Source organism: Netta rufina, assembly GCF_964035555.1.
Source record: "Netta rufina genome assembly, chromosome: 25".
NCBI lineage: Eukaryota > Metazoa > Chordata > Aves > Anseriformes > Anatidae > Netta > Netta rufina.
The window spans coordinates 5268244-5411515 of NC_140149.1; the positions used below are offsets into that span (position 1 = coordinate 5268244).

A 143272-nucleotide genomic window follows, 5' to 3' on the forward strand; every position below is an offset into this window, starting at 1 on the left:
AGACTAATATAGGACGGTCCCAAGCCACAACTTTCCAAGAGCCCAAGAAGAAAAAGGGCTCTGTGATAACCTTGCAGGAGGAAGGAGACAGCAGATCCTCATTGGATTTCCCTTTTCAGGACTGGGGTAAGCCTATTTACACAGCTGAGCTGGGCAGAAGCAGCTGATGTCAGCCTCAGCCACCCCCTGGGTACCACCAGGGATGCTCAGCAGCCCCTGCACCGCCTTGCTCCTGGGAGCCTCACACATTCCCAAGAACAGTTTGACTATCCACAGAGCCTACTGCCTCCAGGTATCCACAGAAACTTGTTGTTGTTCCTGGCTGGTTTCAAATATTTGAGGATCTTCTTGGGAAAAAAAAAAAAAAAAAAAAAAAAAAAAAAAAGCCTGATGTTAGGAGCCTTTAATAGTGAACTCCAGCTGCATCCTGGATGACAATGAGAAATCAGCAGGGGCTCACAGAGCAAAGTTAAATCTGTCTGATAGATCTGGATGACCCCGAAACCTCCCAAAGCCCTGCAGGTCCACCTTGGAAGCTGTACGGAGGTACACTTGGCCGATAGCCATAACCTGCCATAGGGAAAGGCTTCTTCCTCTGCTGTGCCAGTGGGAGATTGGAGGAACCAAGAACTGCTGCCCATGCCAGAAGCTGTTAATCAGTTGGGGTTTTGGCCCTGTACAGAGCAGTGGTTCCTGCTGAGCTGAGAATTATAAACCTACATTTCCACTCCCTGCCTGCCCCTCATTTCAAACACTGGGTTTTAAATGATGCATAACCCTTCCGGGCCTTCTGCCTGGGCACAGAAACTTTCCCATACCAAGGGAATTAAAAACTAGGTTACACATACTTGTCACACCAGAAAGTGCCTTGAAGCAGCTGCAAAAAGACCTCATTTGGTCACCTCTCATCGGAGGTCTGCGACCAGCTTCCCTGCAGAGGCTGGAGGTGCTCGATCACAGCCTTTTGGTGGTCCAGCCAGCCCCATGTGCTTCACAGGCTCATTCCCCAACAGCTATCAGCCTTCCCAGAATTTCCCAGGGTGAAGCCATAAAAGTCTTGTAAGATATTAAACTGACAGTACACCTGAACGTATACATTCATTACTCCGAGCGCTGGATCCTGAACTGAGCACGTTGTAGCTCTGCCACCCCTGAAGGAAGCCGGATGGTAGCGGTGATGCTCGGATCTGGAGCATCCCAAAGTACAAAAGCTCAGGTTTCCACATGGGGCATCTCCTCTGCCAACTCCACATTATTTAAAGACAAGGTAGAAGCACTCCATTTCTTTTTTAAAGCCCTCTCCTCGACACATGGTATACATGTCATTGATACACAATTAACTGCATGTGTGCAATGACGGAGACATTGGCAGAAGAAATGTACGTCTAAAGGAGAAGAAAAGCAAAGAGACGTGCCGTGACATGTTATCATTAGGGAGTCATAATTTCCTTCCTGTAGTCATACAACAGCTGTCACTAACATCTTGAACACAGACCATGTATTAGAATACCATAGCAAATGCCTTTTCAGGCGAAAGAAAGAGAGGGCATGTTAACTGGGTGAATAGCAGGAAGAATATTTTGACAGCTTGAATGCATTAACCTCCCCGTTGAACGCCCACAACCTTTGCTAGAACTTTGCTTGGTAGACACCTTCTGTGTGCCAGGCAAGGAGACAGGGACTCGATACATCCATCGCAGGCACAGCCCGAGGCCTCGGCTGCCAGGGGCTGGTTGCTGTAGGCAGGGGATGTGCAGCATCCATAGGCACCTCTGGGGAGCATCTCTCCATCTCCACGCCCCCAGCTTTCAGTGGGGTTTTCAGGAGAATAAAGTGGATGTCGAACACAGCACGATGTCCTGTCTTGTGGATAGAGGTAATGGTACCGCAGGTTGACGTTACACGTGAGAATCTCTCCTCTAGCCTTGTCTTCAGGAGGAGGGAAGGCATTTTCTTCATGTAGCTAAGAACCTGGAAACCACCACAGAGGTCCCACCAAAGATGCTCCAGCTGGTGTTTCAAACAGAAGTTTTGAAACTTGGTGTTTCAACCTAAGCAACTACGTTCCTTGTAGTTTCTGCCTCAGTCTTGTACCTTCTCGGAAAGCCACACACCACCACCTTCAGCAGGAACCCATCTTCTCCTAGCAATAACGTCAGCCAACCCATTTTAAGAACAGGTTTTAACTCACATGAATAAGGACCTCAAAGGTTACCATGATAGGGACGTGTTCAAACACCTTGAATGTTTGCCATAAGTAGTTTATCCAAGGCAGGCTGATTATTAAAGCTTTCAGCACAGTTTATTCAGGAGTGCTAGTTCTCATTACAAGGCAGGCTGCAACAATTCATCAATCCTGGGCAAAAGATAATTAATCAGCACCCAGAGCCGTTTTTGCAAATACAAAGCCTGATTGAAACAAACCAAAATAAGAAAAAAAAAATAAAAACCCATGACAGAGCTGTTGGCACTTGCCAACTCCTCTTGATTAAACTTATTTTCACCTCCAGGTGCATACACAGGATGAGTTTTGTTAATTAAACCTGCCAGTCAACTCATTATGCATTCAATTAAAAGAGCCTGATGCCTTGATTTCATGCAGCTGGCGGGCTGCATGGTGACAGACTCACAGGCCTGTGTTGTCAGAGTGCATGAGCTCGAATGGGGAAGGCAGAAGAGAAGCTCCAAAATATGGCTAAGTGCGATATTTGCTAATTGGACATCCTCTTGGTGTGTGTTTTATTGTTTTTTTTTTCCGAGGCTGTAACGGATGGGGCTGTTTAGCAGCCGTACAGTCTGGCTGCGTGTAAGGGGAACTCGCTGCAGAGAGGGAAATTTCGCGTTTGTCTCCTTTGGAAAGCTGCATAGATGCTCAGAATATTCATGATAGACGCTGGCAAGGTTAAGAGACGAGGAGAGTGGCACCTAGATGCCATGGTGATGAATGCTGCGTGAATAGATTAGACAGAGGCCCTGAAGCTTCTATAAAATGGTGGGGGTTTCATTTAGATGAAAGATAGCCTTTATTCTTAAGGCATCACACTGAGAGCCGGCAGATCTGGATGCCGGCCCTGGCTCTGCCTCAAACTCCTTCCATGACCTTGAATAAATCCCAGAGGTCCCTGCTGACGAGGTGTCTGCAGTTATATCTTTCAAGAGGCAACCCTCAGCCCCTCCGTGCTCCTCCGCTACCCACCGGTGACTGAAGGCTGTTGCCTCTGCAGTGCCTGCTGCTCCGAGCTATTTATATTCCGCTTCCTAGGAGCAGACAATGTCTCTTGTTATGTGCTGCAAGAAAGCCAGTTACAATGGATCCCCGAGCCCAGCCGCCAAACAGAAGGAAAGCCCGAAACATCTGTGACAAAAGAATTTGGGGCTGCCTGCAACAGCTCCGCAGCTACCTCGCAGTGATATTTGTGAGCCTTCACGCTGCCCACAAACAGGAGAAGTGACCTACGACAGAGGTGACCCATCTGCTGGGCTCTGAGCAGAGAATTCATTTCCTTTCCCCTCTTTCTGTTGTTTCCTTCAGGTTTGAAGGCTTTCGTATAGCTTCGAGGACAGACAAGAGGCACATCATTCCACAACGACATTAATGACATCCTTCTGTTTGTGCTGTATGCACACTAAACGTGGGATATTTGGTTTGTGTTCCCAGCCAGAGGCCAGGAGATAATTTCTACTCATGTACACCATCTCATTTGGCTCCTGGGGGACAAGGGATCTCTGAAGCATTAGCATCTGAGGAGAGGTGAAGACAAGGTGCTGGCACTCTGTGCTATGCTCCTGGGGACACCCCGTTCTCAGAGGGATTCTCTGTGCAGCCCTGAACTAATGGCCAGTTTCAGACCAAGGAAGAATTTTCTCCATGGCTCAAATTGTCAGGGACAGCTGGGTTTGCTGCTTCACCCTCTCTCAGACCATGCTCCAGTTCTTATTATTAACTGGGAATTTTATTTCATGCACATACCACCTATGGAAAGGCTTTAGGACACCTGCAATGGCATTGATTTCCTCTGGCCTTTTTTTTTTTTTTCCATAGTTCTTTCTGACCTTTATGGCTTTTCATGTCTTCACTGCAGCCCTTTAGTTTGTTACTGGATATTTTGCGACTGACAGGGAATGATCCAGATGTTTCGTGGAGCCCTCTGAGCTCCACCTCCGTCCTAGAGCTGACTGGAAGTGTGAGGAACTGAACTTTGACCGAAGAGATCCCGTGAGTCTTGTATGTTTTTATCAGACCACGGAACTGAGAGGGTTTTGTTATTATTATTGTAAGCTGCTTTGCTATCTGGTTTCATGTCCCCTGCAACTGCTGGAAGCAATGGCTCAGGCTCACGGGATGCCTAAGGACACAGAGAAGCACCAAACACTTGGTAAATCCCAACAGCTATCTGTAGTGACCTAAACCCCAGTGTCCACCAACATGTGAGAACTGGTCCAAATCCAATATCACTCTTCCAGACCCCAGCTAGATGCAAATCAACCACAAGTCAAGCCTCTGCTCCCTTGCTGATTTTGCTGTTAGCAGCTGTGTCCCTAGCAAAACTAGCAAGGCAATTAGTGGTTGGCAGTAGCTCTTGCAGCTGGTCTGATTTTTTTATTTCAGCTTCCATTGAGATGCTCTAGTTTGTCAGAACAGAAAAAAAAAAGAAAGTGAAGGGTTTGGGGTCAGATGCTCTGTGCTGGGACCAAACCACAGCACAGACCGTGGTCTCAGAGAGACTCCATGCTCTAGCCAGCCAAATACCCTCATGATTTGAGTCTTACTTGGAAAAATGTCGTGCTTGGGGTCAAATCTCTTCTGACTCAGACTTGGACTGGAACCTTCCACGTGCCAGGTGTGAACCTGGCCCACTGGGCCAGCAGCTGCTCCATTTCCCTGTGAAAGCTTCCTAAAACTCATGGCTCAGCCTCACACCTGGATGGAAGAAAGTGACAGAACCTCAGGCTTTTTGAAGCAACCTGTCATTCTTGAAGTCCAGCCCAGTGTGGATGTTTATTACCTTTTCCAAAGGATGATGGTTTGCAATTCCACCCACCTGTGAGCAGTTTATAAACACATCCTAACCCAGAGCCCAGCAGCTGGTGCTGAGCAATCCTAAGACAGGACAACACTTTCTGCCTCAAAACTTCCAGCACAGGAAAAGCAGCGAGGTTTGCACAGAAGATATCTGGAGTCTCTTAGCAAGGACTTCCAGCTGGTTGAGCTGAAGGCAGCTCTGAACAGATGCTGCATCTGGCTCCCCCAGTGCAGGCAGGCACATCGCTGTGTGTACAATCAATAGCTGGTCTCATCCAGTAACCTGTCTGGCCACGGTGCTGAGGGAAGAATATGGGACCAGGATCTGCACCAAGAGATCCTTCCCCACTCTGTCTTTCCAGCCACTGATGGGATTTTCTCAGTTGGAGGTTGCCCCAGCTTAAAACTAAAGCAGAACAGGGCAGCTCTTGCATGGCTACATACTTAGTACCGGGAAACAAAACCCCATGACCATGCTTTCTCCCAGCCACCAGCACCCCTGCACACATCGGTCCTACAGACCCCCTCCTGGGACACCTCTCCCTGCCCCAGATGAGCCTGCAAAGTTTTTATGTCACCTTTTGCAGCTACTGGAAATCTTCCTGAGAGCTGAAGCCCTGCCACAAACACATTCCACAGAAACTCCCTATCAAAGCCTACGTGTGCCCTCCTGGGGAAAATAATAAAAATAAAAAATAGGAGTCTTGTGCTTTGGCCATGCTCCGAGGCACCCCCAAAGAGAAGGGCTCCGGCATTCACCAAAGCCAGGCTGCTGGAAGCTGTGAGGTCGTCTGCTCTGAAAGTCTGCCCTTTGACTGGACTCCTGGTACTGCCAGAATGATTTGCTTGGTCCCTCCCCAGGATCTAAAGACTAAATGCTCCTGCCACCTCAAAGAAAATTCAAAGTGAATATAAAAAGTGCTATAAAAATAATAAATAGTCCGGGAGAAGTTGGAAGGCCTTTTTCCATCCCATCAATGTAATTGCTGCTGTCCTCTATTCACAATCATTTGCAGAGATAAAATAGAAAAAGAAAATTACCAGCCTACAACTAATTGCTTTCTTCCCCTGACCTAGAAAATAATAATAGTTTGCATTTCTATAGCTCCTTTTATCCGGAGATCTCAAAGCACTCCGCAATCACTTATTAATCATTGCTCTCAGACCCCTGCAAGTTGGGGAACCGCCGTGCGGTTCCTTTGTACATGCCTGGAGATGCACAAAAACCCCATGGCACAGCCACACGTGGGTATGTGTGAACCTGGCCGAGCCCCTCTGCCCAAGCAGGGAGCTGTGCCCCCAGATGGGCTCAGCCCCCCTCCCCTTTATCCCCCTGCTGCCCACAGCAGCACAAAGAGGGGGTCCCCTCTCCAGGCTGGGGGGTCCCAGCGCTCCATCCTGGCTCAGCATCCACGAGAAGAGTTTTGCAAGGATCCTTATAGGGCTTTCTGTGCTGCTCCTCTCTCCCCATCCCCATCTTGCTCTCTCTTCTGGACTAGAGGATGCTGTGCAGGTTTTATGGCACTTTTGCCAGGACCAGGCTGCGCTCTGGCTGTAGGGTCAGCACGCCCTCCCCATAACACAGCCTTTGGGCAGCTGCAAAGCAAGCACAGGAACAGAGAAGGGAAAGGCAGAACGCATCCAGGGCCTACCTATAAATTCTTCTCATCCTCTAGAGACTTAACATTGTTATTTCAGTTCCTTATTCCTTTAGGCAATGATTGAAGACGCCATCCTTCGCACAGGTCATTGTCAGCAAATTACCGCTATCTAAAGACGAGGAGGCAATGACTTAAGTAGCAAGGCAAGATTAACATAACCAGAACAAATTCAGAGTTACTGCTCTTTATAGTGCCAAGTCCTCATTCCTCCAGCTCTTCCTTTCCTGAAACACTTTTTATTACCCTCATGGCGTATTGTGTCCAATGCTTAACCAGATTAAAAGCACGCCTGAAAGAAGACCGTCCGTTTTCGCATATTACAGTAAATGAAATAATAATTGCTCCCTTACCACTCAGACTTTTTATCCAAGAACTGTAATAATGTTTTACAGGTGTTAAATTAAGACGCAGTTGCTGTAAGGTAGGAAATTTCACCCCTTGGTGGAATCAAGAGACAAAGAGTCAGCCACGGTACATCAGGATGAAGGTGCTGCATGCTCTGCTGGGTGGAAAAGTGTTACTGAGCTAGCAGCAGAGCAGCTTTGGAAAGCACCCAGCTGAACCAGGAGCTTCAGTTCTGGTTTCAGAGTGTCTCGAGACCTTGCAGTTCCCATTATTTTCCAGCAGCAGTGGGGTCCTCAACACCCTCCTGGAAGTTCGGTCGGACCCCAGCCCCTCTCAGCCACCCGCAGCTCCTGCACCCCGCTGACGGTGTAGGCTCTGCCATCCCAAATCCCCTGCTCATCCTCTTGTCAGATGGCTGCCTAGCACAAACCCAGCTCTTACAAGAAATGCCCTCCTCTGCAGAGGTCTGAGCATGATTTCTCCCCGCTGGCAGGCAGCAGAGCTGCCCTACAATTCACACCCTGGCACGGCCACGGGCTGGCTCTGCCAGAGGATTTCTGGAGCACTGCGAGCCTCAGTCTGGAGGCACTCAGTGACACACAGGAAAATGGGAAGGAGCCTTCAGGTCTTGGATGTCAGCTCTGTGATGGTGTTGTAAAAAAAATCAAACCGATTGAGATCAGCCAGGATATCAGACATGAAGCTCATCAGCGTCGCTAAGAAAGTGAGGTTAATTTTGTGCCAGCATTTTAATGCTTTACCCTGGGCCAAGTGAACTTGCTCAACAATAAAAAGTTCTTATTCTTTCTTATTCTCATAAATGCCCCAAATATCCTCACCGCACTCTGAGGAGTTCCCTTGCACCATTTAAAGCTGCAACAGGAGCAAACCTGTTAGCACTGGGTTTTAAAGGAGGAACCTCCTCCACGTGGAGGGTGTGGAGAAGGGCAGAGACCTCCCCAGCCCATCACAGGAGGGCAAACAACGTGCAGCATCAATTCAAGAGCCAGGCTACAACACCAGCAGCCACCAAAAAAGTGCTGCTTCTTCCGAGGTGACCGACTTATCCTCTCTTTCTCCCCCTTTTCATCCCACACCAGGCTCCCCAGGCACCTGCACGCTCCTCCTCGCAGGGCCACGTGCTGTCAGTAGGGGAACAGGATGGTCACCTCCTGCGGGTCCTCTGCCAAGGCAGCCCCTGAGCCAAAAAGCTGGGATCTCCGTGCTTAACGCATGCAAGCACTGCTCAGAAACAGCCAAAAAGCAAAACTCAACTCAGGGACTGGGAACTGCATCAGGAGAGATGAATGCTGGAATTATAAAGTGTTCACATGCAGGCTCAATACGTGGTGTACCCACTAGATGGGGCAAAAAGCTGCATTCTGGTTTAAAAAGGTCTCCAGGCCTTCCTTTCACTGCTGTGCTCTTTGAGCAGGGAGGCCAGCCAGAAGGTGTCTTGATACTGAGCTGCTTTTGTCACCTCCAGGTCCAGGAGCCCAGGATCCATTAATCCATTAAAAATGGGTAAGAATGATGGGAAAGCTGCTACTGAGCTCCAATAGGGCATCCAGAAAAAAAAAACCTCAAGGTTCCATGCACGCTGGGAGGGTCATTTCCAAAAGCTTTCCTGAAGAATACCCAGGGGATGAAGCTCAGGTATAAGGCAGGTACCAGTTTTACCAGCTGAAATCCCAGTTACAATCACACTGTAATTCCAAGCCATCCAGTCCAGACCAGCACCCAGAAACCCAAACTTTACAGGCACGCTCATCCCAAATCTCTCTTCCTAGCAATTCCTGCAACAAACAGAGGGGACATTGGACCCCAGTCTGTATATACCAAAATAACTCCACTATTTGCTGTAACCACACACCACAAAGGAACTTGCTGATCACCAAGTCTCCTCGCCAACAGAAATCATCACCCCACACCCAGAATTGCCAGCTGATTAATGAAATTCCCCCCCACACACACACCTTGGAAAGCTTCTGTTCTTCTTTGCACTTTAATACGACCAGTTTACAAGAAATTAAACTTGACAAAGCTCTAAGGAGGGGGGTGAGAACAAAGCAAAGGCAAACAAACCTCTCTTCAAGTTACTGTGTTCTTCCACCCCACAGCCAGGAAGATCTGATTCACCAAAGCAGTTGCTGTGTCCCCATAGCTGCTTTTATAGGGTAGCCAGGTGTCTGTTGGGAGCCTGATGGCTCATTGCTTGTTAACAGCAAACATTTGTGCAGAGCCTGGCACAGAAGTTAACTTTTGGCTTCCCCTGGCCTGCAGGGACTCAGGACTTCCAAGAGATTTCTTGAAAATGACCTCCTTGCATGGAAAAGTCTGATTCAGCCCCAAAATGGAAAGAGGTGGCTTGCTGTAATCCTGTAATTGCTGCTGAAATACAGCTGCCCCTGGTCAGAAGTGTGCTAACCTTCTTGTGGGGATAAGTTCGAGGCAGAAAATAAGACGTCTTCAGCCCAGACTCAATGGGACAGCAACCAGGCTGAAAGCTAACCCCTAAACTGAATCCGAGCACGTAGGAATGAATGAAGCCGGTTCATTTAGTTTGTCTTGCCGTGGATCAGACTAGCTCGGCTTTATTATTTCTGTGCTGAAAGCTCTCGTGTACCTCTGAGGATGGCCATCCATCACCAACCAGCCCCAATCCTGTCTCCACCACCGCTGCCAAAGCCCCGCACGGCGCTCCGAGAGGCAGCGTTTGGCTCGGGATCCCGTTCCAGCTAAGGACACTACTGCAGCCCTTTTAAAGGTCCCACGTCATGTCTGAAAACCTCATCTTCCATCACACGCTTGGCCTGCCGATACTGCACCTTGATTCATTTCTTCCCCTCCTTGTTTTGTAATACATAATTGCCAAGTTTTCCAGGAGAGGGATAAATGGAAACAAGGCATTTGAGGTCTGCATTAAAACCAAGTGCTCTCATCTCTCTTTACCTGACCTGCTGCAAACTTCCTCGGCTCTGCACCAAATCAATAGCACAGTGCACAGCAAACAGCATCAAGCAACCCTACTTGGTATGGAAAAAACAGAAAGAAAGTCCATACTCACATGCCCGAGGGGACCTTTTGCTAAACAGGTAGAGGCATCTCACCATGGAGACGTACGTTTCAGCAGAGCGGCTCTCAGCCTCCCGAAGACATGACTGGAAAACATTTCCCTGCGATATTCGGCGGTAGAAGTCCCTTTCAGCACAGCTAAGTCAGGGGAAGCTGATCAGAAGTCATGCGTCTGCCTTCCTTATGGTGTCAAACGCAGAGCTGAGGGAGGAAGACGGGCATCTGCCTGTATACGCTATGAGGATGCCTCATCTTGTGCCCCATCTGCTGCACCACGATGTGTTTCGGTTTGTTGGGTTTCTCTGCTTTGTCAAAAAAAAAAAGCACTCAAATATTGTGCAGAGAGCAGTGAAATCATTCAGCAATAGAGGAGAATTTCCATACGTGCCATAGCAGCTCCCCTTTTTGAAATATCTCTGTGGGTATATTGGTGGGTCAGAGACTTTAACCTCTGGCAAAGAGCTTAGGAACAGCTAGACCAGGAGAAAAGAGGGTTAGTCCCACTGTAACTGAGCAGCTCTGACCTTCTTATTCACCCCAGTGAGAAATAGTTTGCCGGACTGGCTGTAATTTTGGGGCTTTCACTACTACATGATTTTTCTTTAAAGCAAAAACGAGAAGAATGTGCTGGGATGCAGCTGCAGACAGAAAACCTCATCACTTCCATCTCCTGCCTGGAAAATATTGAGGTGTGCGATCACACTTCAGACCCAATAGTTCTGGGAGCGGACCCTGATTTGCCCAATATTGTTTGCAGGCTGGTTTAAACTCCATGGAGCGTGAAAGGACAGGCGGGACCTTGCCCTCCTGGGAGGAATCTGTCCTTACGTGGACCTCTCTTTCATAAGAAAGACCAAATGTCACTGTCTCAGGGCATCTCCTCTTCTTGGGGCCTCAGCCATATGGTCTGCAGGCTGGCCAGAATCAGATTTGCTATATTTGGTGTATGAAAATAGGGCTCCTGCCTCAAGGAAATAAAACAATCAAAAAATGGAATGGGGAATTGTTCAAGTATTCCAGCAGCTCTGGGGACGAAGAAAATCAAGGAAAGGCAAACACAAGCTGTACACTGTTCCTAAAGCTCAGCAGACTGGGATTTGGGGGGATAGTCTGGAGGGATGTGAGGCTCTCCCCAAGCCTTTTGAGCACGCAGCAGAGAGGAAATACAGTATTAGCAGCTAACACAAGAGGGAAGTGCAGCACCAAAATCCAGCCCATTGCAGGGAAAGAGCACCAGGCTTGCTTCAGCCTTGGCTTGCAGGTCTGTGATCACACCCTGGTGGAAAAGAGATGGGTCCTTGCATGGTAGCGCCTTTTCCTCCCTCCCCTTGCAAGGATGCCTGGACCCAGGAAAAATCTCCCTCGGCCACGACCCGAAGGGGCCATTGCTCCTGAGTTTGTTGGGGCTGAAAGCTCCTGCGCAGCTGCATCGATGGCTCTCACACACGATATTCACCAGCCTCTGAGCTCCCTCCTGCCCTGGGCTCCTGTCCTGGCCACCGAGCCCTACAGCAATCACACCTCCAGCTTCTCCTCTTTCTGATTTCTGAGCCAGCCAACGCTTCCCTGCAGCTCTGCTATTAGGCAGCTGCTTGGAGCTCACTTGGGATTACTCCGAGGTCGCTCTCAGCCCAGCCTAACAGCCAGGATCCCTGCAGGGCCGGGGGCCGTTTACACACACTGAGTGGAAGAGGGATCCAGCTCAGGAGTAGGAAGCTCAAAGCATTCATCTCGACTTCGTGTTCTTTAAAATGAGATGTATACAGTGTGGAAATGTTCCCCGGAGTCAAACAGAATGAGAAACAGATGGGAAATTATTTGCAAACAGGAACTCTTTTCTTTCCTCGTTGGCCTGCTTTGTTTTGTTTACCCCTCAAAATCCTAACCAGAAACACCAGGAGGATGATACGGCTGCAAGCTACTTCTACTAGCAGGGCTGGGTAAACAAAACTACAAAGCACTGACAAAGCAACGCACTGATTTTTACGTGATGCTCTGAGCACGGCATCGAGTCTTACCTCGGGCCCCCGTCCAGCAGAGGCTGATGCACGGGCTTGATTTCACTGCTGGGAGTGCAGAGAGGCTACAATGAGCAGGAAAGACAAAAAAAAAAAAAAAAAAAAAAAAAAAATTAAACGTGTGCACTCCCAGAACTGTGGCCTTAACTCGTAAATCTTAATTGCTCTTCTTGCAGATGACACGAGCAAGGTTTATGCTAAGTGTCATTAACAGAGATGAGAGTTTGGACCGAAAGGATGGAGCGTGTTTAATTTGCTGCGTTGCTCAGCCAGATAAAGACAGTAGCAGCTGAAATCAAAGCATCATGTAAATTTATGCTCTAAGTAGGAATGCAACGTTTTAGTAAGTGATTGCAAGGAGCTACACATGGAGCCGCACACGGTGGAATTTAATTTGCAGAGAACAGCCTCTATCTTTTAGCCATTCGCATAATGAAGATTTAAATATGAAACAAATTGCAAACACTTGCAGCTGAAGCAGGAGGTTGGATTGTGTTCGCTCACATTGAAATTACATCTTGAAGGAGGATCACGCCACAGAAATACAGCTACAGTGGACGTACACATACACGTGAAATAAGCCTCTTCTGTAACACAAAGATGTGCATTATTAACGTGCTGTCTTCCAGATAAAATTGTTATCAAAAATATTAAAAAATAGCCTCTTGTGTTCCCAAGTATGTATGATGAATGCATTATTAACATTTCTTCAATTTTTGCTTATTCCTACCATTCCTGCTTTATTGCTCTTTTATTATTTCTGTTTCAATGAACCTCACAAAACCTGATTAACCGTTTTCACTTTTGCTGGTAAGCACTTTCCCTCTGTTCTCCACTGAAAGGCTGCTGCAACGTCCGAAAAGATGAAAGCGAAGAACCACAAATAACTGAAGAAAAATGAGAAAAGGAAGCAAAGCAATCCTTAGAATCACTCGGCTGCTTTTAGGTTGTTACTGTCTCTGCAACAAACCAAATCACCAAACTTTCTATCTCATCGAATAATTCCACAGAAGACTTAGGAAGATTTCGAACGATGATAAGCCCCCCCCCCTTCCTCTTCTTATCACTATTAAATCAAACAAATATTTTTTCCTTGGAGTAATCTGACAAGAGCCCCTTTAATGACACAGGAATGCAAATCACAACAAAACTGCTCCTTGCGACAGAAGGACGAGTCAAAAAGCAAGGCCCTTGCAGGAACGCTGCAGATTTTGTGCAACCTCCAGCACATCAGCATATTTTACTGTGTGTGGGAGTTGGGGAAATCCCAGCAGCTTTCTATTGTGTCTCGTTATTTCTTGGCTTATACCCAAGCAAATAAATAATCATAGCAATAAACTAGATTCATACAAGTGTAGCAGGAACAGACACGAAATCCAACAGATAAGATAGCCAGGGCTCAAGATGTTTCTTGCACATGGGCCAGACGCTCAGAGCCCATTAATCTTTTGTTTGCTCAACTGTTCCCCACTACCAGCGAGCAGGATTACACAGCGCAGACCATGACGGGAACCAGCTAACCATGCTGCTCCAGCCCAGCCTCGGAGGATTTGGTAGCAGCATGCTGATTTCCTGGTGGCTTTAGTTCCCTTTGAAAATCCCACCTATGGCAGTGAAGAGCTTCTGCAAGCGGCCGCGCACAGCAGGCGGTTCAGCACTTCCCCAGCCAGTTGCACGGCTGCCACGAGCACGTCTGCAAGGAGAAGTGAAAAGGAAGCTTTGCTGCTTGCATTTAGTTGCCATCCCTATGAAGAACCCGGTGCTGCAGAGGTTAGGGGAGGGCGAGCTCCATCCTTGCAAAGCCTCAGCCACTCCCTGCTCCTACATCAGTGTTGTTTTGTTCAGTTTTTAATGACCCACAGAAGTCCGTTCTGCTCACACTGCCAAAGGAAGCTGGTGTGGTCCCTGCAGGCAAATTCTGCTGTCCTGTACTCGGAGTGTCCTCACTCCATGGGGCCACCAAAGCACAAGAACGGGGCTCCAGAGGAGACGGCCTGGCACAATAAATCATTTCCTACGCACCTCCAGCGAGAAAGCCAGGGGTCGTCCTCACACAGAATCCCCCGTTGCCTTCCAACCAGAAGTAGCTCAAAACATTTTCAAATACATGTGGTTTTGCCTGCCTTTTACACTGAAAACGGGGCTTGAGGGGAAGGCAGGCTGCACTAGGTGTCACCCCTGCCCTCTGCTCTCCGCGTGAAATATTGCACGGACACCTCGCCTCTTGGCTCGTGCCTCGCCATGCAGCCCGACTCCACAACTCCGTGCACAAACGAAAGGCTTATGGTGAAATCAAAGCGGGTTTTATTTGTAATGAGGAAAATACACTCCAGGCTGGAAGAAAATCCAAGCCAGAAAAGCAAATTCTCCAGTCCCTCCGGCCAGCTGGGGTCCCGCAGGGCCCAGCCCCAGCTGCTCCCTGCCGAAGCCAGCGGGGTTTGGAGCGAGGGGCTGCAGCCCCTGGGCCATACCCACGGGGTTTGGGTTCGGGGGGTGATCCCACAGCCCAAACCTCACGGCGGAGGGCTGAGGTTAGGTAGACGCGGTGAAGGGTGAGCGTTTGTCCTCCTGGACAAAACCCAGAATCCTGTTCTCCCCCAAGCCAGCTGCTCTTTCTGGTTTTTTAATACTCTGGAGGGACTCAGATGTTGCAGTGAGGAGAGGAGAGGAGGCTCACTAAGTACCTAGGCAGATGGATGCTGAGCGAAGGAAGAAAACCATCCCTGTGGGACAGAGCCACGGCTAAATGCTTATTCCAGCCCAATGACCGAAGCCTAACCAGGTAAAAGAGCTGGACAGGGGAGTTTTAGGCTTTAAGATTAAGCTGCTCTCAGGAATGCTGTTCTGCCACTTTCCTGATGCTCTCCAAACATGCTGGGATGGGTGCTGAGCACAAAGCCCAAGCGGTCACAGCACTGCCAGGGAGCAATAAGGAACTGCAGAGGAGATGGGCCGAAGGTTGCTGAAGTCACCTTGGTCTTCGCGCTGTAAAAAAACCCAACTAACAATTCCAGCACAATTTTCATGCAGTTTCGAATCAAGTGTACAGCAGCTGTTCATTTTTTCTGCGATAAATCACCGTTTCTTGACGTTTGGAAACTCGGGAGGCCCAAAAAAAAAAAAAAAAAAAAAAAAAAGAGGGGAAAAAGTGCTTAGGGTAGACTCTTTTTAATTATTTAACGCTTTCAGATGCTTGGTCCCAGAGGTGTGTCAACACCACAAATAGTACAAGGACCAAAGCAAGATCCTGGGGAGGCTGCCGGCTGTCGCCCTCCTCCCCCAGCTGCAGATGGGCCCAAAGCTGCCATGCGGGGGACCTGGGTATGTAAAATAACTTAGGCATGCAAATAATTGCAAGATCAGGCTCGAAGTCTAGGAAACGGCGATCTTGCAATTATCTGCAGCTCTCGCTCAGTGTTTGCCTTACTTCTTTGCTCTTTTTCTTCTCCAGGGCTGGGTGGGAGAAGGGGCAGACTCGTCCCCACTGCTTCTCCAGGGGTGCTGGCCCCAAAGGAGCCCCACATCCTGGCCCCGGGGCACCAGCACTATTCCACCCTTAAGAATCTGGATGCCCTTTCTTGAGCAAGGACTGTCTGAAAGCATCTGACCCCTTTTTTTTTTTTTTTTTAAGGGAGGGAAGTTGTGAAGGAGGAAAGCAAAGCCTCGGCTCCTGTTTCCTGCTGTTGTGCTGTTTATTTCAGAGTATTTCCATTGTTGGAGAGCAAACCCTTCGCATGCCAATGCGAGGAGGTAGCATCAGGCTGGAAAGGCGGCTAAATTTGGCTCAAACTCCCTCGGAGCCTGACCTCTTCCCATTGAAGCGGACGGCACGGCTCCTGCTCGCTGTCCAGCGGGGCATTTTTTGCACCCCCTCCGATCACTTCTGCGTTGCCTTTCTTCCACCCGCGAAGGAAGCGATACAAAGAATGCCCTAAGAACGCCTTCTCCTGTGGGTAAAGGGCTAATATTTGTGTTTCACCAAGGAAATTAGTAAAAAAAGAGCAGAGAGAGCCCCCAGCAGCCTGTCGCCGCAGGGACTGGCACACGCGCCCGGCTCGGGGCACCCGGAAGCTCTTGCCTTGAAGTCGGGAAAATGATTAACAGCACCCAGTTAAGCACCCAGACTGATCGCTAGGTTCAGGCCAGCCGAGGGAAGGCCACGTGAAAAAAAAAAAAGGTCTTGTGTAAAAACCTGACAGTATTTTAAAATAAACCCCACATTGCAGTTTGCTTATATGCACAGCGTTTTCACGCCTTGCCATTTTTTCACGCAAAGTATCCTTCTTCTAGGTGACTGCAACTCACTTTTCCAGGTGTTTCTCTTTTTTTAATCTGCTTTCCACTTTTAAGTTTCTTTCATTTTTTTTCCTATTTCATCACTAAGACAGCTTTCATTTTCAGCTTTCAATCAAAAAAAAAAAAGAAAAAAAGTGGGAGGCAGCATTATCTCACCGAACGCATTCTAATGCAGAAAAGCTCAGCCAGATCCAACGCCGAGGCACTCACTAAAGTCACAACGACCAGAGGTGGTTCTCAGCAGGCCCAAAAAAACATTTCCATCAGGTGTCGTCATTTCCATCCAACTTTACCTGGTGGACTAACTACAGCGATGCACTCGGCTAGCCTAGGCGTGCAAACATCTTATTTCTTTTCCTTCTCGTGTCTTGTAGCATTGCTGATCCTTCCAGTGGGTTTTCCTGTGGCAATTCATCTTCAGGCCCAACCAACAGAATTTCAATACTTTAGCTTGTAGAAAGTGATTTTTTTTAATTGATCGTACGAATCTGTAGCAGCTAAAGGAAAGGGATTTGGATCTGGGCAAAGTCCTTGGAAGCTGCATGCTCCTTGCTTTCACCCACCGACTTTATAGCGGGGGCAAAGGAAAGAAGAAATGTCTCAGCAACACCAGGGGAATTCACAGCGACCTCTGCCCTCCCTGCACCTCTGGGGAAGGCAGCAGAAAGAAGCGCTGGGCACGGATCTGCAGCAGCACAGGAGGGGAACGAGCCCGGAGCTGCGAGGGAACGTTCCTGCCTCTGACACAACAAAATGGGAGCGGGCTGTTTGTTTTCCCTGATGCTAATAATCGCGGTGCTAGGCTTGTCGTCGCCAGCATTGCTTCCTTCCCCAACGTAAACTACCGTGTTTTAAAGCCGGGCCTCTTGATTGTTTTTATTTATGTGCAGGGATGGGATTTCAAGCTGTTCTCTACAGCCCTGCGAGCTGGGCCTGCTCTGGGGAGATGAGGGGGAGATGTGCTTGTCTGTCCAAAGGAGGGATGGCAGGGGGCTGTGTGCTGCAGCAGAGGCAGGAGGGGATGGCAGGAGGCATACAAAGGAGAGGTGAGAGCAGGAGGATGTCTCTTGCCAGGAGAGCACACGTGTAAACCCCTGGGTTTGAACTCAACCACATCAACCCGTGATCTGAACCGAAATGCAACCAGGGAGGCAGCAGCAGCATCAGTCCCACCCAGCCCGGAGGAACACGCAGCTTTTGTGTGGGAGGGCAGCGGGGAGAGCAGCAGAGCTGTGTCCTGGCGGGCTTTAACCGGGGCAGAGCAGTCCCTGCCCTGCAACTGGAGAGCTTTCAGGCCATATATTCCGCCTGGTGGCCTGGAGAGGGCCGAGGAGGATGCAGAAAGGCAGGATGGAGGTGGAAAATCGGGAGCGCGACTCTTTTGCCTCTAAATAGGTGTAGTTTAACCACCGGTGCTACCATTTCAAAGCCGTGCCGAGCTGCACACTGAGCCCCTGGAGCCCCAGTGCTGTGCAGGGTGCCCGACCTCCCCTCCGTTAGGGCAATCCTGTGCCGAGCTTCGGAAAAAAAAAATAATAAATAAATAAATAAATAAAACACCAAAACAAACAAAAATATGGGCTTGTGTGCGCGTCCTCCTTGCTTTTTTCAACACCAGCCTGCCCTTCCCCTCCCTGCTCCGGCAGCGACCTCGCTGGCCGCGCACCCTGCCCCTCTCCCAGCGCATCCCCGGAGCGCCGAGGGGGAGCGGGGGCTGCGCTGCGCCCCCCTAAAAGCCCCCTTTTGGGGCTCTCCTCCAGCAGCCGGCTCCAGCCCGGTGCCGGGGCCGCGCCCGCCCTCCCCGGAGGCGGCTTTAAGAGCGGGGGCGGCGGCGGGGGGGGGTTCTCGGGGCCTCCTGCGGAGCCTCCGAGCGGCCGCGGGGGCTTGCGCGGCTTTTGCGCGGGGCGCGCACGGGCGGCGGAGGCGGCGGCGGGGCTCGGGGGGCGCGGAGAGGAGCGGAAAAGAGCGGAGGGGAAGGGAGAGGAGCGGAGGGGAAGGGAGAAAAGAGCGGAGGAGGGCTCAGCCCCTCGGCCCTGCCCCGGCCGCGGCCCCCGGCGGGGCGCTGCGGGTGTGCATGGCCCTGCGCGGGTGGCGATGGCTGCGTGATGGCCCAGCGCGGGCAGCCCGCCCCGCACGCCATGGCTGCCAAAGAGGAGCTGTACAGCAAAGTCATCCCCCGGCGGAACCGGCAGCACCGCGCGGGGACCATCAAACATGGCTCGTCGCTGGAGATCCTGCTCTCCATGGGCTTCCCCAAAGCCCGGGCGTAAGTGGCGGCTCGGTCTCTTTCTTATTCTGACCCCCCCCTGCCCTCCTCTCGTTTCGTTTTGGGGTGGTTAAGGGATGCGCGGCCGCGGAGGGGGATGCGCGGCTCCAAGGGGCCGGGGATGCGCTCCCGGAGCCGCCCCGGGGACACGGAACACGGGGAGGTTGCGGGGTCCCGGGGGCGGCAGGTGCCCCCCCGGCAAAGCCTGGGGTCGCCAAAAAGGCGATTTTCCGGGCACCCCCCCTTCCCCAAGCTGAAATCAAAGCCCGGCGTTCCTGCGCTCGGTGCTGTCGCCGGGGCGAAACTCGGTCACCCGGGAGATCCTCCTGAATCCACGCACGAGTTGATCTTTCCGAAAGAAAGGGGGACAGAAGGGAATTTCAGGAGTGCAGAGCATTAGGTTTGGTCTTGTCCAGCTGAGAAATGCCCCGGTGTAATCGCCCTGCGTGTGCTTATGCTGGAAATGAATTAGGCAGCAACCCACGGGTAACTTCCTAATGGTTCAGTTTGGAGCATGGTGACTCCTGAAGTGGGACCGTGGGCTTTAGGATGCAAACGCAGCCAGCCGGCATTTGGAGGTTTCCTGATCTAAGTTTCCCTTTTGTTGCTGTTATCAGTCAGAACTCGGTGGCTTTTCAGCCTCGCTGCTGTGTTTTTCCATAAATACAGGGACACGCACATGCAGGTCTAGGGAGAGATGTCAGACTGCCACTGGCACATCCAGAAAATCCCCTGTGTGTTTCCCCTTGTCCTACTTACGCTCCTTAAGTCTGTCGGTGATCTGTAGTTACGTACAGACATTTAACTTTTATACATGATGCCTGCAAATGAAGACGGTAAGAGCCTGGTTGTTTCACGCTCCGCTTGTTTGGAGAGACAGATGGGCACCTTTCAGAGTAGCTAGAGGGAAAAAGCAGCCTGGTGCTATGAATGAAACTCGTCCTCACCTGTACAAGTGCCATCGAGGCTGACTGTCAGCCCTGGGCTCGCCTCACCGTTCGCTGAGGAACAATGTCTGTGGTTCGTATTCTAGCCTGAGAAAAGTAACGTGTGACAAGAAATGAAACCAAAGCCTCGGTGTGCAAGATAGGGAAGGTTAAAGGCAGAAATTGAGACAGAGAGGGGCAAAATGTCCTAAGTGCAAAGAATGCTTGTTGCAAATGTATCCCGCCAGCGGGTAAGGTTGTCCCGGTGCTGAGCTCAGGACGCTTTGACAAGTCCTCTGCTGGCCCGGCCTGAAGTAGCTCTCGGCGCCCTATTCCAGTCTGCTAGGAATCCTCCAAACAATTTATCATTAAAATTCAGATGAGCAGCAAAACAGCAAAAGCCCAGACAAGGATGTTCCACCTCGGGAACGCTGTGGAACAGCGTGCGGGCTCAGCAGCAGGAGCTTCGGGACCGCACAGCACTGGGATGCTCCCTGATGGGATCATCTGCTCACTGAACTGCCAAGGAGGCAAAGCACCCCGTCTCCCAAGGCGTAAAGTGCAAAGTAGCCTCAGCAGAAAGCCCCTTGGAGCCTTCACCCCAAGCTCTCCCAGCCCCGTTTGCTCCCCGCAGTGCCACGGGGAGGCCGGGAGCACAGATCTGCGCCTGGAGGTCCTGTGTATAAATAGAAGGCAGGCTGATGCCTCGAGTGGTGGCCATCTGTTGGGATGGCTTCTGCAAACAAAGCCCCGAGTTGTCAGACGAGTCTGTCAGGGATGTCACTAAATGCCAGCGCTGCTGGTGGCACCACCGGGGACTGGGGCAGGGGACGGAGGGGCTGCTGATGTTGGGGGTCTGCTGAATTTGAGGGGTGTGCTGAAGCTGGGGGGCTGCTGAAGCTGGCGAAGAGATGCAGGAGCTCGGAGGAGTGCTGCTTACAAACAGTGCCCATGGGAATATCCCGTGGGACACTCGGGGAGACACTATTGGGACAGCAGGGGGACACTCACGGGTATCCAGTTCTCCTAACTTCCAGCTTCTGATCCAGCTCAGGCAACTCCACTCCTAGCAGCAGACAGGTCAGCGTTTGTTGCAGCAGAATAATTGGGATTAGATGATTCTTCTCCGGGATTTTGCCAGCAGTAAGAGCTCAGAAGGCCGGCCTGGCTCTGAGCTGGCGCTGCTGACGGGAGCTGAGGATTCCTGTGTTCATTTCATTTTCTCAGTTCTGGGTTTCTTCAGGCAAGTGACTTCTACCCTGCGCATGCTAAAATAATCAGAGGTGAAAGGCTCAATGTGATTTCCAAGTACTCCTGGCTGGTTAGTACAGAGTAGTTCTGTTAGGGGTGGAAAATGGTACGAGCCAGGTGGAAAGCAAGAGAGGATGTCGCGTATGTTTAGGCTTTGGGTGTCGGGTGCTAAACTGCCGTGGATCTCTTGCTGAAATGAGGATGTTATTAAATAAGCCTTCACTTGTCCACCCTGCAGAGTTCAGCCGGGCTCTGATGCGGGGCTGGGTGAGCTACCTGTGGATGCCTTTCTCTACGGATGGGAACTGCTCAAGCCACTGAGCTGTGTGTCGGTGTTTTGGACTGCAGAGAGCTATCTGTTGGGGCTCTGTGTCAGCACAGGCTCATTATATTTTTTATTTTGTAATTAGCCCATTATATTATGTACTGTCTAGTCACAAAGGAGGAGACAGTCCCGATCCCGAATAGTTTCTGCTTTAAGCCAGGAAGGAAGGCAGAGGTGATGTTATGATTGCCGTTTTGCAATTCAGGCACTGAGACAAGCATTTTACCAAGGTCGCACAAAAGTCTAACCAGATCCCCACTGTCTCAAGACCCTAAACACAACAACGATCTTCCTCTAGGAAAAGATTTCTCGCAGCTGGCATTTCCCAGTTGACCCCAAATGCTGTCCCCGTCTTGCTATGGATTTACTGTCAGTGGTTGCACCCACAGATCTAGTCGGACTGCCAGCGTGTCTTATTTTTCTGTGATAATCCTTTTATACGTGTTGCTAGCCTTACGGAGAGCAAGTGCAAGGGAAGCACGCTATGGTTTACAGCTCACTGAAATCACAGGGGAACACTTAAAACTATTATGCATGTACACGTACTTGTATATTATGCATAGATTTTTATTTTTTATCTCTGTATAATGCTGAATATGGGAAAATGTAGTGGTGGACTGCCATTTTTTTGATGGAGGAAGGGCTTTGACCGAACTAACACTATGGGAAGTAAGAGAGGGGTAAGCAGCTGAAATCCTCTGGCTGCGTGGTGCAGAAGTCAGGGTGGCTCCAGGAGCTGGGAGCTGAGGGATGCACAAACTAAAAGTTTCATGTTGGAACCGAAGCTTGTCCAAAACATCCTCAAAACCAGAAAGCTGCAAATTTAACACCAGTAGAAATCCCGCTTGCTGTCTTTTAATGCTGGGTGTGCGTATGTGCATGAATGTATAAATAAACACAACTTAAAATGTTGCTCATGTTTCTGCATTCAACTCTGAATTGAAGCCACAGCCCCCGTGGTGATGTTTCAGCAGAGATCCAGCCCTAGAAATACGAAGATAAGTGTCTGGCTCATGATGTTACTCCAGATAGGTAAATCACCATCCCCAAGCAGAATACTTAAATTACAGGCATCGTGTTTTTGCTTGCCATGCTCTGCGTGATAAGCGTAAGAGATAAGCGCTGTTTGTGCCCCTTCGTGGCAAAGCTTTCCAAAACCGAACCACTTCTCCTTCCCGGCATCTCGGCCTGAAAAAACGGAGCCATCTTCTGCAGCCAGGCCCCTGATGCTGGCTCGGTGTGCGGTGCCTGCTCCTGGGGAGATCTGCTGGTGCTAGACATAACTGCAAACACTGCTCCCCCCCTGGAGAGGGGACAGGCAGGAATATCATGCAGTTAGCCATGAATCAGCTTCACTTCCCCTGGGCGGCACGTTTTTTTCTCCCTCCCTGCCACCAGAGATCACCTGGGTTTAACTCAGCACCATGGGCATGAAGAGGAGTCAGTGCACAAAGCTGGACTGCTTTTTTCCCTGGCCATGCACAGAGCCAAGCTGGTTTGATTTTGTTTCTCGGTAGCTACGAGAATTGAGGAGTGTGATAGTTCCATTAATTTCAAAGAAAAGAAGTTCAGATCCAGTTTACAAACAGAAAAATCTTCCCTTGTGTTTTGAAAACGTTTTCGAGGCTGCTAAAACATGTTTTGCCTAGTAACAGACTTAGCAACATAGCAGTATTTCAGCACAGAGAGGCTGTGAATCTCTCTTTCCTCTAGGGTTTGAGCTGTATTTGGGAAAACACTGCACACACAGAAAAAGTGCTGCAGATTATCTTTGGATTTTGAAGTGGTTTCTGTTCCTTCACGACCTTGCCTTCGGGGTATTAGCTTTCTGCACATACTCTTGGCTGAAATTCATCGTACTACAAAGGACCAGCCCAAAACGTAGGCATCACGTAAGTCCCACTTAAGCCCAAGCTTGAGAAGCATTTTCGTGATTCACTGTGACTTGTGCTGGCCTGGGGTATGGAGGGAAACTCAGTTTCCGTGTAAGAAGTTGATGGACACAAATGTTTCTAGGAGCGACTGCTCTGAAGGCTGTGCTGAATGTGTTTCCAAGTTTGTTATGGGCACTGGAGGAAATCTGCAGCTACTGAACCAACAGACCAACGGGCATGTCTCAGCAGGAGCTTCACAGGAAGCACTTCTGTCCTTTTTCCACCCCACAGAGTGGAAGGGGAAGAGCAGGCACCCTTTGGCAGATGGCTGGGACGAGCCCTGCCTTCCCAGGCACTTGTTTGAGCTTCGCAGGACGCCGGGAGGCACCCGGCAGAGACTCTGCAGGGGGACTTGAGCAACACTTTGAGCAACGAGCTGCCCTCGGTCGCCTCTCGCAATTGCTGGGCTCAGCACTGAGGCCGCTCACCAATTCCCTACATCTGTGCTGGAGGGGGTCCAACAGGTCTGCACCGCGGGGCCAGGATGTGAATGGAGTTAGCAGCTGCCAGGAAGGTGCACTCGAGAAGCCATCCATTGGGGAACCACATCCCACGGCTGCTCTGCACATGGATTTGTTTTCCTTTGGCTTTCTTGCAGGGCTCTGCTGCAGGCCAGAGCTCGTTACTGCAGCGCTCAGACGGTTTGACCGTGGTGTTCAGCGGGGTGAGATCTTTATCAGGTTGTTCCTTTCTTTAAAGATCTGAAGTGATAAAGCAGAGAGGACTCCTCACTTCCACTGTTTGAATGGAGCTGAGGTGCACAGCAGCCAACATATATATATATATCTATATGTGCATATATATATATGCGAAACCTACGCTTAGGCTGGCATTTGCCCCTCAGTCTGTCGAGGTTCGACGTTAGCTTAACCACAAGGCTTAGATATCTGGTCTAAGAATAACATCTATTTCCATTACATTGTGTAAAGCTTGCAAATGGAGAGAGCTCTTCCCTTACCAGGGGCTGAAGAAGTCATTTCTCCGATCAGATCATGGTCTAAAATTATACCGACGGCGGCAGCAGCGCCCCAAACTGCCCCGGTGATCTGCGACTCGGTACACACAACTGCCATTAATCGTGTCTGAGAGTGGAAAGTGGAACCATTCAGGACTGATAGCAACACAGAAAATGTTTCTGCCACAAGCATCGAGGGGGCTGTGTGAGGGCAGAGCATCCCTTACTGCCCGCAGTGTCACTGCGATACTCTGAGCTAGTGCCCAGAAAGCAAGCTTGCACGTGTCCAGGAGAAAAACCAAGAACCTTCACCCACTGTGCTTCATGGGGATTTCATATTTAAATATCTAAGTAGCAGCATCAGTCCAACGAGTTCCTGGGTCAGTGGCAAGTCAGGCAGAGGACAGCCGTCCCCGTGGAGCTGTGTGTTTTGGGGCTATCTAGCTTCAGCTGTGAGGGTTGTTAGAAACTTTCCTGGTCCCCAAGTAGATGCTTCATTTGGGTACTAGAATGACATGGTGACAACAAAATGTTTGCATGTTCTTGTGGCCCTGTGATGATTTTTTGGTCTCGGAGCAAAGGGCATGAGCTCGGTCCTCGGAGCAAGGAGGGCGGCTGCAGAAAGGGCAGCCCAGATCCCCCCATCACCGGCAGCTCATTTAGTCACCTCCAGTTCACAGAACCCAAACTCCATCGTGCTAACAACTCCAGCCTTCATTTCCAATTCCCCTCCAAGCTACGAGTTGGTTATGAAGCGATGCAGAAGTAGCAGGGTTACCTTTTCCTTTTCCATCCCTTTCCCCCTCACCCAGTGCTGCTGTCAGGAGGAGGTTCTGGGGACAAAGGCTCACCAGAGCAACTCACCACTTCAGATACCCAGCATGGACTATTTGAACGGAGCCTTGTTTGCATAAAATACTGATTATTCACCCCCTTGGAGGCTTGGTGACAGTGGCAGCACATTGGCCCGTTTCTGCAGTGCTTCCTTATAAAGCCATCTGGAAGTTTACCCTGGGATTACTTCTGCCACTTGGCTGGGTGAGAGCCCATGCTCAAAGGGTGCCGACAGCCCCTGGGACCTCCTGAATAAACACATGGACAGAAGCCGGGGGGAGTTCAACATTTTGAAAGATCTTGAGCAGAAGTTTCAAAAAAATAAATAAAAAAAAATAAAAAAGGGTACTTTTAAATGTCAAGCTGCTAACCCTGCTGGCTCCTGATGAGCCTCAGTTTTTCAAGTCACCTTTGAGAGTGCACCTCGGACTCCCAACTTTTGCACACACTTGAAAATATTGCCCTAGGTTTTAAGCGGTGCTCGTAGAGGATGCAGAGCGTGCGCCGTGCAATTGCAAAAAGAATAGAGACATCCGTGTGTGTGTCTGTACTGCGCCCGTCTAATTATCCTCAACAAGCAGAGTCATCAAAAGAGCTGGAGCGGAGCAGCTGACAGCATTTTGGATTCCATCACCGGGACTCACTGCAGGCTTTGTGCATTACAATGGGGTGCACCAGGGCGCTTGTGTCTCACTCACCCGCTGGATAAACAGACCCGAAAGAAGAGGCCCTGGCTCTGCTGTGCATTACCCTGTCCCCACCGTCTCCTATTCTGCTCGGGCGTGCACAAAGGCTGGAGCCACGGCTCCTCTGCTCGCCAGGAAGCTCCAGCATTCCCCTTTTTCCAGCAATTCCCAAAAGAATGAGGATCAGGATGGACAGCGGAGCTGCGTGTGTAGACGTGACAATATCTGGCAGGTGTCAGGACCCGAGAAGTTTCTGTCGCCCACCACGCAGCGGTGTAAAATTTACACAGAAAGCAAGCAACAAGAAACTGGAAGCTGCCGTGAGTGGCAGGAGCCGTGCCTGAGGTGTTTGCTTTCCCCAGACACCAAATTCAAGTCCTCGGGACTGAAGTTTGCTGTCTGCCAGCACAAATACCTTGCAGTCCCTGGCGATAGGAGATTAGCGTGAAAACGCTGCAAAAGGTTGTGGGCTGAGCAAAGAGCAGCCCGGAGAAACGTTGGGATATCTGCCTTAGGTTTTAACTGTATTTGACTCACACCCATCGCCCCAGGGCGATTACCAAACGCGAGGTGAACGCCACTTTTTGCACTTTCGTGTACTGTCAGCCCGGTGCTGCGCCTCCTGATAGTGCCCAATTAATCATCCGCCATCGGTGGCTGTGAAATAATTGCCGGTGTAGAGGTGGGTGTGTTTCAGAGAGATTTTTCATCTTGGGCTCGTAAAAATGATTATTTTCTTTTTCTTCTCCCAAACGGAACACAGTGAGCTCCTACAGCACTGAAACCTCATTAACGGCCCCATTCAGCAAAGCGCTCGAGCAGGGGCTTCTCCTGAACGGCTGACATCGGGGTGTGGGATTCTTTGCTCCTGAGTACGAAGGGGATGCATTAAATGGCACTGGCAGTACCAGGAATGTATAGCATGGTGTAGGTTTTTGTTTGTTTCTAAGCTGTTCCTCTTTTTATTGAGAGTGGCTGAATCAAAACCCAAATTTTAAACCCGTTTTTGTTGACGAGAAACACCCGTATGGTTTTTTCCCTGTATGGCACCAGTGAATAGAAGCCTGACTTTTACGCACCACGATCCTAGCGAGCTTGGGGCCCTACACACAGAAAAGGAAAACATGAACCCTGCAACCTCACCAGCGGCAGCGAGCACAGGGAGAGGCCACGTGAGGAAGCAGACAGCATCGTCGCCGGGTCTCAGGCTCTGGTCTCAGCATCGCCTCCGAAATCTCTCACTGCCAAGTCGTTACCCAGAGGTTTGGTGAGCTAGATTGATGGGTGAAATTCGCAGCACTGCTACTCCGAAACCAGCATCCTCCCCATTTTACAGACAGCAAGAGGTAAAATGAGACAGCACATCAATCGCCTGATGCCGGGGAAGGCACCTTAATTAACATTTGCCATCTCCTCAAGACAAAGGGCGCTCCACAATCGCAGACTGTAAATGGTGTCGATGATGTCCTGCTCCCTTGTTCTGCTATTGCATTGAATTTATTCTTTGCAATCAATATTTCTTTTGGAGAGCGGCTGCCAGCTCTTAGCAAGTGTCAAATCACAATATATTACCCCCGGATACGCTGCAGGCAGTTCTCCCAGGCGCAGTTCAAAGAAATCTCGAGCTAAACAAGGACTGGATCTGGTTCGTATTTACACAAGTCAACGGGCGACGGAAGCGAGCCTCGGAATAAATGTAAATTACAGCTGCACCTGACGAGACACGTTTATATTCTCCTCGCAGCCTCTTCACCCCCTCCCACAGAGTGGCTGGGTCATAAATGCACGCACGTCCTAAAGGGCAAAGCCTTCCGGTAGCGTAAAGCAGCCCGGCACCACCGGATTGCCAGAGTGATGCTAATACGCACCAGCTGAGGATCTCACCCAGAAACAACCCGGCTTTCATTTCTGCAAGAGCTTCCTTTAGAGAAATAGTTTCCTTACACCATTCAGGTAACACAAAGAGGGTTGAAACCTTGTGTTTTTTTTTTACATTTGCTGCTCACAGCACGTTTATTTGTTGGGGCTACGGAGGATGAGTCAGGATGGGTGGCAGAGCCCCGAGTCCCGCGTGCTGCCTGCGCAACTGGGACCTCATACCCCAACCTGAGAGCAGCAGCAGGGCGACTTTTAAGTCTCACTTCGATTTGATAATAGTAGTGCAATTTTAGAAGAGAAAAATCACACACACACACATTGCATCTGGTCTTCTCCCAAAAGTACAATGTTCTGCTTGCCCACGGGCAGGTCAGTGTTAGTAAGAATTCTCCGTTTCATCATCCAGCTTCCCAAACAGGTTCATCAGATGCCACCTCTGAGGGAGGAATTAACCTCCTAGGAAGCCCCTGGCTTTGGGGTCGCTGTATCTTTCTGACTTCCACCACTTCCTGTCCCAAAATTGCTGATGTTTGGGTCAAAGTGGAAAGCGGTGTGTCAGAGGCGCATGGCGTGAGTGGGATTTTCTCTGATTCCCCCATCCGACAGCCGTCACTCAGGCAACTTTTAACCCCTCCGAAAGTGCATCACAAGGAGAGAAACTCCTGCCAGCACATCATCACCTCTGATTTTAGCCCAGGCTTTGTGTTAGTGACTCAAGCACCTGGGAACTGTGTCTCGGCAGGCTTCTGGTGTGAGTCAGCCGAACCGCGGGCACCGGGCAGCCTGCTGCGATCCTTTCATCTTCTCCTAGGAAACTCCTGCGACCAGCTGCTGATTTCCTCGCCTGTGCTTGGTGTTCAGATAGGCCCATCTGCTGCACGGTGAACTTGAAAAGGGCACAGCCAAGGCTGCCCAGCTAAAATGTGCAGAGGGACAGGAGAAAAAAAAAAAAAAAAAAAAAAAGGAATATTTTTTTAGGATGACGCAGAAATGCATCACGAGAGCTCAAGGCACAGGTTGGTCCATCCATTTCGGTCCATCCTGAGTGGGGTTTTGCAGGTATGGGCCATGCACCTAACGCCCTTTCTTACTTCTGTGGGTGTGGGGGGCAGTGCAGAGGATGCAGGCACCGAGATCTGCTCACCGTCCTTCCTCTAAAGGTCAGGGGAAAACCTTGTCAGGCCTCAGGAAGCAGAAGGCTGAGGCAAAACATCTGCCTCGGTTCCTTGCCCAGCTTCAGGGCAGGTGCCTTCGGGTGCCATTGCTGGAGGAGTATGGCAACTCCCTGTCTCCCAGGTTTGGGGGACAGGAACGTAAAAGATCAGGAATATAAAGGTGAGAGCTGGACCAGTGATGGGGCACGGGGGTTGTGTATGGACCATACAAAGGGCGTGATTCCCCACAACTCGCCAAAACCCCCAAATAACCAAGGCCTTACTTAGCAGCACATGGGGGAAAGTTGTACGTAGCTCTCTAAAAACCTTCCAGGGGTCCAAAACGGATTACCTGCAGTCAGCAGCCACATGGGAAAGTCTGGGCTAACTGATGCTCAGTGTCTCTGCAAATTAAACACCCCGACAGACATGAAAGCATTACCAGGTATTTGCCTGGGGACACAAAGGGAGTCGTTTACGCTGCTGGGTTTAGATCTCGGTAATTTGGATTTGCCATCAGGACATAAATAACACCCAAATGTACTCTCCTGTGGCAATTAGGTACTGTTCCAGGCATCCAGCTCAACTCTCCACCTGCAAAATATTATTTCCATTTTGCTGCAGCGTATCCCCCAGTCCTCCAGGACCTTTGATGTGACTTTCATTTGAGTAATAGACGTGACATTTTGTGATTTCCTAGGTTGAGTGGAAGTAATGATGAGGAAGGAATCCTTTTACCATGCCGCTTTATCTTTCTCTTACTTGTAACACATTAGACTGGAGTGTCGGGAACATGCAGTCGGTTTATTTGTGGAGTATCTTTCTAATCACAAAAGCATTTGAAGCAGTTGAACAATTTAGTTGACATTATGCAAATGGCATTGAATGTTGTGATTAGATAATTGTCCCCTTGCTTCAAGGTATGTGTCACAGCAGACACAAGTTTTCGCTTGGAACGAAGACTCCTGAAAACCACATCTTTCTCACTCATTTTTCATTGTTAGCAGTGGTCTGGGTGCAAATAATCAGCAAATCCCAGCAGCATCCCTTCAGCACCCCGCCAGGTCTGGGCAGATTTGTTTCCACGGCTGGAGGGGAGTTTAAGGTTTGCCTGGTGTACAAACACCCCTGAGCTTCTTAGAGTTAAAGCGGAGCTTTGCAGCAGCACACGGCAGAGGGAATTGCAGCCTTTGAAGGCGCACATTTCCACCGGCTCCCCCTCCGGGCCCCACGTTCAAGGAGCGAACTGGCACGAATTTAGGTGCCAAGCTGGCAGAGGATGTAAACGTGTTGCCTAAGATCAAACGCACAAATAGTTCCGTTGGCTTGAATGGATCTCACTCAGGTGCCGAAATGCACGGCGGCTTTGGAACAATTTAGTTTTGTTTTTAAACACGGCAGCACAGGGTGGAGCTTTGCCGCTCGTCCCTTGCTGCTGCTGTAGCCGTGAGCTCGCTGCCAGCCCACGTTAGCACGGCTCCGTTTGGCTATCTGTATCAATGTCTCTCTAATTTCATTTCCTTTTTGTTTTTAGATCAAGGAGGTTTCTTCTCTTCTGTCTGTGCGTGCATCCTGTTTGTTCTGAAATGCGCAATTCCAGTAGCTGGCTCTAATTATTGCCATGCCCCCTTTCCATGCCACTGCTCGTGTCCCTAATCCAGCACTTGGAAGGGAAGAGGGTCTCAAGTAACCCACGGGATGCCATCATTTTGCTTTTCTTCTCTTCCTAGGGAATGGGTTTATGTTTTAGCTGGCTCTGGAGGTCCGTGAGTGTGCCCTGGAAGCAGTTTTGGGGCATGAGCACAGCGAAAAGGAAAGGTGCCGCTGGCACTTAGGGGCTTGAAGCCAATGAGAGGTGGGCAGATCTGAAACCCTACAAGGTGGGTCCAGGCTTATAAAAGCTCAGCTTCAGCTCTTTTTTAATCCAGAAGGATGTTATGTCCACGTGCAGTTGGCCGTACTGCCTTGATGGGTAGGAGTGGGGGCACAGCTCCAAGTCCCCGTTACGCTTGAAAAATAAAGCCACCATCTGCACCCTGGCTGAGCAGCCTGTCCGACCACAGCCCTGATATTCAGAGCTAGGTCAAAAATAGCTTGGAGTCAGGTCCTGAGCACAATCCTGCCCCAGTCCCCACCTGAAAGCCGGGACCAACCCAGGATGGGCTCAGCCTTCGCTTCCCGTTCGTCCTCAGCAATTCTCTCGGCACCATCTCAGCACCTGCCGTGTGCTGCCCTGCATCTGCCCGCCAGCCTCTGCTCTACGGCTGAAATTGCTCTGCTCGTACCTGCGGTGTCCCACGGTATTCATGTGGCACAGAAATAGGAAGAAAAAGAGCCCTCCTATTCTACCTTATTCAGGTTAACCTTCCTTTTTCAATGCTGGTGCTTAAGATCTTCTAACCACACCGAGACAAGGGGATGTAACGTTTAAAAGAGGAGCTTCCTTTAAAGATGTAGATTGCATTGTAGGAAATGAGAGGCAATAATCAAAGGAAGTTCTTCGGTCTCATTATCAGCTCTCACCGTCTCCTCTCTCACAGTGGAGTACTTCTGTGTACCCAGCACAGCCCCTCTCCATTCAGTTCATTAGAGCGAAGCCTGCCTGCCTCTCATCATTGCAGCCCCTGCACGGCCACCATCACCTCTCCCAAGGCAGCGTGGATTTTGCCTTGACTTTTAAACGAGTCGTTTTCCAACCGAGCCAAAGCCACGGCTCCTGTCCCTTCGAAATCACTCGCTGTAAAAGCTTGCCTTTGTCCTGCCGCAGTCGGAGCGTACTGGTTGGAAGAGGAATCATTCCCATCAATTCAGGAGCCTTTGAATGGGATTGCAGACACTCATTTTCCTCCCTCACCTCTGTGCCGGTGATATCCAAGCCATTTATAAACCGGCTTCAGCCAGGGAATGTGCTCAGCCTGGCCAGTGAGACTGGCGTAGCCACGCCAGGTCAGGACACCAGGCTGAGATGAGAAGGTGTAAATGCTCACAATTAGTGATGGGAAATCTTTCATGCTAATGGCTGAACGGGCTCTGTTAGGACGTGGAGAAGGACACAGGTTCCCATTCAAGAAAACCCTAAGCAGGCGTTTACATCCCATTGCTCCCAGTGAATGGGGTGGACGGAGGTACAGAAATGTTTTGCTGTCTCCATTGCTGTGCAGGCTGAGCACGGTGCCTGTCAGAGAAGTGTTTCCCCCACTTTGCATGTGTTCAAAATGGCTGCGAAAAGCAAATGAGAGCAGAAACGCAACCCCCCAGGTTTCAGAAAGCAGCGTGCTGTACTGATTCTGGTTGAACTTTTCAGAAAGCACCGAAGGAACGAGCGGGTTGGACTCGGGGCAGCTCTCTGAGTCACTCTGCGCATCCACCTCTGGGCCATTTTCCCCCCCCGGGGCTTTCAGTGCCAGCTGACGTTTCTGCAGAAGTCAGTTTCTGCGAGCAGACGTGGGGAGAGCCGTGCCCATCCTGACCTCCTGCCCATCTGCAGCACGCACCCATCCTCCCTTCCCCGCTGCAAAGGTCGCTCAGCGTTAGTGCAAGTGCAGCAAACCCTTCCTCCCCGGAGAGATAATGCTTTCCAGGCATGCTCCACCAGCAGCTTGTCCTGGGGCTGTTTGTGTGTGTGTTTTCCTTCTCAGCGTCTCCGTTTTGCAGAACCTCAGATTCCCATCACGTGCTAGCTCACCCCACAAAGCAGAATCCGTCCTCCCTTGCGTCCCTTCCTGCTCCCAAAGCGTGTGGGACCGAGCACGGCACAGGGCAGAAATCTGGAGCTGTAAATCTGCCACCTTTGGCCTTAGCTTCACCTACAGACACAGGCTCTGGTGACAGGTGATTTCGCTGTACCACCTTAGGTGGAAGGAGATGTTGAAATATGGGATTTTTTGCGCCTTCCTCTCCTCTCCTAGGTATGACGCATTCGAAGGTGAGAAAAAATAATTTCCCTCCCCCAAACCCTGCGAGTTTTAAAACTGCTATCACGTTTTCTAAGTCACAGAATCATAGAGTGGTTTGGGTTTCTCACCAAGGTCTAGGCAACCCCTCCTTTAGCCCCTGTTTCTGTAACCTTTACAAGCCAAACCAGCAGCACAGAGTATCTAGGAAATAACAGAGGCCCCGTCCCCCAGCCAAACACCGCTACTGGTGCTGCTCGGCCTCCCCTGCTGCCGTGGGGACTTTGTTCCCTGTGCCAGGGGTATTTCTGCAGCTGGGAAGAGAAGGAGAGGGCTTCTTCCATTCCTGCAACTATCTCATTCACGTGCAGTTAGTCTACGATGCTGAAGATGCTGCCAGGTGCGTATGGCCAGGCACAGGCACACATTTATATGCACGTACACAAGCACGCACCCCTACAATATACACAATGAACCATACAGGATACGTACAGTTGACATGAGGCAGCAATTTGTGGCCACTGTGTGGTTCTCTTTTTTTTTTTTTCTTTCTTTATAACACAAACCAAAGCAGCAGAAGCAGCAGCAGAAGCCAGGAGAGCTCGCTGGTTCGGAAAAAAAAAAAACAGGGCCTGGAAAACACCACTCAAATGGGGGTTAATCCCCATCCAAGCAGGCAGCAAGCTCCTGCACAGCTCCTGCGGTGCCAAGAGGACACCCAGCAAAGCCCCACAGACCCCTGTGGAGACGAGCAGTGCTTTGGGGAAAGCGCTGCCTTTGCTTTGTCTTGCGAGGCCTGCCTCTGTGGTTTCGTCTACAAGATGCACCCCACTGCATGGCTGAACACACAGGATGTGAGCCACTGGGGTCAGGAAATGAATGGGCTCGGCGCTGCTCACTGCGCCGTGAGCAGTGCCCATCAGATGAGAGGTTCATCCAGCTGAATGTGCCTCTAAGGGGTTCTTTTCCTAGCCTATGCCCAGCAGTCACTTGGAGATGGAGGGAGCCAAACTTTGCATTCGGCCCCAAATAGCCTGAAGGCCTCCGCTAAGGCAGTCCTCATTTAGATTTCATTTTCTTAAAGCATTTATACTTCAGCCTCCACAACACGGAGTGATTTCCAGCACTAAGTAGTGCCTTATCCTGAAAGTATTTGAGTTCCTTTGACTTTTTTTAAGCACAGAAGACCTTGACTCTCCTAAGCTCAGGTCTGGCTTCCCCAAATAACCACCTAAACCTATTCCAGAGGGTGCCCAAGGTTCCTAAGCTTCTGTTTTAGGCAGCTGAGTTCAGCACGCCTAGTTTTGCACATCTGCTCTCCCCAACAGACACCCAAGCCCTTCATTCATCACCCACTGGGGCTGGCAGAGTTGATAGATTGGGGAAAAAAAGCATAGACAAGGCAAGCCCTTAGTTCTTTTAAATGCGTTTGGCAAGACGTTAGCTCTTAGTCTTAGTGTAGGGTTTGACAGCACAGAAGGACTGAGCATTGGGTCAGATACGTTTTAATCCTGGCCTTCAGCGGGTGTTAACAATCCCACAGCTCTTGTGCTTGCTGTAGCTCCATCAAGGGCTGCACTAAGGCCACCGGCGTGTTATGGAGAGGTTTCAAAGAGAGCACTGCGAAGCCACGGTAAAATCAATGGGAGCACACTTACGGCCTGTAATCAAATCAGAGCCAATACAGCACAGACGAGTCCGATCCTATTGATTTTTGAAGGAAATGGAGAGAACCTGAGGATGTAAGTTCCTGCAAGAGTCCAGCCAAATAGAGGTTGGGGGCTGTTACTGAGCTGCATCCTCTGCATCCTCTCTTACTGGGAAGCCAAAAAGCATCCAGCAGAAGTGGGAAATCCCCCTTCTCCCTTCTAGATTAAAAAAAAAAAAAGCTTAAAGTTTTGTGTTTTTTCTCTGAGCAGCTCTGGGATAAGCAGAATTATAAACCAGTTTACCGGATTGTGTAAGAGTGTGAAACAAGCAAATCTTGGTGCCTAATTCCTTTGATTTATAGCTGAGCTTATTGCTTACGAGTTAATTGAACTTGGAGGGAAACCACAGAGGAATAGGTGGAAGCAAAATCTGCCCCTTTTTCCTTTGTGCAGTTTCTCCAGCAGGAAGTACCCCCATGCGAGCTTACATGTGCACAACTGGAAGGCCTCCGAATTTGTCCTGCAGTCACCGTAACCTACGTTTTGAACAAGAGCCAGCTTGTGAAATCACTGGGATCGCTGCCATTCATTTCCTTAGACCTGAATGCAGAGGTCGCAGCCTCCACGTTTTAAAAGTGACCAAGGCTAAGAACAGCTGGGCCATCTTTCGGTGGCAGAAGAAGGTGCCATTGTATCTGCTCCGTGGGTGGGAAAGCTCCTTGTTTTTGTTTGGTGGCTCTTTTCTCCATTCATTCGTCCCAGGTGCTTGCTGGCGAAGCTGTGGCTCGCCCCCGAGCAGCTGCGGACCCTCGGCCGGGTGCCCAGGTGAGCGTGGCCCTAAAATCATGCTGTGACCCCCTGTGTCTTCATGTTAGCTTCACTTTTCTTCAGAGTTAAAGCCCCCTTTTACTGCCAGAGGGCTTTCCTTGGGTATTGTATGCAAGGAAAAACAGACCCCGGCCAAAAGGTTCAGGGACAGTCGCAGGGCTGCCGGGGTAAGGACTCTTCCCGGAGGAGTTTGGGCGGAAGCTCTTTGACCATGAAGACCAAAATCTGCGTGCACTCTATGAATGAACCTTTATTCTGCGATCAAATGGACACCAGATGCTGGGATTAAAACGGAAACTTTTCCCTACGGACCTGGGAAGGCAGAAGAAGATCTGAACGTGGGCCACTTCCAAGCTCAGCAGTGTCTGAAAGCTCCTTCGCTGCGATCTCTGGCAGTTCTCCTCCTCGCCGGTGCAGCGGTGGTAGGTGACAGGAGGTTCAGCTGCTGGTGGCACGGGGACAGCTTCACACAAACAGGTCACTTCTGAGTTCTGGAGCCAAGCCGAAAGTCACGTGAATGACCAAATATCAGAGAGTTTTATAACCTCCGCCTGCCGCAATCACACATCCTGCGCACCTTGGAGTTTTGTGCCGAGAGGGGACAAAGCTCTGTATGTGCCCTATATGCCTGACCCCAGGAGCTCCTCTTCAAGCTCTGCTTTCATTCCATGCAGCCCTCAAGCCCTGACTTTCCTTTCCTAGGGCTCGGCGTGCCCGAGGAGCCTGGCTGTGGAAGCTCTGGGGGATGGCACATTGGGTTCAGCTCTTGAACTAACAGTATATGAGAAGGGAAAATGTATAGTAAACAACCCTCTGCTACTGCCGTTTATTCAACAGGGTTTTTGAGATGTAGGTGGTTTGATTTATTTTTTTTTTCCTACTCAAAGCCTAGTTTCTCGTCTTTGGGGTAGTGCCGTGTTATAGTGTGAACCGATGGTTTGTTCTCGTGGAAATAGATGGAGCATTCGAAGAAACAGCTCCCTACTAGCTCTGAGCAGATTTAACACCCCTGCAAAGCTACCATCTGCCACCAAGGAAAGGAAATTAAAGCAAGATGCCTGAGATTCAGACAGCTGCCAGGGCTTGACAACCTCTCCTTTGCTTTCTCTTTCCCACTGAACAGAGCTCTGTTCTAGGTAAGCGTCAGCAGAACAGAAAACCAAAAAGAAGTGTGGGTATCGCGCCGCTAAAAGAGCATTTCGACAACTTCTTGAACACGAGTAACTCGGGCTTGTTTGGGGTTTTGTGTTTACCATCGGTAATTGGCAGCCCGGGGGCTATAAGTGGCGTTTCTGTACCATGGATTTAGACGGGGGAAAACCGTGCTTTACAGATGAGGATTTTCCTTCTAACAAAAGCAGTGTTACACTAGGCAGGTGGATTCACTGCTGGCAGAAAGCAGAAGGGACACTTGGGTCTCTGTAACGTCAGGAAAAGGGATCAGTGTGAGCAGGGACAGCATTTAGATAAAGAAGGAAGGAGTTTTATAGGACTTCAGGAGTTTTAGAGGAACCTCCCACGAATTTATAAACAGCTGCACATTTAGATTGTGATCCTTTCCTCTATTTCTCCAGAGGGTTGCCAGGTTCCAGCCATAGCTGGAGGTGGAAGGACACACACGTGGCACTGCACGGGGACGTCCCCTGGGCTGGGACAGCTCTGTGACAGCACCAGCCCTAAAGTCTTCTCCCCCTTTCTGGAGGTGTGCTGCTCCCAGCAAGCCGGATGGACAGAAATGACCAGCCAAGCTTGTTGGTTTGGGGTATTTTGGGATCCTTTTCTCTAATCTAAAGCAGTCAAAAAGTTGCGGGGGAAAAAGCAAACGAGCCCGAACCTGGTTTCATCAGCTCAGCACAGTGAGAGGCCTTTGTAGGGTGAAAAAGACTGGGAACCCATAAAGGCATTCAGGATTATTCTCACCCTAATAAGAGAGATGATTCCCCATAAGCATGCTGCTTTGCTAATGTGCTTAACACGTGAAACCCAGAACTCCCTGGAAGGAGCTGGACCAAGGTGATGTTTGTTACGGAAAAGGATCGACAGTTCCAGAGACACGAACTATTTACCACTATTATTAAAATTCATAACATGACTCAGTCGGATGTTTTCATCCCTAATGAGCTTAGATAATGTTTTCATCTCTAATGAGCTCAGATAATTCCAACATGAAATGTTACTGCAGATGCTGCCTTTTTTTTTTTCCTTCCTTTGTAAGTGATGTCCCGACCGTGCAACCGCTGACATTCCTGCTTAAATTTCTGCCCTCCAAGTCCCCGAACATAATTATTACCTACAAAAAAGATGATTCTTGCATCAAAAAATTTTGAAGACAAAATGTGGCAATTTCAGGCAACAATGGGAGCAGAAGCAAGATGAGAAAGATTTTTTTCTTCTAACGTTCAGCGGGCGGGACAGGAGAATTAGCTTGTTCCTTGTTCTTTCCCTGGATCTGTCTTGTTCTAAGTTTAGCTACTAAACCTGCTCGTGCCGTGGTTTTCTTTCTGTGAACAGTGACTGCCTGAGCTGACGCTGTTGAATTTTGTGGGCTGCAAGCTGTAAAGCACTCTGAAAGTCTCAACGACTTCTTAGGGGTGCACAGGGTAATATTTACCTTTGAATTACGGAAAATTTTGCTATGTGCCTAAGCGAGCCCCTGTCTCTTTAAGTCATTAAATATGTAACTGGAATACAGACACAAATAAATTATTTAAAGTTATTTCTAGTTGTGTGTGGGAGGTGGGTGGGAGTTGAAGTTGCTACTTGGTGGTTAGAGCAGCCTTTAGCCTTTACATTTCTCCCCGCTTGTGCATAAGCATTATTTTTTTTTTTAACTCCCCTGGCTGATACAGACTAACGAGCTGGCTTGGAGCAAACTTTTTGGGGGGTTGTGAGATTTTTGCCTAGTTTGAAAGTTTTCTCCGGCCTGCTGATGCACCTTGAAGCTGTCGGTTTGCAGCCACACATCTCATGCTTCACGTGGCTTTGCAGGCTCCTGGCTTCTGTTCTTTTTATTTAAGGGTTAAAATGCATCATTTCCATGGGGTCCTAATGGGACTGAGCGAATTTATAACAGCTTCTTGCATAAAACTTCATCTGCCCATAGCCAAAAACTCAAAAATAGCTCCTAACCCTGAATTACAACCCTGTAAATGTCCCTTAATGAACCCAAAACTCAACACCGATCTCCCTCCCCATCTATCACCCACCCAGACACAGCGGTACCCAGGTACCAAACCTTCCTGCTGCAGGAGGCAGGGCAAATTACCTACACCTTGATATCGAGTTTGCCCCTTTGACACGCTTCTCTACCTTGTATTTCCTCTGTTGGTTAGACAAAACCCTTAGCAAGGCAATTTTGCCATTTCAACACCAACAGAAAAAGTTTAGCCGCTGGATTTCGCATGAACAGGGTTTCATTTCAGCGAGGCCTAAGCAAACAGCAGTGCTAGAAAATGAAAAGCAACGATTCCCTGAAAAAAAAAAAAAAAAAAAAAAAAAAAAAAAACACAAAACTGATCAGAAAGGTTGATACAGGATTGAAAAATGCAGTTGCAGTCGGTGTAGATCTGCTTTGAGAAGAAACTACAGCCTCACACGCTGCGGCCAGTTACACACCCTGACATTTTGAGAGCTGAATATATCATTCCTGTAATCGCCTCCAAATGTGTGCTTGCTTCTGAGTTGCCTCCCTCAAGCTCAGTGCGAGCCCAGCATACATTTTCTGTCTCTCCCTGCAGGTATAATCTGTTAGGCCCCCATACAGCACGACCGCAGTCAGATTTTGGTGACTGGACGTAAAAAATGCTCGCCCATTTTAAAAAACATTTCTCAAGTCAATAGAGATCTACTGAAGTTTTCAAAATGCCAGTCCTTCTAAGGACATCCAGCTTACACTCAGCAGATTTAAATGAAGCTGCTTGATCAATCCTCAGAGACCTTTATACACCACTGAAAAAGGGAAGAAAATTCTGGTTCCTCTCAACTAGTTTTTATGATATTTGCATTAATAATGCATCTTCTGGTAGAACCCAAAAGCCCCTTTCTGCTACCGAGGTCACAAGTTAGGAAGCACTGCTCATAAATATATTGATGCCCCCACAAAAAGCTCCACCCGAGCACTGGAGAGGTAACACCGTGTGAGTACAGAGAAAATGCAAGGAAAGATGGGGACTAGCACAGGGAGAAGTGCCCAGCTCAGCACCCCATACAGAGATGGGCTTTGCAAGGCAAATTGGAGCACAGGACCCCACCTCACCTACCCACAGAGCTTCCCAGGACAGGATTAGCCCTGGTAATGTGCCATATTTACTCTCACACATTGGGGTCCCTTTAAAATCCCATCCCAGGTGCTCCAGCATCCACAGGAAGATAAAGTCATGGAAGGCTTTGTTCTGCTGAAGGACGCAGAGCAGAGAGCGAGGAAATTCAGGCTGGATGAAAGGAAGGAATATAACCTGGGTTAGCTGAGTGATGAATATGAATCTCATGCCCTTGCCAGAGCATCATGACTAGCAAAAGTGGCCGTATGTGGGCTTCCAGGAGCCCGCTGCTGTTACCTCCCTTGATGTGGCTGCCAAAGCTCCGTGCTCTGTCTCTGCGGACCCTGGCTTCCATCCCTGCCTCCATCCCTGCAAAAAGCAGCCAGAAGGGAATGCAATTAAGGTTGCCTTGTGCACTTCATAAAGGCTAATGCATGAAAATGAGCAGAGACAAATTACAGCAGAGTATTAGGAAGAACATTTCTAATGGGAAGGTCGGCTGGCCTCGTTCCTTCAGCCTTTGAGAACTGAGCTGAGGAAAGCAAAGGAGAGCGTGTTGCTGGGAACGGTGCTGTGCTGTCTGGGAGATGGGCAGGGTGAGTAATATGGAAACTCCTTTTCGACAAGATAATGCACTTACTTCTTCAGTCTTTCTCAGGAAACCCAGGCACAGCTTCTGGCACTTTATTCAGGAACCTGTGTCCCTGAGAACTGAAAACCTTTTTTTTTTTTTTTTGGTAGTTTTTGCAAAGCCATTTTCCCTCTCCTCACTGGCATGTCTCTGTGGCACAGTTTAGGATGCTAGCAGAGGCTTTATTGATTCAGGGGAAAGAAATATCTCCTGTCCTGAAACTCTCAGTCACTGCTGGAACTGGGCTCCGATCCTTGCTAACGGATTTGGCTCTTCTTTTCGGTTTGTTTTCAGTTTGGCTGTGACTTCATCTTGAATTACAAAAATACCACATGCACACACTGAAAAAAAAAAAAAAAAAAAAGAGAAAAAAAAAACCCACACCACTACTGTTCTCAGTGTTTCCTGCCGTGAAGAGCCAGATCCTCTGCCTGCTCTGGCCTTCCTTCCAACCAGACCCTGTGGGCTTGGGTAGTGCCTGTAGTTTAGCTCCATGAGGGAAGGTGGAAAGCCATCACCTTGAGGCTGCCCCCAGTCTTGGCACTGCTTAGGATCACCTTGACTTATTCGAGGGGGTACAAGGTGGCTCTGATCTTGGGTAGGCCCCAGACAGGTCGCTTTTTCCCCCTCTGCCTGTTTTCCGCTCCATTAAGTGGGAATATCCCATTGATAACCCTAAGAAAAACCAGCAGGCTTTTTCGTGCGAGCGTAGCTGGGAATTAACATATTTGGTGATTAAAACTGTTCCAGGGTTCATTCATTCCTAAACGGGGAATGTGAGGTGAACATGCATTTGCATGCACGTTTTTATTCTGTACCTCCTATATGCCAAGGCAGCTGGGGGGGAGCAGGGGGCAGGAGGAGAAATAATAGTGTTATGCTGGAGTGTGAGTACCTCTCACACGCTCACGTACCGTACCGGGGGAAAAAAAATCATCAGCTGGTGGTTAAATAAGCCTTTGTGTAATTTTCATCTCCGATTTTCCACTCTGAGTCACCACGATTTACATGTTATCTAACAGGCAGAGCCCCGGGCTGATGTTCCTGGCTGTTCTGGGCAGTGCTGGGGGGCAGAGAGCAGCTCCTGGGGCTTCCAGAGGTGCTCCCATGCAGAAGGAGTTAATGGCAAGCCACAATAACTGTCACCAGACAATTGGGTTATAAAGAGCAGCAGTTACCAAAATACATTTTAGCCTGCAGCAGGCGGGAACAATGCAGCTATTGTATTGTGACCACAGAACTTGGCACATGATAAGCTTGAAAGGGAATCGTGTTTTGTTTATTAGGGAAGTGATGGAATCCCTCGCAAGGTTATTGTTTGCCTCCTTTTGAAGCACAGCCCATCCCCTTTGTGGAGGGTGTTTGCAGTCCTGGGGGCAGAGGCTGAAGGGGATTTTCAGTGGTGTTACCTTTGCTCCACCAGAGATAGCCAGGAGGATCCCATAATTAACCTGCATTCCAGTGACCCTTCAGAAATGACCCCATAATTTCCACAAAGGCCATGAAAGAGCTGAAATCGTAAGGAAGTTCTGCAGAAGAGCAGCTCAGGATTTTCTATTTTCATCAGAAAACCCACTCCCTAAAAATAAATCCTGATGGGAAAGCAGGGTATTTTCAGCAATTTTCAACGCCAGCATGTCTTGTTTGCAAACATGTAGTTCGCAGACCCAAAAAAAAAAAAAGAAAAAAGAAAAAAAGAGTTGATTTTCAGACTACATAAATGCTCAGTCCTCATGGAAATGGACAAGGTGTGGAGCTGTCACTGATTTGGCTTTTACCCAGGATTTTGTGTTCCAGTCTTAAACGTCACCCATCACTTCTCTGCAGCTCCCCATGCATTACACCATCGATCCCAGCTCGAATTTTGTACATCCCTTTGGCCACGAGCGATGTATGGGACAGCCTGGCTCCTCTGCTGAAGGGCTGGCACGGGAGGCAGAAGGTTTCCAGCAATCAAGGGATGAGCTTTTTGTGCACCAGGTAACTGAGGGGTGCCAGGGTGGTGTAAAGGGGACAAAGAAAAGTGTTTCGGTCACCTGGCAGAGTAATTCAGATGCACTTTTTGGCTCAAGAAAGGTGCAAGGTTATGGGCAGAGGAAGACAGCTGCTGTGTGCCTGCTTTTATACTGGTTTCAGGCACTCACTGCTCGCCAGGGAATGGGAAAAATAATAGTCTGCATCGGCCTTTTATCTAATTTAACCATTCTCTAGTACCTCACAGATCAGGTGCCAAATTCATCAATAAAATAAAAAAATCTGCAGTGGATTAGAATGCTCACCGTGAAGGTTTTCCCAGCGAGTGCAGCCTTTCACCTTTTCTGTATGAATAATGTCTGAGGTCACTCAAGCCACCTTGGTTTGGGAGAAGAGGAACACGCTGGAGGTTTTAATACAGAGAGCAGATCTTCGGATGGTGGTGGGTTATCCAAAAATGCTTTTGCCAGGCTCCCTGTTAATGGATGTACAGGCTGGAGGGCTACAGATAATTAGCCACATCCCCACCATAAATTACTATACATTTCTTGTTCCTGTGGGGAACAGCCACAGAGCTTGTGGGATGGAAGAATTGCAGTTTCTGACCCTTCTGGACTCCATCTCACAACTTCTCCAACAGAGCACTGCAGAATTTAGGGCTCAAGACTAATGACAGAAGATCACGAGATTGGCTTAAAGGCAGTCGGATTTAAAAAACATAACATTAACTTGAAAATAACTTTTTTCTCCGTGGTCTCTAAGGTTTTAGGATACACTTTGGTTGTTTTCCTCAGCTTTTCTCCCCAGCCGGGAAGCTGATTGACGCTGTTTATTCTAATGAAACTCATTGATTCTGAAATAATCACTTGATATTAGGAGCTGTGCCATTAAAAAAAAAAAAAAAGAAAGAAAGAAAGAAAGAAAGAAAAAAAGAAAATTACAGGAGTGAGGAACTCCAGTATTAGGAATACGAAAGGGCTTTTAATTTTTTTCAAAGGTTATTATGCCCTCGACACTTTGCTGATTTTTTAAAGTGCATAATTTCATTTGAGTCACTTCCCCTATAAATTACATGCTTAAAAACCTGCTGATGTTGCCTCCAATATCAAGAAAAACATCTCACTTTAGACTTTTTTTTTTCCACCCCCCCCAGTATCTCTATTTTACCTCAATAGATAATTTCAGGCAAAGAGTTTTTTATTTTCTTTCCCTTAGGAGCAGCAGAGATGAACTCAGTTACAATTAGGTACCACATACAACGCAGAACTGTCTTAAATCTTTGGTCCTTCTGGTTGCTTTTCAACATACGGCTTATTTTTCTGTGTTTGTAATTAACTTTGGAACTGGAATTACTCACGTTAAGCCAGGTTTAGCAGGGAGCAGTGCCCTCTCATCCTGTAAGGGTCACACCAATTGGTGCAGAGGTCCCAAAGGCATTGGGAAGCCTCTGGGATTTTCTTCTGTGGGCCTCAGCGGGTTTGGGAAGAAATCTGTGGGACCCTAAAGAATAGCAGAGGCAGCCGGAGACCTGGCTACCTCCAAATTTTGCTTGGCATTCCTCCTCTGCAATGCAAAGCTTCTCCTGTAGAGAACAAGCCACTTCTACCTCCTCCCCACCCAGCATCCATCGGGGTACCCCAAAGTGCTCTGATTTTGGGATGTGGATGATGTGCAGCAGGAATGCACGAGATCTCACCCACATTGCTCAATTACCAGACAACAGAGGCTCTGTACTCCTGCAAACACCCCCCAGACAAAAATAGGGAAAACTCAAAGAGAAGTTGAAATGTGTTTATAGCCAGAATAGTCTCCACAAAGAACACTTTGCACAGTTTTACTATTGTTGTGTTTTTGTTTTTTTTTCCCCAGAAGCATCAGCAGTTCCTTAGGCGTATGATTTATAAGAGGCTAAAATCTAAATTATGCATCAAAAAAAAAAAAAAAAAAAAAAAGGAGAGATGCAACTGGAGGGTAATAATGCGTTTCAAAAATAACTTCGGATGCGTCGTTCAGAGCAGCAGCCTACAGCCAGGAGTGCCCAGTCAGCAAAGGCAGCAGAGGATTAAAAACTGCTCTTCCCTACGTAAAATAACTGGTAGAGATTTGGGGTTTTAAATTCGGCAGCAGCCGGCCTATATCCTGGAATCCTGGATCTATTTGGAGGACTTATCTGGGCCTGGTGATCCAGAAATACCCTAAACAAAACAGAAAACTGAGCCTTGCTCTCGGGGCAGCTGCCTTGGCAGTGCTGACTCCCATCGCACCCGCCTGGAGGTGGGGAGGACACTGCAGATCTGAGCCGTCTGAAATTATTTTTCAGACTGAAAAGAAAGAAACCTGGTGCAGACACGCTGCTACAACACAGCCTAGGGCAGACGTTTGTGGATATAGAAATCCTGAACCCATTGCTTTGAATTCTCCAGGCACCAGCCCTCTCAGTCCCCCTTAAGCTGTTCTGCACGCGTTAGGGCAGGTTTCTGTCTTCACTGAAACGCAGGGAGGGGTGATTTACTAATAATTTCTATCAGGCTGCTTAGAAGGGGATTTAGGTGAGGATAAAGAAGCTGTGAGTCACACGTAAAAGACGCTTCCACGGTTTAACTTAGAAGAACTTCCCCCTCGGCTCTTCTGCTCGCGTAGGTACCGTACTATGACTAGTTCGTCTCTCACAGCTGATTTTTTTTCCTTCTCTGCGTACTAGCTGGAAAGTGTTGTACTGTTATTTTTGTGACGGTGCTGTCGAAAGGTCCCCAGATACCATCACACCGACAGCACGCCGCCCAGGGGTTTGTAGGGCCGTGGGGAGCCTACACCAGAAAGGACAGAGCTCTCCGACCATAGGCACAGGAAAACAGAGGAGAGGAGCACTTTCATCTAACCTCTGATGTCAGGAGGTGATGCTCACATCTGGACCAGCAGTCTCAATTTTTTTTTTTTTTCCAGTTAATGGGGAGAAACTGGTACTTGTAGAGCATTGCTCATCTGACCTATTGGAAACGCAGGTTCCTACGCTAGACGCAGGTGCCTACGCCGTGAATTGCGACGTGTAAGAGGAAGGGTGCCACCTTACGAGATCCGTGCCCTTCACTGAAACCACCCACAGAGTGAGCAATTGGTGCCACGGCTCTGGAGCAAAGCCCCTCAGACTTTACTTGAAGCTAAAGCTCATCCTCGTGCATCTATCTCACGAGCCTTTTAACCGTCCACATTTCCTGCCACTAGAAAACAGATCCAAGTGGAAAACCAAAGGAAAGATGGAGAAATCTAGGCAAAAACCAATGGAGAACCACCCAGAAATGCATGATACACATTCTCCTTCCATGCCGTTTCCCAGTTCCCCACCAGCTGCCAGCACTCGAAACCCAAGGCAGGTCCTGCTCCCGCTCCAGCCCAGCTCCTGGGGTTGCTGCCAGGGGAACAGAGGAGCAATTCCTGCCCAGCTCCCTTCTCGCTGCACTGCAAGAGTGTGAGACACCCATCTGGGAAGTGACAAAGCCACCTTCACAGACAGACTGCACAAAAATGTTCTTTGGAAGTGTTAAAACCAGAACAATAGCAGTAGGGAAGGCGATAGGTCTGAGCTCGTGCACCACCCCTTATTCCTTTCCCCGCAGAGCTGCAGGGCAGATGGCTCTGGGCATGCAGTTCCTTGCCCCGTGGGCTTTAGTTTCATGTGAGGGCTGTGTTGTGAATGCAGGCCCTGGCTTGCTCACAAACATTTATCTCTGCTGATATCAGAGCTCCAGCTGGGTGTCAGGGTCAGCCGGTAACAGGTTTTCCCCTTTCCTTTTTTCAGGGAGTTTATGGTTCTCCTGGGACGAAGTTTACTGCTCCCGGGGAAGGCAGTTACGTTGCAATACTCCTAGGGTAGGGGAGGGTAAAAGGGAAGCGATACGACAATAATCACTGATTAAAAAGGAAGAAGGAAAAGAATAAGAGCTAGTGGCAGGACTGCTAAATGCTGATCAATGCTTTAAGACAGCCTTTGATTTTTTTTTTAATTAATTATACATTCCCTCATACTTTGTACTGCTGTTGATTTAATTGGACTCCTTATTTTTAGACAGCTACGGCGAGCAGAAGATAGGGTACAGCTTTCAGAAGCTCAGCTCCAGCCTAATTCAGCCTCATTCAATTCCACTGGGAGCAAAATCAGGCTACTGCTGAGCTCTTCTGAAAGCCTGGTGCTCTTGCTGCAGTTGAGCACACCGAAGGTTTATCTGCCTTACAGGATGGAATAATTTCCAAGCACAGGAATCCAAGCAGAACCGGGCTCAGCGCCCCCAGATATCCCAAAACCTTAACGGAGGGAAGAATAAGTGCTGAGCAGCAGAAAAAGGTACCGAGGGCTGTGTCCTTCTAGCAGAATTTGCCCTGATACTCACTTCAGCCTCACTGCTTGCAGTTTATTTGCATGCCGACGTGCTTTGCAGAGATAAAGCATCAAGAGTTAACCTACAGAAGAGGCGAAGAGGGGGGCACTGAGAAACGTTTGTTTTCAGCATGAAATCATGCATTGCTGCAGGTGAAAGGGATGCAGGGGGCTGGAGACCGCTCCTGCAAGCACACAATAATTCAGGTTTCATCGAGCCTCCTTATCTGTGCTTCCCCAGGGGCTCTGTGACATTGCGGAGAGAGGCAGAGGTTAGCAGGAGCGGGCCTGTTTGGAAAATGGGGAAGGACTGAGGCCAGGGGCTTGTTACCTCCTGTGCCTGTACGCACACGAACCAGCAGCTGCCAGCACTGGGAGCACAGGATCCTGCAGACCTGAGGCTGGGAGGCCATTGCCCTGAAATATTTGGGGATTTCCTCTCGCCATGGGATCCCCCAGACACATACGTCTCGTCAAAATGCACGTTCTGCTCTCTCAGCTTCCCCGGGATAATCATTTCCACAAAGCTTTCCCAGTCTATCTGCAATTGCAGCCATATAAAAGTGCTTATGTTGGTACAGTTCATCCCCTTTCAGCTCTGAACTCGGGTACAGGGCTTGGGTTCTGCCTACCCTGATGAATCTCCAGCAGAAAAACGTGCAGAGCGTGCCTTAGCTGCTTTGAACCTGCTCTGTCTGTGAAGGACCAGCTCCAGCAATGCCCAAACTCACAGAGCTGCGTTTTGTGCACCTCTGTCTGATGGCTGATGCTTTTCTTAGGACCGCAGCATTTCTTAGGGCTTGCTTCTGTAAGGATCCTCTGATGTCTAGTAGCAAGTAAGCTCAGCTTAGTCTCATCCAGCTGGTGTATTCCTGAGGTTTCTTATGGCTGTCTGTTCTGTATCTATTCTGTATTTTCTCTTTTTGCCTTAGCCTCAGGCTCTCCAGGCCTGGCTCCTGGCTGGGGATGGCAAGGCTGTGGCTGGCTCGGGCTGCACACATTAGGGCAGCGGCTCCCTGGCTGGGTCTGCTTTCAGAAGGCAACGCTGGGCTGCGGGTTTCTGCTCTGTGACATGCACTGGGGTGAGTTTGCCTCTTGGAAGAATGGGATTCTGGACTCCAGAAGGGCTCTCCCACCTCTTACGGCACACTTACACACACCATTTACCATCCACGGCTGGGTATCAGCCTCTGAAATTTACAGCAAATCATTATTCTTAGCTAGTATCTACTATTCTCCTTTCCTGCCTACTTTTTACACAGCAGCTCTTCAATATTTATCAAGAAGGAAGCTTCCGTACTCACAGCAGCCTGCATAGCAAAGTAGTCTTTAAAACCAAGGGGACTTCACAACCAGTCCTTTTCCACCCTTAGCACCTGCCACTCATTTAATTTATAGCTCTTCTTCCTTCCATTCCCCAAGAGCCCACTCTGAGAGGGTGGAGAGAGGGGGGCTTGCAAGCAAGGCTGGCGTTTTGCAGTGCCAGCACTGCAGGATGCTCCTCCCAGGCACTGCCTGTGATGCAGCACATTTGGTAGCGCTGCTGTTAGGGACAGCTGCTGGATAGCAGGAGCAGAAGCGGAGCGGTGCCGTGCAGCACGGCACAGATTTCCATCAGCCTAATGGAAAGAAAGACCGAAATCCTATTGCCATTCCTGCTGCATTTACAACAAAATAAAATAAAAAATGCACTTCTGAGTATGCTTTCAAGATAGCAGACACGCATGCAAACTAGAGAAGTTGGGGATCAGTTGTAGACGATTTGCATCGTGAATAATTTTAGAAATACACCCCCACATCAGTTCGTGTACTCCAGTGCGGGGGAGAGCTCCGCTATGGAAATGAGATGATGCCAGGGGGGGTGTGTGTGTGTCTGCCTGTTTTACAATACCTGCCTGAAAAGATCAATCTGGATAACAAGGTCTGCAAGGCAAGCATCCAAGACTTGGCCTCCTACACAGCCCTGGCACTCGGATGAGGTGTGCCTCCACTTGGGAGATGCTTCTGGTAAAGTGCTAAGGCGAGGTGCGAGCCGTCCTTGGTGACTGGCAAAGGAAAACCGACGAGAAAAAACACTTGGTTCTCAGACAACACGTGCACAGGTACACAGCACAGGCTTTGCTCAGAAACAGGAGTGAGGATTTGGCCTTCTTTTTTTCCCAGTCCATTGCTCCCAGTACTGGAGGTGTCAGAATTAAAATGATGGTGGAATTGAACTGATCACGGTGGGACTCACTTGGCCGTGATTCTCGGTGTGCACCTGCAGGAGCTGAGCACCCTCAAGGTCAGCACGGCGAGGCTGGCGGGTATCCAGCAGTGCACGATAGCTGCTGGATTTGGGAGCCCTTCGTTGAAGGCTATGAACTGGGTCAAGGAGAGCCCCACGGGGCGAGGACAGAGCAGGGCTGCAGCAGATCTTTGGTCAGGTCTGGTTTCTTGCTTTTTTTGGGGTGGTGGTGGTGGTTTTCAGTACAGCACCGCTCCAGCGAATACACAACCAGTTGTTACCTGCTAGCATCAAATCCCCAGGGCTTCAGAGAACCGAAAAAAGTTATTTTTATCTTGGCAAATGCTAAAATCCTTAGAAATCCTGCCTGAAGAAAGAACGGACCCGGAGCCTTGATTTGCAATGACCTTCCAGCACGTGCTTTGCAGGAGAGTAGCTGCCATATGCTCGTACCTCCCTGAAGTGTCTCAGTCCATGCTTGAAGTTAAACATATGCATAATCACTCTTCGGTGGAGGGATGATCACTAAATGCAGGTACCAAGGTCTTCCTATTTTCCTCCTGCAATTCGCTTATTTATTCTGCAAGAATATGATCAGGTACAGGAATAAAGACTACAGGGGGGACCGATAGGCTGTATAAAATCAGAAAAGTATGTGGGGAAGTATTCGGAGTGTGTGATAAAGTTTTTTCATTATGTTCTCAGCTCCTCCTTTATCTCAGTGTTTCTCAGTTTATCACAATTCTCCATTTCCTGTTCCCTTTTAGACATCAAACCCAGATACTTCATGTGGCTTTTTTTTTTTACCCTTCCATAGCTAATGGTTAAACCTTTCAGATACTCTTCTGTACAAATTCCAGATCGTTTATCTGGACACGACAGGGACATTTTTAATACATAATCTGGTATAATAGTCCTGCCGGGAGTTTATAACTTCTCATTGTAACTGATTTTGTAACAGCAAAATAATTACACTGGTCGTTTTTATAGCTTCTGACACCTGAAGTTGGTAAAAAGTGGGGTAAGGCAGAGGTTAACACAGCGATACCTCATTCTGATTCAGGTATCCCACCTTACTTTGGTGTGCGGGACTCTCAAAAGCATCCACATTTGCCTAAATTTGCTCCTCTGACAACAAGAAGTTGAACAGGCAAACCAAAACCTCCATCACAGCGCTAGGTACAGCTTCACTTGAAATCCAGCAGAGACTCGCTCTAGTTGGGGACTACATGTTTTGAGGACTACATGTTTATTTTGAGGACTATGTGTTTTGAGGACTACATGTTTTGAGACCCACTACAGTTACCCACATTGAAATTCAGACCAGATCTTGCTATTTATTTTTTTTTTCTAATGGAAACTTTGACATTAGCCTCAGTCACTGCTTTAACCGCACACTTCAAACTCTCCAAGGCCAAAAACTGAGACCTCTGCGTGATGTCTCACCCAAGGATGGAGCCTCGAGCACCATGGTGCTGCCAGCCCCACCTGGGGGCTGTTTCAGCCCTGAGTCAGTGGCAAGTGTGCCTCACTCTCTGCTCCATCACCCCTCCTTTCCCCCACGTCCTACAGCACCTCAGGCTTCTCACCCGGGTTTCCACCCCAATAGTGGCCTGACTTGGACCTACCTTGGTGGCAAGAAACAGCAGGCAAGGAAAACTTGCTTGAAACGTTGTGAAATAGTTGTGCTATTGAAAACAACCGAGCTTTAAAAAATTCCTGAACAGAGCCGTCTAGAGCAGGAGGCTATTTTGAGCGTCTCTTTTTGCCTTTAACCCAACTATCTCAGCACCCCACCCTTCTTCCTTCCACCTTCCTTAATTTCTTAGACTTCCTTCTCGTTGCTTTGCGTGAGGCTATTTTAGGTGTGGGATTCTGGTTAGCTTCTCGCTGGGCATCTACTTCTCGTTTTCTGTCCCTGGGCTTTGCCTTCTCAGCAAAGCTGCGGGTCCAGTGGTGCACACAACAGGTAGGATCCCCCCAGCAGACAGAGCTCACGAAAAAAAAGCAAACCAGCTGCCTTTCCTTTTAGTAGAAAATTAGCCCATCTCACACAGTGATCATCGTTAGGGGTTTATTACACATAGTCCCATGAAGCCTTACCGTGGAGCCCCCAGAGGGGTTTAATTGTGGTGTATTTTCCTCTGTCTACCAAGATGGAAAGGGACTGAAAGAGTGAATTTGGCCCTGCAGGCCCCAAGCTGATGCTCCACTGCCTTTGAACAAAAATCGGGGTGCTTGTTGCTTGCACATAGGTGGCTGGTACGCTACCAACCTCTGTTTTGTCAAGTCAGCACGTTCAGAAGGGCCTTCAGGCTCCCCCTTTGAGGATGTGCACGACACACAGACCTGGACTCTGGTCTAGCAAGAAGTTTGCATCTCAAGCTTCATCCCAAGACGCAAACCGAGTAGCTCAAAGCTTGGTGTTCAGTCTTTAGCTGTACCATGCTGGCGTTGGCCTGTGTTATCCCCACCCATCTGCTCTCTGTTGGGCTGGGAAAACTTCCCCTTGTCTCTGGGCTTTGCTCTGGCTCTGCAGAGGATGTGTCAGCTCTCCGCTGGCTGACACCACGAGGCTCCCACCTACTCCTGGGAGCAGCACATCCAAACCTCCTCGCATCGTACTGAGTGGTAGTCCCAGAAAGTGAAGGCTCGGTGGCTGCAGGGCTGGAGTTCCTGGTACAGTCCAGTGTCACCGACTTCACAGAACAGCAGCTTGCTGGCAAATTGTGCAACTGCACCGCCCCCAAACTTCCTGTTTTGAAACCCCAAGAAGCTGGAAAATGTTAACACCGGCACTTTAAAGTGCTAGTTGTGGCATTTTTTTTTTTTCTTCTTCCTAAAGATCGACATGATACTAAAAAAAAATTACGTACAGAGGAGTCGAGCGGGGCTGCATGAAGGAACTGGGGGCAGAAAAGCAAGCACACGTCTCTGCGGGGAGCCCTGGGCAGAGCACAGCATCCCAACAAAACCATGCCCTCTTTCCACGACTTGCTGCGTGATATTTGGCAGCTCATTCCCTCTCTACATCCCACCTCCGTGCGTTAGGGTGTACGGGGTGCTCTCCATCACCGCGCCAAGCTTTTTGGCAGCAGGTCCCGGTGCTTCCAGCTGAAGGCAAGCTGTGCTGCTCCGGAGCAGGAGGCGAGGTGACAGATGGAGAGGCAGGTGCTCGCGAAGCAGCATCACCATGTGCCATCTCCAGCCACCTGGCCCGTCCTCCCCTCCTGCAGATCCACGCTCTGCCCCAAAACCCAGCCGGGATGGGGAAAAGAGGCCCCAGCCACGGGAGGAGCGGGATGTAGAAAACAGCCCCTGCAAATCTCTGTTCCACTCCGGCTCGTTGCTGTTTAGGAAGAGCAGTTAGAAAGAAGAAAGCATCGTGTTTGTCTTGAACACCGCGAGGGAACTTATTTATTTCCAATCAGCATGACAACTGCTTCCTTTTCTGGCTATCACTGCAACTCCAGATGGTACATTTGAGTGTACTCAAACCCCTAACTTGGCTCCATACAAAGACGTCGTCTTCCTGGTTAGCTAAAAGTGTATTAATAGGATTGGGATAAAAGTTCCTGCTCCCCTGTGCTGCGCAGAGTGCTTGAATAATGACATTTTGCTCATTGGGCAGCATCCTGGCGAGTATTTAAGCGAGGTGTTGGAAGGGGACGAGCCTCTGCTGAATGTGACTCAGCTGTAAACACCTTCTACTTGAATTCAGATTCATTTAGATTTGAGTTTCATTTAGATTTTCATCTCCTTTAGATTTGAATTTAGATTCAAATAGAAATTCTCAAATGGTTTTGAATTAGACTCGAAATATCTGATTATTTCTGATTCTCTATTTGATTATTTTGTTAAGCCTCGCAGTTCTGCAACCCTTTAAAAGCAGCAGTCATTGCCTATCTTTACCATCCCTACACCCTTTTCCCAGTGCTTGCTCTGCACCAAAAAGCTGCGCCTTCCTCAATCTCCCAGCTGGGGTGGGAGAAAACTTAGGGCAACTTTTTGTACCTGGAGCTGCCCTAGGACTAGCAGGAGGTGACGGTGTGTGACCGATTTGAGCCAGCCCTGTCCCTCCGATGGGACCTGGTGGGGTGGTTGGCGACTGCACGGCCGAGCCTGTGCCTCACATAAAAGCTGTGCTGTTATTGTTTTAAAGAAAATAATATCCTGTTTCCTTTCTAAACTGTGTATCTCTTGAAAAATGTTAAATGGCTGCTACATTCCTGTCTTTATCCCGGACACTTTTTATGAGTCTGTACTTCCCTCTCCTTGTGCTTTAACAAGCTGCCTAAGCAGAGGATTAAGGGAATGACTTAGTGCACATGTGCTAAAAAATCCACCTTCAAAATCTTACACAGCTTAAAAAACCAAACAGCCACAGCCAGCCAGGCCCCCGCTCTCTGCACTTAAAAATAATTGTCATCGTCGTGTGGTCAGCCTGCAGCTTGCCAGCTGGCCTCTCCTCTGAAAGAAAGAACATTTTAAGTGATGGAAACTAGAAATACATTGCAGCGCTTTTCCCAAACTGATTTCTGGTGGGGTTTCCCATTTCTCTCTCTTTCCTATTACCAGAGCTCGGCACTCAGTGGCTGGGAGTAAGCAGGCACGGCTCAGGAAGGAGGAGGAAGGGAAGCACTGAGCCCTGTCATGCTGTCAGGCACCTTCTGTAAATATTTACGTGACCTACAGGATACAGCACAGTTTGAAATCTTGCAGTCCCCGTAGCCACTGTGCAGTCGTGCGGTTCCCTGTGCTCCTCTTCCCGTATTTCAGACGAGATGTGGGGCTCCATGTAGCTGGGATTTGCTTGTAGTGTGCACTGACCTGAACTGGGGATGCTGCACCAAACCATGGGTACATCTGCGGATCCCAGCACACAGCAAGGAGCTCACATCTTGAGGATGTAGCTGCGATTGGAGTCACTCAGTTCAACACGACGAGGACTTTATGTCCTCCATCACACGGGGAAAGCAGCAGAAGGATAAGCTAAGGTAGTGCTTGGAGGACTGAACTAAAGCTCGCTGAAGGGAAGAAAAAATATTCCCCCTGCCACGCGCTGATGCTACACTGATTTCTTCCTTGCAAAAACTCCTGGGTGTTTTGTGTTTTGTTTTTTTTCCTTACAAAGTGTAGAAAAGGAACCTACCCGCCCCCCCAACCAGGAACTTGATCCCTAGTGATATCTTCCTGTCCTGACCCTATTTATAGAAGGAAGGTCACCCAAATGAGAACAGAAACGGTATCATATGATTTTTGGTGACCAACTGAGTTCTGAATATTGAGGATTCGGAGGAACACGTTTGAATAGCCCACAACAAAAAGCATTTGAGCAGAACACCTCACCACGGCCGTTTGTGCTTGTGGGACAACAAAGCAGTGAGTTATGGGGAACGGGGGTATTCCTACACCAAATAATCAACTAATCCGATGGACAGAAGGTTTGCTAGCAAAATCGTTCTTCAATGGGCAGTTGTTCATTGAGAGCCCAAAACAGAGACATTTCCAGTATTGTGCTGTGAGCAGGAGAAGCAATTGCTGAAAACTGCAAAAATGAAGGAACCTATAAACGTCGCTGCAGGGGCAATTTGGAAACGCAGACCAGAAAGCTGCAAATGTTACTGTGTGCAAAGTGTACACAGACTTAAAAAAAAAAAATTAAAAAAAAAAAAGTCAGGGTTGAAATAAATACGTATACCTATCTGCATACCGTTTGCATAACTGCATATTTTATGCACTCCCCCCCAAACAAGCCAAACTAAAACTGCTTATTTTATAATCCTAACAAAACCGCGCTGTGTGACAACGCTTCTCTATCAGACTCCTTTTGCATAAATTACGATCCGTAATTCCTCCCTTATCGTGTCAGGCAGCTTCAAACTGAACCTCCCGATGAGGAGAGCCAAGTTCTTCCATCACGTTTAATGCAGCTTCCAACAAATCTTTCTTTACATGGCTAAATATTTTATGGGCCAAAGATTCGGGGCTACTTGAAATGATGAATTCATCCCTCCGAGGGGTTTCGTTGCGGGATGAGAAGTTTGTCTGGGCTCGAGGCACGCAATGAAAGGGAAGATTTAGTCATTCCCTTTCTTTTACAGGCTGCCTCCTTCCTTCCATTGCTCATTCACAAATCCCTGGTGCCTTCGTAGGCAGACAAGCCGTAGGTGGATCTGAGGTAGAGGCTGCTGCTGGCGTTTGCTGCTGCCTCCGCGGGCAGCGCCGTGCAGCAGAGCAAGCTCCTTACACGCACCGGGGTCAGTGGTGCCCGCAGCAGGGTTTCCATCTCTGCTTATCGCAGCAAAAGGAGAGACAGCAGAAAGAGGGAAAATTCAGCCCCAAGCAGCAGCAGGCAGAAGGGCGACCCCTTTATGAATTAGGCATTGCTTCTGGAGAACACGCGAGCTCTCTGGACCCGAGGGTTTAAACCTGCTGCGTGACTCAGCCTGCGCGAGGAGGAGGAGAGGAGGCTGCCCGTGGTGGTGGCAGCAGCTCCGGGTGCCCCAGGGAACACCTCCGAGGGCTGGAAGGGCTCAGCCCTGGCAGCACAGCCTGGCTGCGATGGAGCCTGGTGAAACGTGGGCACAGCCACACTCACAGCCCCAGCACATCAGCCGATCGCTGCCCTGGCATCGCCACCTCGAAGCCTGCACAGTTTTTTAGGGATAAAATATAACGTGGGTGCAGGTAGAGATGCATCAAACAGGTCGCTCCTGCCCCTTGCTCTGGCAGCAACGCTCACCTTCCTCTTTAAATTGGGCTGGAATAAGAAAGCTGAGCAATTACAGAGGCAGGATTTCTGCGTGGTGCTGCTGAGACTGAAGGCTCTATGGTTAATGCATCATTCCCCATTACAGCCATTTCCTCTGAAGTAAATGGGATCCTGCCATTATGCTTTATGTTTATTGATATGCATTTCCTAGCTGAATTGACGTTCCCCTGTTGCTTTTTTTTTTTCTACCTTGAAATTGCAGGAAGCCAAAAATCCTTCAAGAGTACTGAGTTAAATCCTGGAGCATGCAGAGCTGTGTGCATAAAGTGGGCTGGGGTTAAAACGGGCACCAGTTACACATTAATATGTGTGTTTCAGGGCAGCAACACCAGTCCTGCTAAGGGGTCAAGTGTTTAGGACACATCCTAGCAATATTCAGCACCATGCAACCAGTGGTTCAGTGGAGGAAGATTTTCCTTGTGACTCGACTGAAGAGAGGCACAGGGAGGCTTTTGAGGTTGATCAAATCCAAAAACCCTTTGTGGTGGCTAAAATACCTGCGGTGCTTTTGGCAGGCACTGCTATTGGGATCTTCTTTCTCCTTCTCCAAAGCCTCCGTGCGCCCACCTGCAGTCGGCCGTAGCCTCGCCCTCGCTTTCTGCTCCAAATTGCTCTCGCGTGCTGCTGGGCATCGTTAAAGGAGCGCCCTGTGCTTCATCTCGGAGGCAGCCGCAATTAAGAACGGGAGGAATCGGGAGGCTCAGGGGGCTCGTAACGCTGCACAAAGCCTTTCACCTCCGATCTGCATCCAGCTGCAACGTTTGCATGAGCAGAAGTGGTTGCTGCGCGGTGGCGGTTGGGTGGACTCTGAAAAATAAGTTGTTTGCTGCCTTTTGTCTTTTTCTGCTGCATCTGTGTCACCAAACCGCTTCTTTCCACTAGCTGCAGTGCTCCAGCCAACACTTGCTACCCAGCACGAGGAAATCTGAGCACCTAAAGCCGTAGCTCGTCACCTCATTGAGTGACCTGGTTTCCTCCGGAGCTGAATTGTGGCTCCCCGCTCCCACTGCACTCAGCAGTCATGAAAACCAGGCCACTTCTTGAAGTGACCAACGTAGCCGTGACCGGCCTCGAGTGCTCAGCTTTTTAAAAGGCGATTTTGACAGCGGGGCACCCAGAGGTGGCTCCTCTCCCAGCTCTGCCTGCGGAGATGGGTATTGGGGAGGGATTTGGGGCATGCCCTGTTCCGTGCCTAACCAGGAGCTATCAGCCATCAATGTCATTCCCAGCATTAAATTAAAAAAGAAATAGAATTCTCTCCGTTTCAGGTCCCTTGATAAAAATATACCTCGCCTTTTGTTTGCTTGATGCAGCAGTTCCTCCTTGCACTGAAAATTAAATTGGGAAGGGAGTTTTACTGTCCCTGTGGAGGAGAGAGGCACCTATTGAAAGCACTCATGAACGAAGCGTGGGGGGCCCAGCCCAATGTTTTCTGGCGCTTTTTGGGGTCCTGCGAGTACAAAGGCAGCGGAGAAGGAGCAGGGAAATCCAGCAGAGCTCCACTGTCCCGCTAGGTTGTGCTTGACTCCTTCGCAGCTCTGCTCCAGGGTCTGGGGGAGCAAAGGAGGAGGAGAGCCAGCTTGTCTGCCTTCACCTTGCAGCTGGAGAAACTGCTCCCAGAGCTTCTCTGACAGAACAGAGCAGGCTGTGATGTTGACCATGCACGATGCATCCCTCCAGAAGGCAGGTGCCTGGCCCAGCAGCCCGCTGAGCTCAGATGAATGCTGGCAGATAAGGGCAGCAAAGCGCCTCAGGAGGAAGTATTTTCATAATCGCCCCTTTGCAACACAGCTCTTTTTTTTTTTTTTGCAGCATTATCTTTCTGCCTTCCTCTTGCTCTCCAAATGAACAGAAATATGTATATTCACGGGGTGGGGAAGCCAATGGCAGAGCCGAAACACAGCTGAGTCAACAACACGCGTCTCTGACCAAGCGGGCAACGTTTCGCCCTCCCGCCTGGTTATCAGAGGGCTTTCAAAAGTCAGCACCGCACACAGAAAGGGCAGCGGAAGCTCAGCACATGCCCTGCAGAAGCAAGAAGTGCCAGAGGGTCCTTGCTGCCCTAATCCTACAGCCAAGGCCCTGGGACCCTGCAGTTGTGACCCTTTGTGACTCTGAGCCTGATTTCTGCCTCAAGGCCCTAAAATTTCTATCCTTTTCTGCCTCCTTCATTCATATTTTTTTGCTAAACGTTTCTGCCTGCTGGATTCTGGGTGAATTCTTCGTTTTGGCAGTCTCTGGCATCACAAAGCTGAGCTGATCCCCAGCTGCATTTCAGTGCTGATGCTGAGCATTTTGGAAAACTCGACTGGGATAAAAAGGCAGCGTCGCACTGGGTTGTTCTGCATCTGAACAACTTGCTGAACAGAAGACTTTGGTGCTAAAAGCTGGGGGAAAAGGGATATTGAGGCATCCCGAAGGGAAAAAAAAAAAAAAAAAAAAAAAAGCAAAAGAAGTGCACATTCATGCAATAAGGACTGAAGAGTGCTAGCAAATTTTGGCAGGTTACTCTAACCTGAAAAATCTCAGCTTTGTGCCCCCTGGTGGCAGCTGCATTTCTCTGGTCCTCGGTGCCACTGCAGTGCCTGCACCTCAGAGCCAACCCTTTTCGTTTCCCTGCTGAGCCAATGCCCAGCGCAGAGGCCATTAGATGCCATTAGCAAGAAGCCTGCTAGGAGGTTCTTCACTATCCAGAAAAGCACCAGGGAAAATCCAGAGGTTCAGATAAATCATTGCAGGCCTAGGCTGGCAACACACGGTGCACTTGGTTTGGATGCTCGGTGTATGGCTGTAATTATTTTAATTATCCTAGGCTTCACCCCAAAACTTGACTCAGTTTTTCTGTGAGTATTCACAATATGTAACCCTACTTGGAGGGAGTTAAGGCAGAACTTAGCTCCTACCTAATGTGAGATTAAAGATGTCTATCTTGCTCGGCTCAAACAATAGATGAGGCTACGTCCATACAATCCAGCTGAAATAGTCTTTTTTTTTTTCTGCTTTCTTTTCAGACAAAAAGCACTGGCGTCAACAGGTGGAAGAAGCGTTCAAGCAGCATGCGACTGGTTGGTATGAAGTAATAAATGTTCAAAAGAGAAAAAGGAATCAGTGAATGGAAAGGCTACAGTTTTAGCCAGTAGGATGTAAAATGTTATGGCAGAAGTTTTCCTTTAACAAGGGCACTGCCTGGAAAGCAGTAGCAAAATTAGAGAGCTATTATTTAAGTGCTGCAAATAAGCAACCAAGAAGCAAGCCTTGGCTGAGGGAGGTTGTGATCACACGTAATAGTAACAGCAAGGTGAGAGGAGGAACTGCTGCTCTCCACCCTGGTGCCCAAACACCAACCCGAGAGCCACCTTCGCAAAGATGCTGAGCAATTTCCAGCGCTTTCCCTGCCGTGTTTTGTACCTCGAATGTCAGAGAGGCAGAAGCAGTGACGGAGGGTAGATCTTCAGAGCCTCGGTCTGAAACTACAAACCCATTTTGTGTGTTACTTAGGAGCAGTAATGGGCTGCAAGAGAGACAGCGCAGCTCTGTGCCTGACCCGTAAGAGCTGATTTTTTCCATAAAGGGAGAAGGAAAGGGAGCGAGGACAGGGCAGGCTGATTCTGCTGGAAAAAATATAAAATAAACATGCCTTTGTATGTCAGTCTAACACTTCTTTCTCCCCCTCAGGCTGTTCTCCCATGTGGGTGACCCATTCCTCGATGACACCCTGCCCCGGGAGTACGTCCTCTACCTGCGCCCCACCGGCCCCCTGGCTCAGAAGCTCTCCGAGTTCTGGCAGCAGTCAAAGCAGATCTGTGGGAAGAACAAAGCTCACAACATTTTCCCACATATCACCCTCTGCCAGTTCTTTATGGTAAACCAGAGCTCCTCTTTTTGCTGCCTTCATGCACGCATTGATGAGCGGCCCTCGCCAGGCTCGGGCTGGAGGTGCTGCACGCTTGGTTCGGTCACTGCAGGCGGGTTTTTGAGCTCAGAGTTTGGGGGTGTTGGCATCAGAACTGTCTGCTGGCTGGGCTTGTTGAGGAGGTAATTGGTTTTTTAGCAAGGTGTTTTCAGGGAGGAGCAGCAGACCAAATTCTCGTAACCTCCAGTGACTGTTAACATGGGAATAGGCAGCGCTGGGGTGAGGTTAGGAAGGTTGCTTTGGGGCAGCTGATCCTGCTTCAGGGGCAAGGGGGGGACAGATGATGCCTGACCCCTATTTCTGTGACCTGGGGCTTTTTCTACCCTTCCTGCTCATCCACCCAAGCCCTTCCTTTCTCTGAGTGCACTCCAGAGCTAAGCACAGGCGTAATGCAATGCTTGTCCTCTTCCCTTCGGCAGTGCGAGGACAGCAAGGTCGACGCTCTCACTGAAGCTCTGCAGGCCACCGTGATGCGGTGGAAGTGCAAATTCCCTGCCCCTCTGCCTCTGGAGCTCTACACGTCCTCAAACTTCATCGGGCTTTTCGTCAAGGAAGAAAGTGCTGAGGTGCTCAAGAAGTTTGCTGCAGACTTCGCTGCAGAGGCAGCCTCCAAAGCAGGTGAGTGACTGCAGGCAGCCAGCGAGTGCTCGCAGCTTGGGCAGGGCCTGGGTTCGCTCTCGCAAACCCTTGCAAAGCTCCCTCCCCAAGAATTAACCCCAGCACGAGTGGCTCTCCTAACAGACTGCTCCTGAGGAAGAGGAGAGGAGAAGATGAATAATTTTTTTCCTAAAAGAGCTATTCCCAAGCCAGGCTGATGTACCAGCCCTGATACAGGGCTCCTTTTACTACAAAAAATTACATTTCTCTTTGCCACGTCAGAAAAATAATCCCAATCGGCTGCATTTTACTGCACTGAGGTATTTTGCTCATGCCAAGAACTACATTTATTATTACAAAAACATATATTAAGTGACCACTCACCCAGCACGTAGCCGTCTTTGTCCAGCTGTGTAATTTAATGTGAGATACCGAGGACTGTGATGCTGCGTGGCATGAAAGCCCACACTCCTCTCAGAGTGGCCATTTCAAAGGTCATCTTTCTCACTACCCTATCAGTGCTGTGATGCTTCGCCATGACTGGGCAAAGGGAGAACACCCAATTAATGCGATACACACCGGGAGCTAAATGTCAGGGCTGCCCACAGAAAGGCAGCGATACCTACAAGCTACAGAAAGGGTGGCCTGAGGGCAAAGAGCCTGAGAGGAGCACCCTGCTGGGCGCCTTGTTTGTCAGAGCTTTTTCAGTTTAAAGATCACCTCGCACTTAGTCTCAAGTGTTATCTCCTGAAGGGGAAGTTGACATTTGGCGGTTCCTTAACCTTTCAGCTAGACACAGCCCGCGAGGCTGAGCGTTTCCTGCTCCTTTCGCTACCACGAGCCGCTGTCACAAAGTTTTCCTCTGCCTTTGGGTCTTTGCTGCGTTTCTGAGACGCACACCCAGGGCGAGAAGACCCGAGGTGCCCTTTCCAAACCTCGGGGCCCAGCCACAACACCTGGTCCTTCCTTCCCGCAGGCTGATCCCGGAGCTTAAATGCATCAAGACACAGCCACGGCCGAGCCCCTGAGTGTCTCCACCTAGACAGGCAGCCTGTGACACCGTGCAGAGCAGCTCCAGGCGGCTGCCCTGGTTCAGAGGAAGAAGTACAGAGGTGCTGTAGGTTCATCCCACCTCTGAAATGCACTGCTTCTGCCTAATGCTGACCTAGAACTTCCCTTCCCTTTAGAAGAGGCAGGAAATAGTCGTTAGCATTACAAACGCACTCCGTACCCCAAAAATGCTGACCCAGAAGAGAAGGAGGCACCAACAGCTTCCAGCAGACTTCGAGCCCTGCAACAGCTCCAACTCGGACCCAACTGGTCACTTCTTCCTTAGGAGAAGCTCTTTGCTGCATTGCAGTCCACATTAAAGTCTCTGGGGCTTCTTCAGAGGTCCACAGCTTATTTTTTTCATGCTGATCAAAAAAAGATGGATGAGCTCGCAAAGCTACCCCTGGCTGGCATTTGGAGCCAAGCCTCTGAATAGCTGCAATTCTGACTGAATAATCAGTCAAATTTAATTGCAATTTTTGGTTGAATAAGCAGGAGTAAATTACATGCAAACAATGTATCCTATGATTTGCACATCCACTGGGAGAGTCCCAATGTTTCACATATTTTCACCTTTCTGCTTCCTTGACTCTCTTCCTAATATAGGTTCATTTGTCTACAGGATCATTTTGTAATCAGTCAGTAATTATCTTACCAACTTCTGCTCTCAGGATTTTGGAACACCTAACCGTCAGTTGGTGAACTGGTAACCCAGTTAATGTCCAGAAAAAAAAAAAGATTTAATCAACTTGCATGAATTTGTAAACTCCATGGATTTCTGATACATACGATAAGAGAGAGAAGAGAGGAGGGACAGTAAAAATTACAAATGTACTTGCTTATTTTGGAGAAAGCCTCAGCTGCCAATGAAAGAAAGGCTACCCCTTACCTGGAAAAGTCTCTTTTTTCACAGAAGACCCCAAATTACAGTAATTGCTGTCACACCATCCAGAAACCCCCTTTCTTTTTTCAGAATGCAGATGAGTTTTTAGCATGGATGCCTTGTCTGCCACCCGGGTGTGACTAAGGACTGAATCAGGCCACAAATCTTGACCCCAAGGTACAACATATATAGGGCACCCATATCTGACTTCCCCAAAGCCTTTCCACAAACTGACCTGCAATTTCTTCCACTTGAGCTACCTCGAGAAGCTCTGCTCCCGTTCAGAGGTGACAGACACCCTTAGGCCTTAGAAAAGCTGCTCATCTTGGCAGTTCCCTTGTTGATAACCATCTTCTTGTTGCAGATGTTCACGTGGAGCCCCACAAGAAGCAGCTCCACGTGACGCTGGCCTACCACTTCCAAACCAGCCACCTGCCCACGCTGGAGAAGCTGGCCCAGAACATCGACGTCAAGCTGGGCTGCGACTGGGTCGCCGCGATTTTCTCCCGAGACATACGCTTTGTGAATCACGAGGTACGCTTCCTAGAGTTTGTTTGGGTCCAAAAAGAAAAAAAAGAAAGAGGGTCTAGCAGAACTGCAGGCTGTTCCAGCTGCATTTGTGGCTCAAATGCAGGTTGTGAGCTGACTGAGCACAGATAAGCAACAGACTACCCAGACATTAAAGAATTTCCATTAGTCCACGAGAACACATCTCCCACATCCCACCAGTCAGATGGACCAAGACCATCTTGCCTGTTTTGCTTTTACTCATGCCATCTAGACTTGCTTTCCCCCTCCCATCTCATTTCTTGCTTCTTGCAGGAATGATTTCATGCTGGATTAATTCCTTCTAACAATGACTCTCCTCTAAGCTCGCTGTAAATTGCCCTGGCCTCTCCAGAGCCAGGCCAGTGTATCTTAACCTGAACCCTAGCCATCAATCACAGCATTTGGTTTCATCATCCAAATGGTTTCATCCAAAAGGTTATGGTTTCATCATAACCTTTACCTTCATGGCCTAAATACTCATGGATTCTACAGCTGCATTTCCGAAGTCTCTTACCACAGTTTTCTCAATATTGTTTTCCAACACAATGTACAAAAAGAAGAAAAAAAAAAAATAGATTTTGTAAATTGGGACCTTGGGCACAGAGAAATTACATGTGAGACTTGTCCCACCTCCCTGTAAATACACCCAAGCCTGAGCCAGTCACCTGAGGCTCCCTTCGCAGTCAGTGCAGACAAACAGACACCTCCACAAGAGCATCTCTGTCCCATCTGAGACGTCTATCTGGGGATGAGCTGAATCAACTCCTGGAGGAGGGAACCTCCAGAAGCTGCCTGCTCAGGCTCTGGTGGCTACCTACACTCCTAAGGCTGGGGTGATTAATCCACCAACACGCACAGTCCAGAATTAGACAAAGAAAACCTGCAGCAAAGTGGGAAACGGTGATTTTAGCCCAGCACACAATACGTTGTAGAAGTTAGACTGGTCCAGGGACACATTTGTTCTCCTTTTAACTGAGAGCCTGCTGCAGCCACTGCCATTAATTTAATATTTAATACATGGGGATTAAATTTAACATTTAATACATGTGGATTCCTCACGCCCTAGTGAGGAGAGGATTACAGAGTGACGTTCACTGAGCTTTGCCCCACTTTTTAACTTTCTCACGTTATGAAATACAAAGAAAAGCAGGCGGCCACAACTCGGTACTTCTCACACCTGCACACACAGCTCTGGAGCCTCGTGTCACACATTCAGAGCTGCTGTCCCCCTGACTGGCTCTGCCTCAATTTCAAAAGCAGCAGCAATGAGAGCTGCTCTTTTAGCACAAGCAGGTACAGCGACAGTGGCCACTGACCGCGAGAACTGTGTGAATTTCAGCTCACAGTGAGTTCAGCTCCGTTTTTAACAGACCACTTTAGGCACACGGTCATGTTTCTGCTCCCTCTAAAAAGCCATCCCCTCCTTTCCCTTCTGGTTATCAAAGACGTGGCTGGAATCAGAGGGAGGAAGGAGTCAATACCAAAAAAAGCTTTCCAACACCAAAGAGTAGTAGAAATTTCCTCCAAGTGAAGCTTTCCTGGACAAAGCACAAAGTGATGCATTTTAAGGAGAGCTGTTTACACCTTGGCCACTTTAAAGGTTTGGTACAGGAGCTCTCCTGCCCCACTCTGCTGAAGATTCCCTGCCATTAACAACCTTTCATTCATTTGTGCTTCTGTTTCTCCCCCAGACTCTGCAAGTGATCTATCCTTACACACCCCAGAACGATGATGAACTTGAGCTGGTCCCAGGGGACTTCATTTTCATGTCGCCAGTGGAACAAACCAGTACAAGTGAGGGCTGGATTTATGGCATTTCCCTTGCAACTGGCTGCTCTGGGCTGCTGCCCGAAAATTACATCACGAAGGCGGATGAATGTGGGACCTGGGTGTTTCATGGGTAGGTAAAGCCGCTCAGTTCATTTTCTGTCACTGTAAAAAGGGGGCTCAGCAGCCGGGATCTCACCTGGGCAAGTGAAAAATCTCCCAGGGCTGCTGAGAAGGTCGCTTGGGGAAACACTGAGCACACAAAGTCCCATCTCGTGAGCAAAGGGAGAGCAGATGCCAGCCCAGTGCATGGGACTGGAGGGTGATGTGGTTTATTTAGCTAAGACATTGCAGCAACTCTTACTCACGGGATCGCTGCAGAGCTGGAGCAGATGGGCACTGCAGAGCCACCGCTGTGTGGGCACCTCGGTGCTGGCAGCAGGATCAGGAAGGTTTAAATCCCAGCAGTAATTTGGGAGGCGAGGTGTGTTGTGTATAATTCCAGGAGAAAAGGACTGGGGGTCAGCAAGGTTTCTTAAGATACTTAGCAAGGCTTCCAGAAGTGGTTAGTCGCCTGCCTGACACTGGCTTCAGCGAGAAGCTCGTTCTGAACAAGGTTCTGCCTTGTTGCCTCTTGCTTTTGGTGGGAATTAATCAAAGAGCAGTAAAAACCTAGTGCTTGAGCTGTGGTCTGGGCACGCCTGCAAGCCCCACAGGGCTGTCTGCAGCCCAAAGCACCTAAAGCCATCTGGAGAACAGGGAGTAGTTTCTATGCAGGAGCACGAGGTGACAAGGGGAGCGGAGAGGCATGTTCCTGCCTGCTGGCCCCCTGGCAAACAGCACACTGATCCAGCGCACTGATCCAGCAACTCTTCAAACCAAGCAAAATGCAGGAAACAAAAGAGCAAAACTGGCGTGCAGCCTTTGTCTGTGTCTCATCAGGCTTAACACGCGTCGTGGTGAAGGGCAGATGGCAAGCAGACACGGGGCAATTGCAGCTTGCAGGCTGGCCTCCAGATGTGACTGCCACAACCACTGCCCTTCTACAAACCAGTCCTGCTTTAACCCCAAATCCTACCCAACCCAGAAAACTGCCAGGCAGGGACAAGCATAGCAAGAGGTCGCTCCTTTGCCCCTCTTGCCACAACCAGACAATCAGCAAGTTTGTTTGAAGGCAGGGCTTAATCCAGACCCTCCCATCTGCAATCCAGCAAAATTGTCCTTTCTTCCCCTAAAGTTTGCCAGCCAGAATAGCCTCAGGGCCACAAATAGCGAGGCACCCTGCTCTCGTGGATTTTGCTTTTCTTCTAACAGTACCTGGAAGGGTTTTGAGGCCTAGAGACTTAGCATGGGAAAGAACTATTATTGCAGCAGCGACTAAAAGGAAAGCCAAACATTTTGTACCTCCAGGACCGCTTTGTCTCCAGGCAAGCAAAGAAAGGAAATGCCCCTTCCCTGATCACCACTAAGGACTATAAATCAGGAACAGGAGCATGCAATACGGCGCATTTATCAAAAACGTTATTACATACCCGGAAACAGCCTCGTTTTACACAACAGCTTCCCGCGGGGAATATTAGGTTACAGAATGTCATTTGGTCAAAACAATAGAGCGAGCCAAGGACAACCTAAGCCCCACTGACGCCCAGGCCAAGGCATTCACAGCAGGATCCTCTTGGTAGGAGAAGAATGGGGCACGGTCACCTTCATTTCATAGACGTGAAAGAGAGCGTGGCAGTACTCACCGGGGCTGCAGGGGAGCTGCTGTGGTGGGGGAGATGGGATCCAGTTGGCACCGAGGATGCTGCGGCTGGTTTGTGCTGCTCCTGTGTACACAGCCATGTCCAGCTTCATCCCTGCAGAGGGAGAAAGAAAGAAAGAAGAGCCATTGAGCTTTCCCTCCTAGGCACAAGAGACTGCATTCTTCAAGTGAAAATCACGCATTATTGAGCTCATCACGGAAACACAGCTCACTCCGGGCTGCAGCTTGTACCACGCAGGAGAAATGACAGGCAAAGTGCTATTCTGGGATGTTTGATCAAATCTTGCATACAGCAAAGTAAGGTTGCCAGCACCTGACTGGCTTTTGATCATTTCTCCTGAGAAAGGTTTCCCTGTTTCACTACTCCAGGGATGCAGAAGCTGAATCCTGGCCTCTGCAGGACGTGGTTTTATGGCTGATGTCCAAGTGGTGCCTCAGGAGCTCTGCCCAGCACAGACCTTGCACCTCACAGAACAAAACGCCATCCCTGCCCTGCAGTAAGGGCTGGACCTCGGCTGCAGACCAACAGGCTGCCATCACCAGGAGACAAGCCTGGCGAGCCTTTTAATCGGGCAGAAAGGGCTCTGCTCATGAAACCAGGTTGTGTCTTGAGAGACTCCAGGGCTGAATTTTTTCCCTGGTTTCTAAAATCGGAGTGGAATCACTTCTGTTCTGCAGACCCCAAGGGTTTTCCACACACCTAAAGTGCACTTCTCTGCTGGCTGTGGCACTTCCTGGTGTGCTTTCTGCTCGTGCCAGAGATTGGAGCTGCTAGGGACAATGAGGGGAAACATTTGGTCTCTGATCAGTGCTATTGCTTGGAAAAGAATGGAAGACAAATTGCTTTAGTGTCCCACACAATGCAACCCAGATCCTAAGTCCAGGTAACCCCTGCAGGAAGGGCGACGTTAAGGCACCGAGCAGCACTTTCAGGTCCAGCTTTAGCTATGAGGTTATGCAAAAAGAACAGCTGATTTCCTGTTCCCTTCTTTTTTTCCATGCTAAGAAAGCTTCAGAAAGCAAAAAGCATGAACCAAAGGTGCTCATTTGGAAAGCTGGACTGGTTTGCTCTAAATCTTAGGACCTGAGAGTCTGTAACACTTGGTGGCTGCTCTGCTGCTAGTTCTGAGTCCTGCAAGTGAAAAATAGCCTTCTGAAGCCAGCACTAGACTCTCCTTTGGGGTAAAGCTGGCTAAATTTGTATCAATGACACTAGATCTGTTCCGACTGAGCCTAGGAGGGGACCTGGCCATAGGTGTGTTAGAAACAAAATGCTTTTTCCCTTGTATGATATCAAGCTGGAAAAATTCTCCTGGTAGCAGCCGAAGCTACTGGTGGGTTGAAGCAACTGGGAATGAATCTGAACTACGGATCCAGTCTGTATAGTATATTTATATACATATATTTATAAATCAAACCTCCCCAGCAAACCGTTGAATATTTTCTAAGCTGCTTTCCATGCCCGTGAATTAGTGGGCTACCAAGTCAAAAGCAGAAATTCTCCACCCTCGGCACATGGAGCCCAGAGGAAGTGGGAAGCCCAGCGAAGGCACACACATCGACCGGCCCCACAGAAGCCACGAAAACCAAGCACACAACACCACGGGTCTCTTGCACATTTAAAGGCATGTGGCTGAAGGAACCCTGCTATCTTTGTATCTGCGGACCCAACGCTACCCAAAAGCTAAAACTTGCCACGATTCCCTGCGCTGTTTTTCCATTACCAGCAAAGCCAGAAATAGTCACCTCCTCCACCCCCAAATGGCTAGAAGCACTACAGATATTACACAGCAGGCTATTTCAGCTCCCCGAGAGAGGCCAGAGCTATTCCTTGCCCCTTTAATAAGCCTGAGAAATCAGGCTTGGTGCAAGGAACAGGGGGGAGGAAAAAGAGCCCGAATTTTTCAAGCTCTATTTGTGCCTCGGGAGGTTTTTTCCCCACTCTGTCTCCTTCCCATTCGCTTTCCCTGGGGACCTCTCTCCCCCAGGCAGCACCGAGTGGCAAGGCAGAGGGGTCTTTGCACAGCTGAGGGCTGGCAGTGTTGTGGCATGATACAGCCTCTCTCCATCCTCTGCTCCAGCATCTCCACTCTTCAAAAGGCCTTTTCTCCAGGACACGGCGTGTTGCTGAGAGCCGGGAAGGCCAGGTGCCTCCCTTGCCCCGTGCAGAAGACAGAAGATGTTGTTGTCTGTTTGCCAAGCGGAGGAACCACGAGCCTTTGGGAAAAGCTCCCGAGCAATGACCTAGCCTGAGAAGATGACTAAGCTGAAACAGCTTCAGTGGTTCCTCTTCTCCAGCAGCAGCAAGGAGATACCACTGGAGTCAGGCTGGTGGCTCTCCTCCAGGCACAGCCTTTGCCTCGTCACCATTTGCAGTGAATCCTAGCATCTATAAATAAATAGCACAGCATCCACGGCCTTTTGGTAAGGGCTTAGAGAGAAATTAAGCCTCAGAAATTGTGCAGCAGCTCCTCAGGGTAAAGGGAAGACAGGTAGCCAAACAGATCCTTCATAATCTCTCAGCCAGCGTCCTTGGAAGACCGTCACGTGGAGAAAGGAGAAAAGGGCTGAGACAGGAGGGGGCTGGAAGCAGTGATGCGGAAATGAAGACAAAGAGCTCAGGCTCAGGATCCACTTTGTGCAGTAACAACGTCGGGAAGAAACCCAGATCCTTCTCACGCAGAGATATTCGAGTGGCTGGGTCGGGGAGGATGCATCTCCGTGCAGCTGGTCGCACCCGCGCCCCAGGCTGACCACTTCACACAGGGATAAAGGTCTGGTTGTGCTCCCCGCAATCTTTCAGATGGACAGGCTCCAAGGAGGAGGGTTAGACGGGATTTCTCACCCCAGCACCTGGTAGTATTTCCCTCAGCTTATCCACAAAGATCTCCTGCCTGTATTTAACTCCTCTTCAAGACCTACCACCCCCGTTACACCTCGGAGCTGCACCCTGCGTAACCCACAGGGGTTTGCTGCCCTGACCCCGTTGCTCTGCCCGCAGCTGGGCAGCGAGCTCCCGGAGAGGAGCCCTTCCTTGCAGCAAGCTCAGCTCTTGCTGGGAACACTGTGAATATAAAACAACCACATTTATAAGAACCTCAACCCTAGAGGATCGGGTCTGAAAGAGTACAGGGGGCTGCTCCTCGCTGTTGGATGGGGCTGGCACCCACCTCCTGCTCCCCCATGCAGCATCGCCACCCGACCGAACAGCCGGTACCTCAGTCTCATCCTTGCACTCAAATTCCACCAGAGAAGGGACCGACGAAAAAGCAGACGACCTATTTTTGTTCCTTCGGTAGAGGCATGGGTGTTATTTTAACAGCTAGGAAAAACCCCTCGGAGATTTTATCCCAACTAGGTGCTAGTCAGGAAGCAACTCCTGACATTTTTAAGGCACTGCAAAGTGCAAGCAAAGGCAACTATTTCTGTCAAAGCCAATGACCATATACATTAACTGACAAGGTTTTTTTAATGACTAAGCAAATGTAGCCCACACGATGCATGCAAATCAGCAGAGGGTCACTGCAGCTTCTGTAATTGCCTGTCAGCTTACTCCCCAGGGTCTTGGGCAAAGTCCTTGAATGTCTGGGCATGAGAGCTTTGCTCAGAGAGCATCACGAGATAAGCATCTTGAAGGAGAATGGGATCTATTATCTCCCTCTGGCTGCATTTAACAGGAAGAACTGGGGAGAACAAATTCCCACTGTAGATGGGAAATGGAATAGACAGCACTGAGAAATGCAGAAACCACCACCCAGACTGAACGTGCCACATCCCTACAAGACAACCCAAGCTATTTTGTGTGCTGGAACCCTGAAAAGTGCCCAGCACGACAGGCAGGGCTGTGACAGTATCTCCTAGGCAGTGAAGCACAGGCATTTTCCTTCCTGCTCCCAGCCAAAACAAGAGGTGCCATTCAGCTGGTAGCCAGGGATTCTGCACACCCATTCTTTCCACCCCACAGCCCATATCTTGTGAGTACCAAGAGGGATGTTCCAGTTTTATTTACCCTTGGAAATAGCCCCCAAAAAGCAATCTTGCTTGCAGGAATGTCCTTGCTGCAGCCTGAGGGCATGAAGCAGTCCCAATGCCAACATCTTTCTGCTTTTGGCAGGTCCTACTCGATTCTGAATACTACATCTTCCCCGTCCCTTCAAGCTTTCAGCGACGGAGCTCTGGAGAGAAGGCCGCAGGAAGACCAAGGGCCTGGGGACACGGGGCCACTCACCATCATCTGCCAGAACGTGCAGGTAGGGACCCACACGCACACACAAATCACACAGGCTTTTCATGGCAAGCCTCCAGCAACCCTTTTTTTTCCCCAAAAAACTTATCCTCTTGTCTCCTTTCGCTGCCTGCCTTGGAAGTTTCGGCTTACGGTTCTCTACGAGCTTTTGAATGGTGCAAAAAACCACGAGCACAGAAGACATCGCCGTCCCTAAACCTGCTCTTCACAGGGAGAGGCAGGGCCCCATCCTCTGCTTGTTTTAGCAGTTCTCTAACAGCCTAAATACCGACTTCAGAAGAGTTTCCTGTACCTGCATCTGCACTAGGCTTAGAGCAAGGGCTGTCTGGCCCTGAGTGCTGTTAGTGAACCAAACCTCAGAAAAATACTTGCACTTTTACGCAGGTCAAACATCCTGTCATTTCTCTTCCAGCCGCTGAGAATAAGCAGCCAGCCAGGGCCTCAGAAGCGCTGCCTTTTCGTCTGCAGACACGGGGAAAGAATGGATGTCGTTTTTGGGAAGTACTGGTTGTCACAGTGCTTTGATGCCAAAGGTGAGTCAGCTCCTGCAGGTCTCTCAGGCTGCAGGTTTAGGGAAAGGAAAGGGAACAGCAAGTGCCCAGGGCAAAGCCTGGATGGGAGCCGTGGTTTCCTGACCTCAGGTGGTGCTTCGAGTGTTAGAGCACCGGTAGGGCTGTGCCAGGAGCAGAAACAAAAGCCAGGGAGTATGCACTGTGGTTGCTGATATTTAGGAAAGGGCTCAAAAAGCCTTTCAGGGCATAAGTTGGAGATTGCAAGCTGATAATAAGACTGCAAGCAAGTCCTGAAGGCTGAATCTGGCACAAGCCTCAACACACATACACATGCTTGAATTCTGGACTACAACTACAGACCATAATTTCAGGCTCCATTGGTTTTAGATCTGACTGGAAATCTATCAACAAAGCCTTTTTCTAGTTGAGAAACACCAATTTCTTGTAGCCAACATTCTTGGAAAAAGGGATGATTTTACAACTGCCTTCTTTCCAAATTACATCTGAAGAGCTCTGATGTTTGTGCCTCCCGTAAGAGCATAAAATTAGGGGTTTCATTTGGTGTGGGATGGAAATTATTTTGCTTCTGGTGATTAAAGACCTGTCCTAAAGCTAACTTTAAAGGATAAGTAACATTCTCTGCTGATTTTAACCCGATACATCTGCTTAACTTAATTTTGCCAGCTTCTTGATAGCTCTGCATGGGAAAAAGTGCTCGACAGCCCGTGGCTGTAAATATGCAGATGTTGTGGTGACCGAGGGTGGAAAGAGGCGTGATGCTCTCTGCCTCTCTTTTATCTAATAATTCCAGCAACTGCTTCTCACCTCTCCCTCGCAGGAAGGTACATGCGTAGTAACCTGAATATGCCTCACAGCTTACCTCAAAGAAGCGGCGGTTTCAGGGATTATGAAAAAGACGCGCCCATCACCGTGCTGGGCTGCATGCAGGCAAGGCTTGTTGGTAAGTTGTCCCCAGCCGACGGGAGTTTGCCCAGGAAGCTTTGCCCTCTTCCTCCCACACACCCCGCCGAAGAAAGAGAAAGTGCAAGGCGGAAAAAATGAATCAGGAGCCCCAAACTAACGGGATTGAGGTGTTTCAAGAACACCCGCAAAGTCCCTTCAACTCCCCTGGCAAGTCCCCTCTTTCAAAGAAAACCTCGTCTGATTCAGCTGCTGCAGCTGAAGAGAAGACAAAGCAGGAGATCTGGGCCATGCTATCAAATCACGGCCACGGTGTTTGTTACTGCCCTGTACACGGGCTGCACTGGAAATGCTGCTACTGCCGATGCCACTGTTAAAAGCAGCTCTGAACATGAGGGTCACCCCATGCAGAATATCTTTCCTTGATTGTGACAATCTGAATTTTGATCTGTCGTTTGCTAAGCCAATATACTTTTAGCAGCCTCTCTGGCTTCAGGTAGATGTGGCAAAAACACAGTCCAAATTATTTCCTGTGTGTCCCCGATTCCCCATCCTTGTCCCCAGCTCCTGAGCCTGTTGGTTTGTGTATAGAGAGAAAAATTATTCAGTAGTGAAGGAGCAGATATTGAGCACTGGGATTAAAGAAGCCCCTCAAAGGATGTGAGCTTCAGCGAGCAGCACTTAGCATCTTCCCAAATTCAAATCCTTCGCTTTGGTCACACTCAAACTAGGGCAGCTAAAATTCCCCTTGCTCTTTAAACAAAAATAAATCACCGCACAGCGCTGCAGGACGATCGCTCCCGGGGCCGTGTGGCTTCAGGGCTGGCAGTGTGCACGGAACAGAAGGCAAATCTGGGAGCCATCACAGCACACGTTGCTGCTATCGTTACACGGGGCCAAGCACGCGGCCGTGTACGTGACCCAGGCGCCACCAGCCATCTGCAAGCACCCGCTGCCACTGCAGCACCGTGGACTTGACCTTGATGGCTGCTGGAAGCGTAATTCCTCCTCCAACCAAAGCAAATGAGCAGCATCCCCGTGCCAGGAGGCTGCTGCACGCGCCGCTCTTTCTAAATTGCCCCACTTCTCTCAAGAGATTTCGAGCTCCTTCTGACGTGGTTAGAGCCATCGTTAAACATGTGGAGTCGAGGTTAATAACCCCTTCTCGCTCCCACCTTTGTGCCCTGCCTCTTCAAACAGAACAAAAACATAACTCACTGCAAGTCCGTGCAATGCTCAGCAGTCCCGTTCTCATTCGGCTTCCTTAGGCTTTGCAAGAATATTAATAACCCTACTAGTGGAGTTGATTCTTATCTCATTTGCAGTGATCTTCCACCTGTGTAATGAAACGGTAATTTATACCAGCAAAGAATCGAGCCAATTGAATTAAGTTGGGTCTGAATTAAGTCGAATCATTCTGATTTACGACTTAGAGATGAAACTAAATGAAATCCAAGCTCGCTACTATTTTTCTCAGCACACTGTTTGCTTTTTGGCTAAACGTAAGGGGACAAACTGAGCAAAAGCTGCTGTGCTTTCTCTGCATACTGGTTAAGCAATAAAATACCATGGGTACACTCACTTCCTAAAACATGAGCAGTGCAGCTGGGAAGCTTCTTTAGCTCCTTGCAGGGTGGCAGATACCTGCACCCTGCTGTTACGGTGCCATTTGTCTGTTTTTATTCATGGGTGTTAAAACTTGCTTGCAGGTGAAGCCTTGCTAGAAACTAATACCATTGTAGACTACATCTACAGCTCCCCGTCCCTCCGGTGTGTGCAGACAGCACACAACATCTTGAAAGGTAAGGACCCATCAAGCAGGAAAGGCTGCATTCTTCTCACTTTCTGGGAAAAGCCACTGCCAACCAGATAAAAGGCAACCTGGCACGGGGAACAGAGCAAATGGTAATTCGGGGGGAGGATTATTTCCATGGGAGTGTACTTCACCCATCTGCAAGGAGCCCTTTTCTTATTGCGTGGTGTGCCAGGCGTGTAGGGAAGTGGTGTGCTTGAAGTGGTTTGATGGCCCCATCGCCAGCTGTGGGTCCAGGTTGGGATTTGTGTCCCCTGCAGAAACCAGGGGTGTGCAGGGGCCACGTCCAGCTCCACGCTCCTGCAGCTGCTCGGTGCTGCGTGAGTAGGAGTAATACACTGCACAAACTGGGAAGGGAAATGGTGGTGGGGCATCAGCTCTCCTGGCATTGAGGCAGTTGTAAAAAAGGCTCCAAAACGCAGTCACACCTAGGTTACTGCGTGGAATTTGCAGCCCAGAGGTTTACACGCCTTTGTGCATCGTACGCCAAGTGCATAGATCAACTGCTTCCTCTTTCCACTGCTACTGTAAACAAACTACTTAGCAAGAAAAGATAATTTATAACCAAACTTAAGTATTAAAGCTGCCAAGTCTCACTGCCTTCCTCCCCAGATGCTGTCACTGTCTCTTCTCTCCCTCCTCCAGGTATGCAACAAGAGAACAACCTGAAAATCCGAATAGAGCCGGGCTTGTTTGAATGGACCAAGTGGGTCTCTGGGAACACACTACCTGCTTGGATACCCCCCGTGGACTTAGCTGCAGCTACTCTAAGCGTTGATACAACCTACAGGTAGCAGAAAGGGGGGTGAGGGGGTGGTGGATTGCTTTGGGGATTTGTTTATCCCTTGTATCCACTGTGGATACGTGGATACATATCCATTTATCCATGGATATTTGGGATTTGGTTTTAAAGAGTGACATTCTGCTGAATTTGTAAATTTAAGCAGTGCCTGGAAGAGCTGCTGGAGCTCCCAGAATGAACTTAAAGCAGGCTGGAGGCTGCTGTGTTAAACACAACCTGAGGATGCCTTATTATAAACCAAACTCCCCAGGGCACTGGCAAGGTGCAGCTTATTGCTGATGATGGGGGCTCTCGTTCCAGCCCTCCTTCCTTCCTGTGCACCTTTCGCATGCCCAGGAAATCCTCAAAGTTTGTTGGTTTGTTTTTTTTTAGCCCTTTTCCTAACACTTAGGAGTTTGATGAACCCGGGTAAGGCTGTGCTGCCTTGATCTGGAGTCTGGAGGAAACAGCAGAACTAGTTTTGCTGACTCAGTGCACTGACCATCGTGTTTATGGGCTGAAATCACATCATGGGTTCCGTAACGCCTGCCCTGCCCTTCCCCAGGGGAAAAAGCTTGTCTGTTTGTCCGTCCTGATTAGCCTGGTGAGGGACCTTAGCTGGAAATTTTGCAACATCCTGGGGAGCTTGTTGACATCTGCCGGGAATGCAGGGTCTCCTGAAGCATCAGAATTCAGAGATTTGATATCAAGGAGGTGAACACAAAAGATTCACCACTCCTCAGCAATTATTTCTACTTTCTGGTTAAAAAAACATTTGAATGGTGAATGGGTAAAGACCACCAATCTCTCCTCGGGGAAATACATAGATTATTTGCTCAGCTCCAGCAGTGTGGAGGTGACCTGCCTGGTGCTCAGCAGCTCTGCTGCTCAGCCCTGTGGCTGCTGGATCAGTCCCGGTGCCTGGTGAGGTGCCACATCCCCAGCTCTCTCTGCCATGCTGCCCTCAGCCCAGCACACACATTTTACATTTTTTACCGTAAACCGCACCGAAAAAGGCTAAATAAAACCCAGCAGAAATTGCCATGTGGTAAAGGACAGACAGGATGATCTATTCGGGCTTCCTACTCTCAAATTTATGATTCACTTATGCAAGCCAGGCTTGAAGAGCTCCCAAAAAAAAAAAGAAACTCCCCAAAGGTCGCACACTTCCAGTCCTCCACCACCAAAATATCTGTGTCGCTACGACTTCTCGCAGACACCAGCCCTTTCTATTTTGGCACGAGCCTGATCACAGGCTGAGCAGTCTCGGGTGAAAACAAAACCTTTACAGCGCACACACACGGGACTTCCACCGAAATGGGCTTGGTGACAAACATTTTGTGTGTCAGCTTTTGTGGTTTGTGATATCACCAGAACCGCTGGTGTTTCCCGTAGTCCCAGCACACCCGGCTGTTTAAGAACATTCAAGTGAAGCAAGCAGCTGAAACGTTAAAAAAAAACTGATTTTTTTCATGCCTAATTATACCGTGAAGCCACTTGAGTTACATCCCTCTGGTCTGCAGCTGAAATTCCAGCACAAGGGCATCTCAGCAGAGGTCCTCGCGCTGTGTTTGGCCCTGAAAGGCTCTCACGTGGCTCAGGCTCAGCACAGCAGCTGGACCAGGAGCGTGGCTGGAATATTCTCATTTATTCTCACAAAGGAATATTCTCAGCATAAGGAAAGAGCCTGCTCGTGTGTGTGGTCAGCTGCTTAGCTGGGGGGTTAGGAGACATCCTCCTGGTGCTCTCTCCTCCTGTCACACGGGTGATACCTGTGCACATCTCAGGTCACTGAACGGAGGGGAAAGATGCGTCTTTTCCCTGCACCATGGCATGAAAATACAGCTTTCTGCTTCCTAACCTGTGCTGCTCTGCACACATCAACCTGCTTCAGCTGGAACAACTGGCTGGAGCCCCATCGGGCAATTCACTTAAACGCCCTGGCCCAGGAGGAGGCTGGCTAATTCCAGGCATTTCCCAGCAATGCAGCTTTACAGACAGCCAAAGCAGCAGCTTGCCCCTGCCCTTCAGCATCAGAGCACACGAGTACCAAGGAGACGCAGCATCTGCCTGCTCCAGGCACTGCAGTTCCCCTGAAGCAGCCACGGGTGTTGCTGCCCACCCTCCGACCAGGCTGCAAGCCCTGGCAGCAAAACACATTCTGTTCCCCTGCCCTTCACTCCCTTTATTTGGGTGGATGAACCCTGAAATCTATTGATCTAGTGTGTAAATGCAAAGTGCTATTGCCATGGCTGCATGGCATTGCGAAAATAACATGTTTGGAATCAGCACGTTACAGGCTGCCTTCTCTGACTTGTCCACAGGAGAGGAAGCATTTTCTTAATTTCCCCGCTAATCAAAAATGTCTTACTGGAAAATAGGGAAACATCTCGGTCTGGAGGTTTAAAAATCCTCATAGTGGTCCTGACACTGAGCTCTGGGGACCTGGGAAATTAGAAGAGCTAAATACAGACGTACGCTCAGAGGAATCATCACTCGCACTTACAACCTTAGCTCTTCTCCTAATTTACCATTCTTGTTTTTCTGCTCGCAGACCTCATATTCCCGTCAGCAAGTTGGTGGTTTCTGAATCTTATGATACGTACATAAGTAGAAGCTACCAAGTAACAAAAGAAATCATCAGTGAATGTAAAGGCAAAGGTAAGTGCTCCAGAGGGGATGAGAACGAGACAGGCTCCCCGGGATGTGAACGCTGATATTCCTCACCAGTCCTTCCCTCTTCAGGGAGGTGAAACCCCATAACCAAATCTCCCATCCCCTCTCCCAGAGGGGTTGGAAACGCCAGGTGAAACTGTGTGTGGCAGAGCTGAGTTTAGATAAGCTCAGCCTACAGGAAAGCTCCTTCAGCTTCAGTAGCAGAAGTATTTTTCAGACACCAAGACAATGCAAACAGTCTTCTTCCAGGAAATAAATAAGCTATTGGCACCCTGCTGTCTGTTACCAGCATCAGATGGGGCATCTGCCACCTCCTATCTGTGCTATTCTTCTGTAGTATATAACCCATGAAGACTGCAGAACGTTTCTCCAAATGCAACAGTGGAATAAAAAAAATCTCTAGCTCCTATTTTGCATTCACAGCATGGGAACAGGATGTTCCAAAATTCTGGGGATCTCATTAATTTCATCTCGCTGATCCGTTTCCAAATTCTAAACCTTTCATTTTAATAGTTTGCACACAAGCCTTGATAGCACTGTGCAACATCGGGCATAAAGGATCTTGGAAATGGAAATCTAAAGCAAATGGAGTGAAAAAGCAGCAACTGAGATTAAAGTCCTTGTCTTAATCAGAATTAATTTTTAAATAGAAGAAAAGTGTTTTTTGACAGGACAGGTGGAGTCTCACTGCAATTCCTGTTTTCCTCAGAAAGTCATTTTAAAAATAAGTAGCACAGAGCTTATCCTGAAAACTGAGAAACGCTCTAAACAAGTCATTAAGCCATGCCTTTTCCCACATTCACATAATTTAATGAGCTTTTATATAACAAACTGAACCTGTTTGGAAATTTTTTAAATGGTCAGCTGCATCTCGGGCACCCATCCCTAAAGCTGGCTTCCTCTCCCACCTCAGCCTGCGTTTCTCGCTGTATTTCAGGGAATAACATCCTGATAGTGGCACACGCGTCCTCCCTGGAGGCCTGTACCTGCCAGCTCCAAGGGCTCTCGCCGCAGAACTCCAAGGACTTTGTACAGATGGTCCGAAAGGTAATTACCAGCGAGGGGTAAAGCTCACTGGCTTTAAAAAGAGAGAAAGCAGCCTGCAATCTGCTTAACCAGGCAGAGGACGCTTTGTTCCTCTCGGCTGATCGTTCAGCCTGTTACTGGGTTTCACTCACTTCAGAAGTCACGAGAGGAAAGCAGATCAGTTAAAGGGGCTTAACTTGACGTGTCGCTTCTGTAACAGATAGCAGGGGATCCGATGCTCACCTACAGCTGGCACCCGGTGCCACTGCTACAATCCCATAGGTACCGGGCTGTACAGAACACCCCAAGTGCCATGCAGTACTAAAACCACCCCAACCAGGGCACTTCTCCTTTCTACAACCCTTCCCTTTCTCGTTCCACTCCAAACAGTTGTTGACAGGCAGGAAAAAAGCCTGAAAATGATAATGGGGTCTCCTGCCTTCATTCCTTTCCTCCAGCCCTGCAGAAGGAGATGGCTTTGGCACCTGCCAGCCTCGTGGACACTCTCTGGGATATTCACAGCTGATCTGAGCACCCCCAAAAACAATCTCATCCATATTTCCCCTTCATACCTGCACTGGCCTTTGGGGTTTGAGTCCACGCCAGCCAACATAACACCTTTGGGTTGAACTGAACGTGTTTAAGCTACCTTAGAAAACCATTACCCCGCTCCCCCAGTGTTTTATGTGTACAATGCTGCATGAAATCTGGCCGTCACACCAGAATCCTACAGTCATCTCCTGCAAACGGGCTTTGGGGAGAGGGAGAGAGAGACAAGAGCCTCTCTTTAGGAGCACAAGAGCTCCATGTGCAGCTCAATCCCTGCTTATTGCCTTTATTTCCTTCTCTCTCCGCACAGATTCCCTACTTGGGGTTTTGTTCATGCGAAGAACTAGGGGATACAGGTGTTTGGCAGCTTACAGACCCCCCCATCCTCCCTCTCACACATGGACCAACTGGAGGCTTTAACTGGAGAGAAACCTTACTACAGGAATAGGAAAACCCACGGCCTTTCTAAGCGTCCGAGAATGTCTCTTCGTTCTTGTGTTTATTGACAGTGGAGTAGTCCTACCATGTTACGTGGATCACACAAACAGCTCGTCTAGCATATCTCTTACACGGCCAGAGTCACGCAAAAATGCTCATATACAACTAGGCAAATGCAAAAGGGACTGATTTGGAGGAAAAAATATTAAAATATAGATTGAACCTCTTGCACTGCAGGGAATCTCTGTTCAGTGAGTTGCTCGGGTAAGTTTTCCCACCTTGAATGGAGCTCTGTTAACACCAGTACCATGTACTGCCTTCTGCACCCTGCTAGTAACAACTAGCACTGTGTGAAAGGCGAGCATTCAGGATGTGTTTGGGTTTTTTTTCGTTGCTATTTTTTGCAAAGCATTAGCAGGCTTGCTCAGGACCACGTGTTGACACCCTCCTCGCTCACAACCCCCAAGTTCTCAGCACCGTTCACAAAGCCTACCACCACCAGCTGGAAATGAGAGGTCAGCGTTGCCTCTGCAGGCAGCATCAGATTGTTCCTCTCCTCTATCTCAGCCCTGGGTTAGGCTCGTGCATACTGTGGATGCAAAGATTGACACTGATCTGCAGCAGAAGAAAGATCTGAATTTCACATCACTTACAGATGAAGCTTGCACATCAAAAGCCAGCACCGTTGTGAACAACGACTGGGAGCTGTTGCTCTTAAGCAGAGATGAAATAAGCCTGTTCCAATCAAACCTGGAGGATGTAGAAAGGCTGTTTTGTTTTTTATTCCCCTTTTTATTTAAATTATTGAAATCCACTCTTGTGCACAGAGCCAGCCTAAAGTGTCTGTGTCGTTTATATCCCCTGAAAAGGGGCTTTGCCTTTTCTACCGGGTTCTTGTGCTGGTCATTTACACAGCGGTGGTTTTCTGCTCCTCCTGAGGTTTTCTGTCAGCCCTGATAAGGTTCTGCAGCAGGCAGCTTTCTTAAGTGGGTAACGCTAAAGTCAAAAAGGTGGCACTGAAATTCAGCCTTGGCTGCAAGCTTGCCTTCCTTTCGTTAACTCCTAAGTGCCATCTGTCGTAAAGACAAAGCAGAGCTGAAAAAACAGTACACTGAAATTTAGGAGCAGCGTGCTTTGACCTATTAAGATGCTATTTATCCAGTTTCTTTATCCAGGTTTCTTTTAGACAATATTACCTTAAGTCTTCTGTCCTGAATCAAAAATTTCCTGCAGACAATTGTATGGCTAACTTTGAGAAGGTACTCAAAACTGTGTGTAAATTAGGTAAAAAAGGATTTGGGCATACTCCTTTCTTGGCTTGGAGCATAATTCTGAATATTCCCAAAATAACATCAAAGGCAGTTCAGAAAAGATTCTGGCATCCTAGAGTTCCCCTCTTCTGTCCATGTTTCCTCCTGCAGCAAGCATTAGTATCCTTATTTAAAGTGTTTGTATGGCACAGGGGTTTATACCAGCCAGCTTTGGCAAAAGCGTATTAGTCATAGACAGATCAAAGTTTGGTTTTGGGTGGCTTTAACAAGTCGATCTTGGGCTTGCCAGGGCAAGTATAGAAAACACTGTACAGATTTTGAGTCAGGAGAGAGCTCATCCTGTGCAATATGGTCACGATCCATGCCAGTAGTCCGTTATTTATACATTTATGACTATGTGATGCTCAGTAGGCCACTCATAAGTGCATTATGATTCCAGGGATGTATCCTAAAAAGTCAGGGAGATAACTTATGAGATGACAGAAGGAAACTGCTCCGGTGCAGTTACACTGCTGTCACTTTAGTTCTTAAACTATAATTTAAACTATTCTTGGCTGTGTACAGGCATTGTGAAGAGCACTTCTGGCTTGTTTTCCTCCTTGCTTACTCACTGCACATTTGCAAAGAGTTTCTTTAAAACTAAATAGGTGACAATCACACAAAAACTGATTTGGTTACTGATACAGGTGTGATTCTCCAGGTGGTGCTTTGTTTCATGCTATGGGTCAGGAAGATGTGAGTAGGGATGCCAAATATCACCTATACAAAACAGCGGAGGCTACTTAGGTCCTATTGCAGATAAGCCACATTACAAAGAACTTATTTTGACAGAAGCATGAAACAGAGAGGGAACAAAAGCTGAATGCACAATTTGAGTATTGTACTAGCTGATCTTTGCGTATGAGTAATACAGAAAAAAAGTACTCTGTTTTAGAAGGTAGAATGTGTTAAAATACTCTCTTCTTAAAAATATATATTTTTGGATGCTTGGGAAAGTATTTTGACAATTGTAGTCTTACCTGTCATTAGATTTTTCAGGTGTCAAAAGTCTCAGAAAGAAAATTTTATTTTCTTCCAGCATTTGGATTTCTCCTAGGTGTTTTGTGTTAAGTGTTCTCCTGTTGCTAGGGCTTACTGGGGGGGGAAAAAGTAAGAAATATGTTCCTTTTCAATTTTTAATTAAGATGTTAAGAATGCAAAACAGTTGCTGCTTCACTTCCACTCCACTGCTGCTCATTAATGTATATTCAACATCGCTTCAGGGTTTTGTCCCAGAAAAACATTAGGCTTGATCTGCCTGAAGTGGGTGCAGGTCTTCTTACCGTAACTGTGAGCTGCTTCGGATCCTAAGAGTTCAACTAGGGTGTAGAAGGCAAACAGCAGTTCCTAGATTTGTCCTCTTTTCCCAATTAAGGAATAAAGCTGAAAACCTGCCAAGAATAAACTGTTCTTCCAGTATTTCCATAAACTGTAACTTAAAAGGTTGGACTAGAAAAAGACATGGATCAAACTCTAGCACAGCAATTGCTGATGGGATGGCACTCAGCAGCCAGAGGGGCAGAACTGGCACATTTTACCAAGCTCAGATTTGACTAAGTCTTTGCAAAGGGCCTGTACCCCTGGACTTGATATCTCCCTGTGCTGAAGTAGCTGGGGGGAGATCGCAGCTCGTCCCACCCCGTTGACTCGAGCTCTGCTGTGGATAACTTTCTAGCTTAATACAGATCCCAGGTCTAAAGTTTCATGAACTTACCTTACATTTTGTGCAGTGGTAGCTACATCTAAATGCTTAAATAATCTGAGCACAGGGCCAGGTTCACAGCAAGTGTAAATTGACCCTGTATACTCAAATCAGAGCTTTGCCTCTTTACATAAGCTGAGGATGCAGGTCATAACTTCAGGGGGGAAAAAAAAAATATTTTCCTTTTCACTCAGTCTGAACAGTGTCAGAAAGAACAGGCAGCTGATGTTAAGAGCCTCCTTTCTTCCTGTTGTTAGCTTCTAGTATCAATGTTACTCTGAAAATGATGATTTACATCACCAGACAAGCGGTTGTTTAAATAATTCTGCAGGAATTGTTCTTCGTGAAGACAATGAGAGGTAATTCTGCAAAACAAAGAGGCTACAAGAGATGCTAGAATGCTACTGCTCAGTGTAGTATTTTGTATCCACAGCCTTGAGTCCCTGGGGTAACAATATCTTAAGGACTTTGGCGTTGTAACCGTTCCCTGTGTGCTCACCACAGCTCTTGGGGAGAAGAGGTCAGAGGACGGGGAAGGGGCTGCCTGGGACACTGTGACACACTCAGCCCACTTAGCTGCTGAACTGGGAACAAGGGGTTGGAGACTTCTCCCTCTGGGTCCTCAAGAATGCCTGACCCGGAGCCCAGGGACACAAACAGGAAGATTTCTCCTAATTTCCCCAGGCTTGGGATGAAGCCCCACAAAGCCTGGTCCTACCACAGGCTCCCACCCCTCACCTGCCTTTGGCTTCACAAAGAATACAGGGGAGTCCTACATCAATTTGGGGTTGAGCCCTCCCAGTCCTGATCTGAGCAATGCATAAGAGTGGGGTGAGAGTCTGATTATGTTCATGCTCATTTCAAAAAGAGCAATGCTAAATAGCTGAGTTAGGCCATAATTAGATAAATCTCATTAAAACCCAGAGCTGGAAATTTGTTTGCAATGCTTCACAACTTAAAGTGCGTTGAAATTCCGTAAGAAACCTACTGTTTAGAAAGGAAAGTTTAATAGTTAAACCACAGAAGTGCTTAAATATAGGGGAAATTATTTGAACTTCAAAAATAGACGTGCAGAGATGGTGGGAGCAAACATGCTTAAAACGGTGAATGAATTAAAAAACTAAGTGTGATTGATTGCATCACTAAATTGTTATCTCGTTCTCACCACTTCCTCAAAAATTCATTCCCTGGGGAATATCCAGGAACCATACACACAACATCACAAAATACACAGCCAGTTCCTTTCTATTTCTTCCTATTGAAATGTATTTTCTGAAGTTTCTCTCTGTGGACAGTTCTTAAAACTTGATGTTATCAGTGCATACTTTTTTTTTTTTTTTTTTCCATTTTAAACCTATTGTATCATTCTGTTTATTATGTTTTTTAGTGTGAGCAGATTGTATTTATTTGAGAAAAATGTTTGCTGTTAAAAAAACAATAATTGTATTGCCAAAAATAGCTGTAATTACCTGTGACATCTGTATTTTTTTTTATTTTGAGGGGTTGGTTGTTTTTAATCTCACCTTCAAGTGCTAACAACTGTTAAAACAACCATTGCGTTTTAATTTGCTTATTACATTAAATGGATTTCTCTGAAGTCAGACAAAAATGCCTCATAGATGATTTAATAAAGATGTCATGCTCCCACGCCTGGCCCTTCCTATTTAAGTTTTCCTCTCTTGTGTTGGACTTTGCTGGGGTGAAGAATGAAGGAGAAGGGAACTCGAGTTATTTTCCTCCCTTCACTAAAGGTGAAGTTCATTGATTTGACAGCAGATGGCACAAAACCCCCTCAAGTCTCGGTTTCCTCCTGCAGCACAGGGACAGGGCTTTTCCTCTGGGCTGGAGGCAGACGGCTTCAGTGTCATCCCTCCTGCTTCATGGCTTTTCCCCAAAAGTTATTTCACTGTCAGGTACGTGGCACTGGGAGCACACCTTTTAAACAAAAGAATTATCTACCTTTATAATACACATCTTCTTCCTTGATTACTGGATTAAAAAAATCCAGATTTTTTTAATCAACTAGTGAGACTCTTTCCTTTCAAACCAGCTAATTACATTACATTTTATGGCCTACAGCTGTTTTCTGGTAAACCTGATTATATCATGATTAACATAAAAGCCATATATTTTATCAAACATAGACTAATGGAGTGACACTTCCACGCACCTGAAAATTCAATGGAAATAGGTTCTAATGAATTAAAGATGGAATGCAGAATGTGTTTATAATTAACCATTTTGTCCAGTTCACTCAAACTCATGTCCTGCAAATGCATACTGCTTTAAACCATATTTCCTATCTTATTAAAGATAGAGGGAATTAGTCTTTTGCACTCAACGTTGGGCAGTTACAGAAACCTGCCAGAGGAAGATGTGCTGAGGCCGTTTTGGAAATCAGCACACAACTACAACGTGAAAAGAGGCTCTGCCAACAGAGTCTTGTGGTGATACTGGACATCGTACACCCAGGAAAGAGCTTGGCTATGCCCCGGGTTGCTTGAGAAGGAATCAGGCCAGTGCCACTGGTTCTCTAGGACCCCTTGATGTAGCCAGCCCTGCCCCATGCTCAGCAATGAACCTGCAAGTCACCTCCCAAGGCTCTTCGCTCCCCAAAGAGCCACAAACCACACACAGCAAATCACCTTCCCCATCTTCCTCGTTCCCTGCAAGCAGAGCAATGCAAACATCCCGCGCACACAGCAGGAGAAGGTATGGAGTGACTCGAGACTGGTTTTCCAAGGATTAAATCTGCGCTGCTGGGTTTTCAAGCAGCCTTGCAGTTCCTGCACTCCAGCAGCACCCAAAAATTCTCTGCGTTCCTGGGTGCCTCCCCATCGGCAGGAGTTAAATCCTGAGTGGTGCCCCTGTGGGATCACCCCAGGCATGTGTTTCTTTTAATCTTTACCTCCGTGTGCCTCTCTTCCCCTCTCCCCTGCACAAAAAAAGTTGAATGAGATGGAGGTGGAGGGGCGCAAGGCGAAGTGCCCCCACTCCTGCCGCCCACTAGCTTCATTTCAGGGCCCCATGAGGTCAACGATTGCTCAGCTTTCACCAACACGTAGGAAACGTGTGAGAAGGGGGGGAAGAAGAGTGGAACAACAGAAAAAAAAAAAAGCAAAGGAGGCAGAGACCCCGGCAGTGATGAAGTCATGGTTAATCTGTTCCCCCCGTGCTGAAAAGAGACCTGCTGCTCACCCCGACAGGGAGAGGAAGTCTGCGCAGGCAGCCTGCACTGCCACCACAACATGAATTTCACCACGGCGCTCCACATCGTGGCTCTGCTCCTGATGCAAGGTAAGCAATCTGCTCTTTTTTACCTGCTCCTACCTTTACAGCACTCCAGCTTAGAGAATTCAGTTCCCAGAGCTGCAGCACACCACGCAAGGCAGCTCTGCTGGTGTTTTCTTACTGAGGATGTTGTGTTGTCACCCAGCACCCAAAGCCAGCTGGTGCAGCAGACAGGGTGCTGAATTCCAGCTGAATCCTAAAGCCTGTAACAGTGAGACCAATTCGCCTACCAGCAGCTGGCAGCACACTGAGATGGCAAAGCCCTGAAAAATTGAGAGGCTCCCTTAAATATGTGCAGCTTACTTTCCATGGCTTGAATATCTGTATGTGCCCTTGTTCATGTATTTTTCTAAGAAGAGGCTAATCTAACAAGCCGGGTAATTTAAAAAGCACTCACAAAGTACTCTGAAAATGGAAAGCACTTTAAATGCTCAGTCTCCTCACTCCTGCTAGAGGATGCATCTTACACCTGCTTTGCTAATCTCCTCTTTCATACACTAGAGTGTGAGGTTCACATCTGACCATGTCAAATGTGGAAAGACTTAGGTAAGGAAAGAGACAAAACAGCTTTTGACAGCTCATGATCCTCAGAAGAGTCATTCCTGCCCTTTGCAGGAGGTATGCATCCTCCAGCCTGGTGCTGGCCAAAGTTAGTCTCTCTCCCTTCTTAAAGGCAAAAGCAGAAGCCAAAGCAGTGGCATTGTGTACATTTCGGTGTGATCTCACACACCGAGGTATCATTAACAGAGGCCGTATCGAATCTAAGAGTCCAGACAGCAACAACGCATTTTTTAACACAGTACACTTAGGATATTTTCTGATCCCTGATGGTATTTAACAGAGCTCAGGCCTTAACAGGTTGTTAATTATATCCTAGCTGAAACAATGCTCACAGTGCCCTTTAAACCTGCTGCAAAGCAGCAGCTCCCACTCTTTCTGGGTGTCCAACCCCAATTCCCCACTATTATCAGACTGCTGCGCGATGACCACGCTAGCTGCTCTCAGCCATCATTCACAGGACCTCAAGAACCAACCCAGACTGCCACGTATCTGTGGCCACAGGTCAAAAATAACTGATTAAACAGGATGTCTCTGTAGACTCCAGTTTTAAAGACAATTGTGAAATGATTGAGTGAGCGCGCATCCTTGCAACAATTTCTGTGTGCATTTTCTGGTGGCTAACAGAGCAGCAGAGGCTTTCACCATTCTGCTCCGTTGTATCTTGCAATTTCCAGCAAGAAATTATTGGTCTGTCCTGCTAAGAAGGTGGATGTATCACTGTAGTTCATCACAGACCAGTTTTTCAAGGTACCCAGGGCACCTGGGATCCACACTGCCCCTTTGGAGCTGGCACCCCTCGTGCTTACACTGTGGTGGGCGCAGAGGCTCAAAGCCCACAGCCACGTCAAGCTGCCCCCCGTAAGGGAGAGAAATTTGTCCTGTGAGTCATGGTCTGCATGAAGCCGTGGTCTCACATGGAAATTACGTGTATGCTCCATTCTGGGGGCTGCTCTTTTCTGCTTTAAAAAAGCAAATAGCAAGCAACACCCCCCATCTTTTCGTTGCTCTGCCCTGCCTCTCTCACCTCAAAAGGTGCGACTTACAGACCCCACACTGCTGCGAGCAGCAGGAAGCAGCCCCCACACAGCCACTGTGAAAAGCAGTGTGAAAAACCACAGGCAAGGCCCCCTCTGCTGCTTTACCAGCACGCTCCTGTGACACAGGTCTTCACAAGTGGAACCTACGCGAGGAAATCTCCCTTTTGCTACCACTCCTCTGCAAGCTCCCTCAACTCGCACGAACCCTGAGAAACCAGCAGAGAAGCAGAGGTAGAATTAAAAAAAAAAAAAATACAAATCAGAGGCACTAGGGAGAAAGAGCCTTGAAATGGAGAAATCTATTCCTAGGCTGTAATTTTTCTGCCATTTTCAGTTTGATTTGCTTCCCCCCCCAAATCTAAGTGCTCTGTGAAGGTGGCTACATTGTCCCGTGTACTCAAGTCAAAGGTGAACAACAGCAATAGATACCCACGGGCAACCCCTTTCTTACGGAAAGACAAATCCTTCCTCTGATTTTAGTAGCAAAAACGCCCCAAAATAGCTTCTTTTCTGTTATATTTTAAAATGTTTTTTAAAAAATGAAAAGCTTTCCTGAAGCCCAGGAAGATTCATTTCCCCAAACTGCAGCGCGCGTGTACGCAACGGGAACTTGCAGCAGGCAGCTACCTGAAAATAAAGTCAAAACACACAAAACAGGAATGAAAAATAAAACCCTCTTACTGCCTATTTACTTAACTCTGACCAGGGCACTGCTCTTAGTAATTTCTCCAGGGCATGCTTTTTCTGGAGAAGGCAATTCATTCCGGGCCATCAAATATTTTCGCAAAGTGTATTACATATCTCAGAATGTCTGGAGAGAAAAACGCACTTTACTGCCCGTCTGCAAAATCACCTGGGAGGAGTAAGTGAAATTTCATTTCAGTAACCTGTGCCAGGCCAGGTTTGTGTACCCTGCCTGCAAAAGAAGCTTCAAAGCAGCTGCAGCATTGCATTCGAATAAAAAAAAGCCCCCTTTTCAGAGATACCAATCACTCACAGCTACCACTCCGTTGCACACCCTTACAAATCAGGTTCAACAGCTCCAGAAAGGAATGTGGAATAAAATTTAATTTTTACAGGGAGAACATGTGCATTAATTGGGTGTGCTATCAATTCTGCATTGATTCATGTGGATTAACATCGAATAACTGCACCTGGCTGCACTGGCAGTAAAGGTCACAAGCCTTACCTAGTCATTAGGTAGGTCACCACAGTCACTGTGGTTTAATTAAATCAGTACAATTACACTGGCAATTTTCCCCATCTAGAAAAACCTTGAGAAAAGGAAAGTTGACACATTGCTCAGTGCAAAACATTGTCACTTCACTGTCGTGTTCTAATGGTTGTTTTTTTCCCCCCTCTCGTCTGGCAGGGGATTTCGCAGAAGCTGGCGGTGAAACCATAACTCTGCAGGAAGGAGAGGACCTAAATCTCAGCTGCACCCTCGGGGGTAGCAACAGCTCCATCAGGCAGTGGCTAAACCCTCGTGGGTTTACGATTTTTCTCGACACCAAGTGGGGTAAGTGTGAAAACCGAAGGCGGCACTTTCCGTGTGGAGCAGAGGGTCAGTTAGGGGTGGGCTTTCCAGCTCCCACCCAGGGCCAGTTTGACTCACCTGCTACCCAACCGCTTGAGATGGTTTTACGCTCAGCCCCTTTCTGGCAGGAAGTTCATGAAATGGAAACCCCCACAAGAGTGGTCTGGCACTACAGCTTTTAGCAAGGAGCTGTGTTTACCACCAGCACAAAACCCACTCTGCTTTACAAGAGTGGCAGGGAGGGGTCCTGCCTGAAAGCTCTGGGTGCTCTTCCCCTCACCGGGGGCATTAGATGTAGCACATCAAGGGGAAACATTTATAACAGAGCAAAAGTTTTTACTACGTGCTGACAGAGCCAGAATTACAGTCACTGTGTTCTCTTCCACTCACTATGCCTTCTAAATCTTTCTCTTATCCAAATTTGACAGCTCTGCAAGATGAGGTCTGCCTTAGCCCTCCCCATTTGTACCGTACCTAGTCAGCATCCACGCTTGTTAAAGCCTTTGGGGATTTATCCAAATAACAGGAACCCAATTCCCACTGAAACAGTGCAGGAGCCAAGCGTCCTCTTTGGTTACTCTGGGAATCCCAGCTCCAGGGTCCTGTTATCTGCATCAAACCAGCCCCTGAGCATTTCCCACAAGTGTCGTGAACATTTCTAAACAGAGAATACCACAAATAAGTATTGCTTGTTTATTATAACCTGCTTGGTGCGGATATCCAAGCTTCCAGGAATCACAGCAGGCTATGGCAGGGGTTCCTCGCTCTTGTTGTGGTCCATTAGTCAGGTCTTGCACCCAAGAACCAAGACCAAGGATGAATTCCCCTCGCCACCAGTTATCTCCAATACCAGTTTTAAGCATCTCCATCCTTCAGCAGACGTAGTCCTTTTGATGCTTGAGGCTTTGCTGAGCTGACACAGCAATTTAGGACATATCCACTAGTATCTATAGTGCAGACTCTAAGCTGAGCTGACAAAACCAGCACCTGCCTTAAATTACCTGAGGATTCAGCCCACAGCGTCAGTATCCCACGATTATCTCTCAGCATGATGCATGATATAACAAACACAAGGATAAGAGTTTGCAAGCTATTTGGATACTTGACAAGTCAGTGCTTTCCTTTTACAAAGGCAAACTGTCCTTTAGACAGGAACCAAGCTTCATGCTAGGTAAGAACATTTTCAGTTTTTATTTTGAATCACCACTGTGATCCTTTGTCACTTTGCTTCTCCTCAAAACCCACTTCACGAATCAGTTCCCTCCCCTCTCATTGTGTACAAGTCTTACATCATGGTATTACCAAAATCCTTTAATATTTAATCATTACCATAAATTATAGCACTGCTATGATATTCTCCCAAATTACATTTTAAAAGAGCTCAGCTAAAAAATGAAGACACTTTTTGAGAGTTTTCTCTCTAATGACTGATCCACATCCCCAGTTTCAGTTCAGTTCAAGAGGCAGAACATTACTTTCTGTGCTGTGATTGTGGGAAAAGTCCATGTGACTTCCTGGCTTGTCCCCAAGATTCGCCCAGGAGGAATGAAGCCAACACCAGAAAGTCAAGAGAAGGAGGACTGCACAGCAGAGCACAGTACATCTAGGTGACAGTCTCATTAAAATTAGCTAATTAGACAAGGAGAGGAGAAAAGAAGCAGCCAATTAATAAGCAGTAAATAAAGAGGTGTGGGCTGACCGTAGCGTTCATGTATACATCGTAATATGCACCCAAAGAGGGAAGGGATTTTTTCAAGGCCAAATAAAAGATTGAGGAATGGGGAAGGGAAAGCGGTCACCGCTTCATGCGCCTTTGCTCTAGGTTCTGTATTCATGGGTCATGCTGGTGTTCTGACCACAGATCACATCCTTGAACCCCAATGTTTGCTTGTATTTACCTAAATATTTAAGGAACCCAAATTGCTGTAATACCTGGGAACACAGGATGAAGACCCTCTTTTTTTTTTTTTTTTTTTGAAGGCTTGGAAGCAGCTCTAAACTGTTTCTTTTTCACTGATTCCTCTCCATCAAAAAAATAAAAAGGAACAAAACAAGAGGGTTTGACCTTTCAGGTCTGTGACTTGAGGGAAATCACTTGCACCTCTGCATTACCCCCTCTTGAGCTACAAAAACCTCAGAAATTCTGTTTCTTACCATGGATATAAATCTAACCACTTCGTGTTGCTACCCAGACACCGAATAATGTGGTAACTCCTTTTGATGGAGGGGAAACTGAGGCAAATAGGGGACGTTACCTGCATAAAATCAAAGAGAAGCAGAGGTCAAAGCCAAGGCCTGCACTCAACTTACACGCCAACTGGAAGGAGATTTTTCATTTGCCAAACTGAACTTCTTTACAGAGTTAAGAAGAAAAAAAAATAGTTTTCCCTGCTGGCAGCACACACCCCATTCATCAGTTTACTGCTGCCTCTGTGCCAGGGCAGCACCAGCTAGAAACGCTTTTTGCTACAACTGCTCACTTATGTCAAGGTTGATGACTAAAAAAAGAACTGCAGTAAACAAAACTGATCTCGCTCACTACTGCTTTGATTATCTGTCTTCCTCTTATGTGCCAACACGCATAGCATGCTGGGTTGTGTTTTCTTTACAGGTTTAAGAGATCAGAGGTACAAGCTTATCCATTATTCAAAGGATGAGTTATCCATCCGACTGTCTAATGTAACAGTGCACGACGAAGGCGTCTACAAATGCTTCTACTACGGCACCCCGTTCAAAGTCAAGACGATGACTGTTGAGGTGTTGGGTAAGTTCCCATCCTTGTTTTGTGCCGGAGGAGCAGAACAACAAAGCCAGCTCCCTAACTCCAGGGCTGCATTTTTGCATACAACTGTATGGTGTTTAGCACTGCGTAATCTCAGTGTTAGTTCAGCCCTACCCAACAACGCTACGTAGCGTTATTAGTGCATGCAGCCATTCATAAAACTGAGCAGAAAAAATTACTACAACTGATTGCAAACCTTCTTGCTGCAGCTGCTCCTTCTAAACCGGTACTGGAAGCATCCCAAGACACAGAAAGAGGCATTACGCTGTCCTGCTCTACACGAGGAAGTAAACCACGGCCCCAGATTACCTGGCTGTTGGATAACGGGATACAACTTCCAGGTAAGCGTTAAAAGAACGGAGACTGTTATAAACCAATTTCTTCTTATCAGCCTTGAGCACATCTAAAAATGGTACCCTGGTGGCACAGGTTTGGAGAAAAGCCAGCACTAAATGCTTGTGCAGGGGAGATCACAGGATGGCTCACCTCACCTGCTCACATTCGGTGCAAGAACAACAGCACCTGGCACCGAAACCCTTTGAGAACCTGGAGTGAAATTCCACCAAAATAAAATGAAACCAAAACTCTGGAGGCACAATTTGCACGTCCACGTAGGCAGCCAGTTAACAAAGCCATGACAAATCCCATTTTGTGTTTGGTACAGGTTTTTCCTTAGCTCTGCTGAGCAGCTCACCTGCACATGTGCTGCCTTTCTCTCCTTAATCTGCTCAGAGCCAGGCAGTTCCCTAGCACGCCACAAACAGCACTCAGGAAACACAGCCCACACAGCCCTGCAGCGATGACAGACCTGAGCACAGCTAGGTAGACACAGATGAGGGGGAACAGAGCCTCTAGGCAGCTCAATTTAACTTGTGTACCATATAAATAGCTGCTTCAAAGGCCACGTTCTAATAATACCTGCCTTATTAGCTGCAACTGTAGCACACTGGAGAGGAAATGTCCCTGTCAACGTGAGGAAAATACTCATAGATGCAGATGTATTTTCTTTTACATATTAACAAACATATTTGTATTTTTTCCATCACCAAGCAACATGCTCAAAGCTTAGCCTGTAATATTTTTCCCCCAAAATGGCTTTTTTTTTTTTTTTTATTAACTAAGAGCTCAAGAAAACAGCAGGCAAGCAGGTTGGCCTGAGTAAAGCTAGAAATCAAGACCAGAGGAAAAAAAAAAACAGGGGGGTGGGGGAGAATCCAAGCTGTCAGATATACAGGCATTAATACAGCTGTGTAACACCCCATGCTTAAAGAAATTGCACTCAGAAGAAGCAGCACAGCTGGTAAATGAGCCCCGTGAAAGCCAGCACTATCTGCAGTTGCAGGGGGAAGGCTGTTCTGGAGCAGTACGTGGATTTTTAAAAAGCAGATTTTCCAACTCCACGTGTGTTCTGGGAAGGGCTGGGCTGTGTCTGACTGTAAGGGCTTAGGGGAACAGCCCCTCTGCAGATACACAGAGTTTAGGGAAGCAATGTGTCAGCTCTAAGCTTATATATATTCTCTTCCTGTCGTTCTAAAAGAGGGGTGTCCTTAAACTTGAAAGGATCTCAGTTCTGGGCTGATGAGGTGCATTGTTTGAAGCAAATACAAAAAAAAGCCAACCAAGCATTTTTCCAGCTAGTTCAATAAAAACCTACACTTACCTTTGTCTCCTCCTTGCACCTTCAGATCCATAGCACAACCACCTGCCAGGCATTAGAGCACATCATAGCAATGAGAGCTACCTGGCCCTCCACCTCCTGTCCCACAGCTACCTGGGAACTTAATTAAGCAACAAAGGGCCTGCGCTGGGTTTGCTTGATTGGTTTAATTTGTGGTTGGCTAAATGAAGGGATATTTGCATGAAGAGGTGCTGATTCACCATCCAGCCCGTTTGCAGCAGATGCAAATGATGTTTGAGAGGGAAAAAATGTTTGAGAGGAAAAAAACAACTGTCCTAATTCAGCAACTCTCAAACTTTCTGCATGTGCCCTTCCTTTTTTGCAGGTGACTGCCTTTGACTAACACCTCTTTCTCCCCCCTTCCATTCTCAGCTTTAATCACTTCCTGCAAATATTTATACTAATCAGAAAATAGCTAATACATTTTAATTACTGGCAACACCTCAGTTCCACCAGGGCTCAGCAGGGGCAAACCAGCTGTAATTACTGAGCTGTTGCTGACAATTAAAGATTATTTCCTTTCTAGCAAAAACACTATGAGATCCTTTTGAGTTCTCATGTGACCCCACTAGGGATGGCAAAGAGTGCTAAGAAATACTGGTCTGTGATACAATAAATTATCTGTAAAGGCTAATTTGGAAACAAGGAATTTCTTTCATTTAAGAAACAAGGATGTTACCAAGGGAACAGGTCAAGAGAAAGCATTAGTTTGTTTCCAGAGAACCTCTACAGTAGAAGCAGCCAGTTGAGATTATTGTGCCACTGTGGGCATTTAAGGTAAACATCTGAAAAAAAAACCTCCCTCTCCACCAGAGCTATTCAAACACATCTCTCTGTGTCACATGAAATACATCTTTATCGTTCCATCCAATATTAGTGAGTGGAAGTCCGTGTTACCTAGAGGACTGGGGAGTGCAGCAGACATGTCACACGACTGCCTCTAATTCGTTATGGCCCAGCAATTAATCTTCATGTCCCCCAGCTGTAAAACGGGAAGTCAAAGCTGTACTGTGGGGATGGTGGAGGACTCGTACGGGATTTAATGGAGTTGTATCAATGTTCATTGCAAACATAAATATTGCACATCAATAAAAATTCAACAACTTCATATGCTTAGGGTAACAAATGTACAGCTATTGAGACACAAATTCAGCACCCTCAGATTATCACTAAGCAGAATCTGAACTTTTTTAGCCCTCGGTCATGCTACAAACCTTGCCTCTGAGGGTTCTGGCCCCAGCTAAGCAATTTGTTCCATTCAGTAAGGACCAGAAGTGCTGGTGGGTGTCGGGACATCCCACTGCAGTCTTCCAGGGTGTGTGAGCACTGCTGCAGAGGAACTTCCCCCTGTGAGTCATGAAATGGAGCAGAGTGTTAGGGTTAAGCACAGGAGGTGCAGTGAGGGCTGCACTTAAACAGCCACCGAGGAAGAAAAGGTGACCTTGCTGTCTTTGGGCTCCCATGTAAATCCATTTACACAATGAACCACTTGGGCCCAGCAATCGTGCGCTGCTCTAGCAGAGCAAAGTAATGCAGATTGTGCCTGGAAGGTTTTTCATTAAATTGCTCTTGACTAGAAAGCACTTAAACGTGTTCTTCCAACGGGCGTATAGGTGACACCACGCACAAGTTAGAAGCCAATGGGGAGAAATGGACCACGACCAGCACGCTGACAGTCCTCGCCTACGGGCCCAATTCAACAGCCAGCTGCCTCGTTCACCACAAAGCATTAAAAGAAGAGAAGCTGGCTGTGCCTTTCCGCTTTGAGGACCTCCCTGGGACAGGTACTGCAGCGCTCTGAGCAGCAGCTATCTCATTTTAGCACGCAAGTGGTTATGCAGATACGCGTGCAAAGCTGAACGCTGTGCTCTACTGCCCCGTGTGTGAAATCTATTTTTACATGAGAGGGCTATCTGGGGCAAATGAGGAACTCCAAACTAAGGTTTTATGGTTTTCTTGTTGATGTTTGCTTCTTTTTTTTTTCTCTGCTTCCTAACTACCTTAAAAATCATTAAAATTAAGCCATAGCAGCTCAGATGAGCAGCAGGGCTAAGTTCCCCAGTGCTGCTGCTAGAGTTCTGGTAGTGTTTGCCCTAGAGCTTTAAAGGTAATGCAGTGTATGTTCTCAAAAAGCTCTGAGCTTCCCATGTCCTCTGTGTTTTAGATACATCCACATGGAAAGCTAGAAGGGTGTAAACACTGCAAATTAACACTGAAGCTGCTTTTAATTCTCAGAGCAGTTTGCCTTCTGCCCATTTACTTGTCTTTAGGATGGGTCTAATTATTCTTACTTCGCTCCTCATTAGATTGCTTGATTCTACAAATGCTTACAAAGTGCTCTGAAAGTTGTACTGTTGTTTTTTTTCAGTGACAAACACATATCCTGCATCAACTGCACAAGAGGTGGTTACACACATCTCTGAGCATGAGCAGCCTGCAGGTATTGTCTTCCTCTAATTAATATACAGGTCAGATAAGCACAGCATCCATCACAGAAAATGCTGTACAGTGTCTTTCCGTAGAGCTTGGGCTGCAAAAGAACAGCACTGAGGAAGATTTTGCTCAGCATTCAGACCTGCTTTGTTTTTTTCCCCCCAGCAACTGCAACAGAGTCAGATCTGGACGACAGTACAGACTTCTCCCCAAGCTACCCACAACATAATGGTATGAGTTTTACTTTCATTTTTTACTCATTTCACAGTGCTAAATATATTCAGACAGAGAAACTGAAGGTGGGAAGGGAGGACTGTAAATCTAACCACAGATAGGGGACCCAAACAGCCCAGGCACGAAGAACACCACAGCAGTTTTCATTTGGGATTGGGCTGAACAGCAATGTGTGACATGTGATGTTTATCTTGTGTTTGGGGATTTTCCTCTAGACCCCGACCAGCCAACCATCCCTTCTGCAGTACCAGAGAATCCAGCAGTTCTCAGCTCTGCATCAACTACAACCCAGCAAAACCTCCAGCCAGCTGTCACAGCTACTTGTAAGTTTGGACTTAATCACACGAATTTATCAAACCAGGATAGAAATGCCACCAGGAATGTCATTATATTACCATCTTGCACACAACATAAAACAGCAGTTCCTGTCTGTGAGCAGAGCCTCTGTTTTACAGCCATAAAAGCAGACAAACTCTCTCGTTAGATGCAGAAGAATTACATCAGGGTTGGCAGCAGCCAGACTGGCCAAGCGTTCTCGTGATATGTCAGAAAAGCACGGCATGAGCTGAAGCTGGGATTTCTCTGGGTGGCTGCACTAGGTGGCACTGTGCAACAAAGATTATCAGTGCATATAAATGGCTGCAAATTGAATTTATTGTACTGGAGAACTGTTTCCAACAGAAGAATAAGGAGCTCCACTGTGCAAACTGGTTGACCAAAACCCACCAAAGTGGGCACCTGCTTAGTGTTATAGGCCAAGCAGTGAAAAGTCAACAGACTGTTTTAGAAAGGCCTGAACCCTTTGCTTATATTTGTTTAAAAGCGCTGTATCAGTGTCTGCAAACTTCACAGAATGGCTACATCCTGTTGATAATCAGCTCTATTAACATTGAGAGGGAGCATAAATCTTTCAGCACGATGTGCTTACGTAACTGATAAGGAAGAGAATCTCTTATCAATGTAAAGTTTTGGCAAACACTGCATGTCTTATCCTTTTGGTCTTACAAATCATAGTAAATTACACAAAGATATATTATATTATCCATGTGTGTAAGAAACTCAGAGCTCACCTCTCTGCTTCTGCAGGGCCCGAAGCAACATCAGCTGCAGCAGGAGAGGAAGAACTGTCCAGTGCCCCGAGTCACCATGTCCCAAACGGTACGTTACAGCATCAGACGTGGGGTGGTGAATCACAGGACAGTGATTCTCACACTGGGTGACTGCACCTCTGTGCGCTAGGACAGCAAAAGATAACCTGAGATGAATACAAGAAAAAAATCTGCTTTAAGAAAAAGGATAGCTGCATGTTCTTGTATTTCAAGTGAACTAAGGGGCAGGGAAAGCCTAAAAAGATAACAAAGATTCAAAGTTCACGCTCCTGTGAGTCTGTAAAATTGGAAGTATTCGGTACAGTACTCCAAGGATTTTATGTTCATAAAGCTTAAGTGGTCTTTATCTTTTAAAGAAATGCAGTGTCAAGGAAGTGAGCAGGGCGCTTTAAGTCAAGGGCTCCAGAAGCCTTTCTGTTGCATTACCAGGTGCCCTGCCCTTCAGAGCTGCTGGAAAAATAAAGATTTCTCAAGCATCCCTTTGCCCTTCAGAGAAACACTGTTCTTTTTCTTTCTCCAGGCACTGACACAGCATCCAATGGCACAGTCACAGACGACGAACTTCCCAGGACAGAAGCCTCACCGCCAAGTGAAAACATAACTCAGATTTCCATCATCACCTTTGGTAAGCTCTCATAAATACTCTTCAGTGACAACTTCCAAACATGCCACAAGCTTTCTAATATCAAGCTGACTCTCTCTGACCAGGTATCCACCTCCAAACCTAGTGTCAGTACACCAGGGCAATGCTAACTTGCAATCTTGAGGAAAGACCACAGAAACACAACCATTTCTACCATCTAGAAAAAAGCTACATTTTACCAAATTCTCTGAGTTCAAACAGTTTCACTTGTTTATACACCAGGGAAAATATTAACCTCATATCTTAAAACTCAGGCCAGTAAGGTGAAATCTGCACTCCCCCCATGTTCACCTGGCCTTGTCTGTGAGACATCATTCTTGCTTTAATCACCAGAAACTCCCAGAAAGCTCTTTAACAACACAAACATACATCTGCCTCTTTTCCAGAGCAAGATCTGCTATCCGAAGGCATCCAAAGGGAGAAGGATGTCCTGCTGCCAAGCTTGGTGGCTGTTCTGATTTTCGTGTTGCTCATCATTGTTGTGCTTTTTATGAGGAAGCTGAAAAAAGCTCATGGAGTGTGGAAGAGAGGTGAGTGATGGCACTGTCTGAGTTACTGATAACACTGTTATTTTTTTTTTATATTTGTTTTTGAGGACGCTGCTCCTCCAGCCCTCTGGTTAAACACCCTTCTAGAGACAGCAACTGTGGCTTGGTGCAAACAGCTGCTGAAGAGTCCCTGCAGCTGATGGCCTGGGGCCAAGCTTCAGCCCCACAAGTTGTCACATAACTAAATTGTTTTCTTAAGCATCTCTCTTGTGAACGACCAGGATAATTGCACTCTTATTTTCTAACTTCTCTTTGAAAGACTAGGATTGTTATGCTCAAGGCAGAGAGTGAGGAAGAGTCATGGAAAAAATCTCAGTGTTTAATTACATTTGTTTTCTGCCCAGAAAATGATAATTCAGAGCAGACGCTGGAGAGTTATAAATCCAAATCTAACGAAGAAAGTCCAGGCCATGAGAAGAACGAACAAGGTAAAAAGTTTCAACCGATATAAATTAATTCCTGTCAGAGCATTGGTACCAACCACTGCAGAAGCAAATCGCTGTCCACCTTTTTTTGTACAGAGATATTTGCAAATTGGACATTCTAAACCTGAATATTGTAAAGCCAAGGCTTTCATCACCCGAAGTCTACCACCTCATAGTTTAGCTCTATCATAGCTTCACCTTTGATACAGAACCGTAAAAAAATTAAAATCATGGCTTTTCATTTGATAGTTCAGACTGGATAATCACAATGGTTTTATCTAGTTTCTAAATTCAATCTACTGAAATGCCATTAAAGATACTATGAGTGGTTTATACGGGGAATTCAACTATTGTTAAACAGTCCTGAATATGCTGGGTCGTTCATTGTTTTATAACACGATGAAATAGCACGTATTTCAGGCTGGTAAAATCAGTAATAAATGAGTAATAAATGTGTATTTATCTTCCAGCTGTCAATCAGAAGTCCAACGTGCAGTACGTAACAGAAGGATATGTGGAAAAACCACAGAAGAATCCAGGAGAGAAAAACATCACAATAGCTGAGAAACTCTTTACATGTGGAAGGGAAACAGATGTATAGCAACGTGGTCCTTCTGGCAAACACACAGAAACACCACTTTTTTTTTTAATATTTATCTTAGAGCATTCACAAATCAGTATGATGTCAGGGAGCAGGAGTACAAGCGACTATCCTCAATCCCAGAGCCAGTCTGGACTCTTTTCCTCTACACAGTAGGACAGGTAGATGGGACTGGCACTCCTATCAACCTATGAGCAATGAACACTCTGATTTAGCTGTAGCTCTCAGAGGATTTAATTGACCACTGCCAGAATTATGGGTCATTAATCCACCCTAATTGCTATTAGGGTCCTTGCAAGGGAGTATGCAGTTAGTCCCAGGGACCACAGGATATGGAGATATTCCTGCAACACTTCTGCCACTCTGCAAGCACAGGGCTGAAGAGGAAACCCTGGGAGATGCAAACCAACTGGGACTTCTATGAACTCATTCTGACAGCCAGACCTGGCCATCCAGTTCTAGCAAACCAAGCAGGAAAGCATCCTGATGTCTAAGGTATTAAGCTAAACAGTTGTCCCCCTTGGAAGTCTTCAAATGAGGGGTTGGCAAAGGTGAAGAGGAAGGACAGTGTTTCACCTGGGACACCCCAAATGCAACGAGGATGACACTTGCCTGTGAGGGAGCAAGCTGTGAGCATCGCCACGATGTTTCATCTGCAGAGAGCCCTGCGATGCCAAGAAATCTTTTCTTTTGCAGGAGCCTCATACTGGGGTTCTGTACCGTAAGATCAACTTTCTGAAACAAAGGAAATTTGCATTCCTCTATAGCAGAAAGCTGTATTTATTTTTCTTGGAAAAGATGATTATTTCTCATCACAAGCGAGAAAAACGCTGAAAACTCTTTCTGAATACTGGATTAAATAAATGCTCTTGAAACGAATGCTGGAACTAATTTCATTTTTATGTGGAAAGTGTCCCCATTTTTGACACGGGTTTAACACAGCTATCACCACAACACTGCCAGTCCACAGCCTATTGCAACAGTGGTTTAACCATCCCATTTGAATTCCTTTCCATTCAGCCAAGCCACAAGGAAATATAAAACACCCTAACTGTTTGTAAACTCAGCTTTTAGGGTTTGTGTGGTGATGGCAGGTGTTCACGGACAAACAGACTCGGTAACCCCAAATGTTTCCTATAAAACCGAGGGCCCTGGCAGCTGCCCAGCCCCACAGCACTCTCCAGCCCAGACCTGGCAGCCACCTGCAGATCCTGCAGGGGGTTAAGAAGCGGTTTTAAGTGTGCACAACCCCTTTAAATGTATTAAACGTGTGGAAAATTGTACCTAAAATCTATATAATCCATACACAGTGGCCCCTAAAAACATGTGTGTCATCTGGGGAGGCCTAAACCCACCTTCGGCTGTGTATTTGCTTCCACCTGTCCTCGCTGGGCACTTTACCAGCCCTGTAAGGCTTCCTTGCCTGTCATCTGCCCTGAATTTGGGCTCAAATCCTGCCACTTTGGTGCTGTGCGGGTGTCGGGGAGGAGGGCTGAGCAGCACCGCCCGCCGCCCACGACGGCGTTTTGAACGCTCCCGCCTCCAAGAGCGGCTCGTGAAGCACCGGGAGAGCTCAAACCCTGTGACAACCACCCGGCCTGCAGCCTGCAGGGCCGCCAGGGACACCACGGCCGGGCTGGGGGAGCGGCGGCAGCCCCGGGGCTCTGCCCCGCTGCCGGTACCGGAGCCCCGGTAGCTGAGGGCCTCTCCCCTCACCTTACCGGTCCAGCGCGTCCCCCCCTCTCCGGCCTGACACTTGGTACGTGCGGCGCCGCGTCCCCCCGTGTAACCATGGCGACGGCGCGGCCCAACCCACTACGGCGGGGGGAGACCGGAGGGGTCCGTGGTGTCGGGCCCGGGGCCGGTGCGCCCAGGGGGCAGCCCGCAAGGCCTCGCCTCAGGCGGCGGCGGGGCCGCAGCCGGTTGCAGGCAAATTTCTCGCTCACCTGCGAGCTGTTCTGGGCTAAACGGTGGCTTTCCCCGTCACGGTGCCCTGTACGAATCCAGGGGCGCAAGGGACTTGTGAAAATGTAAAGGCAGCCAGGTGAAATCATCTAATTCCGGACGGCTCGCTGGCTTTGCACCGCGTTCCCTGTCAGGCGCACGCTTCCTCCGGCAGCCTGCCCGGTGAGGTGAGGAGAAAGGGGGTAAATAAAATCTGAAGGTGACAAAGTTTCGTTGCTTTGCCTTAGGTTTGTTTTCCTTTTCATCAGCTGCTTCCTACATGGTTAGCTCTGTTCCCAGTAATACACCAGTTGAAGGCAAGTTTGTTTACTAAAACATTGATTTGCGGTATAGGGACCTTGATTCTAATTGCTTGAAGGCAAATCCATGTCACAGATATGAGTAAAGAATTGGCTTAGCTGTAGGAAATCAAATTCTGAGCTTCAGCCAATGATATTACCCACAACACCACCTTTTAACAAATATAACCCTTATCATAGAGCAAACAACCTCTTTGAGCTTATTGTCGTGTTTTCCAAATACAGGGTCGGTGCATGCCATCAGTGGAAAGCACAGGATGAATTCTTCAGGTACGGAGTATATTTCAGTTTCTTCTCCAAGCACTTACGACATGAGTAAAAAACCTTCTCCTCAGAGAGTAATCACGCAACCACATTTTCATCCTGCACGTTGGAAAAAGACATCCGTAAGCAAAGGGGGCTTTGTCCCGGACTCCCAAGAGTCCGATTCTGAAAGCCTTGTTCAAGAGAGGCAGTATCAGCTGGAACTCCAGCAGCGAATTCGTGAAAATGAAGAGCTGGTAGGACTGTATGCTGATGAGGTGGAGAGTGACAGCTTAGAAGAAGAAGATAGCTTGGAGGAGACGAGTTTAAGAGAACAAGGAGTTAGGTATGACACAAATCAATATACAAATGGAACACGAGAGAAAGAGAGTAATGGAAGGTAAGGCATAATCTTTTCATAGAAGGGTATAATAGTTCTAACACTTTAAAGCCTTACATCCCTCAGAATATATATTACATCTTCAAGACCAGCTTAGATTGCCAAAGTGATGTTAAGAACACCTAAGCACTGAGCTACACGCAAAACTACTGTTTCATATTGCACTCATTCATAATTATTATACCCATTTTTCCAGCATAGCCTCAACTGTTTATCATGTTGGCTAAAACACCAGTGCAGGAGGTTAAGATGGGACAGAAAGATCACTCACAGACCCTCCCCATGTACTGGCTCTGGACACTACGTACAGTTGCAAATGCTACACGCCTATTTATTTGCCTCTGTAACAGACAGGAAAGAAGGTAGGATGTGGTGAACTGATCTGTGCAGCAGCTCTGAGATCGTGGACTAGAGGATTTCTGTGGCTGGGATCAGGGAGACACCAAGGACAAGCACTGACCGTTTTCATTCCCTGCAAAAAGACCTGCACTGAGCAAACTAGGCCACTGCCTGTAAGGAAACCTACAGGCAAAAACTGATGGGTTAAAAAACCACGGTTTTGTCCTTAAAACTGCATAAATCTAAAATAAAAAATAAGCAGAGGTTACCATCGTCTTTAAATATTATTTAGAAAGCATTAACTTGGCACATAAATAAAATTTAATTTGCTGTCATATGCATAAAAGGTTTAACACGGCATAAATTGGGAATAATTCTCAAATTTAAAGGGATTAAATTAAACCTGAAGTAATAATAATGTGCAGTTTCAATTTAATTGTCTACTTAAAATAAAATGGCAAACAAATGAAGGCTAAATGATTAATAGCATGCTTTTATTCACCTCCTCAACAGGCAAAATGGCCAGTTATTGAACATTTTATTGTGAGTGCAAATGATGTTAATTGTACTAGAAACATGCTCTAATTTTTAGTAATTTTTTTGACTGAATACTATGCTGAATGCGAGGCTCTTCATTAAATGGAAATTTGATTTTATTTTGTTTGAACTTAGCCTAGTAAGTACTCAAACACAGTCCATTAACCGGAGCAAATATCACAGCATATGCATATGAAACCCCCTCTCTACATCCATTACTAACCTCGGAATTTGAAGAGGAAACGCTGCATCTGTTGTCTGCGTACAACACTTTTGTTGATGAGTACAGAGTCCATCTAACCTTTATATCAAGTTGGGGGGAGGAATAAAAGGTGCACTTTTTGTCTGCAGATGATTAGAGATGAAGGAGCTCTTCACACTCATTTTGTTCCCTCGCGGTGACCTGGCCTGCATAATACAATTGAGCTGCTGTGCACTTATTTCAGCACAATAGAACTCTCTAGCATTATACTCTGTTATTTGAATCATTACAATTATATCACATATTTCTGTACTCATTTCGAAATATGGTCACCTATTTCTGTTTACCTGCGGTGTATGACGACTGCGAATAATAATGTTTTCACTGGTGTAAATCATCTAATCCCTAGTATTCAGGGTACCATGGCACCGATGCTGAACTGAAATGAAAAGCATTGTGAGAAAAACAGACTATTTTATGACTTAGGAGCCACTTGAAGTACAGGCATATACTTAACTAGTTTAGAAAGGATAAATGATTTATGGAAACGTTAATATGATTAACTATGCCACAGTTTAGAGAAATACAGCAAGATCAGTACATTTCTTTTGATTGGGGCTGCAGGGTCAGCTGTTTTCGGTACCTGTAAATGTCCCTTTGAAAGGCTCGCTCTTTACCAGTGTCCAAGAAACCAGGACTATACTGCATGTCCAGTTAAGAAAAAACAGTGTTAAAAGCTTTTTTCCATGCTCCTTATTCCTGCCACTGCCCACCCATCTCCCGGGAGCCAATTTGTGTGTATTTGGCTCAGGCAGTTGGTTTTCCTCCTGTTGGATCAGAATATAAATCGTAAACAGAATCAGTTGTGTCATTTGTAAGGCAGACCATCTTTGTTGGCATTGTGACAAATATCTTCTAATACCTGAAAAATCTTTTAATTGGTGCTACTTGTACTTACAAGTATTCTACCGTATTCCACTGTGATCTGAACGTCAGGCCAATTTATCATTCACTGATAATAAAAATTAAAAATGAAAAGGAGGTCCTGCCTAAATTTTTTACTCAAACCATGTTTGATAGAACTGTTCTGCTCCTGATCCAACAAATGGTCATAATGTATGCACCGAACTATTTCAATTGACCATATTTGCAGAACATTTGTAGGCTCAAATTGCACACTGAAAAATGTAGGAATTATAGTTTATACATAAATCATTCTATGTTTGTTTGTTTTTTAAATAGGGAACAGCAGCCTGTAGACAAATATTTCAACCTAAGGTATAATCCTAACTGGAAGAACACAAAAGAGGTGGCAGAATTTCCCGAGACAGCAAAACCACATCACGTTGCTGGAGGAGGCAGTGTGGACTTTTCACAGGATTCATTTTACCTCCATTCCAGTGGCTCCCCAGAAGAAAAGAATCAACTGGAGGCAAAGTTGCAGGATTCATTCTCTGAGTTTGGTACAGAATTACTCAGCTTTCATGAACCAGATGCCTTCATCAGCAGTGAGCCTTTTAGGTTACATACCAGAGGGAAGGAATCTGCAGAAGGCTGTTATTTCAAACATAGTCCCAGTGCACACAGCAGTGCTTTTTCTCTTCACATTCAAGAAAATCAACCCCAAAGAGCAAAAAAAGACTTCGTGGAGAAAAATAAACGGACTTTGGGATTACGTACTGACAAGAAAAGTTCATATCTTCAGTTACACTGCAAAAAGCAAGGAGAAGTTCTTCAAGAGCAGGTGGGTGACTTCTACAAGTTTTCTAGTTGGTGTAGACCAAGGACTGAATAAACTGGGGTCTAATGTTAAAATAGAATAGCTGCATGATATTACAAGTTTGTGTGGGACCAGCATGCACCCGATAACATAAGATTTCTGATGAGAATCTGGTTCACCTGTTTGTGCTCCGTATTATAATCACAATTACATATGTAACTGCAGTAGGAAACCTTGGTGTTTGGCTTAAAAAGTTACATCAGTGTTTTTCCACCCTCACTGATCCTAACAAAACCGTGTATGTGAAGTTACATTTGAGCTTTGGAAATGCTGTGGTCACACTGCTTAATGCTGTCCTTTAGGGTCACACGTCTGGGAGTATCCAGGAAAGATGTGTTAAGTTTTGGGCGGTCAGCCAGCCCTTTCCCCCTTCATGCTTTCTCAGCCAGCCCAAACCTTGTATTTGAACTCAGCCAGCAAATGCTGGGAATGTGCAGCACGGGGATTTGGAGTGCCTGGCCTGATGATTGACTGTGAAATGTCAGACAACCTGCATTAAGGACTAAGTGGAAATGTAATGACAGCTCCTAATGAACCATTATACAAGAGTTTGTTGCTTTTCCTTGCTGCACATTATGAATAACGGCGAGGTGGATGTCACTGAATCACTCCACAAGTTATAGCACAAATAATTCTTATCTTGCAAAACTACAGAGACTTTCTGTTTCGAGTGCCACATTCTCCAAGGCTAATGAACAGTTGACACAACACTAGAGGGCATCTGCTGACTACATTACAATGAGTGCAACGGTGGGCAAGCTCTTTTCTATCAGAGCTATTAAAAGCACTTGTTTTTTTCGGTTATAATTTAGTTGATGGTAAAAATAATTAGTGTAGATGGCTACTAATTAAAGCTGTGTTGATATGATTATGTTTACTCTTTGAGAATTCTCAAAGTGTTTCATATTTAAGTATCGGAGCCAGGGATCGGGAATTCATTGTGTAGACTGAAAGGTATTTGAAAGATTATTGAAAGATATGTAAAATAAACAAACAACAACAACAAAAGCACTGTTAAAATCAGGGCTATATTCTGAGATCACCTTGCTGAGGGAGCCTGGGGGATAGCAGAGCTGTACCACAGCAGGAGCCAGGCAGCACATGTGAAAAAGGTGTGCATCTTTCCTCAACAAGTTGATGAAGCAGCAGCAGCATTTTTGGTCAGCTAGCTCTGGATTTGCCAGGAACAGACATAGAAAGAATTCCTTACCTCTCCTTGTCTTAATGAGGACATCCATCCCTCCACTTTTTGACCAAAACTGACCCTTGACCATGATCTTCCAAAAAGATGTAAGAGACACCACCATCAGCTTCACAGAAACCAAGCGTTTGAACATGCTCCAGGACTGAGAGCTAAACAACCACCCTGCAGCCCTAAAACCATCCGCTGCTGTTACCCCCTGGCACACTGAAGAATTCTTCCCATGGCTATACCCAAGTCTTCCTAAAATCCATTACTATGTTGTCCTCTGTTGAAAAGCTCTTTCAGAATGTCACTCCTCTAAATCCAGCTTCCAGTCTAGATTCATTCAATTCTGGTTTGCTCTTCTATCAACATTGTCTCATGGCTTAAAATGTTTTTTCCTCTCTGGAAGTTTTTTCCTACTTTGCCAGGTATTTCAAGCCTGTGCTCATCCTTTATCTTGCTAGGCTTAACAAACCCCACTCCTGGAGCCATTAGGCTTAAGCTGCACTTTCCACCCACCTGCCTGGTTTAAGAAACTTCCATTTTTTGTTGAGTACAGGTGATAAAACAAACCCAGCACTGCCTGTGAAGCACCTCGAGTAACAGCATCAGTACTTCTGTCTTCTACTGCAAATACCTTGGCTGATGTGACGACAGAAGTATTGGCTTTAGCAGCACCCATAACCCTCACCCATCTTGTGGCCGTCCAGCACACCTCGGTTTGCTGGTGCTGGTGCAAAGGAGAGGAAGAGAGGAGAGGTTAAGGCTGGCGCTGCCCCAAAACTGTTGCACGTGGAGTCAGTGCCAGGGTGACCGTCTGACAGCATCAGGGAGATTGAGAGGGGAAATCTGGAGAGAGATGAGGAAAAATACTATCTGTGCTGCGGGTGTGAATTAAGAGGGATTTTTATAAAGGGCAACATAACTCATACCTACTTTACAGCAGCAACGCCACTGGGTTATTCTCCATTTCACTTGAAGTGGAAGAGAAGTGAGGCCCAAAGCCTTAGGATCCGACAGATGGTTTCACAGGCTAGAAAACAAACTGCCGAGGGTCTTACTCACAGTGCTCCAGTGAAACACAGGGATCCATCAGGGCTTCAGGGCAGGAAGCCCATTAAAAAAAAATTAAAAAATGTCTTCAGACAATTTGCAGTACAGAGAAGAAAATCCAAACATCTCAAGACTCAAGATGCTCAATTCAACAGTCAAGTCTTCTCGCTTAGGCCAGTCACTTCATGTGAAAAACAATCAAAAGTGCAAAACCAGCAAGTATGCAGGGACGCAAACAAGCCACACATATTCTTCTGCAGCAATTAAACACGTTCTGAAACTGTTATTTGTTTTTTTCCTAAACTGGATTATTATGAGCTTTGCAAGTTGTTAAAGCTGTTTTTTATCAATTCAGGCACTGTTAGGTGTCAGGTACTGTCGTAATGAAATGGTTGTGGGCACTGAAATAAGTGCATTGCACACAAGTTTATTCAGCTGGCACAATATTAGGTAAAATATTTGCAGCCTCGTCCTTGAAAGATTTACAGATGTTACCTCTGTGCATACAGACAGCATCCTGCATGTACCAAAACATACCATAAATGCGTGTCGATCTGTATATTTACTAATTTATATAGCATTTTATAAAGCATCAAGTTCTTGGCAGTGTTGCCTGATTCTTTAAGAACCCGATGATGAGTTTCTTTGAGAGAGAGAGAGAGAGAGAAAGAGAGAGAAGTAGCAGCCAAATCTAGCTCAGCTGTACTCAATCTGAGTTGCTTTCCTACCTACAAGCCCCTTACTTCAAAGCAAGGAACATAATGTACAATTTTTTAATGGCTCTAGACCAAGGCACTCAGACTCTCTGTGCACTGCGCCTTACCTCAGTGTAAACACCTAATCAAGATTGCCTGCGCTTCAACAATAGCAGCCAAATGCAATTCGAGAACCACAAGCCTTTGAAGTCCTCACTGCAAAGGCCGGTTTTCTAGTCTGGGATAATGACATGCCATGATTGCTGTCTTTGTTGTATCTTTTCAGTAGAGAAGCAATTATGGGCCTCAATTTAACAGAATAGGCATTACACAGCTTATGATGCTCAAAATGCAATTTCATTTGATCATTTTCTCAATTTGATTGGTATTAATAGAATAGTTCACAAAAAATGCTGGCAGAGGTTGTGTCCTGTTCCTCTTTCAAAGAGATAATGTAGAAGTATGCTTTACCTGCCCAGTAAACTATCAGTGCAGTGAGTCAGTTGGTTCCACCAAAAACATCTTCCTGACTGCAGAGCTGCATCTATCCACATCAGGAAGCCTACGAGGAAACTTTGTCTGTTACCTTTTCTAGCAACAGCTACAGAATCTGCATGGTCATTTGGGGCAGCAAGGTCACCTGAAAACTCAGCAATGGACCCTACCTACCTTTATCTTCTTCTCCCAATCTCTTACCCCCAAAAATGTGGGTTTCAGCTCCCCAAAAGGTTTTAACACTTCCTCCACGCTGATTTCACCATGATGGTTTTCCATTAGTACTACTGACCTAAGTCACAAACACCTCGCCAGTGCAACTTCTGCTTTAGCCAGCATCACTCTGCAGCCACTCCTACTACAAGCAAGCCCCTACAACTATAAAAGTTGTCTCTTTATTGTGGGACTGCACACTTCACTGAGATCACAGCTCCTAGAGAACACAGCAGGATAATTTCAGACAGCACAAGTACAAAAAAAAAAGTAAGAAAGCATTCTGTTTTGTGAAACTTTCCAGATTGAAAAAAAGTTTGATGCCTTCAATAAAATTTTTCATTATTACCATATCTATATGGGAATCTCTTGGCTTTGAAATCTGCAGAGCCAGCAGCCACCCTTGAGTAATTAATTGCTCAAATCCAATTTCCAGACGTGGTGCTACTATGGCTGTGACCACACGAAGATACACTTCTTGTTTCTGGGCTTGCTCTTTTACAAAAGCAGTTTGATAGTGTTGCCCTTTTGGCTGTTCTTTGTTTCTGTAGCTACTCCTTGTGCTTTCCTACCAACACTGCTGTGTTTTGCCATCTTCTTCCACGTGACTGTGTTGTTTAAGACCTTGCTGCGGTATGTTTACCCACCAGTATCTTGGTGCACTGGCTGATTGCCTGGACAATGTCAATTGTCTGGCTGATCTTTTACTAGGTACATGCACTGACTTTCATATAAATTGAGGAGCCCAGGCATTTGAAAGTTACAAGTAGATTTCTGTGCCGCATGCTTCCTGCAATTTTCTTTTCCTCTCTTCTCCTTAAAAGTAGAAGGAATACTCCCTGCTACCACACTGCTATTGATGTTTTTTGCCTTCCTTTTCATTTGTTCTTTTGGCCATTCATTTTCTTGCCATCTATTGTATAATGCCTAAATGGACCATTCGAGCTTTACTGGGAGTCAAATTATTTCTCATCCTTTCCCAGGACTTTTAAATCCTTGTTATGTCTGGGCTATCTTTATGTGTGGCCATAAACATTCTGGTTTTTTTAGATTGAAGATACTAAAACTGCTGATGAGGAACCAGTTCAGAGTGTCCCACCATTCCAGAACGTGAAAATGGACCCTGAAGACAAGTGGTACCTGAAGTCACAGCAGCTCAAGGTTCCTTTCCAATAGAACATGATAATTGAATTATATAAGTAAAAGCATGCAAGTTTGAATATTTCAAGCTGATTATTTCTAGAGTGCCAATTACAGTCAATAAATCCTTACGTATAAAACTGCAGATAACCACAAAAAAATTAAGGCCTATGCTGGTTTCTATACTGAATGATTTTAAATCAAAAAGATCTCCAAATCCCAAGAAATTATATGAGCTTAAAGAGTCACATCTGTTTAGGACATTATTTGTTTGATAATGTAAAAGAGCAAATTAGTACATTGTCATGTTTCCTCATTCGTGAGGATTCTGAGATAGAATTTAACTGTTGTTGCATTACTTGTCCCCAAAAATCCCAGTGAACACTAAGGGGCTGCCATAAAACAGAAAATATTACAAGTAGAAAAAGTTGCAGTGACCTCCACTTGCACAGAAGATTTGTTTTATGCCGGCCTTTCAAACCATTGTAATGGAGTACTCCGGAACAATAAAAGAGACCTGTTTGTCATCACTGGTGAAAAAAAAAAACAAAACAAAACAAAACACAAGAAGTTCAGAATGAGAACTTCAGGCTAACTGGAATTATTATTAGCAAACCTGGTTACTGACTTTGTATCGAATGTACTTGAAGTAATCCAAGCAGATGGTTTAAATTCATTTAAGAATAGAAGCTGCGCTTTTACAAACAAGATTTTATGCTGCTGTTCATTTTAAGAGATGGGCTCTAAATATGGAATTACAGAGTGAGAGAGGTATTTCACTGAGCTGCTCGTTCCATTTAAATGGGAAAACATTGGCCTAGAGTCAGTTTGGCAGCAGTGGATGCTTTCCACCGCTGGCACAGTATGCCAGAACACTAATCGCTACAGCAGAGGTCGAGCTAACAAATCATCATCTTGGCACCAGGAGTCAGGATTCCCCAGTGCTAAAGCTTTCGCCAAAACATGCTGCTCTATACGTGGATTTAATACCTACCATTAAGTAGTTATTCTGAGTGCATATGCTATGTAGTGGTTGCAAGTGTTGCTAACAAAAGAACCCTAGAGAGACAGGAGGATGAAATGGAGGATTTTAGTGCTGACAAAGATTAAATGGACTGAGAATGGATTTGTATATTACCTAGACGGAAAGCCATGCCTTTCCTCAAAATGGGCAATACCCGATGCTGTAATTGGAAAGCAGTGAATAAACTCCAGATTTGGAGTATGTCTGTTTAGCTGAACACAGTAGTCCTGGTGTGCTTCAATTTTTAAATTGTTTCTTTACTATTTGGATAATGTTTTTTCAGGACACAGGACAGGGAGGAGTGCTTGGTTTAGAAGTGAAATCATTTAAATCATTGACATACGTTTTTTTTTCTGCTGTGGACCAGTCTAATAATGTGCACATAGCTATCTCTTCATGAAATTTAGTACAATTTACCATACCTAGGTCTCTTTAAGGGCCCTTTCATCAGAAGATGTTTTGTTCAAAAACCCCAGATCCCAAATCCAGAAACAAATGCCACAAAATAATACTGTTGGCTGTACCATAGTAGACTTCAGGAAACAGATGCTTTTCCTTTAACACGTCACTCTGTGAAGAGTTAACTTTTAAAATTAATTTCCATCCCGATACTCATTCAGACATAGAAAACATTGCTGTAATCCCTTTCAGGTGGGGCTGTGTGTTGTAACAGGCAAGCTTACCCATACGCTTGCATATTGTTGATCTTAATGAACATACAAAATAGCAACAACTGAAATTCACCCTGCTTTTGATAACTTGTTTTAGGATCACCAAAACAAGTGGTCCCAGAGAAAGAAAATAAAATCCAACCAGAGTCTCAAAGGGGGAGCTTTCTCAAGGAGTGATAACCAACAGCCAGCAGGAAGACTAGCAGAACCAAAGCCTTGGCATCGCCCAACGTCAGAATTTCGGACAGCTCCCACACAGGCAGCAGAGCAAGACAACAGCAGTGCACCGCAGAAATGGCTGTGCCCCAGTCTTTCTGTCGGACCTGACACGAATATAGCAGCAAATTCCAAAAATTGCTTAATCAATTTCCCAAATCAAAGACATTCTGTTAATCAGGATTTTACCACACCTACCTATCCTATTCATCCAACACCACATAAACTTAACCCAGCAGAGGTTATGTCACCGGCATATACCAGCAAGGAGACCAAGAAATACCAGCATCAACCTCCAAATGGATTTCCACATGGCCAGCAACATTTATACACGGATGATACTGCAAAGTTTTTCCCAAGAGATGGCAGTACCGATGGTCGAGCATATCCAAATCAGAGGAATATTTCATCTACTTTTAATGCTAATTTTCAAGAACTGGTAAAGGACCATATATCACTTCAGGATTGCAAGAGGCACAATTATGCACAAAAAAGTTATCATAACTACGCTGTCAGTAGTTTAAGGTAAGGATATGTGTTGAAACAATATTATGGTAACACTATAATACCCAAATAAATTAGAGATGAACAAGAAAATGTTTTTTTTAGTCCCAAAATCCAAAGGATAAAATTCTTCTACTACAAGCTTACCACTATACATTACTACTAACTTAAAATTCATTCCAACTATTGATTTTTTTATATATATCATTGGAAAAGGACCATTCTATACTCTATTCTCTCTTGCACAAAAAAAATTTTCTATGACTGAAAGTTTCCCTTAAAGACTAGAAGTTAAAAAAAAAAAAAAAAAAAAAAGATAGCAAAGAGCATTGTGCCTAAACTATAACTGCATAGAATTATATTAAAATTTGCCTTACAGGGTGAATATCCGGAGTTACTCTAGTGCCAATTCTGGCTTACCACACAGCCTTGTTGTCCACATTTACCATCATGGATTGCCACATGCACAATCAGTAAGATTCAATTGTTATTCTAGGTGTCCTGTGTTAGTGTAGAAGCTGAAAGTCTTTGTGCGCATGTGCTGGGAATAAAGACTGGACACTGTTGGCATGTTGAGCATGAAAATCTAATACCAGCTTTGTAGAGGTTCACCTGCCTTGATAAAAATGAAGGTTTTATTTCAAATAGACAAAGAATTATTTCACTACTTAGCAGGCCTGATCCAAAGCCCTTTAAAGGCAGTTTTCATTGATGTAAGCTAGCTTTGCATCAGGCTGAAAATATCCCCATCTGTGTTTTTTCCATTCATATTAAACGGTTTCTGTTCACTTGGGTGCAAACAGAGTCAGTCCCTGTGAAATGCCCATGTGTCCACCTTCATGTTCCCATTATATTCCATGAGCAGTGATTCTTTGTACAGACTACTAGGAGAGCTATCAGCTGTATACAAATAAATATAGATCTTCTCCCTCTTTCTTTTTTGAGGCCTTCCCAGTCACCAGCAGCCTGTTGTACAGCCTCGCAGCTTACGCAAACCATAGAGCAACATCACCAAGAAATGTCTCATCTGAAAGAAGCTCACTTAGCTGATGACAGGCACTTGTTCAGCCCACTTCCACCAGTAATTCCACAGGCCGAAAGTGATTCAGAGGTGGATCCAAAGAGAGGTGAAGGAAATCAAGCAAAAATAAACCGAAGCAACTCTGAAGGGTATCTCATGCAAATGGAAAAGCAAAAACAGCCTAAAGTCTACAAGAAGGTAATCAAGTAGCCATAGATTGGGCAATTTTACCTTTTTACTTCCTCCTCTGGTTATTTTTTTCTTGATAAACCAAAGATCTTCACTCAAAAAAAAAAAAAAAAAAGGAATGGGGATATATTGTTATTACCAAATTATTTGAATCTATAGAGCGAGGCAATTCACTGCCACCTCTACGTCACTTTCATTCTTGATTAGCTCTAAGAACACACAGAGCAGTTTTTGTCCTTTAAGGTATCCAGTGATAAAATGATTTGGAATAAAGCTGTTTGTATAAAACAGCAGGTAGCCAGGCTTCAGATCTGAGCAAACCATTATCTTGGGTCATGCTCATTTGCTATCCAACTCAAATCTCTTGGTTTCCTAGGGAATCACACTGAACAAGACCAAACTTAGAGGATTTGTAAAGCTAACGGCATAAACATTATTACAGGTCTGCTGACAATCCTATTGTGGTCCTTGTTAAAACTTGGTGCTTTTTGTTTCTGATGTGTATCCAGATTTCATGCTGTAAGCAGTTAACACAGATGCAGTGGAAGAGAATAGAGATATCCCTGTGTGTCCATGACAAATTAAATGTTTACGAAGTTAGCTCCATGTCTCAGGACAGACAAGCTAATCCGGAGTAATTACTCATGTGCTTCATCTAGGAGGGCGTTTGTGTATTGCTGCCTGAATGCCCCTAAGAAGAATTAGCTGGATTATGATAGTAACTGAAGGGCAGATTTCCTTCCCTTTCTGTTTCCCTGAGTTCAAACCATTGTTTCTGTCCTGTACTTTCAGTAGCTTTCTCACACTTCACATGTGAGAAATGTCACAGAGAATAGGACTGTTTATATCCCACAGAGGGATCCAGCTTTTCCTAATAAACAAATACAGTCATACTCATCACAAGTTTTTAAAATTTAGTCATTTTTTTTTAAATTGACCTAGTCTTCTTAACATTGTTTTAAAATTCTGGAAGTATTGAGGTTGGTTTTTTTTGTTGTTGTTGTTGTAAAGTCATAAAGGGTTCAAATGGTGTCATCCATCACTCATTTTCTGTCTTACCTATGCATTTGTAAGGCTGTAGCTGTGCTGCAAGGCATACATTTTGCATCTGTCTGTGTACAATTTTGCACTGCAGTTTTGAGAACAAAGAACTGTTACTATTACTAATAATATTTGCCTATTTTTTTGCCACTGTTGTGGTTTAACTCAACGGTCAGCTAAGCACCACACAGCCATTCGATCACCTCCCACTCCTACCCCAGCTGAAAACGGGGCAGCTACCAAAATCATTTACTTTTATCTGTTTCTCTTATAATAGTTTCTTTGGAATTTCATTCTGATAACTGTCAATTGGGTCACTATAACCTGTTTAAAGCTCTCAAAAGATCATTTTTGACTGCGAAAGTATTGCTTTGTGATGTGGATGACTGGCAATTATCCATCTGGATTCAAAGGAAATACAGTGTAATTTGATTTCTGCAATTAACTCAATCTTTTTGGTCACTTACAATCTTTGAAATGAGACATGGCAGAGGTAGAACTGAGACTGTAAGTTGAATTGTGCTCTTATGTTTGTTGTCCACTACGAGACTGGGTTTAATTATGCTCTCCATGAAATGATATAAAGGGAAATCTGTCACTACGCTGTGTTTTTCAGCCATATAGCTCAAAAGCCTACATGAATCTGGATGTGAAGCTTGGAGGCCTCGGACCTGACTATGAAGCCATCAAGGAAAAAGTAAGTGGTGCCCATCATACAGTCTGCTTTTCAGTTGTGCAAACATGAGCTTAGGCAGGGGAGAATGGCGAAAAAATCATCACTAAGAAGCAGCTCATGTTTGTCTGTACTCTGTCCTTGACTCTAGGTCTAGCTTGAGATCCTAAGAGGAGATTCAAATAGAAGGAAAGACAACCCTATTGTAGATAGTTTCAGCCCTCTGATTTTGAACTCCTAAAAATAGGCATTAGTTCAAAGAGTTCAACAGGGATAGCTGCACGTTATTAAATTATACATTCACATGAATATGTTGTATTGTCATTCCCCATGTAGAAAGTAATACTGCCTACCCTTCAATGTGGAAGAAAAAGAAGATGTAAGTAGTGTAAACACAAAAAGAAAATAGCTGGGTAAACTTTACTGACTGTTAAGTAAATGCCAGGTATTACCTTGTTGAAATGGAAACGGATTGTTTGGAACAAGGACCTGAACAATTGGTATAATTTCACCTGTTCTCTGCTGGTAGCAGCTGTATATCTAAAGTGCTGTAGAATCTATCCTGCATGCTTTGAGACCCTGTTAATCTGCCAACAGTTGCTTTACATGGCATTCTTTAGAGAAAGATTGTAGGACAGCGGGAAGCACAAATGATATTGAGAAGCTCTTGTGATTTCTTCAGCCTTCCCATAAATGAGATAGATTAGAGAACTCAAATTGAAACGGACAGCGGTGCATAGCCCAGAGCACTGTGTGTCTTTAGCAGCCCACAACACTCGTGGAGCCTGGCATGCCAACGTGGTATTATTGCACTGAAAGGAAGTCACTGACATTAATAACTGAAGCGAGGTAAAGCATACTGCTGAATTAGAGCATCATGAATTGCTAGAAACATAGAGAGGCAGAATATCAGGTAAGCAAGTGAAGCATTGTCATTCAGGACCCTAAAAGTAAGCACAGAGATTTTAGAAGTCTCTCCAAAAGGCGACAAAAATTAGCACAGCCATTTTAGAACAGAACTGATGCATTTCTGTTGAGCTCTATCCTTGATAGGGTCCAAGAAAAAGTTCTTTAAAATGAAGAATGACTTAAAAAACTGTGCCTTTCATCAGGGTTTCCCATTGTGTTCTGCTTAGGAATGACCAGTAGCGTAGCCAGCTTAAACAGCAACAGAGGTGTAAACGGAAGACTCCAGTGGAAAAAGTGTTTCATTGATGGATCACTGAGATGTGTGGTTAACCATACTCTTTTTTTCTTTTGTCAGAAAGAGAAGTTAAAGCAACAAAAGGAATATGCAAAGCAAATAAAGGAACACAACATGAAAAACATCGCTTTGGTTCAGAGGTTACCTACAAAACCCCAGGTCATATCTTTAGTGTCAAGACAGAAGGTAAGACTAGAGTTCGTGTCAAATGTATGCAAGGAGTGATTCTGGACTTTGCACAAAGGAAAAGAAAAGCAGGAAATTTAAGTCATAGTATGCTGAAATACTTTATCTACATTGATTTTCCTTTAAGGACTTCTACTCTAATGGGATCTCAGCAGGTGCTCTGTGCATCTATTCTATTGCTGTAGATGTATGCCAAGAGCTGCTGATTTCTTTGCCAGTCTTCAGTGCACGCATCCACCTTGGTCATCGTGAGAATGTACCAATTGGAAGTGGAGCAGTACTCCACCCAAGCTATGAGTACTCAGCCTGGCTTAACCAGCCAGTGATGTTTTCCTGGCGAAAGGGCAAGAATAAAGGAGAGCAGGACCCCTGCAGGAATGCTACCCAGTGCAGCACATTCTCTATTACATCGGTGTTAGAGTCCATGCCACTACACAGTGCACCCTACCAATGGACCACAGATAACCTCTTATTAGTCTATTATCCACCTGCCTGCCAGTCTCAATCACAAACTCTTTTCACTTCAGTTGCATAGCTACTGTAATTGGCCTTATTTTCAAGCCCATATAACATTACTTTAGCCTTCACTGGCCTTCAAAAATAACCTAAATGAGCAACAGCTGACTACTTGACAATGGCATATATAAACAAACAAAGGGAGTGCCTTTTGCGTCTCAGAGGAAGTAATAAAGCTCTGAAAATACCACGTATTCTGTCAGATCAGCTCTGCAGGAGCTCACCCTCCTGGTGCTGAAAGCACACTAGGTATTTCTCCAAGGTGACAAACGAGAACTGCGTGCCTCAGAGAAAAAAGTTTTTGAGTTTACAATTAGTTGCATTCCTCAGTTACTTGCATTCATTTTCAAATTGCATATAAACCACAAAGAGATGAAACTGCATTCTTTAGATGTTAAAAGGGCTTTGGATTCCTTCAGAAGACTTCCTGGTCTGTCTCTTTCACCAACAACATGAGATAATGCAACTTCCACTTGAGACTTAACAGGTGTCTCCAGGTACGTGGCTGACACACAGATACCAAAAGACACCTCAGGTAAAACCAGGGTGTTCCTGATAAAGAAACGAGACCTTTCGATACATCAGTTCCTTAGATTTTGTCATCAAAATGCTCAGTTTCCATCTTTGTCTCATTAACCTATGTAACACCTTGCAAGGTATGATTGGGAATAGGAGCTTAATGAGATATTTTTTTTAATGAAGTTTAGAGACTTAGTAGACAGTGTTGCTTTTTTGTTTTTAAGGAAAAAATGCTATGCTTCTGTATGGCAGGTGGCCTCCAGAGATAAGTGTCAGGAAGCAAATCTCCTTGAGGTGGGTTATTTTTCCCATTGGAGAGGTTTCTTGCTGTTGCCACTGAGGCGTCTAATACTGAACACTGACAGAAACAAGATCAGGAATTAGAAGAACTACTGACTTGACTGAGCATAGAAACATCCAAATTTTCTTGAAGTGAAGGATAGGTTTCCTCTTAATCACAATTTCTGCGATCTTCATGTTTTTAGGCACTGGAATATGCTAAGAAGATTCCGAAACCAAAGACTTTCACAGCAAAACAATCAGATGAAGAGGTGAAAGAGGAAAGAGTTCTACCACCAACTTTAAAAGGAGACAGTTTTCCTCAAATTGCATCTTTGGAAACTTTACAAAGCAGACATGAGAAAGAGAAGCAAGTTGTAGCTGCTTTCAGAACCCTTCATATCTTATAAGTGGTTTGAAATGATTACGGATATCTTCAAAGCAGAAATATCGGAACTGTTTAATTATGAGCTATAACCATCACATATTGATTTACCATTCCATTCAAATATAAAGTGGCTTAAGTTTAATCAATTTTAGGATCAGTTCTACTGTATCTGATTTCCAAAAACGTAAACACTTACATATGTAGCATTTTAAATGTACTCATCTCTTTTCTGTTTTTTTGTTGCTGCTGTTTTTTTGTTTGTTTTGTTTTTTTCCTTGAAATGAACTGTTGCAGTTGCATCTTCGAGACTAATCAGCTAGTGGCTTGTCAGAGCTGGGTCATTTTTAGATATGTCAAACATCCAAGCATATCTGTAAAACATTAAAAATAATCACCACTTTCATTTGATGATACCAGCAATGTTTCTCTTTTTTAAAGTGCAGAGGAGACTTCGGCAGATTATCCAGAAATAAAGTCAAATCCATTGCTGCTAAGAAAGGGAACAAAACTGTGCAAACACATCAGTTGGTAGTGATACAATTCTGATTATTCAGCTGTTAATCTGTTAGAGAATCATTGTCACAGCAAGACCAAAATTTTGAAGCTTCATTTGGGACAGGAAAATATGAAGCTAGAACTGGCTGTTCATACAGACAATCTGTTATTAACCAGAAGCAGTTAGAAAATATATTGAGTAGCTAAGGATAATTGAGAGATACATGTTTGAGAGGAAACAGCTTTTAACAGATTAAATTATAAAAATAACAGCCAACAGATGGGTTTCTTAGGATGGTTCTGTTTCTTCAAGTTAGTAAATTATGAAATAAGTCAACATATGAAATGTGATTAGAAAACACAGCGAGGGAATTTTGAAGAAAACACTACAATCTCTTAGAAAATAGGTTAAAAAAACAAACAAACTTGTGATTATGTGTAATTGCTTTATCTGATTTATTAAGTCCTGTTTGTATGGGAGGAGAGAGAATTAGTTAAAGGCAAAGTGGGGAATAAAAGAATATCTCCGATATGGCTTTGTTTTTTTCTAGATGCACTGAGATCTTCTTTTCAAGGTAAAGATGGGAATGAGTAAGATTTAACAGATTTCTGGGTTAACGTTTCACCATATTACATCTCTCCATTACAGAAGAAGACACATTCCTTTCTTTAAAACCCCCCTGACCCACCTAAGAGATAGAAAGCTCTTCATGCTATGGTTGCTTCCCACCACACATGCTGAGGTGCTTTGCTGAATCAGACTTTGTGATGTACATAATCTTTGGGGGAAACTTGGTAGAAGAATTGCCTTGGGTTGGGTTGCAAGGAAAATATTTTGGATTCCGCAGTACAGCAGTAGACATCTGTTGTGCAACAGGACTGTCCTCTGGCTCAGCCTCCTTCCTCCTCCCCTTTGGGATCAGGACACATCAGCATTTGGCCCCTTTCTGCAGAACGTGCATGCCTGCAGTATGCTCCAGCAAGCTAGACAGGGTAAATGTTTCCATGCCATGCCAGTTGCTGCTTTTCTGGATTTATTTTTAAACTAAATGGTAACACTTTGAAGCATTTCTGATTAGGGAACCTCAACTTGTTGTTTCTGCTTAAAAGTGATAATCCCCCCTTAATACAAACCTCAAGTACCTATTTTAATGAAACCTTCAGATGAATATCAAAGAGCTATTTACTCGTATCTAATATTTTAATTAGATTATATTCTCAATTTAACCCATTAAACCCCCTTTGATGATCTCCATGTTTAGTGTTTAGCCCCAGATGCTGGAGGTAATGAATATTGGACCTTTGATTTAATGAGAACTTCTGCCTTTCCAGCCTGACTCCCTTTGTATCCCCCTTTTTTATTTTCTGAGCTATAGAATTCAGTTAATTGAAGAAGTCTCTTACCACCACACATTAAGGAACCTAAATTAGCATCCCTTTTCTGATTAGAAAATGCAAGCAGACATTTTCTCTTTGATCTGAGGATTGAGTTGAAGTAGGCAACAGCCCCCTGAAAATGAGCTGATGGCCTTATTATTTGGCTGCCATGCAGATGCGTCCATGTGGTGCAAAATGCTTAATGTCTTAATTGATCACCTTCCTCCCTATCTGTCATCCTACTACCTTTTAGAGCTCCCGTAAATTAGGGTGATCTTTGTGGGTGGGTGGTATGGTTTTTGTTTTTTAAATAAAACAATGAACTCTTAGGAAACATTTAAATACTAAACCCATGCTAAACTGCAAGCCATGTGTATTTATATGATGCTGTGTTGGGGGGGGGGGGGATTTTTTTTTTTTTAAATCATCTCACAACCCATTTGGAAAGGACTGTATTTTTTCCCCCAGGAAAGGACATTATTTGCAGCATATGTGCAAAGAAAATCTTTTGATCTACCTCAATACTAATGCAAATTCTTCCTGCACCTAACAGATATGGTGGCACAAAAAGGGACCATACACGTAAATGATGAGCATCCATCTGCTTAAAAGCAAAGGCCAAAACTTAATGTCTTTCAAATTAGGAAGGCGAGGAATTTAAATAAGAAATAGGCCTTGAATTTTGCATTAAGTATTCAGGGAGAGATTTAGTTGGAGTAGAACCTGTCTGCTGTAGTCTCATGGCTGCAGCACAGCTATTCACAGAGCGCAGCGTTGCTCGCCGTGAGCACAGGCTGCCTGTACAGGGGCAGAAACGTGTTCGCATACATCATACAACAGAAATTCTCAGCACTTGGCAGCCCCCTGCTACTTGCCACCATTCCTTAAAATTTTAGACTGGGGGAAGTGCAGAGGCAGAGGCAAATAATGTTTTCAAGGCAGGGAGGCATGCAGGTGTGGCTCGCCTGGTGCTGATAGGCAACAGCATTTGAAGCTTTCGTAACTCCTACACCAAATCAGAGGCACCTTGGTACCACCAAATTGCATATCACCAGTCACCCTGCTGAAAAAAAAAAAAAAAAGAAAAAGAAAAAAAAAAAAAAAAAAAAAAAAAAAAACAAGGTCTCTGATATGTGTTGGGTCTTTTCACTGGGGCACATCACGCCATGGTGGAGGTTACAATAAAAGGTGATTCCTAATTCCATCATTCCCCTCCCTGAATGCTCTGCCTGAGCACAAATCACTCCCTTCAAGGCCCAGTTCCCTCCGTGACCCCACCAGCAGCATTGCAGCAAAGGGGGAAAGAGAGGAGTGCAGCTCTTACAACTCCCATTGTAACAGGAGCGTGGACAGCACAGCACCCTGCCTGGGGTGGGGAGGGAAAGGGCAGAGGTTCAGGAGTTCCAGACATCAGGACGGGGATGCAAGACAAGTAGAAGTGATCCTCTGGTACCTTCAGCAGTCAAAAACCTGGGAATTTTTCTATTTAGGAGCAATAGCACCACAATAACACCACCACTGCATTTCTTAAAAAAAAAGGTTTTACCAATTTAAAGCATTAAATAAGCCATGTCCTGTCAATACAGCACCAAAGACAAACTGTTAAAGGTGAGGACTGTAAAACAAGAGCGTGTCCAGCCCTGCAGTCACTGAGTACATCAAACAGACATCAACAAGCTGTAATGATTGAACGGGGCACAACCCAATCATCTGATCGCTGATCATCTGCGTTTTGAGATCAATGCCGCAGTAAATTATAATAGCACGAAGAATGTGCCTTGTCTTCTTTTCCACGTGGCCCAAACCTGTGAGATCTCCTGCACGAGACAGAGCAGGCGTGTGAAGGAAGGACTGATTCTGGCGACTGCTTCCACAGCAAGAGAAACGACCCTGGATGCACAAAACCACGGCGACAGGTAAATGCAGTGAATCTCCACCAGTGACAGCTGGCAAGGGTGAGTTAAAGCAGCCTGCCTTACACAACAGCCTGCTTCGAACAGAAGCGATGCTGAGCCAAAAACCTGGATAGAGCAGATGCTAAAGAAGCATCCAGCAGCTCAGCAAGAGCTTTGCATAATCGTGAGCGCAGAGCGGGCAGCTGCAGGTAATGCCACAGTGCTGGCTTTCTGTGTGTCACTAGGAGCACTTAAGGGTTTGTTCCAGCAGCCGCAGCAAAGCCAACACGATGCACAGCAGTGGAGAATATGGAGTCTTCAGGAAAGCAAGGTGAGTGGGCTCAGCAATAGCTGAACCAAGAGCAGCGCAGCGTTTGGGCAGCTTGCCTTTGCTCCTGGCATTTCAGAAACCTGTCACAGAGCGACCTCTTTACCACGAGTTAAAGCCAACTTCTTCCTTGAAAGACTGTGCACTGCCAGGTTGAAGAGGCACTGCAGTCTGCTGTGGGGTCACCCTTTCTTCTCCTAACCATACCCTCTGCATCCACCTGCCTTTATCACCAAGTGCACCCCATGGCACCGCTAGCAACTGAGCTGCAAGTGTTCCGTCTAAGCTTATTATGGTATAGAAACAAGATAAATCTAAGACAGAAATAAGCCACTTCTCGAGCTGAGCAAGACCATCCAAGTGGGAGTTTGCAGTTAATTAGGGTGAGGCTGTTTGTTACTGTGACTAGAGAGGAAGAACAAAGTCATCAGTTTGGGAGGCTGCAGCACTCACGTTCGCAGCCACCCCGTCCTCTGCTCCTCCTCGTGGCCCACCTGCAGAAACTTCACTCCTGCTAGCCGATGGAAAGAAATCACTGCATCCATTAGCCAGCAGAGAAGCAACGAGAGGAAGATGTAAAAAGAATTTTACACAGCTCACACAGTGCCTGGATCACTTGCTAGGCATGGCCATGGGTTTTTTTACACCCACACCAAGTGACAAGCAGCAGTACGTTCAGGGGTGATACCACACATCTGTTTCATAGCAAGACTTTGCAAATGATTTGCTATACAGTTGCCCCTACAGCTTACAAGGAAGGAAAAGAAAAAAATAACAGGGTTGGAACAGCTTTCCAGTCCCAAAAAAAAGTTAAAACGTTAAGAACAACAGGGGGGAAAATGCTCAAAATAAAAACAGAAATCAAAAGTTCATGGGAAGATTTAATAGAGCAATCTACACTTTATTTAATGAAAACAGCCACAAACATTAACCACTTAAGTGTAAATTAAATTAACAGGAAACAATTTCATTTCAAAAAGCACACAGAAGAATCCTTAATCAAAATATCAAAATCAAGGCTTCGGTGGGTATCTTGAAAAATAGGAAATCCACCAAGATCATTTTTTTTTCCTGCAAGGCTTTTCCACACAGCAGTTCCCGAGCAAAGATGTAATAGTTATAAAATAATAATAATAAATCCAGCTGCAAACAATCTCTCTCCCACTCCTCAAGCTTCTTGGGCAGAGCAGCAAAGGCAGAGCAGGAAAAAGTCAGCAGCTCTCACTGGATAAGGCAGGACCAGGGAACAAAAGCTCATTTCGTGTATTCTAAGAGCAAATCTCAGGAATAAACAAACAAAATACTTCCCCCTCCCTGCCTTTTTCCCAGGACCACCTCTACTCTCCGAACACACGATAACCTCTCCCCAAAAGCTTCACCAAACAGTCCAGAGGCTGCAGCCTCCTGTCGCAGGGGTTGCATCCCAGCCTGGAAGGAGCTGGCTCCTAAGGACGGGGCTGTTTGCGGTGGTGATGATTTCCTTCCTCTGCCTCAGTCCTGTTTAGCCCCTGTCTGCACCCAGATTTCTGGGCTGAGCAGCCTGTTCCCAAAACTTTCTCCCGTTATCCGCAAGGAGCTCATCACTGCAGCGCCCAGGCTGGGACAGGGGCTTCTCTGGGGTCGGGTTGTTGTGTGTGTATTTGTTACGAGCAGCTTTGGTTTTAAACACACTTGTTTTAAATGTTAGCCTAGGGTGGGGAAGACAGGGGGGCGTTTGGGGATTAATACATTGTCTTTTGATCAGCATCAACGCATCGGGAAGCGAGTTCCCGTCGCTGCAGGGCAGAGGCAGCAGAGACTGGAGCAGCGCCGGGGTCGTATCCTGACCCTTCCTCATACACCGGGCACAGCCCGAGGGGGGCACAGCCAGGGGACAGGGGCTGCCAGGAGGTTTTGTAAGGGCACAGCCCCCTGCGGGCAAAATCACCTTGGCTCTGCCACCGTGGTGGCAGCAAGCTCTGGTTTTGGGGTTCAGCTCGGCGCAGTGGGGTCACCCTCGCTCACACAGAACCCTTTGTCCCCTCGGACCTGGCTGGGGGGACACAGCCCGGTAACGCCCGGGGTGCCACCCAGCTCGCTCCACATCCCCCGGGTGCCTTGCAAAAGCGCGGTGTAAACGCACAAAGGACGAAGTCAGCGTTGCGTGTGCGTGCCCCGAAACTTCACTCCTTGTGCTTAACCTCCTCCTGCCTTTTTTCTTTGTGTTCTTTCCCCATCAGAGGATTTTACATGCTCTTAATATGGCTTGTAATGTCTTCATCAATAACAGAGTGAACATTTCACAAATAAAAGGAACTGCACACGTACAGAAGCAGGATTTGTAGGCTCCCCTTTCACTCAGGTGCAATTTTTTTAATGATCCTGTAACTCCACTCCTCCTAACATTCTTCCTCACTAACCTGAAGGAATTCCTCTTGTGTTTTTCCGAACACTTTGCTGCCCGACCCCGTAACCAGAGGCAAATCTACCCGAATAATGGATGCGAGCTGCAGGAAGGCCAGCACCGCACCGCGGCACCCAAAGGTGGCCAGGAGAGATCCGTCACAGAAATGTCACCGCAGGGCTCCTCTTTTAGCTTACTTCGAATAACTCCTAATTAAACACCCACTCCAGGTGAGGTTGGCAACCAGCACAGAGCAAAACGAGCAAAACACCTGACATTTGGGGAGGTTTAGGGGTTTTTTTAGCGCTGTGCCGGATGGCGAGGTTTTCCAGTCCTTCCTCATCACCTCCCTGCCTGCGGCCGGGGCAGGCGAGAGCCGAGATGCGGAGAGGTTTTTGTTTGTTTGTTTGTTTTTAATGAAATTGTCTGTCCTGGAGGTACTTATAAATATAAATAAACGTAAAAGACAGCAAGCTATTTCCTGCATAGATGTTTGGGTGTTTTCCCCTCCCGCAACGTCTTATCTTTATTATTTTACATGTAAAAAGCATAAAGGGAAACCCGTGGAAAGGAAGGAAACATACACGTTTCAGTCGTCTGTATTTTATGTATTAAACAGGGACGCATTTTCCCTCACAAAACCGCATGTCCCGTGATCCAAAATACCCTGAAAGGTGCTAGCGACACCGGCCAACCAAGTCTAATTCCCATTTAAAAAGAAAGAAAAAAAATAAAAATAAATAATTAAATTAAAAAAAAAAAAAAAAGGAAAGAAAGAAAGAAAAAGAGAGAAAAAAAAAATAAAAAGAAAAGAAAAAAAATAATAACTTAATGAGAGCCCGACGGAGCGCACCCGAGTTTGTGCCGAGGGAAGCCCCAGGAGGAGCGGGGCGCTTTCGCCGGCCGGCAGCTCACCCCAATGGAGGAAAAAAATAAGAAATCCGTGAATTACCTGGAAATTAAAACCATTCCCCTGGCAGACAGGTAAAGGCAAAGCGAGCACGGGTGGTGACTGCAGTGCGGAGCCCGGGGAGGCGGTGGGGCAGGTGCAGGCAGGGAAAGGAGCAGAACCTAGAGCCAGGTCCGGGGCTCTTGGAGGGGAAAAAAAGATCCTGCAGGTGGTTCACACCTGGGAGCCATGAAGAAATCACTCTGCCAGTGCCTCTTCCGAGCTGCAGGATATTTCTTGCTAGCTGGGAGCAGCCCTGGTGGGTCTGAGCTATTCCTGCTGCTCCCCCTCTTCCCTTTTCCCGGCTCGGAAGGAAAGCGAGGGTAACTTTTGGCTTACCTGGATCCCGGCAGGGCGTTTCTACAATTCTTTTGGCCAGCAAAACGCCTTCTCTGGAAGCTCTGCCCGGGCCCAAACCCGACCCACAGCGCTCCGGAGGGAGGCGGCGAGGTCCTATGGGGCTGGGGGCGGCACCCCCGGCCGCTGCTCCCGGTACCCTCGTTTTTTCCTTGGAAAACCAAGGAAAAGTCAGGGAACGGGGAAAAGTCCGATATTTCCAAGGGAAAGGAAAAATTAAATGGAAAGTGGCTTTTTAAATTTTTTTTTTCTCCCCGCCAGGCTGAGGTTTGGGGCGGCGCTGGGGGTAGGTGGAGGCTCCGCAGAGCCCCCCGCTGCCTTCACCCCTGCGGGCAGGGGTCGTGCTGTGTGTCCCCCCCTCCCCAAATCACCTCCTCCATCCAGGAACACCCTCCCTCCATCCCCCTGGGCTCCGGCACTACTGGAGGCTGAGGGGCGAGGGGCGATTTGTGGGGTCGGGGCTGGGCGAAGCCGGCCCTAGAGGCGGTGGGGGGCGGCCAGGAGGTCCCCCTCCTCCAGGATGTCCACCTCGTCCTCGGGGTCCTGCAGCAGGAAGGGGCCGGGGGGGCCCTTGCGGGGCTCGGCGCCGGCCCCCTCGGGCAGCTCGGGCTCGGGGGAGCTCTGCCCCCGGCTCTCCTCGCCCCCAGCCCCTTTGGGGTCGTCTTGGGTTTTCCGCAGCTGCTTTTTGTGCTTCATCCGCCGGTTCTGGAACCAGGTTTTCACCTGGGGGAGGAGAGCGCGAGGAGGATTTAAAAATAAAAATAAACAAAAACTCAAAATAAGCGTGGAAAAGAGAGAATAAAATTAAAAACGAAACGGGGAGGCTGCAGGGGGGAAGGGAGAGGTGCCAGCCTTGCCGGAGGCTGCTGCCTCCCCGTACCTGGGTCTCGGAGAGGCTGAGAGCCGTGGCCAGCTCCACCCGCTCGGGCGTGGAGAGGTAGCGCTGGATCTCGAAGCGCTTCTCCAGGCCGGAGAGCTGCGAGTCGGAGAAGACGGTGCGGGCTTTGCGGCGGCGGCAGTGCTTCCCGGGCAGCTCGGGGGCGGCGTGGGGCTGGAACAGGGCCGGCACCGGCACTCCTGGGGGGACACGCGGCGGACACCCGGGCTGCGGCCGGCCAGCCCGAGCCATCCCCGGAGGGCAGCGGAGGCTGGGGGGCGGCTTTCCCCGAGCCTCGTCCCCGCCCGGCTATCGACATTTCGTTTTCTGGGGTCGTTTCACTGCTTTTTTATTATTATTTTTTTAATTTTATTTTTGTTGTTATTGTTGTTTCTCTTTTTATTTTTGCTCTGCCTAGCCGAGCGCATCGCTCCTGCTCAGCCCGCAGCCTCCCCGGCGCAGAGAGCGGGGCAGGAGGACGGGAGCCCTCCGTGAGATTAAACCCAAACGAAAAGCACCCAGGGCAAGGAGGGGGAGCCCTGAAAAAGGCCGGGTTGGGGGCGGGCAGGGGCAGAGCGCTGCTCCGCGGCCACTCCGCTGCGCGACTCCGGCTGCCCGGCCAAAAAACTTCGCCGGGGTCTCTCCATCCCCAACGGGGAACCGGCTTCGGGAAGGGGCTGCCCCCAGTCTCTCCCAGCATATCCCAGTATATCCCAGCATCTCCCAGCCCCGGAACGGCCCCAGCGGTGCTGTCGGAGATGGAAAAGCGAAGCCCGGTCTCCATCCGGAGTGGGCGATGCGAGGGGAAAAAAAATAAAATGTTATCTCTCCAAAACTAAAGAAATAATTGAAAAACTAAAAAACGAACAGGCAGGAGATCCTGGGGTCGCCGAGCTCCGGATCTCGGCTAACCGAGGGAACGAAAAGCGGCAGCGCCGGGGGCTCCTCTCCCCGCTAACGAAGCCCGGGGCTCCCCGAAACCGTCGGGCAGTGGGATGGGGACGGATCCGGAGCCCTGTGCCTCTTGTCCCCGCTGCTCCCGGGGCCGGGAGCTCCGTTCCCACCCGGCTCGACGGCAGAGCTCGGTGGGTGCCCCCTGCCCAGCGCCGCACTTACCCGAGGCGGTGAGGAAATAGGGGTGGTGGTGGTGATGCTCCGGCTTGTGCAGGGCAGGGTGCGGGTGAGGCGCCAGCAGGGTCGGGGTGGGCATCAGGGGGTACCCATAGTCCAAGAGGGGGACGCGGGAGGCCAAGGAGCCGGGGAAGTGCTCGGGGGGCACCTCCCGCAAGGGTTTGGGCTTGTGCAGCAGGATGTCCTCGATGAAGAAGGAGGTGGGCCGGGGCGCGGAGACGGGGTGCACGGGCGAGGTGAAGTTGAGGTTCATCGCCGCCGTCCCCTCGCTGGGCAGCGGGGAAGGGACGGAGCCGGGCTGCGCGCTGGCTGCCGCGGGGGAGAGGGCGGCCGGCTTGCGCGTCCCGGGACAAAGCAAAAGAAGCAAAACTAAGGGCGACGACAAACACACGAACAAACAAACAAATAATAAAAAAAGAAAAAAAAAGACCAGAAAAGGCCAAAAAAAAAAAAAAAAAAAAAGAAATAATTTCCCCAGGCGGGAAGCGGCCGGGAAGCGCCGGGGGAGGCGAGGCGGCTGGCTTTGCGCTGCGCGGGGCGCTGCGCGCCTTTGAGGCGCAGGGCAGGGGCTCTCGGGCGGAGCAATGGTGGGAGGGGGCGGCCCCCCGGCCCCCCCCCGGCCCTCCCCAGCCTCCGCGGAGGGGGCGCGGAACCACCGCGGGGCCGCGCATCCAGCCCCGTGCAGCGCGGCCGCCCCCAGCCCCTGCCCCAACGCCGGGCTTTGGGGAGTTTTCAGCCCCCGGGGGGCCTTTGGGGGTCGTTTCCCTTTACGTTTTTTATTTCCATTTGTTATTTTTTTTTTAATGTAGAATATTTTGGGGGGTGTTGCGCTTTCCCGAGCTGTCCCACACTCCGCTCCCAACTTAGCCCCACGCACACACCTTGTGCCTTCCTGCCCGGGTTGTGTCCCAGCGGGTTTTGTTCCCATCCTTTCCCCATTCTGTGTTGTGCTAACACTTCTTTTCCTTTCTTTTTATTTTTTTTCTTTTTTTTTTTTTTTTCGGTCTTTCCTCTGTTTGTCTTTTTTCCCCCCTAATCTGTAACATTCATTTCCCCGGAGTCAATTTGCTAAAATGAGGGTGATATACCACATCATAGCCGAGATAATTTCGCCTCGCATCTCAGAAAATTGCTCTAATTATTGATGTTAAACTCAGGGAAATTAAAAGAAGGCACTTCTCCTTCATCTCCTGATTTTAAGCTCTAATTTGTTGAAATCGAGTTGTCATCACAATTCCAATCACTACCGTTAATAGTAAAAGTGTTCTAATAGAGCCAGAATTCGCGCAACCCATGCTATTAGATAATTAAGAAAGATGTTAGAAAGGCAAGTGCTAATCCTTGGGCACACGGACAGCATTTCCATCTGATCCAGCAGGTAGAACAAATTAATTACCAGAATCAATTAGTCCTAAAAGTACAGTTCTCCAGGAAGTGTAAGCCGCGTCTTCCATATGGATGAGCTGGTAAATGGTAAATAGATGAGAGGAAAAAAAAAAAAAAAAAAAAACTTTAAAAGAATAGAAATGGCAATCGTCCTGTTTTAATGAAGCTGCAATTCGGAGCGCCCGACTTTTTCCGGCGGTGCCGGCTCCTCTCCGCGGCTGCCGGGCAGAACTGCGCGGTGCGCCGAGCGCCCGCCGGGCGCGGCCCCGATGCGCGCAGGATGCGTGCAAGGTGCGCGCAAGGGGGGGGCGGCAGCCCCCAGCTTCGGCAACCGGGGGAGCGGGGAAAAAGGATTTAGACTTCCTTCTATAAGCGATGAAGGAATTATAATGCCGCGGTAGCTGTTAAAATACAGCTGCATCCACGTGTAGGTATAAATCTATCTGCATAAATATCTCTATAGATTTAGCTGTGCGACCGGGGGCATCTGTTGCACTTGGCCAAAACTCACAAGCAGGGGAACCAGAGAGCGTTCCCAGGTAAATCCACCGGCGGCTGTGCTGGGCTTTTGTTTTTGTTTTGTGTGTGTGTTTTTGTTTGGTTGGTTGGTTGTGGGTTTGTGGTTTTTTTTTGGTGCCTGCAGGCAACGCGTGTCACAGCCACGCACAGGCTCTGCTTTACACGTGCGTTGTTCCCATGCAGGAAGGCACTGGTGTGCTCCCCACACAACTTTATGTCATGAACAGACAGACAGACCCACACACAAGGCAGACAGACGGCCAGGAGCCTGCTGAGCAGGTGGGAGCAGGGACAGGGACAGGGATGAGGACACGGACAGGGATGGGAATAGGGACAGGGACAGATCCCCATCCCCCACAGCAATGTGTCTTGCTGTGTCCCCTCCCCTTTTAATATCAGGCCAGGATTTGGGCCGGCAGATTTGCAAACACACTGAGCTGACAACTTTCTCTGAGGAGCAAATGAGTAAGAAAATGAATTAACAGGATGAAGCGGGGCCAGCGCCCAGGCTGTTAATGGAGGGAGCGCAGCCAGGGGCGTGTAAGCCGCTTGACTGGCCATTTCATCAGCTGAGATTGCTTCTCCAGGAGGGCTGGGGCTTTACTCAACAGTTGTGTGTATAGAGAGAGATATATTTTTTTTTTTAAAGAAGGTTCAAAACATTAAAGATGTGATACTTCAGGCAGATCAGGTCACAGCTTTAGCCTCTCCCCAGGGTTTGGCCCCGGGGGGCCCAAAGCAGAGGTGATAGTGCTCTGCCTGCAGAAAAGCCCCCCTGAAGGAAGGTAACCCTAGGAAGGGGGAACCTCTGCACTGCAATCCCCACTACCAGCGATTTTCATGTAACTGCTTTATGGCTTTTTACACCAGGAACTGGGTGCTGGGCACCTCCAGGTGGTGGTGGCATGGCGGTCTCTTCATCCCAAAAGTCTTTTACCTTTTTTTCTCCTTTTGGCCCATTTTTACAGGTCCCCATGGTGACAGGTGTCCAGCAGCAGGGCTGTCACCCCTGCACTCCCAAACCCTCCTGGCAGCACCCTTGCTCCCCAGGGAGTAACCCCAGGATCACAGATTCACCCTTTTTCTCTCCTTGCAGACATACACACACAGGCAGGTGTTCCTCTGGGCTTTCATACACACGCATGATCCCGTTCACTGCCAAATTCACAGGTGCATCAGGTCTCCAGAGAGACCCCTCAGGACATCTCTTAACCTGAGCAGGGTCCCCCTTTGAGGCAGAAACAGCCCCAAACCTGGAGAGAGAGCAAGGCTCAGCTCAACCCAGGGGCTTTGTGCAAGGCAGGGAGAAGCAGCAGGGCCGGCTGCTTTACTCACCATATGTTTTTCTTCCTGGTGGGGGGACAGAATTCCTTCTTGGCACTGTGTTCTCACATCCTTCTCCAGATATCCTATGGTGTGTGCAACATCTCAGCCCGCAGCCCCCAATGCTTCAGACCTCCTCCAGAGACACGAGTCTGTGCAACCAGGTAGCCACACTCCTGCAGAGCTCATTTGTTGTTTCTTCAATACAATAAAAGGATTTCTGCAGGCTTAAAGAGCTTTATAAACTTTGCTAGAAGTGATACACACCTATCCCCCCTATACATGTATACACACATGCACCTTTTATGATTTAGTAACATACACAAGTGCTGCACTTACACAAATGCCCGTTGCCATTATTTGCACACTTAAGATCATTTGAAGATATTATGAGAAAAATTTCCAGAGGAAACAGAAATTTATTTGACTTAAGTCTTAGTGGGACATTTAAAAGGTTGGTGTAGCTGCACTGATGTTAGCTTTATTCCAGTGCCTTGCATTAGGGATAAATTTGGTGCGATTTAAAAATACATGCACTTACCTTCCTGTGGCTCTTGAAGAGGTAGGGTAGCTTGGGAGCCCAGCCTTTTCATTCCTTTCAAGACAAATCCACTCAAAAAGGAAGGGTTAAATTAAAAACAGACAGCCTCACTACGATCAAAATGGGAGTCTGGCTGCGGGAAAGAGGTCTGAAGAGCTCGGTTTGAGTAGCCACACACAGCGCGGAGAGAGGGCCTTTGAACACGCCGCGTGGCTTAATGGAGAATGTTCCCTGTGTGATGCTTCAGGCAGGCATCCCACCCTGTGTCATGGGGTGCCTCTTCCTGGGGGCTCCCCGGGAGTGATGGTGTGGGGAAAAGCACTTTGGTGGCCCCCAGGAGCTTTCCCCATCCACACCCAGCCCGCCTGTGTCCTGGCCTCGCCATCACTGCAGGCCTCCAACACCCGCCTGGTGTGGGCCCGGCCGTGCCTCCTATGTGCTGACATCGAGTCCCTGAGGATTTTTAAAATCCAGGGGAAGAGATGTGGTGTGAGAGCGTAGTTATAGACCAGAGGCCTGCTCAGCACCCTGGTTCTAGTGTGTCAGCCTGGCCTGCGGCAGCATTTTGCTGTTGGTAGCCCCAAAATGTGCCCTGACAGGGCCTGGGTTGGAGGAGGGCTGGGTGGATCAGCCTTGAGGTCAAAATGCTTCAAACAAGCGGGCTTCAGGACTGCAAACGAGTGATGGGGATGATGGAGAGGGGGGAAGAAAGCAGAGCTGATTTCAACCCCCCAGCAGGGGCTGATGGCAGCACCAGGAGGGACCCAAACAGGTCTTCAAAAGCTCAGGAGCACTGCCACCCCAAAACACATCGTCCTGCAGCCTGGGGACAGGCACATTCTCTTATTTATAGCCTAGATGAAGAAAAGAAGACAGAATGGGAAATAAAGAAAAAATCAGACTTATTATTATTTTTTTTCCCAAGATTTCCAATGCCCCAATTAAAAAAAAAAAAAAAAAAAAAAAAAAAAAAAAGTCTTTATCATCCTAACAGAATCACTGAATTTACCCACAAAAAACATCATGGTAATTTCAGGGCTACAGGTCTGGGTTAGTGATGAAAACACTGTCATCAACAGGTTAGGTCCCCCAGAGCAGTGACCCTTACTAGGAGCTAGAATCTGTTGAAAGTGTTTAATTATCTGAAATCTGTATGCAACTTCATCAGCGTATTTGTACTACTCCAGAACACAGAAATTGGGAGGGAGATTTGGAAGTTTCCCAGGGACCTGCTTTCAATTAATCTTCTCTTCATTTGGTTTACATACCAATTCTTCCTCATCGTGTGTCCGACCCATGGGCATTGCTTACTCCCTTGAGGCGAAGGTGATTATTTCATCCACGACCATCTGTACTTTGGGATCTCCATTAATCCTTTGCTCTCAAAAAATCCATTCTCGATGCTGTTACCCCAGCTTTGCTGTTGCCTTTGGCACATTAATGCTCATTTATTTCCTTTCATTCAGGCTGTGTAACAATCATCTGCACAACTCAACGTTTTGATTCACCTTTTTGCACTAACGATTCAGAATCTCCCTTGTTTCCCTCGTCTCGTGGCATATGCACCTCGCACATCCTTGCTTTTAACCATCAGGGCAGGATAATCCTCCTTGTCCCTTTCTTATCCACTCAACCTTTATTTTACTCCCATTGTATTCCTACTGTTCTTTGTGTTTTTCCTCCGATTATTTGCCATACTCTTTCTGTAGCTCCAAATACCTCACAAAAACCTCGAATGCTTTTTCTACTTAAAGGAATACTTTGAATATATAATCCCAAGTCTGATCTCAGGCTGGCAAAAGTCAGGCATAACTTCTATAAAATTTAATGGAGCACATAAATCTAAATGACGCAGGTGCTTTGATTTTTTTTTTTTCCAATTCCATTCTTTAGTTTCCAACTTTAAAGTGTCTCATTCTGAAGTCTTAAAAAGCACACAAATGATGCACTTTGAGGTCAGAGAAAGCTATTATGGCCACCCAGCCTGACCTCCTGAATCACACAAGCCAGAGTTTCATCCTGTAACTCCCATATCAAACCATAAAAAACACCTGACCTAGGTAGCCAGTGGAATAAGAATACTGATTTTCTAACTCTTAAAGCTATGTTTGATCCATCTTGATGTATACACAGGAAATACTTGTATATAAATAGAGTGAATGAGCAGCTTTCTCTCTTCTCTACATCTCCAGCAAGCATCTCCACTCTTCTGTATTTATATTTTGACTAGCTCCATTGAAAATCTGGGACTATTTACAAACTCAGCACTAAGCTTTTTCAAATATGATTCAGCCTTCCGTTAAAAGATCGATCTCTTCTACACAGTAGATTTTACACGTCACTTAGGTCAAGTCTCAACCTCCTGGCTTAGTTTTTCCTCCTGGTTTTGATGCACAAATTGTTAAATCATCTCATGATGAGACACAAGATGCACACAAATGCCATGCATTACATGCATTTTGCACACTACGTGTCACACACACAGCGACAGTCGCAAACTGATGCTGCCTTAGCCGATCATTTTGCTAAAAGAAAAGAAATCAGGCTTTACTGAAAGATAATTAAACCTTTTTCTTTCATGTTTGCTCCAACCAGATTGCAAAACTAGTTGGACCTAGTTTACAAAAAAGATAACCTTTTTGATGATCAAAGGAAGAGATTGGTTCCATTACTTGCATTAGTCAGAGTTGTCTGTGCTGTGGCCTTCAGAATAAAGGGAGAAATGTACTTTAGAAAGATCTGAGTAACACACTTTACTCGAAACATTTTTGTATTATATTGCTTCTTGACTGTTTCAGCTTACTCTGTATCTGTGCACTTTATTTTAAGCACTCCAGAAGTGGATGACAGGTCTGGGGGAAAAAAAAAGATAGAATCTAGTCAGCGTCCAGCAAATGCATCTTCAAATAATGCTTTAAAACTGGAAATTACATTTTGAAATGGCATTTTGTACATTTCCAAGGATGAGGTATTCAAATGGCGATATGATGTAATATAATATTATCTAATGTTAAAAACTCTTTCTCGCATTTGTCAATGTTATTTTAAATTGGAAATAGTAAAATGCTCTAGGTCATGAAACATGAAATGATGTGGAAAGGTGCATCATAATAAATTACTGCAATAATTTTTGCATGATTTTTCACACTTCAAAAATGCATTCAATTTATTTAGTTTATTGGATTCAGTCCAGCTCTTCCTTGTTCATTTTGGTATTTTATTTTAATATGATTTCCTGCTAAAAAGAAATAAAAATAAAAATAAAAAAAGCTTGTACATCCTTCTCTAACTCTTCTTTGTCTGCTTACCACAGCAAGGTTTTAACATATCAGCCAGTTCCAATGAAGTTAGTTGGACAATTAGCGGTCTCAAACATACACTTTTCCAAAATGTTTCATAAACAGGTGGCTGAATGGAGGAGAGTAACTTCGTTAGTGCAGTGTGAGCTTAATTTCTGAGGCCACAGCAGGCCACCAACCTCGCTCTGTCTGCCTCCTGGGGGTCTGTGGGCAGCAAAAGCAAACGCCCAAAATTTCATTCATCGGAGGCTACCACAAGGACAGCAGTAGGTGAGAGAAACCCACCTGGCTTAGAAGCTGGAAGTGGTTCTTAATGCTGAAAGAAATCAGGGATCACCCTCCAGTCATTTCCCCCTGCTCCCAAAGAAGCCGTGGGGTGGGCAAGGGCAGCGGGGATGCTTTTGGCAAGGCATCTGAGCAAGCGAGGCCCCTCTAGGGGACACAGAGAGCCTGGCCAGGGATAGCCAGCAACAGGACAGAGTTTTAGCATCATCTTCAATCCTTTCTTAGGGCTGATAAGGGCTTTTACAGGAGGAACAGTAACTTTCTGGGAAATTGAACCGGATTGCAGCACCACTGTTGCTTCTTCTATGCATGCTAAAGGATCCTGCAAGTGGGCTAAAATCATTCTTGATAGCAAAAAGACTTGGGTATTACACGCTTTTCAAGACTTCTCTATTTTGGAAAAAAAAAATAATTAGAGAGTTAAGCATTTTTTTTAGAACAGGAGAAATGTTATGGAAAAATACAAAGACTTAGAAACATGCTATGATTGCTTATATATGGAACCGGTGAATTTGTTTTTTTTTTCTGTTCTTGAATTAGCTTTCACTCGGCCAGCATTTTTAGTAATGAGCTATGGGGTTTCCTTTTCCATTAATATATTATCTGCTCTTCAAAGCTAACATTAGAAATTATCAGTATAATGTAATCACAAGATTCACCGATGCAAAGAAAGCATTAGTTCTCTGCCAAAAATCTGCTTTTGTTTTCTTTTGACTTCAGTGGGATCAAGACCTGGCATTCATCAGCCTACAGCCATCTTCACAAATTAGTTTGCCATTTGTTATTACACATGGAAAATTAAACCTAGAAGTCCAACAGGTCAAGAGCCATAAGCTTGAATGAAGAAAAACAGCAGCACAATTATGGGAAACAACATATCATACAAAATGTCCTCAAAGCTAAGGGGGGATTTTAGAATGTTATAAGCTCGAGCATCTTTCTGACGAGGTCCCAAATATGATAGGGGTGCAGGCACACGTTTGCGTGCTTGTCCGTGCATTTCTGTCCAACTGAGATCAGTACTTGAGTTTCAAAATAAGTGCAAAAAGGAGAATTTTCCAGTTTGTGTCCTCTGGCAAATGCAATTTCCCTCCCAACACACATTAAATTCATTTAGCCTAGTGCATTTTTAATAGACATTATTCATCTATTACCTTAATGAGCTTGTGGTGAAAGCATATTGCCTCCCAATTTTAACAAAAGCAGTCTAATATTGCTGCAGCTTTTTCCCCTTTTGCCTTCTAAGGCAGAAGCACGGAGGGGGGAAGAAAAAAAGCTATAGAGACAGATAAGGTTTTTATTCTGTGTCACAACACTACATTAAGAATAAAACCTTCCACTTAAACACTTAAATGAAAACATCAAGAAACTAATTTACCATTTGTAACCACATGATTTAAGTAGGAGCAGCTTTAATTTTCTTCCCATTTTCCTCATATTCAATGTGAGCCCACATTAGATTTCACTGGCTCAAATCACAACACTTAAAGCCACTTTCATTTTCTTTTTGATTAAATAATTGAAATTCCTGTCACTGCCTGCACTTTACTAGCACACAAATTTTATGTGTAAAGATAAATACTCTCTTTCTCCTTTCCCTGCCTGTGGGCTTTTTTTTTTTTTTTTTTTTTTTCAGTTTAATCTTAAAAGCAGGCAAGGTTTAGTTTATTGATGGTTCCATAAAATGGATCAGTACTCCATTCACCTATTTCGTGGAATTATACCGCTCCCATTAAGTGATTGTTTGGAGAAATTATGGAAAGCCATCTTCTCTAATTTAGCTGTCATCGTTGTTAGGTTATTGCTATCCAATCCTAAAAGGACAGGAAGCAGAGTTACTCGTGTGCTCTTCCCTCTCCCACATGCGCATCCATTAATGCCCGAAGCCTTGATTTTTATTTAAGTATTTGTTTCAATTAGGGTAACAAGTTTTCTTAATGTTCCCTGATAAGTGACTCTGACAAAATCCTAGGCGCTGCCTTGCCACTCGGCTCGCTCACCCTGCAGCTCCCGCTGCCTGCGATCAGAGGGGTTTGAACGTGGTTTTGGCACAAGCTCAGGCACCTACTTCCTTTATCTAAATGTCAAAGGATTGTGCAAATCTCAACGTACCACCCCATAGCAGGTCTGGGGACGCAAAGAGGAGACAGAACCCGGCTGGGGCCACACCAGGACCTTGCAGTTTGAGCCTGCGGCCCTACAGCATCACTGTTGACTGAACAAGGGTTCGGGCATAAATCCATCTAGAACCAGCTCCCTAAAGAGACACATGTGGTTATTTCCCAACAGGAAGCTTTGTGCTGTTGCACTGCTGTGAGTTCTCCCCTAATCTGGCACTTTGGCTTGTCCTGGGCGATGCTCACAGAGCACAGAGGCACTCACAGCATCACACAGGAGAGGAGGCTACCAGGAGGGGTCAGGAGGAGAGGGAAGATTTCTTCCTTCCGCAGCAGCAAAAATAAGAAGGGCAACGTGTGTTGCCTCCCGAGTAAGCTTTTTACTGCCAGGAAATAATAGAGAGCATGGGCAGGCATGGCCTGACATGGAAACAGGCTTTGGGGACGTGCCTGCTCTCAGCCAGCACAACTGGAGCTCCAGGGGCAGACACCGCCGAGCACAAGGGAGCCTTGCACACCAAGAGGGAGGTTTGGGCCTTGCTCTAAATCAAGCCAGATTACAAAACTGTTAAATTTAGGGTGATAAAACCACTCAGATGCTAGTCCGGTCATACAAACAGCTCTGCCTTAAGACATGCCAGCAGCAACACACGCCTATTTTCTTAGAAGGAAAAGTCAGGATATTTTTACAATTCCTATAGCAATATCTTATTTCTGACCTCATACCCTGACCAAAGAACCACTGACTTCAAATTTTGGATGAAGACCTTTGAGAAAGACCTATGAGCTTCAAAGGGTGTGGGGGCTTCCTATCTGTATCTCCCAGCCTCACAAAAGATGCTGTCTGCCACTACCAACCCACCAAGCTTGCCTCATCAGGCAAAAAGAGGCAAATTTTATTTTCATGTAGCGTGTCAACCTCCTTCCAAACAATTTAGAAGCCTTCCTGGTATTCTTGAATATACATTTTCAAATAAATTATAAAGCAAAAAAAAGAATTTCGGAAGAAAATTTGCCACCAGCACTTGCAAGTAAGTTAGGTCCAGGAGTTAGGGACCTTTCTGTGACGAAGGTCAGCCACAGCTTTTGATTCTAAAAGGAGAACCAAGAAACAGAAGAAAAACATCTTTGTTCCTGCCCCTGCGTTTCCTCTAACTATTCACCCTAGAGGACATTGTTACCATATAATAACTGGGCATGTCAGAACCAATTAGGCAACTAATAATAAAGCAGATGCTGCTATTGTGAAGACGATGCAGTGAAAGTATGGGTATAGGAAGGCCCTTGGTGCAGCCCGGGCTAAGCAGATATGATGCTAATTGAATTCTTGCTGGCAATTTTTCACCCCTAAATGAACAAGAAAGAGAGGAATCTTGGAGTCTCATCTGTTTAGCTTGTGAACAGGAAAATGTTTTCAAGCCCAGCAAATGAGCAACCTAATCCACAGGGATGCTAGCAGGAGGGGTTTCTTTAAAAACTGCAATGTCCCTAAATCCTGGAGTCTTGAATACAGATTGTGCCCTGCTTCCAAAGAGGAGCAGGAGCCAGGGACTTGGTTATTTTGCTTAAGGAAACTGAGCAGGACTCTACTTTTTCCTTGCTTAGAGACTGGAGATCCCACACGAGGGAGCGAGAGGGCTTTTCACCATGCTTGCACGGGGCACTCCCAGGGCTTTTAGGAGGCTCCGATGGCACCAATAGTTTAAATACAATCAGAAGAAGGACTTTAATTCGGGTCCCTGGGCACCCGAATCAAAAACTACCACTCTCCATGCCCCCGTACTGCTACCCTACACCCAGAATCCTGCCTCCTGCCACGTTTTGTCCCCATTTTCTCCCCAAGTCTGCTGGGAAAAGGGACACCCAGCTTGGAGCCTGGCCGTCAGCTGCCCCCGAAGTGGACTGGAGTCCCCCAAGTCCGGGGAGACCTTTCCTGGAGGTTTGGGTGCCAGTTTATGAATTAAGCCTTACCAAACCAAAGGCAAAGGCTCCCAGGTTTTAACATGGACTGAAACCCAAATTCCAGGGTTAAACCTGCCAGGGGGTATTTTTTGGCAAATATCCTTGCTTTTGTTGCTCCTGCCACAAAAGAAGTGATTTCTCCACCTCACAGTTATCAACAAGCAATTAAGTCTCTTCCAGTAACCCTACGCTGAGAAGGGCTTTTAAATTAAAATATTTTCCATTCGATTTTGTTAGCTGCTAAATGAAGATAGGGAGAAACAGGCTAATTACAGCTATCCTAATTAAGCTCCTACAATAACCCATAATTACAGCATATTTATCACCTTTGTGTCGGACACTTTAACCTGTTGTGGTTTGTAATCAGCATGTCTGCGTTGGGGGCTGGAGGCTGACATCTTCTCTCCCCTGGCAGGGCGAAATTTTTGATTGAAAGTGCGGAAACAAACTCTCTGCTCGTGAAACTGTAATTAGGGTAATTTGGGAGGCTGCACTCTCAGCAGCGAGGCCAGGTTAGGAAGCTGGGCTGGGTGGTGGGCGCACTGGGTGACCCCACAAACAAACGTGGCCTGGTCGGGGGTGAGAGGAGGTGGGACCAGCACCAGCCTCCAGCTGAGCCTCAGTTTCCCCAGGTGAAGAAAAGTGATGGGCAGGGAGATGGGGCACCCACAGCCTGCCCAGGGAAGGGAAAAAGGAAAAGGAAAGGGAAAAGGGAAAGGGAAGGGCCATGCTGCCAGATTCTGCCTCACTGTAGGTGGAGGCTGGCCAAGCCCTGTGCCGTGACCCTTCTCTTTCTCCCCTCTGCCTCTTGCTCTCCCCCCCAGGAGCCAGGCCGCTTCTGGGCTCTTTCTGCCCAATTTTAGGGGGCTATGGGGATGGGGACCCATCCCAGGGGCATGGGACAACAAAAAACATCCAAGAAAAAAAGCCAAGACAAATAAGGGGTGCAGTCCTGGCACCAAACAACCCTGCCTTCATGGAAATACTCAGAGGAAGGCAAAAAGAAATTTGTTAAATCACACCTAAATAGTGTTCTGAAATAAAGGGCACCCGGCGCTGCCCACACTTATGAGGCCATTCAGAGCTGATTTATCGCCTGAGACCACAGAGACAAAATCAAGCCATTATAACCTTTTAAAAGCTTTCTTGTAACAAACTAAAAATATCCATTGCTGACAGATGCAGGCTGTCAATAAGGAATTTAAGAACTCAGTATGAAGAGTGGAAAGAGTGCAAAGTCTTGATAAACATCTCAAATTGGGTCTTACTCAGTGGGAAACAAGTAGTTTATATTGGTAATTGTAAAGGGCATTTTACATTGAGTCAATTAAATGAAAATCTTTTAAACCCTTTTTAAAAAGAGACCTTTTTAAGTTAACAGGTGATTTTAATTGGAACCATGGGACTTGCATCACAGGAGGTGGGTTGGGTCTTTTTGTTGAGGATTTTTTTTGGAAGCATTAAATATAGGGGAAAATCGATATACTTCCATCAGCATCCGAACTCCTAGAGTCTTGCAAGTTGAATAGTGAAACTAAGCAAGAATCACGGTTTGCTCTGGTTTTGCCAGGGGGGGTTCTAGCAATTAAACACGTTTCCATCATGACTCCTTAGTTGTGAAAGATGCAGGAGAATTTCCTAATACCCTAAGTTATATCCTAATATATCCCAATATCCTAAGTTATATCCTAAATTGTTGTTAGTCAGAATCTTTGCCATAACCTACTGTAAAATGGGATACATTTTCAGAGATGATTTACCTTCAGAGAAGATGTCAAACATCCCAGCTGACACGATCAACACTGTGTTTATTTCACATATTTCACATTGCAATTCCTTTTCTTCCTTCTTCACAACCACAAAGCCTGCTCTGTAAAAGAGACCAACTTGAGCAAAACCCTTCCCTCCAGAGCAAACGCCACCTCCAGCGATTGCCTGCTGAATTCCTGTGGTTTCCATTGCCCTGCATTTCACAAAATCAAGCACTGTGTGTCCTACAAAGCCACCAGCACCTAACCAGGACCAGGCAAGGCAGCAACACGTGTTCCCTGGGTGAAGATGTGGAGTTGCCTCTTGGCAGAGCCAGGGAGGCACCTGTTAATTGCATCAACCTGCACCTCCCCACCCCCTGCAAATTGTCTCGGGGCTGCAGCCTTTGAGTCTCACCCCAAAAAGCCAAAGGGAAATGCCCCATGTAGCTAATAGGGGCAGGGAGCCCTGAGCACGCAGGATGCTCAGGGCAGGTTTGCAGCCTGGCAGAGAAATAGGTTGGAAAAAAAGACAGCAAATGCAGCAAGCAACCTGATGGCAGATTTCTTGAAAACGGTTGCATGAAAACTCATCTTTTTGACAAAAACAACAAAGCCTTTGATGGCATTCCCTTTTGCTAGCTCTAAACAGCTGCTGCCTGGGAATTTGAACGTGTCCATTAAGGAGCTGGTACCGGAGGCTGCCCAGTGGGTGCGGTATGGGGGCAGAAAGCTGCTCCTGCAGCTGGGCAAGGGCCTGCTGGAGAACCCCCTGCCCCTCTGCTGGTCCCAAGGAACTTGTGCTTGCTGCTGGCGTTGGGTGGAAGAAAAATGCCAGGGGAAAATCAAGAAGTTGCCCGGGGGAGTGCATGGAAGGAGGGAGCAAAGGCAGCTCGGGGTGTTTTGTTGTGCTCTTTGCAAGAGACAAGGAGCAGTGGCCAGGCTGAGTGGGGGGCACCCTGAGCTCCCTGCTGTCACCTCTCTCCCTCCCCAAACCTTAGGATGGAGTCAGGAGGCCAAGAAGGCTGAAGAAGTCAGGCATCACCACGAGTTTATGGACTTTTCAGAAGTGATCAGGTCCTGGGAAATGTGAAAGCCCCCCGACAAATGTCAAAAGAGCAAATATCTCCTGCCATGGAGCTGCAGCCTCTTACAAACAGCCAGAAGTCAGAGAGAGATTTAGCAGGGGCCAAAACCCTCCAAGTGACCGCTGGGGGTGGTTTTGTAGCCCCTGCCCTTCCACAGCCTTGCAGTGAGTTGCACACACCCTGTTCCCAAAAAGCCAGCGGGTAGGGAAACTGAGGCACAGCCGCATGGGAGAAGCTGGGCAGCAGCCTCCCTCGGCACCTCTCTCTGTGGAATTGGTGCGCTTCTGCCCAGCACCGGGCGATCAGTCTGCGGGTGTGAAGTTACGGAGCGGGAGATCCAATCTCCAGCACGCCTCCAGCCCTGCTCCAGTCCTATCCGAAAGGGTAAGTGTTCTGCATCTTCTTCCGTGCCTGCAACAATCTAGACAAATAGGCTTTTAAATTAAGCAGTGATTTGGAATATAAGTGAGTGCATTTAAGCTGCTAAGAGATGGAAAGATCCTAATGGCTGAAATATTTGTCATATCACAAATAAACTGGCTGTATCGGGAGCTACTAATATAACTAATTTTTACCAAATCCTTCACTGCTCTGTGATAGAAAATGAGGTCAGCACAGGTTGAGGCAACATAAAATGAGCAGCTGCTGGAAGGCAGCACAGAATACTGATAAAGGACTCTGCACAAACTGTATCGCCTGCCCACAGAAAAAAGGAATCAGTTTGTTCAAATTAAGATATAGCTTTTCCAGAGCATCCAGGGTTTTAATGAAAAGGTGCCAATGAACACAGGCTCTCAATGGATCCTGAATACAAATGCATGCCGAGGTGCTGCCTCAGAGCCTCCCTATCCCCCTAGGACCCCATTTCCCCCAGTTTTTCCACATTTTTATGGTGAGGGCTGCATGACTTTGAAGGCACTTGGGCATGGGAGAGGGCAGAAGCAGTGATGGGAAGCCCTGGGACGTTTACAGCTCCTTGGATTCCTGCAGAGCTTTCCAGCTATGGGATTCAGAGCCTCCCCAGAACCACCTGGTCCCTTGGGTGCCCGCAGAAGGACACGAGGTGTCCCTGGCTGCCACTGGCCAAGTAGGGTGCAGCCGTACTGTGGTTACACGAGAAAAACAGCATCATTGCTCTCATTGTCCTAAAAAGAACCTGGAATTATTTGCAACGGGAATGGCATAAAAAGTATCAGGACTTCTTTGCGAGGCTAATGGCCTCCCTCTGTTCCAGGCAGGAGCTTTGAACAAGGGGAGGATTTCGTTCTTAAGAACTGGCCCTTTCCATCCCTAAACCTCAGGTGAAAAGCATGTAGGTCCATTTTAGCAACGGAGAAACCAAGGCATGGGGACAGCGAGGCACAGAACGCCCCCCAGAAGGGCAGAGACTGAGGCTGATCGTGCTCCTTCCCTCCCCATCAGCAAATTGTGTGACTCTGCCGTGGCACCAGCAGGTCAGGGAGGGGACCGGGCTGTCCGTGCTGGCATGGGGTCGCTCACCTTGCTGCCATCTCAGCCATAACCCCCCTCCCAGGGCTCCCAGTCTGGCGTCGGGAGAGCGGCTCTGCTGGGATCGATGCACTGAGAGCCGCGGCGGGGGAACGGGGGCCACTTGGGAGCCTCAG

At 47.1% G+C, this 143272-nt stretch overlaps 4 protein-coding genes across 4 annotated transcripts; 3 read left to right on the forward strand and 1 right to left on the reverse strand.

Moving 5' to 3' along the window:
- Nucleotides 1-18477: 18477 nt before the first annotated feature.
- Nucleotides 18478-78728, forward strand: UBASH3B (ubiquitin associated and SH3 domain containing B; the record flags this gene model as incomplete). Its single annotated transcript, XM_084301682.1, has 14 exons — nt 18478-18684; nt 58247-58300; nt 58911-59097; nt 59568-59766; nt 62043-62212; nt 63919-64127; nt 69871-70006; nt 70415-70535; nt 71353-71475; nt 73145-73237; nt 73894-74038; nt 76584-76690; nt 77643-77752; nt 78591-78728. The coding sequence occupies exons 1-14, from the start codon at nt 18524-18526 to the stop codon at nt 78726-78728; spliced, it is 1953 nt and encodes a 650-aa protein (XP_084157808.1). The 5' UTR covers nt 18478-18523.
- A 6250-nt stretch (nt 78729-84978) lies between these two features.
- Nucleotides 84979-98609, forward strand: CRTAM (cytotoxic and regulatory T cell molecule; the record flags this gene model as incomplete). Its single annotated transcript, XM_084301628.1, has 11 exons — nt 84979-85027; nt 87992-88138; nt 90768-90920; nt 91148-91279; nt 94230-94400; nt 95215-95280; nt 96370-96441; nt 96913-97017; nt 97422-97565; nt 97928-98011; nt 98479-98609. 11 exons carry the CDS (start codon nt 84979-84981, stop codon nt 98607-98609), a joined length of 1254 nt encoding a protein of 417 aa, XP_084157754.1.
- A 2575-nt stretch (nt 98610-101184) lies between these two features.
- JHY (junctional cadherin complex regulator) lies at nt 101185-117609 on the forward strand (the record flags this gene model as incomplete). Its single annotated transcript, XM_084301451.1, has 8 exons — nt 101185-101516; nt 103837-104338; nt 109067-109177; nt 110949-111592; nt 112517-112790; nt 114439-114519; nt 115760-115885; nt 117406-117609. The coding sequence occupies 8 exons, from the start codon at nt 101185-101187 to the stop codon at nt 117607-117609; spliced, it is 2274 nt and encodes a 757-aa protein (XP_084157577.1).
- An 8239-nt stretch (nt 117610-125848) lies between these two features.
- Nucleotides 125849-127632, reverse strand: BSX (brain specific homeobox; the record flags this gene model as incomplete). The annotated part of the gene is made up of 3 exons (XM_084301478.1): nt 125849-126094; nt 126252-126448; nt 127365-127632. 3 exons carry the CDS (start codon nt 127630-127632, stop codon nt 125849-125851), a joined length of 711 nt encoding a protein of 236 aa, XP_084157604.1.
- Between the last annotated feature and the right edge of the window lie 15640 nt (nt 127633-143272).